We start from the raw sequence: 128,009 nt of genomic DNA, 5'->3' as shown, positions 1-128,009 counted from the left end.
AGGAGGGGCCGGTCGAGGTTACCTCTTTAAACCTGACCAAAAACAGAAAAAATTACTTACAGGTGTGGGGGAGACTTTTACATTTTGGAACCAAACGGGAGGAAATTTCCCTGGGTCCTTTGCTACTCCAGATCATTCAATCCGGTTACAAAATAGAATTTCTCCAAATTCCCCCGCAACATTTCCAACCATGGGCCAACCTTCAGCAGCTGTGTCAAATGAATGTGATTGTTTCATTTCTGGAGTTAGAAAGACCTTTTTTCTGGTGAAAAAAAACAAACAGTTCTTACCGTCTAATTATAAATCTAAAAAAACTAAATAGATTTATCAAATACAAACACTTCAAAATGGAATCAGTAAAATCTGCAGTACCATTAATAGGTCACGAGTATTTCCTTTGCACGATCGACCTCAAAGACTCCTATTATAACGTACCCATATTTCAGGACCATCAGAAATATCTCAGATTTGCAGTTCAACATCCGGGAAGTGGGGGGGGGGATCCTTCTCTTTCAGTTCACGCCACTACCATTCAGAATCTCATCAGCCCCACGCATATTCACCAAAATAATGATAGAGGTAGTAGCCTATATGAAGAATATAGTGATAGTACCATATTTAGATGATCAACTCCTAATTGCTAAAACAGAGTTAGAGTTAAGAGCTCATATACAAAAATTTCTACTTCAAAATTTAGGATGGATAATAAACTGGGAGAAATCAGACCTAACCCCAGAAAGGACAAAAAAATTCCTAGGCGTAAGGTTAAACTCCGTAAGACAAAGTTCCTTTCTACCTCAGGAGAAAGTTTGAAAGTTAATTAAAGCTGTAAGTCTCTTCCAGAGAAATAATTTGTGCAACATCCGGGCAGCCCTAATTCTCCTAGGACTCTTAACATCCTGATCCAGTGTGTGGCTTTGGCTCAGAACCACACAAGAATTATGTAGGCCTGGACAATCCGAGTCTGGAACAAGAACCCTCTACGTCTGGATTCCAAGGTAAAAATCCCCCACCTAGTCAAACAGTCCCTTACCTGGTGGAAAAATCCCCAAAATCTAAAACAGGTGTCTGGTGGAACCCTGCCCCAATCCTTACAATACACACCGACGAAAGCCTAAAAGGTTTAGGGGCAGTACTCCCAGATCGATATATTCAGGGCCAGTGGGACAATCACACTTGCTCTGTGTCCTTGAATTACGGGGAACTAAGAGCAATTTTAGAGACTCTAAAAACAGTCCACAATCCATAAAAGGTCAACATGTCAAGATCCTCTCCGACAATACAACAACCATAGCATATCTTCGCAGACACGGGGGTACAAAATCAAAGAGTCTGACACATCTATCCCAACAAATTTTCAGGTGGGCAGAATCCTATCTTCTTTCCCTCTGGGCGAATCATCTCAGAGGCATAGAGAATATTGAAGCAGATTTCCTGAGCAGATTTATACTACATCCAAACAAATGGTCACTGAACCGACAAACTTTCAAAGAAATCTGTTGTCTTTGGCGGACTCCAGTATTAGATCTGTTTGCAACCCACCAGAACAAGAAATCGACCCATTTTTTCTCACGCCTTCAGCCAATCCTGAAGTTTACGCTTTTCCCCCTTTACCCTTGACCCACAAAGTCCTTCAGAAATTGAGGACCGAAAAGGCTCTGCTAATTCTGATTGCCCCATACTGGCCGAAAAGAAGCTGGTTTCTAGTTCTTCAGAGACTGTCAATAGACAACCCCTTCCATTTCCCCTATCCTCAGGATCCAAGGAGATAACCCTTAACTAATGAGATCTATCAAAAAATCGGGAAAAAATTCTATTCTTGGTGCGGGGACCACCCTCCTTCTCAGGGTGCTCCAGATTTATCACAAGTTCTAGATTTTCTACAATCAGTTTTCTCTCTAAGTCTTAGACTTAGTACCCTAAACGTCCAAATTTCCACTTTAAGTGTTTTTCTTGACTTTCCCTTAGCAGACCATTGGTGGGCAAAAATATTAATTAAAGGCTGTAACCGTATCAGACCGTACATTAAAAACCCGGTCCTCCAGTGGGATCTTTCCTTAGTTCTAAATCTCCTTACAGACCCCCTTCGAGCCTCTAGATTCAGATAATATAAAAAAAATGTACCCTTATAAATGGCTTTTCTGTTAGCCATTACCACTTGGAGACTTGGGGAGATTCAGTCCTTTTCTTGCAAAGACCCTTTTTTAAGAATCTTGGATGACAGAATAGTCCTTAAATTAGATCCCTTTTTTCTTCCCAAAGTCGTCTCTGACTTTCACCACAGGCAGGAAATTGTTCTTCCCTCTTTCTGCTCAGATCCCAAAACAGATTGTGAAAAAAAGTGGAAAACCCTAGATGTTAGGAGTGTACTATTTTACCTTGAAGCTACAAGGGTGGAGGAAAGATCCAAATTTATTAATTTTGTGGGGAAAAACAAGGGGGCCAAGGTCTCTAAAGCAACTTTAGCCAGATGGATAAAATCCACTATCATTCTCTTCTACAAAACTTATTTTGTAGCAGAGAACATTAAAGCCCATTCCACTAAAGAGGTGCATCTTTGGATCAGATTTGCTGAGCAGCAACATGGTCAAGTTCCTCGACATTTGCAAAGCACTAACGCTTGGATATTGCCTCCTAGGAAGACCTGGCGTTTGGCAGTAGTCCCTCCCTAATAATGGTATAATCTTAATCTTAATGGTAATTCGGTTTCCACTAGTAACCATGACGGCCCCCATTATTTCCCTCCCTTCCTTCCTTCTTAGAAATGGGTCCAAATTTTCTATATACTTGCATCCATCCAAGTGGTACTTTGTTAGACACTGGTGTTGGGTGCTAGGGAGGAGCCTGTCAATCTCTTGTAACTTCCTGTTTCTACAGCATATAAGGAGCATCCTCCAGGTGGGGGCCGTCATGGTCACTAGTGGAAATTGAATTACCGGTAAGACTAATTCCATATTTCCCTGTTCCAGCTCCGACCGGATTCTTGTATTGATTTTGGTATTTGGGCCTGCACCTGGACTGAAGTTCTGAGGGGATCACAGGACCTGCTTCAGCCAATGAGTGGCCTCCACAGACAAGGGACAACAAAGAAAGCAACATTCCATTTGTCTGACACAGCCACTCATTGGCCAAAGAGGGTCCATTTACCCCCTGCAACTTCCGGTTGTACAGTGACCCATGAATTGGAAGTACAGAGAGACGTGGGAACTAGGACTCTGAACGGGCTTAATATATTTTTCCAACCTAGCCCCCTTTAACTTTAATTGACATACAGTAGAGTAGTTGGATCTTCCTAGGAGTGTCCGCCCCAGCAAAGGTTACTCCATGCAGTAAACCCTGGAGCTGCTTCTCAGTCTCTACGAGCCTCAGATAGCATGATAAAGATGTGGCTTCCCCCTCTATTAGAATGGACTCCTTTATCCCCATTTACTTTCCCACTGTCTTATATTCTTCAGGTACTGCAACGGAAAGGTGACCACACTTGTATCTTCCCTCATCTCCACTGAAGGTAGGAACAAATATTATAACTTTTGAAGCAGATGTGTTTTATTGTTTTTATTCCTATCAATGTATCAGAAGACAATATGAATTTAGCAATTCCGCAAATTAAAACATCAATGTGCTCAAATCAAATACCTCGAAGATAAAATATCTTGACAACCAATGAACAAAGAATTATATGATGCTAATTTTGACTAATTATTACCCATTTCACCACCACCACGTAAGACATACATAACAATTTACAGTCAGTCAACAATTTTACCCATGTCCCTAAATGGTCTCTATTGTTTATAGCAACCAATTACAGTAGGATGAATTACTGTTTGCAACATGGACAAATTTTGTGTGTTGGCATATGGGGCTGATCATGTCTAGTGTATCATTAATGGCATAAGGTCTACACTTATATATATTGGCAAATTGGTGCTATTATTTATTTATGTGGTATCATTGCAATGTGTATAATACGTCATCATTAAAAAACAACTCCCATATTGTCTGTTCCTGTGACTGGGAAGGTAGTAGTGTATGGAGGGTATCCAAGCTGAAACCAGGTGACATGAACCATGGCTTTCGTGAATGGATAATTTCATTGCCATGTTCTTATGGCCACAGGGAGCAATAGTCCCCCTTGAGGCCTACGGCTTCCTTCACTCTTCAGTGAATATAAGCCAAGTCATGACTAGATTTAGCACCCGGGATTACAGCTCTCATACTGTGGCCTAGGAGAGGATGTGCGGAGTCATTTAGGTTTCAGCTCTATCTGTTATGACGTTCTATCTGTTATACTGTGAAAACTTTAATAAAATATATTTAAAAAAATAAAAAAAAAAGGTTTCAGCTCTCAGAAGAAAAGGAGGACTGCTGCAATGAAGGAAAGTTGTCGGAATAGTCTGATAATAACCAGTGAATAGGTGAATCTGAGGCCATTCATCCAATGGTCATTGTGAAGATGACTCTGCCCAGGAAGCGGTCAGTCTTGTGATCGTTAATAATGTCGCGTCCATTTATCTTGCATTGTATGGTGATATCCTGATGAGGGGTGAGCTCTGTGAAATGCATAGCCACTAGAGGTGATGTGTAGTTTACCTAAAACAGAAAAGTTTATTGATATTAAACCTAGTGGATTCAGGGAGTGTTACCTTATGTAGTACTTAGGTTATGTGATCTCATTGTGACCTAGTAAGTAATACATGGATTTATGCATCTGATGAGTCATACTGCTGACTCTCCACAGAGAGGCTTCTGCCATATAGTAATAATGATGGAGGTGACTGTGAAACCTGCTGACCATATACTTCTAATCTCTTACATTTTGTAGGAGAATATAGTAAGTTGGTAGTGATAGATAATCTCAAGCTGCCCATGTGATGCTCTGCAGAAGCATCATGGGCAGGGTCGGCAACAGCACTGGGCATACCTGGGCAAGTGCCAGGGCCCAGAGCTGCTGGGGGGGCACATAAGACTGTACATACTGAATACTTGGGGATGAGAGGGACTGTATCTAATGAATCCATAGGGTTTATGGGGGCTTATATAAAAGGGGGCTGTTTTGTATGATAAACTAGAGAATATTTTAGGGAGCAGGAGACTGTTTAAGTTTCTGAAATTTTTTTGCTGCCACATGAGTCCATGAGGCTCTGTCACCCAGGGGCCTACTGAAACATGAAGCCGACTCTGGTTATGGGTAATATAGCAGCCATCATAGAAAAAGAGCAGTCTAACAGATGTGATTGTGTCTGATGAGAGCAGATAGGTGGCTGCACTTCATGGAAATGTACGTCTCTCACACTGTACATTTTTATATGTACACAGAGAAGTGTTCTAAGTACCTCAAAATTGTGGGAAAAATTCCTTGCGTGAAAAGATAAATGCACATTCACATATTTACTTACCCGGTTCCTCAGAGTTCTCAAAGTGCTCTGTCCGATGACAAGGCGCTGTGCTACGATTCACTAAGATCGTGCGCCCGATATCCTGCATGTGTTGCTTCCCCGCTCTGGTCCGCCGGAGTTCACCATCTTCTTCCCACTTCATGTAAGTGCAATGGATGCGACACAATTTGAATCTTAAATCCTGCACTCAGTCCGACTGCGCCCCCCCCCCCCCATTTCTATCGTATGAAAGCTGCTGGCTAAATCCCTGTCACAGCAGCGCAAATCCATAAAATGTCAGGAAATCCGACTGACCGTTAGTAATTAAGCCCCATTATTTGCAAATAATCAGCAGAAAATGCTGGAGCTGAATACTTCACAGAAATATACTTACATGTGTAAGCTTCCCATAGTAAGGATAGTACATTAGGTCAAAGTAATTTTCTGGATAAAAGTGAACCATTCCTAACTGACTCTCATTTCCTCTCTAGGTAGGTGGGAAAAACAAAGAGGCATGTAGTTATTGTACAATATAAATTCATTCACACTTACAATATCAAGATAATAAAAATAATCCAAAAATTACAAATTATTTAAAAAAATTACTGGACATACAAGTGCTTCTCATTAAACTAGAATTTCAGCAAAAAGTTTTTTTTATCAGTAATTCAATTCAAGAAATTAAACTTGTATATTATATAGAGTCATTGCAGACACATTTTCGAGTGTTTATTCATGTTAATGTTTATAATTATGGCTTACACCCCAGGAAAACCCAAAAGTCATTATCTTAGAAAATTAGAATAAATAACACAAACCCCTGCAAAGGCTTTCTAAGTAGCCGACACATGGGGAAGACTGCTGACTTGACAGATGTCCAGAAGACAGTCGCTGACACACTCCACAAGGAGGATAAGCCACAAAAGGTCATTAATAGAGCTGAGCGAGTATACTCGTCCGAGCTTGATGCTCGTTCGAGTATTAAGGTACTCGAAACGTCTCGTTGCTCGGACGAGTATTTCCCCTGCTCGAGATCAAGCATTTAATTAAAAAAACTCAGTGAAGAACAATGAAGAATAGAATAAAAACAGTGAACACAGGATCATTTAAGTGAAAAACACAGTGTATAGATTACAGATGTTCGGCACATCTGCTTACTTGTCGGAAGATACGCGTGGAACAAAATAGTATGTGAAGAACAATATATATGTGTGAAGAACACATTGAAGAACACGGGGAGCAGCACAGAGACACCAGGGAGCAGCACCATGGAGACATCGGGGGAGCAGCAACATGGAGACATCGGGGGAACGGACAGAACGGAGACATCGGGGCTGGGGCAGCGCGGAGACACTCGGGGAGGTGCAGCACAGAGACACTCGGGGAGGGGCAGCACAGAGACACCGGGGAGCGGCAGCACAGATCCCGACAAGTAAGCAGATGTGCCGAACATCTGCAATCTATTCTTCACTGTGTTTTTCACTTAAATGATCCTGTGTTCACTGTTTTTATTCTATTCTTCACTGTTCTTCACATCTGCTAACTTGTCGGGAGATAATATACGCGCAGAACAGTGAAGAATAGATTGCAGATGTTTGCATACATCTGCAAACTTATCAGAAGACATTCTTTTTCAATTAAATAACACATTTTATTCCAGAACCATGGTCCCTTTGAAAAATGCTCGAGTCTCCCATTGACTTCAATGGGGTTCGTTATTCGAGACGAGCACTCGAGCATCGGGAAAAGTGCGTCTCGAATAGCGAACACTCGAGCATTTTAGTGCTCGCTCATCTCTAGTCATTAATAAAAAAGCTGGCTGTTCAGATGCTTTATCAAAGCATATTAATGGAAAGTGAAAGTAAAAAGTGTGATAGAAAAAGGTGCACAAGCAACCAGGATAACCGCAGCTTTAATAGGATTGTTAATAAAAGACCATTCAAAAAATTCAAGAGCCACTACTCATAGTCGTATCCAGGACTTAGGTCTAGGTTCACTGTGTTTTATCAAGACCAGTAAGCACAGCAATCTAAACCCCATAGAGAATCAAGAGGAAGATGAGAGACACCAGACACAATAATGCAGACAAGCTGAAGGCTGCTATTAACCTCTTCCCAACTCGGATCCCGGTGCTTGCGGGCCGAGCCCTCTCCATAGCCTGTAAGTCTTTGCTGCATATTGCAGCAAAGACTTACCGGTAACACCCGTGATCGGTGCTAGCACCAATCGCGGGTGTCTTCTTGCCGATCGCCACCGGCGCATGGGCATCTTGACGCAGATTGCCGCTCGCCGGGACGTCATCGGGGAACGGCAATCCGTCACCATGAAAGCCGGGGTTCTTCCGAAGACCCGAGGCTGTCTCGTTTTAACCCATTCATTATTCATGAATAAGGAGGAAAATCCCTATATCAGGTATCGCCCCGTCTGAAAATGCCCGATCTATCAAAATATAATAACGGTTTTTCGTTTCACCCCATAAAGGAAAATAGCACTTTTTGCCAATTTGAAAAATATTAAAAAATCAATAAAAAGTGCTAAAAATTATAGCAATGAAAAGCCATCAAAAGTCGCAAAAAAACATTATAAAACCTATACAAATTTGGTATCCCCATGATTGCACCGACCCAAAGAATAAAGTAGACATGTGATTTGAACACATTTCTGTGTTCAAAATTTTTGAGTTGGTCTTAGATTATGGTTTTAATTTTTTTAGATAATTACCTCAGTTTTTTTCTTGTAAGCCATAATCATCAACATTAACATAAATAGACACTTGAAAAAGTTCAGTGTTTGTAATGACTATTTGTAATATGTGAGTTTCACGTCTTGAATTGAATAACTGCTGGTTTTCAAAGTATTTTATATGTTATGTGACCCTGATGGTTCATCTAAGATGTTTGGAGGTGTGTGTATATATATATATATATATATATATATATATATATATATATATATATATATATATATTATATATATATATATATATAACCTTAACAATAATATTATTGCACTTTAGAACAGGAGAGTGCAAAAGACAAAAGAAAGACATCCTGCCGACAATATAAATAGTGACGATAGGGACAGGTGACATGAGAGGCTTTTTTGCTATGTATATATATATATATGCACATGTATTTTAAGTTAAAAGGAAGGAGTCCTCAGAGCAACATATGAGCCCATTTCATTGCAAATAATTGCAACTGTATTGGCTCCCAGTGCTGAAAAGGTAACCAGTGTAAGGCTACCTGTAATACATAAACATATCTGAAACCATCCAAGTTACATCGTTCTGGCATCCGCTTTTCACACCTAAAGAGCAAATTGTGGCAAATGTTCTCACCTGCACAACTTAACATATTTTACTTACGTGGAGTCCACAAGACACAGTTATTGGTGTTCCATAACCGGCTTTAAACCCAACAATCTAGGAAAACAGTAAACTCCCATGAGCGTCACATAAGGATAAATAGAAATGCACCCGATAGATTGTACACTCTTGGTTATACGTGAACTTTCAGTCTATTTTTAGGTACAAATAGCATGTTTAACCCCTTATCACCGACACTAGTTTTCAGCTCAATGACCAGACTCGATTTTTCGTCTCACGATAATTGGTTATAACTTCGGAACGCTTTAACATATCCCGGTGATTTTGAGAATGTTTTCTCGTGATACATTGTACTTCATGTTAGTTATAAAATTTAAGTGATAAGTTTTGCGATTCGTTCTGAAAAAAAGTGAAAATTTGGCAAAAGTTTGTAAAAATTCTTCAATTTCCAAGTTTGAAATGTTCCGCTTTCCAGACAGGAAGTAAAACTACCCAAAAAGCTTGATAAATTACATTTACGGAATGTCTGCTTTATGTTGGGATGATATTTTATGCTTCCGGTCATTTTTCTAGGATGTTATGAGGTGCAGAACTTTAGGTGCGATTTTTCTCATTTTCATGAAAATTGCCAAAACTCACATTTTGAGGGAAAACTCAGCTTCCAAGTGACTTTGTAAGGCCTAAATAATAGTTAAACCCCATAAATGACCCCACTATAGAAACTTCACCCCTAAACGTATGTAAAACAACTTCTATTAAGTCCATTAACCCTTTAAGTGTTTCACATGGGTTAAAACAATATGGACCTGCGATTTAGAAACTATGGAATTTTTTGGGAAAATACATTCATTTAGGCCAAACTGACAGTTTCAGAATAAATTAAATGATGAAACGCACTGCAACGCTTGATGCCCAATTCCTCCCGAGTTTACTGATACCCCATATGTGGTGGTAAACTGCTGTACGGGCGCACGGCCGAGTATAGAATGAATGGAGGCGCCATTCACTGCAGATTTGTATTGTCACATTGTACAACCTATACATTTTTATTTTTTTTGGTAATGCAAACATATGAGGGCTTATTTTTTACGGAATGAGATACAATGTATAGATAATTCATTTAGGGGGTCCATAGCTTATTCATGAGATTTTATTAACTATTTCAAGGGGGACACAAATAAAATCATCAATTTTTATTTTGGATTTTTAGCATTTTTTTCCCCCCGCTCACCGTAATGTAAAAATAATATTTTATCTTTATTCTCTGGTTCACTACGATTGCGGTGATACCTCATTTATATAGTTTTTCTTATCTTTGCTCAATTTTCCTGAGCAAAACCAACATTGGAGAATATCGCATTGTTTTTACTATTGACAACTTTTTAGGGCCATAACTTCTGTATTTTTATGTTGTCAGACCTGGGCTTATTTTTTGCGAAAAGAGTTGTTCTTTTCAGTCGTATCATATTAGGGAACGTAGCTTTTTTCGATCACTTTTTAGAACATTTTTTGTGATGGTGTTTGATGAAAAATTGTATATTACGGGAAGTTTTTCGTAGTTTTTTTTTTCATCGTTCACCGAGCGGGTTCAATATTGATTTAGATTTATTGTACAGATTAATACGGACGCGGTGATACCAAATATGTACATTTTTCGTGTGTTTTTGTGTTTTATATACTGTATTTGCATTATATGTGTAACTGGGGAGATTATGGGACTTTATTTTATTTATTTATTTAATTATTATTATAAAATGATTTAATCTTTTTTTTTTTTACTCTCACATATTTTCCACCTTTTGGCTTGAAGAAGCGATCATCCGATCACTTATTCAAGCCTTTACACTGCAATACACTTGTATTGCAGTGTAAAGTGTAAGTAACTGAGCATGCCGCGCATGCTCAGTTACTTACAGCCGGGTCCTGCCAGGAAGGCAGGACCCGGCGAGAAGAGGAGCCGACAGCCTCGGGTCACTCGTCGGGACCCGGGGCAGCGGCAGGAGGGATCGGATACCCCGGTAAGCACACCGAGGGGGTCCGATCCACGGGGGACACACTTGCACACCGCGGTCATGCTTGACCGCGGCGTGTAAGGGGTTAAACACCCGGGATCAGAGTTTTTCAGATCCCGGGTGTTAGTGCCGGGTCTGGGCTGTGATATCACAGCCCGACACCGGCACTATACTGACCCGATGTCCCGAAATCTTCTTCTGAAGCGGCGCCGTAGAAAGGCGTCGCGTCAGAAGAAGTACCCTTAATGACCGACGTAGAATTCCGATAGGGCGGTCATTTATGGATTAACTCTTCAGTGTAAAGTGGTTCATGGTATATTGTCTAAGTTATATATGTATATAAGTGCTATATTAGCAAAGTACAAGCAGCGCTCTACTGACCATCTTGTCCTCCAATAAACATACAGTAATGTGTTTATTTCACCTTTACTTAGTATTACCCGGTTCATCTTTAGTAGAATACAAGGTTTCCCAGTAGAAAAGCCAAAACTTGGGTCCTCAATTCCAGAACAGTTTTTCAGCATTGAGCGCCGAAACTGACAGGCTTTCCTTTCCTCGTGCTCTTCTCCTTCTTGTATGAAGTACCGTCCTGGCGTGCACTCCACATTTGTGGCCCTTTGTTTATTATCATCATAGGCTATGATAAGAGGAGATGAATATTACATTCAAATCTTCCATCAATGATGTCCATTAAAAAAAATAATATGCATAATGGGCCAACTTGGCATCTCTAGAAAAGGTTGTCCAGCCCATTTCATCTTGTTGTAGAAATCTTTTAAATTACCTTCAAGAAATGTATGCAGAGCCTCGGTGTAAGGTGCCCATGTGTCTGTCTCTGAAGAATTGAATGTATAATGGAATCCAGTTTCTAGTGGCCTGATGGTTACACCTGTAAGTACAATAATCAGCTTGTTACATCTTATTATGTTGGGTTATTGTGGCATTCACAAAAATAACCTATTAATATATAGTTGAAACCAGAAGGTTATATACATTATATAATAAGACACATGTGCATGTTTTTGAAATCATGAAATCAGAATAAACCTTTCCCGTTTTAGAGCAATTTGAATTAAAAAAAATATAATTATTAAATTATATTAAAGGGGTATTCCGGGAATATGATCGTCTGACACAAAAACCCATGATGATATAAATAAATGAATACAACAATACTCAATGTCATTAGTCACAAAACGGAGCTAAAATAATATGATTTTATGATTTACAAAATGTATGGCCTCTCTAAAGTAGGTGGAGTTATCACTAAGATGTCCGCCACTGGAAACTACAAGTTCCATGATCCTTTAGTTCTCAGTAACTCCTCCTACCTCTCAGGCTCTGCTCGCAGTGATGATGTAACAGGTTTTCTTGCTCTGTCACCATGGTAATGATGTGTAACTGCCATCACCACAACACTGACCATACTGGATGCACTGCAACCAACCGACTACAGCCAAACGTAGTGGTGATCACATGACCATGCCCAGGCAGGTACAGGACATGTGATGTGGACATGTGACCAGCGGCCATCTTCTTTTCTGCGACGGACCGTGCGGAGGAAATTAACGGACTGATTAAAGGGCCAGTAGCATTTTAATTCTCCATCACAGTCTATGTCATCAGCATTTTCTGCTACGGGGAGCAAAATTTTTAATAACAACTAATTACACATTAGCTTATATTTTGAGTGCCCACTTTTATATGAATTATGCTGATTCCTGGAATACACCTTTAATATAAATTAATTTCAAATTATTATTTTAAAAATGCCAGAATAACGAGAGACAAATTTTTTAAGGTAATTTTAGGACTTTATGCAAAGTCAAAAGTTTTCATACATTATTATTCCTATGCTTTTGAACAATTTGCAACAGCCCACATGAGGTATGGGGGGGGGGGGGGGGCTGTGATCAGTTTCTATGATAGCTATGTGTCTATGAGTCTATGCAAGACTCCAAGGCGTGTCATAAAAAATAGTAAGAAAAGAACCTAAATCACCCTCTTTTGCCTAGAAATGATAAATATGGTAGGTATCCCCGGCTCCCAAAAGTCCCGAGCTATCAAAATTTTAACACAATTGATAAAGAAATATTGTAACTTGCCATAATGCATTAAATCTGATGGCAGAATATCATAGATAATATTTATGTATGAATAAACGTTCACCAATTATAAATGATACTTTTAGTATACGGTAGACTTATTTCTGCCTTAACACCAGGCAATTACCATTACATCAACTTTGTATATTATCTTTTCTCACCATCACATGCCACATTTTCCCATTATTTATGTATAATCAACGTTTATTAGAAAGGAAACAAAATAGAACAAGACAGGTAGGTGATGGCAGTACATGACTGATCACGCAGGATCAGAAACATCATAGATCATATATTCATTGAAATATGGGGAGAAGGATCATAACACATGTCACGTTTAGAACTCCCTTGTGCCATCCCAATCAGTAAGGTTATTATTGTGTGAAAGTTAACAAAGGATTAGATAAAGAAAGGAAACAAACATTCAGAAAAAAAAGGGGAAGGGGGGGGGGTAAAAGGGATAGGGAGCCCACAAGGCTGCGCTCTCTTGGTCGAGGGCGCCAGGGTGGCGCTCTATGACAGGAGCAAGTCCTGGAATTCCGGGGCGTTTATGAATACATCCCAAGGGGCCCATGCAGTGTTCGTCTTCCCTGGATCTGGGGAGTCGCTGGCTACTAACTCCTCCATTCTTCGTATAAACCCAAGTTCCTGAATCCATTCGACTGTAGTGGGAGATTGCGGGTTTTTCCAATGTCTTGGAATAACCGTGCGAGCTGCGGTCAGGAAATGTCGAAGGAGGCCTTTTTTGACTGTGGAGATAGTCCCAGGTATGATCGACAGCAGAGCAATTTGGGGGGAAGGAGTGACGCTCTTGCCAGTGACTTGGTGATAGGTATCAAAAACCTTATTCCAGAAGGGTTGGAGGGCGGAGCACCCCCACCAAATGTGAAGCATAGTACCCACCTCCGCGCCACAGCGCCAACAAATATCCGAAACTTCGGGGAAAATTCTGTGAAGTTGCGCTGGACATCTATACCACCTAGATAAAAGTTTATAGTTCTTTTCCTGAGCACTACAGGGTAGCGGCATCTTATGTGAGAACAAGTAGGCTTTATCCAACTCATCGTCCGTTAATTCAATGGCGAGAGCTTCTTCCCATGCCCCAACAAAATTCGGCCTACCAGGGGTGGCGTCCTCCAGCAGCAAGCTATATATGGCGGAAAGCACATGAGGAGGTGAGGAGGGCAGTCTAAACAGAGCCTCCAGGGCCGTTGGAGTCGACCCGAAGGCAGAGTGTTCCAAGTCTGCTGTTATATACGATACAAGTTGTCTGTGTTCCAACCAGGACATTGGGATATCTGGATGTGAGGCCTTCAAGGACTCCAATGTGGGAATAGAGTCGCCCTCAATAATCTGGCCTAGTCGGATGCCGGAGGAAGCTTCCCAGCAGAGGAACCGCTGCCTATCCACGCCGGGGGGGAAGGCTGGGTTGTGAAATAATGGAGTCAGTGGACCCTTTGACCTGAGCAGGGTGTTTTTGTTCGTCAGCCTGTCCCAAGCAAAGAAAAAGTATGGGGAGAACAGGGATTGGGTAAAGTCTTGGGGTCGTGAGTTGGCCGGGACCCACGGGAGGTAGTGTAGAGTGGGGGATGTAAGGTCTAGTTCCAGCTGGACCCACTGCTTGGAGTCCTTGTTGTAAGTCCAGTCGACTAGTCGCTGGAAAGTGGCCGCTACATGATACAGTTTTGGGTCGGGAAGTCCCACACCTCCTCTAGCTTTCGTACGGGATAAGATCGAGAAGCTTATGCGGCTAGATCCGCCTCCCCAAATAAACCTCTGAAAAGCTGTGCGTAGTCTCGAGAAAAAAGAGCTTGGGGGTCGGATCGGCAGCGTCTGGTATAGATACAAGAATCGGGGCATTACATCCATTTTAGGGACATTTACTCGGCCGAACCAGGAGAGGTGACGGCCATTGTATTGGCTGAGATCCCTTATCGTTCGTTCCAGAAGGGGTTTGTAGTTTAAAGCATACAAAGACGAAAGGTCTGCTGGGATATTGACGCCCAAATAGCATATATGAGAACTTTTCCATTTAAAGGGGAATTGAGAGGCCAGGTGAAGCGCTTCATTCCCTGGGAGGGAGACGTTCAAGATCTCTGATTTAGAGAGATTGACCTTAAAATTACTAAGGGAGCCAAATTTCTTAAATTCCTCAAGAACATTAGGTAAAGAAATTCTAGGCTGAGTAATGTAGAGAAGGAGGTCATCAGCGTAGAGAGCTGCCTTGTAATGTCTGGTTCCCTCTTGTAGACCGTGTACACTGGGGTTTCGTCGAAGAGCAACAGCCAGATGTTCCATGGCTATGACATATAGGAGGGGGGATAAGGGACATCCCTGTCTGGTGCCGTTCCTAATGCGGAAAGGCTCCGACAGGACTCCATTGGTGCGGACCTGCGCCGTGGGGGCCGAATATAGGGCCTGGACCAGGCTCAAAAAGTGAGGGCCAATACCCAACTGCCTCAGCGAAGCCCACAAGAATCCCCAGTGCACACGGTCAAATGCCTTTTCGGCGTCCACTGAAAGCAAGCATAACTGCTGTTTAGTCGATTTGGCCCTAGAGATAAGGAGTAAAGTCTTATTGGTATTGTCACGAGCTTCCCTCCCATGGATGAAGCCCACCTGGTCATTATGTATTATGGCGGGGAGGAGAGTCCCCAACCGATTGGCCATTAATTTGGAGAGAATTTTTATGTCCATGTTAATTATGGATATGGGGCGGTAGTTGGAGCAGATGGAATGATCTTTCCCGGGCTTAGGGATCACCGATATTGATGCCTGCAATGACTGAGGTGGAAAAGGGACCTGGGAAGAGATACAGTTAAACGTCCGAGTCATGAGTGGGGCCAATTCAGTCTTCAGGGTCTTGTAAAAACGGGGGGTGAAGCCGTCAGGACCCGGGGATTTTCCTGCTGGGGTGGCCTTTATGACCTCTGCTACCTCTGCCTCAGAAAAGTCTGCCTCCAAGCTGTCTCGGTTCTCTGTAGAGAGTCTGGGTAGAGCCGTGTCGTTGATGTAGGTCTGTATCCTCTCTAGCTCCTTGGCCCTGGCCGATTCGGACAGTGGGCTTTGGAGGTTGTATAGGTCTTTGTAATAGGTCTGGAAAGTAGCGTTAATGTCGCCCGGGTCATGAGTCAATCTATCTGTATGATTCCTTATATGTGGAATATAAGTACCAGTCGTGCGGGGGTGGAGGTATCTGGCCAAGGGCTTCCCGCACTTATTAGAGTACTCATAAAAGAAACGCTTATTCCTGTCCTGGGCGCTCAAATATTTTTGGTTCAGGAGTTCTTTCAATTCCTCCCGAGTGTTTAACAGTTCGTTTAGTACCGCCTGAGACCCGCCGTTCTTGTGGTCCCGCTCCAAGGTGCTAATTTTGGACAAAAGCGTCAGAATCTTAGCCGCTCTCTCTCGCTTCAGACGAGCTCCATGTTTAATGAATACCAATTGAAGCATCCCTTTAAGGGTTTCCCATTGTATCGGGAGAGATGGCTGCTGACCTGAGTGAGTGGTTAAAAACTCGGTGATCTGCCTACGGACATCCGCAAGGCAGACAGAGTCTTTGAGCAAATTGTCATTGAGGCGCCACTGCCAAGGGGAGGCGCGAGGACCTGGAACGTCTAATGCGAGAGAGACCGGCGCGTGATCAGACCATAGCGAAGGAGCTATTGAGGCCTCAGGCTTCCACGTAAGGCCATGGTGACTTAGTAAGAACATGTCTAGTCGGCTATAGGACCGGTGCGCGGGAGAGTAGTAGGTATAGTCTCGAGACTGCGGGTGGAGGATTCTCCAGACGTCAATCAGTTGTGAGTCCCACAGGGATTTCTGTAGTTTCCTCATTTGGGCTGGGGCTAGAGAGGGTCGCACCACCGAGCAGTCAACCTGTGGGTCCATCGGGAAGTTAAAGTCCCCTCCTACAATTACTATGCCCTCTGAGAATTCCCGTAATCGTGCCAGGAATCGGCGGCATACTCGAATCTGGTCCCTGTTGGGGAGATACATTGAGGCCAGCGTGAGCAGTTTGCCCCATAGGCGAATCTTGACAAAAACGTATCTACCCTCCGGGTCAGTAAGGGAGTCTACAACCTCATACAATAGGCGTTTATGAATAGCAATAGATGCCCCCTTTGACCTAGTCTCGGGGTGAGTGCTATGAAACCATGTGGTATAGTATCTATCCCTGATGTTGGGGATGCTGTCGGTGCGGAAGTGGGTCTCCTGTAAGAAAAGGAGGTCAGCCCGCAATTTATGCATGCGGTACAGGATTTGATTACGCTTCTGGGGGACGTTCAAACCCCTAGCGTTTAGGGAGTAGCAGGTAATAGGCGCCATGTCCGATTAGACTGAGCGAGGGTGGACGGAGGGCCTTAAGTGGGCAGACAGTAACAGGGGGAGAGCAAAGACAGAGGAACAAAGTGGTAAAAAGGCAACGGTAGGGAGAAATCAAATAACAAATAACAGATAAATGAAAAAAAAAAAAAAAAGTACAGCGGCCTATGAGGTCGCAACGGTTTAGGGTCGTTTGCTGTCGTTAGCGACAGGAACGAGCCTATTGGGGTCCGGTTATACCACGAGCAGAACGGCTGGTCGTGGGGCCCGATGAGAACGCGCTGTCTATGCAGGGCGCCCCCGGGGCCAGGAGCCACCAAGATAACGATGTATATGTCATCATGCCTAATAGATAAAACAGTGCAGATTGAACCAAAATGCAATCAATTCAACATTTCAACATTATGAAAATGTAACGGTTTATCGAACATTGTAAAGGATACTGCAAGGGATGGTTAAAAACCAGCCCAAACGAAGACAATTGGAGAGGAGAGGAACCCCCTGGTCTATGAGGGTGGTTGTAGATCATCTCTGGGGAGGGGGACCCCGGTCTTCCTCTTCTCGTCTATTCTGGGAGCGTCTTCTGGCCCTACGGCGAGGAAACCTCTGCTGTCTTGGCGGTTGATAAGAGGGATCAGTCGGGAGGAGAGAAGGCCAATCTGCGATGGCGACATCCGGCAGGTGTAGGGCAGCGCAGAACCCTGGGAGATCCCCTGGATGACGGAGCACTGTCAGAATGCCGTCGCGCCTCACCTGAAGGCGAAACGGAAAGCCCCAGGAATATGGTATATTTCTGTCCTGTAGTATGCCCAGGAGGGGCTTGAGGGCTCTTCGTTTCTGTAGTGTCAGGCGGGACAGATCAGGCAGCAACTGGACAACAGAGTCCTGAAAACGCACAGTTCCGGCCTCCCGTGCTTTGGTCATGATTTGTTCTTTGAGCTGGTACCTGTGGACTCTACAAATAATGTCCCTTGGCCGTGAAGGGTCAGTTGGGCGAGGGCCAAGAGCTCGATGGGCTCTATCAAGCTCTACTGGAGAATCAGCAGAAGCCCCAAGGATGCTGTTGAATATGGATCTAAGAGTACCGTCGATCTGTTGGTTATCAATAGACTCTGGCAGACCCCGAACTCTAATATTGTTCCTGCGGCCTCTGTTCTCGGCGTCGTCCATTTGTTCCGTGAGGGCTAATATTTGCTGTGAGTGAAGTGAAAGCTGAGTATCATGGGCTGCAAGCTTTTCTGTCACCGTGCGGTGGGAGGACTCTGTAGTGGATACTCTTTGTTCAAGTTGTTGTACCTCGTCTCGCAGAGAAGACAGCTCCCCCCTATACGATTGTTCGAGACGGGCCACATAGCTCTCCATATCCTCCCTAGTTGGAATAGCTCTGATATGATTACGAAGTGCGCGTAGGTCCGCCAGGACACCCGCTTCAATTGGGTTACTTTGGTAACTTGAAAAGAACTGCGGGGAGGTTTGTACTTCCAACTCAGGTGACTGACCAGAGATACTGTCCTGGGTGTCTTGATGAAATAGGTATGGGCTCCGTGATAGAGAGAGTGAGGGTGCCGCTGGAGATTGCCCCTTGGGTGTGTCCTGGGACCAATCATGAGGAGAATCGGGATGGGCTCCCAGGGAGCACTTGGCTGGGCTGGCATGTGAATGTGTGGGCGAGGGGGCCCTCAGATGTAGTGGCTGGGGCAGAGGGGCCTTTCTCACTACCACTGATGGGTACAGTACTGCCTGCTGGTGAGGGGCAGGTGAGGCTAGCCCATGTGTTGGAGCTCCTTCTGGGTCAGAGGGATGCTGCTCAGGAGTGCCTGAGGTCAGTGCCGGTGACAAGCCCATCTGTTCCCTTGGGACCTGAATGGGGTCAAAGTCTAGGGCTACAGGGGAGATGTGCCGCTCACCTGTATCAGCGGTAGTAGTAGCTGGGGACCGCTGCGGAGTGGTGCAGATCCGGACCGGTGTGAGGCAGGAGCCATCCATCCCCAGTTTGAGGGCAGCGAGGCTGGATGGTGAAATGCTGGCTCTGCCAGCTCCCTTTGCCTCGGTCTCCTGTGGTGTGGCCGCCTGGTCATGCTGCGAAAGATCTCCGGCGCGCTCCGCTGCTATGTAGGCAGCACTGAGCAGAGTCGGGGCTGGATCCGGAGCGGGCATGGCCGGAAATGCGGAGGACCGCACTGAGGAGGATGAAGGAGCCGCGCTGTCGGCCATCTTTACTTTGCCCCGCGCACCACGCGGTGTCCGGGGACCGCGCAGCCCAAGGCAGGGTCAGAGGGCGGCATCTGGAGCTCGGGAGCGGACGGGAGCGACAGATCTATGAGATCGCCGTCTTCTTCCTGGGGAGTCTGCGTGTCCGGTGGAGCCTGTGGGACCAGGTACTGGTCGATGCCCTTAGATGGGGGTCGTGTTGAGGTAGGGGCTGTTGGGCCAGTGCCCCTCTTCTTTCTGGGACCCATGTAGTTGGGGATTAGGCAGGATGGAGCGAGATTGCGGTGGAAAAATCCTGGCTGGCCCGGGAGCTTAGCAAGGTTGCTTCCTTACTCCTCCATAGCCAGGCCACGCCCCCATTTTCCCATTATTTAGCATTATTCTTATGTCTGTTGTTGGGTCAGAGCCAGAATCTGTTGGCTAAGCAGAGCGTTGGAGGTATTCTATGGTGTCACCCTGTTCAAACTCATCTTCAAGGCTTGACCTTTCCCTGAAGCCAATTCCTGGGTTGATGCAACTATGTTATGTCTGGTCTAGGCATACTTTTATTGAACTTGTATATTGGCACTGTATGTATCAGGATGAATATCACAGATAGGATCAGCTCCAGTATAAGGACAATCAGGAGGAGATAGAGAAAGAGATTATTGTAACCAAAGGAATCCTTGGCAGAGATTATCAGAAGTGCAGCCGCATTGCCTGTTGAGGGGGTAAGCAGGGGAAGGGTCTTGAGGTTCCTCAAGGACCGGTACAAGCAAAGATAGCCTTGGCTCCTCACTTTGAAGAGCCGATGTTGCAGGAAAGGTATACTGGAGCTGATCCTATCTGTGATATTCATCATGATGCATACAGTGCAAATATACAAGTTCAATAAAAGTATGCCTAGACCAGACATAATAGAAGAAGAACAAATACATTCATTTCAAAGTCGCATCAACCCAGGAATTGGCTTCAGGGAAAGCCTTGAAGATGTGGTTGAAAAACAGGGTGACACCATAGAATACCTCCAGCATCACAACGCTCTGCTTAGCCAACAGATTCTGGCTCTGACCCAACAACAGACATAAGAATAATGATAAATAATGGGAAAATGTGGCATGTGATGGTGATAAAAGATAATACAAAGTTGAAATAAAGAAACCTCATTATCAACGTGAAGTCAAGACTTTCCAACGGATCTTTCTGTGTAGACAAAATTGCCATTTCATGTAGAATTCCTAACAATAATTTTTCCATGTGAACACACCGACACTGAGGGCCATGGTAACATAGATATACCAGGAATATTCTCAGGAAGTGAAGTCACTCAAAGGATATGGTTACTCCACAAGGTCACACAGCTGCCTGCAGAGAGGCCTAAATGGAGTTCATAAGGTCAGCCCAAGAGGTCTGTGCCATCCTATTTATCATGATCCAAGGGAATGTTATGTCTTCTAACACGGCCAATAAACCCAAGTCCAAAAATTAATTCCTGCTACAAAAATAGGAACACATAGACTTGCTATGGTACAAAGAAGGCTAATATTCCAGTTACATATAAATACAACTTTCAATTTGTATAATTAAATAAAATTATGATGAAAATAGTGCAATTATCTACAACTTTCTGCCAACAGACTAAAATGCTTGGGGAAGTGGTAGACTCCCTTTAATTGTTCATCTACGCTCCTAGCAAACTGCATATCTAGAAAACTATCCCATAGATGTTAAGGAGCATCTCCTTACTGTGGCAGATAAAAAAAGAGAATCTATAAAGCTGCTCATGTTCCAAAAAAAAAAAAAACAACAACTTTTTTATTCTATACTAAGCACCTTAAGATGAGTCACAGGGACTTTGGTTGTTCATATATTTTTTAAATGGATCTACAATAAAGGATTGATTTTAAAGACATGGACGCTGGCTTCACATCCGGTGATCAATGGACCTCCTAAAAAAAGACAGTGTGTAAAGGCACAGCTATCTTTAATCAATAAAAGCTGGCGATAGGTAGGCGCACAAAAAAACCTTTTTATCTTTTTATATTGTTACAATCAAAGAATAAGGGTTCGAAAAATGAATTAATAACCCAGTTTTAATACGTTGTGTTTCAGGGGCCCATTCATGTACAGTTCTGCTGTGAATAGCCCTGCTGGGAATTTGCTGTAGCTTTAAACTGTGATAGCGCCCTGTTGAGAACAGTCAAAGCGCACAGGGACAATACGAGTAAGCATCCCACTAACTCTAACAAGACTTGGCTGCATCCGATCTACGTGTCCCCAAGAAATTGCTTGGTTATCTTTATGGACAAATCCACCCCTGTTTTCTGTAACTCTACCAGAACGAAATACATCAAAATGAAAGTGGTTGGCGACTTCTACAAAACTTCAAGGGTTAGACCCTATTAGGGTCCCTCAAATTATACTTCCCCTATTAAAGATTGCCATTCATAGTAGGGAGCTGTGGGTTATGTGACTTTCCGGCAGCAGGACTCTAGACTTCCTGTGATGTCACATGACCTTCTGGTTGATGGAGGAACTGTGTAGTCATTACTGTATGCATACCCCCTCCATTATAATCACATCCATAGCATTGGTTGGATTGGGTGCAGGTACATCTGTGGTAGCCGGTAGGGCATGGAACACAACATAAAGTCCTGAGTCCTGCTGCCGATGGGTCATGTGATCCATGACAAACAGCAAACTTTAACAGGATAAGTATAATATGGGCGACTTAAGGTCACATACAAAGCTCCCTTTTTCTCTCTTCTTTTGTTTTTTTTTTTAATAAATAAAATCTTTTTTATTGAACAATTTTACAGTTACAGACCAAAACCCCTTTCCCACCCCCCCACCCTCGCTTAAACATACAGCCCACCCCTCAAGCTGACTGAAATTGCAGCATAAGTACAGCAAATATTGTCAAAAGTCCATTTGACGGTACACCTTCGGTATTAACACATTAATAACAGACAGCAGTAGATAACAAAGACAGCGATAAGGGACTGTGACGAACATGAACTGAAGGAAGTCCAGCAGTGTCCAGCCGTGGTCCCCATATTCTCTCTTTCCTTATGTCTAAGAACAAATGTATTTCACAAAGTGCTGTCTGTCCTGGTGGTGACAACCCAACCTGCTCCTCACCCTCCTCCATCTCCTCAAAATTTCCTACACTCGCTCCCTGAAGTCTTTTGGATGATGACCCCATCCTTTAAGGACTGGTTTATTAACTCTCTGCCCGTTTCTCCTACAGCCAGGATGTTATCTGCACCTCTCGGAAGCGCCAACAATATGTCTGTATATGGACGGCAACATCCCTGGATCTGTGAAATGTTTGCTGAACACAGAACAGTGACAGATATAATCATTTAACAAATATAGCCTTATAGCTAAAATGTTACCCTAGCTCAGTGGTTCTCAATCTGTGGGTCGCGACCTCGGCGGGGGTCGAATGATCAAAACACAGGGGTCACCTAAAGCCATCGGAGCCACGATTTTATTGCATTTTTTGGCACAAATACAATATTCTTGTACATGGTTTGGGGTCACCGCAACATGAGGAACTGTATTGCGGGGTCACAGCATTAGAAAGGTTGAGAACTACTGCCCTAGCTGGAATAGCACAATGTTTTCTGCTCTTCCATTCTGTACTCCGAATCTCTTTACTCTTCAGGTGCTATGGGTAATACCTTCCTTATACACACAAGCAATGCTGCTGGATAACCTAGATATAGGTATATTAATGAAATGGACTTACCAGGTGGAAAGACTCGGTCTCTGTAGGTAGGTACATAAGGGCTTATAGTGAGCAGAAGTCCGTATATACATAATGCAAACATCCCAGTCAGAAATGCATAAAGTGCAAAGTAGAATATAAGTATCTGAGCTGGAAAGACAAAAAAGCAAAATTAAATGTCTGATGTTTATATATTATAGTTAGATCTTATTGCACAGGGTGTTATGTCAATCCCTTTCTCCACCATTCAGATTTTAAAAAGGTAAACTGAGATGGGACAACAGAATTTTATGCAGCAGTGCCAGCGTAATTTACGTGTCCTCAATCAAGGGGGTTGACAGGTCAGAGGTGGGAACAGCAGAGCAAGTTCAATTTACTCTGTTCTTGTTACTAAAATTAGACTTGTACTTCACTTGAATTTATTATTAGATATTAGTTAAGTGAATGGGGTAAGTTACATTACAGACATAAAAGGTGCAGTTTTTTCCACTTACTTGTGTGTTTACCCAAACTGAAACTTGTTTTTTATTATAATGGTACATATATGTCATCTTCACTGCTGCCCATTTGTAAAGGGAATCAGAGTCAGCAGTTTGACCATATAAAGACAGTATATAGACAGATGGCAATTAAACGATAGTATGGAACAGGAAATGTGGGGTGATTAAATTTACATTACGACAACATGTCGCCCCTTACCATTATCTGCACCCCAGTCAAAGGCTAACTATCACAATATATACCCTATCATACTTCTAGAGAACCCACCAGAGAGAAAATGCCATACTATAACCACGTATAGAACTTAAAATTGAAAAAATCTTTATTACTGAAATACATATAGTAAATTACATGTTATTTACATAATACAATTAAAAATTGCAGTGCACAGGTTGTACAACACAGACTAAGGGATCATCTCCGGACTGAGGATGTAAAATCATAAGACATACAGAAGGGGAAAGACTAGCAAACAGTCCTGGTGGGGTTACTCTATTCCTACACTTATATATAGGCTCGTTCCATTAGCATTTGCAGCGACTCTTGACCCGGATGACACCACCTCCAGATGAAGGCTCCTTCTGAGCCGAAATGCGCGTCGGGGATGGTGCCATACCGGACATTGGAGGAGTACCACAATAACATCTGGATAAGACCTTTACTCTAAGGGTGGGTGTATCTGTATGTAACTACACTGCAAAGAATGCTATTGGCACAAGCCTATATATAAGTGTAGGAATAGAGTAACCCCCACCAGGACAGTCTTTTCCCTTCTGTATGTCTTATGAATTTACATCCTCTGTCCAGAGATGACCCCTTAGTCTGTGTTGTACAACCTGTGTACTGCAATTTTTAATTGTATTATGTAAATAACATGTAATTTACTATATGTATTGACAGTAATAAAGATTTTTTCAATTTTAAGTTCTATATGTGGTTACCGTATAATCTGGCATTATCTCTCTGGTGCGTTCCCTAGAGGGATGATATAGACAGTTAAAGACATCGTTGGAGATATGTGTTGCCATACCTTAATAATAATATTTCCTTTATTTATATAGTGCACACAGATTTCTCAGCGCTGCACAGAGCTTACCAGATCAGTCCCTATCCCCAATGGGGTTCACAATCTAATCAACCTACCAGTATATTTTGTGGGAGGAAACTGGAGGACACCACACAGACACGGAGAGAATATACAAACTCTTTGGAGATGTTGACCCTGGAACTTGAACTCAGGACCCCAGCGCTGCAAGGCTATAATGCTAACCACTAAACCACTGTGCTGCCCATACCTCTGTGTGTGTTATTAGTAGCAGCAGCAGAACTTCACAGTACTCTTGTGCACTGGTGTGTGAGATCTCTTCACTGAAGACAGTTCAGCCTTTCCACTGTCCAATGAGTCATTGTTGTCGCAGGTTCTTCTTCAATACTACAGCAGTTACACAGGGGCTATGATCTCACACACCAGTGCACTACAGTGCTCCATGTACTGCCACAGCCCTCGTATATAAGTGCATTTGTCAAAGTCCTGCTGCTATAAACAACACACACAAGGATTACACAGATCTCCATGCCCAATACATTACACTGTCTGCAGCTTTGTATTTTCAAAATTGTTGACAGATGTCCTTCAGTTAGACAGGCAACATTCAAGATACATACTTTTCTGATACAGAAGCATGTTCCCTATTATTATTAACTTGAAAGTTGCTGCTAGAGAGGCTTATATTTTTTGTGCATCCAGATGTGAATTAATGTCATTGTTTAAAGGGAACCTACCACCATGAATCTACCTATAAAGGTAGATCGGGTGGTAGGTGGATGCAAGGGACGTGAGGATAGCTCTTTTTAGAGCTAATCCTCACGTCCCCGCTAACTTTTGGGAAACTTTATTGACCTAATATGTAAATTTCGTTATGCGTCTACTGGGGAGTGGAGTAGCCGGCACGAGGCTACACAGCGCGGCTACTCCATGCCCCAGTAGCCACATTACTTCTCCTTCCCTGTTGCGTGCGGCGCGCAACTCCTCGTAGCCCGCGCCCTCGTCCGTCATGATGAGCAGTCCCAGCTCCGAGGCCGGAGCTACTGCGCATGCGCAGTAGCCGGCTTGTCGGACGAGGGCGCGCAGCTACGAGGAGCTGCGCGCCGCACACAACAGGGTAGGAGGAGTAATGTGGCTACTGGGGCGTGGAGTAGCCGCGCTGTGTAGCCTCGTGCCGGCTACTCCACGCCCCAGTAGCCGCATAACGAAATTTACATATTAGGTCAATAAAGTTTCCCAAAAGTTAGCGGGGACGTGAGGATTAGCTCTAAAAAGAGCTATCCTCACGTCCCTTACATCCACCTACCATCCGATCTACCTTTATAGGTAGATTCGTGGTGGTAGGTTCTCTTTAAATTATGAAATATAATACAATTTTCCAATATACTTTCTGAATCAATTTGCCACGGTTTTCTGGATCTCTGCTTGCTGCCAATTTTTTTCGGAAGCTGCATTGTCACCATGGTCACACAGGTACACAGCTGGTTAGTATCATAGAGCATAATTAGAACCGTGTGCTGTAACAAGCTGTCTACCACTGGAAGTAAACAATGGCACTTTCTATAGCAGGTCAGCAAGCAGAGATCTAGAAAACCGCAATTAATTGATAGTGTATTAGAAATTTGTATAACTTTTCATTATTCAAACAATATCCATTACTTACTGAAATGGGAATACCCCTTTAAGAGCTCAGTGACGTGTAAGCAGCAGGGGAGAGGGTGAGGCGTATGTACTGAAAGCACACAAGTCCTGCTGCTGATATCATTGCAGTTATATAAAGAACAAATACAAAAAGAAAAAGAAAATATTGATACAATCACCGTTTTAGACATTGTGGTAGCCATAAGAGTAAACGAAATGTGACAGTAAGACAAGCATCAGGTGAAGGGAAAAATGAAGACGCAGGGGTGGGTGGGGAGTAGGGGTTATAAGGGGATATTGAGCTGGGGCAGAGGTCAGGGTGGGCATAAAGACACCACTTCAAAGGCAATGTTAGTCCTGGAGAGCGTTGTATTCGGGCAAGGACAAAGGACACACGGCAGCCATGTGCAGAGTAACATTAGCAGTCATCAGGGTACTGGGCAATAAGTTCTGCCATTCATTGCAGCCTCTGGGAACCATTCTCCTATGGAGACAGAGGCAGATTTATCAAGTGTCTAGAAGTCAGAATATTTCCAGTTGCCCATGGCAACCAATCACAGCTCATGGGCATGGGCAACTGGAAATATTCTGACTTTCAGACACTTGATAAATCTGCCCCATAGTATCTGACTGCCACTTCCTCTGTATAAATGTCTTAGTTGTCAGTAGGAGGGGTTTGGTTAAAGATTTCTTACATTTGAAGAAGGGCATATCATTTGTTTGACATAAACAAGAATTGAGGTGTGTCTAGGAATAGTACCTGTGGCATCACAAATGACCAAAAGCTGCATAGGTGGGGGCATTGCCACCATATATTCAACTTGGTACCTACCGGGGACTTCAGTGTTAGCAGACATCAGTTATGAAGGGCCGTCATTTGTGTAGGAGACTCTTAACCATCTCTTGATGTTCAGTTGCAGTTTCACCTCTTTTTTAATAGTGACAGTACTGGACAGTATAGATATGACTACAGCTCTTTATACGGCTATTTATTCCTCTAGTTCTTTGATTTCATTTCTTCTCACTCCAATGACCTGTATGGTCTCTAGCCCCTCACTTAAGATGGATGTTGGCAGTGAAAGAAGCAGCTTGGGAGGCAAATCTTCATCTTTCCTTGAGTACACACTTTCAAGAGGCCCATTTTAGACCCAACCTCTAGTCGAAAGTTGCACTTTAAATGCCCACTCTGAGGTAGGTTATGTTCCTGACTTTTAGTGTCCATTGATCTGTTTGTAGTTGCATCAGTGATTTAATCATTGCCGGGTCCTATGTGATCTATATTGCATCTGTTTCTGGCAGTGAGCAGAGTAAACATCATTTGATACGCCTTGGCAGAGGGAAAAATAGAATCCAGTGCGAACAAAATCCCTGATCACTGAACAATGGTGGATAGATCAGTGAAGGGAAAATGCCTTTACCAAAAGTGTAGTAAGTATGAGTACTAAAATGAGTGGCCCTGGAGCTGTTCTATCGTATCTTAGTATATTATCATTTATGATGTTAGCAGCAGCAGGACTGTGAGAATTCATTTATATTCTAGAATCGCAGTTTCTGCAAGTGCTATGGGAGAGCTGTGTATATAGCGGCTCCAGGGCCCCATCCGTCTGTTCTGAGTGACTGCTGGTGTATGCAGCTAGATGCCGTCTACACAAATGCATAAAGGTATATTCCAGCTCACCAGCCTCCCAAGTTGATTCACCTTGAGCACGGTCTTCCCCACTGGCGAAGTAACTAATAGATGAAATTCCAGGTCCAGCTCGTGGGAAAGTTAACAATCTTCTTTATTGGCACATGTAAAAAACATCCAGGTTACAGTAAAATCCAAACGTCAACACAGGTGAACTGCTCTTAATCATGACACGATTAAGACACGATTAAGAGCAGTTCACCTGCTTGAAACGTGTTGACGTTTGGATTTTACTGTAACCTGGATGTTTTTTTACATGTGCCAATAAAGAAGATTGTTAACTTTCCCATGAGCTGGACTTGGAATTTCATTTATTTGCCGTCTACACAAAGGTTTTACAGCAATAAAGGGAACCTACAGTAATGTAATCTAAAAAGGGATATTGGGCTCCACTAGCCGTTAAGAAATTACCAAATTAACAAAAATGGAAGAAGTTTAATAAATTATCACCCAGACAAACACAAATCAGGTGCTAAAGAGGTTGAATGAGCCTATTTACAAATGCATATATATCTAATCTAATTATAACAGTACTGCTGTACCCCCTCCCTCCGTATGTAGACCTCCCACTTCCCTTTGAGGTTTCATTCCATTTTCAATGCAATTTATGTAGCAATAAGGTAAATCTGACAAATACAGTGTTTTTCAAGTTTGTAATATAAGAACACAGCGTTCTTGACATGGCGTTTTATTAATTCTGAGCACAGCTTCCTGTGTTATATACAGATTCAGTGCTATGTCTTGGTTGTCGTCTAAGATTTGCAGCTGCTAATCTGTTTTGGTATCCTGTTTCACAAAGAATCTGTCTATTTAATAGTGAGACAATTGGATGTTTCCCAAATATTCTCATTATGGCCCCTCAATCCTCTGTTATTCCATGTGACCTACATTTCTCAAGAGCAAATTTGCGGCTTAAAAATGTCATAAATTTAATATATGCAAATAAAATCTCATATGTATATACTTTTATCACTAGATGTCACACACTAGCAAAGAAATCATCTATAGATGCATGTGTAGAAATGAGAAATGGCACAGGCAAAAAGTATTGAACACATGAAGAAACAGATGTGCAATAAGCCATGGAAAATTCTGACATCAACTCCACTCTATTAATAAAAATAATAATTCCTTTATTTATATAGCGCCTACAGATACGCAGCACTGTACAGATCTTGCCAAATTTGTCCCTGTCCCCATGGGGCTCACGATCTAATCAACGTACCAGTATGTTCTGGACTGTGGGAGGAAACCGGAAGACCTGGAGGAAACCCACACAAACACGGAGAGAACATATAAACTATTTGCAGATGTTGAGCTGGGTGGGATTTGAACCCAGGACCCCAGCGCTGCAAGAACTTGGAATATTGAGTAATTGCAGCTGTAGCTACTACCTGGTAAGGCAACAGCTAACATTTAGACAGGGCCGGCGCTATGGGTAGGCAAAGGTGGCAATTGCCCAGGGCCCCGTGAAAATGGAGAATCTCTTCTTTCAAATGAATCTTGAATTTTGTTTCTAGGTGCCATGGATCCAGAGATATTCAGGTTTAAAGTGAGAATATCAGGTGCCATTTTATATATAAAAAAAATCAATCCCAACGGCAGTTTAACAGTTATTATCTCCATTTTCCTGACACTTACAAACACAAATTTAGATTCATTTAAAGAGGAGACTCTCTACTTTCATAGGAAAAAAACAAGTGAGGTTCTATGTGTCACAGAGCCAGAGATACAGCCCCCTGAATTGTCCCCCTCCCCTCCAGATTCTTAGCCATCAGGATACAGGGAGAATTTGCTGCACACAGGAGCTGCTGCACTTTATATGTTACTACATTTTGAGAAGGGATAATTGCAACTAATATTTATGTTTTTAACCATTCTCTATGCAGAACTATCTAAGAACACACTTTCTCTCTAATTGCCTTTTATTTTGTGATAGTTTTTTTTATTGGTAAATTTGACTAATACGATGAACATTCGATCCTCCTCGCCTAGTGTGACTACATATTAACACTGCAACCCAGAACGTGTCCATAAAGTTATATGTAACACCAAAAACACGCACATGTTCTGGAATAAAGTTTTTATTTCACACCATCCTCCATTACTTACATCTATGACGCTCTCACTCAAATTCTTATGAAGCGCGGAGGGTTCTGTTATTCTGCGGCTAATACAATGGCGCACATATAAAAGGGACTTTTATTATCTCATTAGCTTGGGTTATGGATATATAGTTATTTATTTGAGTGACCATTGTGTAAGGGGCAAACAATGAAAGATCTATGTGAGGCTCAGTGCAATTTTCTGCAGTTCCCTCTGCTGCATATTTTGGTGAATATACACGTGTGGGGTCTGTATAATCGCCTCACATCTTACTGTTTTAGGAAAGTATATTTTCTTTATATAAGTATCTGGATTTGTACATATTTTAGAGGAAATTTTGAATGTTAATTGCCAAATGCATTGCTTGGTTGTCTGATTTCAAAATTATATAGGTTTTATGGCACCTTTACTTTTTATTCTGTTTTATTGATATATTTTGCAGGTTGTGACTGTCTTAAAATTTCTAGCTGAAAAGCAGATATAGATTTTCTGTTTGGAACAAATTTTTTGCCATCAAAGTATTTTTTATAAAATGTTTCAGTTTGAATCAAAATTGCATGAAGGCGCCTATGTCTGTAAACTCTTTGATGCAATTTTGAAAATGGGGCAAGTGTCTGCTTTCAGAAAATATCGGTCCTTGTCCCCAATGGGCCTCACAGTCTAATCCACCTACCAGTAATTTTTTGGAGTGTGGGAGGAAAACAGAGGAACCGGAGGAAACCCACGCAGACACAGAGAGAACATATAAACTCTTTGCAGATGTTAACCAGCGCTGCAAGGCTGTAGTGCTAACCACTGAGCTACCGTGCTGCCCATCAATCTCCCTATCATCTATCTCCTATAAAATTCTCCAAAATTACAGTTTATTTTACCATATTAAAGGGAGCCTCTTGCTGACTGTGACTGCTCATAAAATTGTTTTATTTTGGGGCCACACTTTTAGTTTTGCCCAGGGCCCCACTTTGTCTAGAACCGGCCCTGCATTTAGATATATGATTGTCCAATGATATTCTTGTAATACAAGCTGGAAGGTGATTGGAGAAGTGCTACCACCTGACCAGGGAAGGATATAAACCCCTGCTGGGCAGAAGCACATGGTAAGACATGATCCTGCATCAAAGTAGCTACAGCATTCTCAAGGTATGTTTGCTTCATAATGCATCAAATCAAATGATAGGTTTCCTTTAAGCCCAGAACTGTGCTCCACCACCTGGACTCAGTTTCATTTGCACCAGCCCAACCTGAACCTACTACCAGGCTTCGTGTAACCTTCCTGTGGACCGACTCTTTATGACTCTTGAGAATCTGCTGTTATCGTTTTGGCCATCCCTCCATATTTCTTGCACACACCACCTGCTGGAGACCTGCCAGACTGTAGGTCAGCCCTCCGGTCCTCATACCAAGCACCGTGACTACAGCGTGCCCAAAGCCACACTAGCCAGGCACTCTGGTATTCTGGGCCCCGGCTGCCTCCGGGCCCCAAGAAAAGGCTAGGCCCTGAAGCTTAGAAGCCAAAAAATCTTTCTATAGAATTAGGTAATTTACCAATATACATCTATTACTAATTCTGCTCCGCTTTCTTGATATGTGAAGTGAAGCCTCCTGTCTTTTACCTCATCAGCCAGACATTCCTGACCATGAAATGGCCACAGATGGAGGGATCTGTGGATCTGTGCACAAACAATCACCCTGTCAGGACCTTAATTTTATTTGATAATTTTATCGCAAGGTCCTGGCAGGGTGTATGTTCATGGACAGTTAGAGATCACATGACCCTCCATCTGCAGCCATTTTATGGTCAGGAATGTCTGGCTGATGAGGTAAAATCGGGAGGTTTCACTTTACATATCAAGAAAGTGGAGCAGAACTATTAATAGATGTATATTGGTAAATTACATAATATCCTGCCCCCCACACTTACACACACATTACAAAAAGCATGAGGTAAAGTGGCCAACCCCTTTTTTTTTATCTCCTTTAGAAATATATTTCCATTGGTTCTGCTAAGAATGCACTGTTAAATGAATGGAACAAATAATGCTCAATAATTCACGTGTTCAATATACTTATTTCAGGTAATATATATATATATCCACAATATGATAAATTATAGTAAAATCAGAGTTATTTAATTAAATGGGATCTGTCAAATTGATTTTGGACACTAAACCACCCACAGGTTATTATAGACCTGTGGTTTCATGTCCCTGCGCCCCCACAAAAAAAAAATAACCTTACATGCTTTCCTCGGTCCAGAGTTCCTGGCGCTTGCGCAGTCACACAATGAAGCCAGTGTATTACACCCCGACCTCACTGTGCATGTGCAATAAACCCAAGGTGTGCTGCTATGGCTTCAGTGAATTACTGCACAGGGAGCACCAGAGAAGGGTTCGATGCCACCTCCATGTAAGTATACATGTTTATTTTTTAAGCCGCCATGGAGAGGATTAGAAGAAGATGATGTGGAACACTAAACCACCAATCCATAAGGACCTCTGGGTGGTTAAGTGTCCCAAATCGCCCTGACAGGTCCTCTGTAAAAGCCTCCTATGCTTATATAATAGACTCCATGTTTGGCACTTATAAGTGCAGGTTTGTTGATCTGTTTTCACTTGCTTGTTTCCCAGATGAAACATCTTTTGAGCTAAAGTTCAGAGTCACAGATGGAATCTTACTTAACTTTATTCCCAGAGTGCAGTGTAGTCATGGGAATAGTCAGTCATGGAAACTGTATCATGCAGAGTTCTGCACATCCATCTGTGGCTATGGGAACAGATTACTAAGATTTGAGATCATGGTTACTAAATTAAAGTAATGACTAAAGCCTGAAATAAAACAGGGGCTTCATGTAGGGTAGTAGAAGCAATTAGGTAAAATATATCCGTAACGTCTTCAGAAAATGGAGAAAATAAGGGGATTTTGTTACAGGCACCCATACTAAAAGTCTGCAGTATCAGCTTAAAAGGAACCTGTCAGCATAAATGGACCTAATAAACCACCAGTATGGCATCAAGCAGCTAAACACCTTCTGGATCATCTAATACATGGTCCAGTGTGGTGGCATCATCCAGAAAATAAACTTTGAAGTGACATGTAATTTGGTTGTATAAAGTCAAGGAGACAGAGAATTTAACACTGAAGTTGAGCTTTCTTCAACTCAGAATTCTTTCTTCACTGTAATTAATGGTCCTGAATCCAGACACATCATTAACCAGATCTCCTCCATTCTGAGGTGAGAAAAGATTGACTTCAATGCTTTATACAACCAATTTACATCTCACTCAAAGTAGATTTTCTGCGTGATGCCACCACACTGGATCATAAAAGAAGCATGATCTGGTAAAATAACATGCTGGTTAATTAGGTCAATTAGGTCATGCTGGTTAATTAGGTCAATTTCTGATGACAGGTACCGACATGACTTCTTCCAATAGAGATGTTGATATGACTAGTACCAATAGAGCACACGGGCCACCTCTAGCAATTCGGGAATGAGCCGCTGTAATCCTACTGCTGTCTTTCCATCGCCACATGGAAGTACAGGGTAGTACAGAACATACCGTCACCTGCCTGGAAATATCCTTGGTATACCCATATTTGTACCATAAGGTATAACTGGGTATGGAAAAGGGATGTTCTGCTGCAGTCCTGCCCCCCCCCCACCCCAATCATACCATATCACTCCTGTTGTATCTGCAACGGGAAAACTTTTGTTTTCATTTCTTTTAGACATCATGTGCTCAGATTTGTTTAGTATGTGAATGGAAACTTTTTTCAGCTGGGAAAGTATAATATTTAGACTGCATGTGACCCACTCTCTTTGGGTGCATTTCTATGGTCCGTCTTTTGTCTCTATCCAAGTAACTTTCATAGAAAATGACAGAATTTAAAGGGAACCAATTATCAGTTTTGACCACAATAGACTGCAGATAGTGCTAGGTATCCAACCAAAATCCCGAAAAAAACTCCTGCCCTTAGCAGAGGGGAATGGCTGTGGAGCAGCACAGTGGAGAATGCAGAAGGTTCTTCAGGTTGGAAGATCAGCAGAGCTGGATTATAACTTACAACGTACAAAAAGGTGTGACTACACATCTCTACAGGGTTGCTACCTAACACTATCTGCAGCTTTGTATGGTCAAAACTGTTGAAAGATTTATTTTTGGCATTGTTTGCTCTGGAGCATCTCTTCTTTAAAAGGAACATGTTACCATATTTTTTCACAAATACAGCTAGTGGCAGGCTCCCCTAGAGCTGTACCCCATGTATATGTCTGATCACATGAAATAACAGCATGCCTCTATGGATTTATACTCCTCCTTATCCTCCATGGAGGCTGCTGTGATTTCATGTAATCACATACATGAATGGGGTAACATTTGCAAATGTTAGGAGGCAAAACTACCTTAGATGATGTTATCCTGCAGTCCAGCCAGTATTCCCACTCCACACCACTTTTAACCCAATTCTATCAGGCTAAAGGGGGCGAGGTGAGCTTGTTGGGGGCGGGGTTAAGTCAGTCATCGGCTCACTGAGGGGAGCCGGCTCATGACGTTTGCATAAAAGATCCGACTCATAGAGCCGGCTCGTTCGTGAATGACACATCAATAGAAACAACAGCAGCAGTGAGAAGAGAGCTACAAGCTACAGGCAGATAAGTTCTTTATCCACGGAGGGGGAGGGAGGCACATCAGTTCTAATAGTGTGTGTTTCTGAGATGCAGAGCTGACTGTGTAATTGTGTGTTATATGCATCTTATGGATCTCATCATCTCATCTCTGATCTGTCTCATGTCTCTTTCTATGTTCAATTGCTAGTACAATGTTCAGAAGGTAAATGAAAGTGTATATATACCTGGACCCTGATAATCTAAAACATTGTCAGCTTACAGAGACAGAGACTAGATGGATCATGAAGTGTCTTCTTAAAGAGTCCTCGCCGCCACACCCTGGAATCTTACACTGACCGTCACTGAGTCATAGGGATATAAATTTGATAATTTTCTTTTATAGGCAAACCCCTTTAAGAAATTTTTTTACTAAAAAAGAAAACTGGAAACATAAAGAAACTTCTTTGAGACGACTACACATAATTACACTAAAAAGTGGTCTTAGTTAAGAGCAGGAAATCTGATTTGGATAGGTAGATGCTCCTTAAAGAGGAGGTTACGGTGAGGTTACATTGCCTTTAGAAAACAAAATAACCATAGTTTGTTTGTTTTTTAATGAGTTTATCCTAGTGAAAACCTACAAAATAAAATTTGGGTGGTGGAACCTCTGACTCTTTTGTTCATAGGAGAGAAAACCCATAGAGAATTTTATGGGCCCCTTTAGGCATGATTTGAATCATGATAAAACAGGGATTTCACTTGTAAAATGTTAGGCCTTGGGTGAATGTTATGACCTTCCAAGCAATTGATGTAATTGATATGTACATTATATGGTTGGCTGCTCTTGTTGAATAAGTTGCTGGACAAAATGCATCTACTACTTATAGTTAGTTTAACACTCAATAGCTATACGCTCCTCTAAACAGGTGACTACGATCTGAATGTAAAGATGATGATATGTTACCCAGCAGGGAAAGGCTATAAACATATCTAAGTGCTTCCTGCTTCCAGCCTCCGCTCTATGAAATGTTGTTAACAAAGCTGTATAAATCAAGATATGATCTTTACAATGAGCTTATGTGGCAATTAGCAGCAAATATTTGTTGGGAATAGTATTTCTGTATTCATACTTCATATACTAATAGAGTATATGCCAAACACATACATGTAACATTTTCTATGTGTGTTACATTTCAAAATAGTCCTTAAAGGAAACCTACCGTGAGGAATCTACGATCAGAAGACGATCTGATGGTAGATTTCTCCTGCCTGTCTCTGCCCTAATCAATCAGTTAATAATCCTGGAACCAAACCTAACTTGTTAAAAACTTCATTTTAGTAATATGTAAATTATTTGGAGAGGCTACTGGGACATATACTTGCCTGGCCGGGCATTGGGAACTAAGGCTATTCCATGCCCCAGTATCCTCTATAGTTAAAATACATCTTAATAAAATAACATTGTTAACAAGTTAGGTTAGGTTCCAGGATTATTAAATTGCAGATTAGGGCAGAGGCAGGCAGGAGAAATCTACCATCAGATCTAGCAGAATCCTCATGGTAGGTTTCCTTTAATTAGTAGTAATAATACTATGTTTGCCTATTTCTTCAGAATTCCTATTTCAGTATCTTAAAGGCCATGTGGAAATCCATCCTTAGAAGCCAAGTATCTGATGAATCTGTAAGCAAATTATTTGACCATGTTACATTTTGTTTTCTTTTCTAACTTCATGATAAACTGAGTAATGATGCAAAATATATCAGATTTAATACTGTATTGACTTTTTTTCTGATAAACTTTTGAACATGGCTTCTCAGAAATACTGCAGCAGGTGGTTTGAGATACTTTAGACAGAACATTGCTATACCATAGTATTAAAACCATTATTTTTGAAGCAGTGTGTAGTACAAAAGTCTGATGAATTTATAGAATGTGTATTATCATATAAGAACAGATATTCAATGCAGGACATGTATCTTAGGTTTTATTTCTAAGACATTTGGAAGGTCTTTTTGTGCTTTATATATGATCATGTCCTGTTTTCTTGTGATACATGTTTAGTTTTTTCCTATCCGGGCAGGTGTAACTTTTGTTTTTTTTTTTTAGACTTTTTGTTGCAAATGTCTGAAATCCACATGGACACAAGCCAAGTGATAGGGTTATGTACAGGAGTGGACACAAGCCATGTGATGTGAGGGGGTTATATGCAGGAGTGGACACTACTGTAAATGTTGGATTTGAGACCATGTCCTTCATTTGTAAGCACTCTAGTCACACCCCAGGGAGATGACGACATGTAAGGGTGCGGTAACGTTGTGTTTGTGATGCATTTTAAAAAGCATCTTAGAAACGCATGCGTTTTACATGTTACCATGAGTTTGCCTGCTGTGAAAGTGTTTCTCTTCATTGTTGGAAGTGTAAGCTGCCGTGTTAGCATTTTTCACAGCTGCTTACACTTCCTTCCATCAATGACAAAAAACGCTTTCTAGTAAAATGTAAAACACATGCATTTCTGCAATGGGTTTAAAAAAGCAACTTAAGCGCCACGTGTGATCGCACCCTCAAAAGTAACCAATACATTTCAATAAAATGTGAATACAAAAATGTATAAATTTAAAAAAAAACATTTGATGCCTGGCAGGTTTATGTGAAAAATTTTAAACATTTATAGCATGTGAAATCATTAAAAGTTTATCCTTCCTAAAAAGTTGCAAAAACAGAGAAAAAAAAGATACATAATTGAAAAGTCGCACATCTGGAAAATAAAGATACATAAGGCACACTGCGCAAGGTACAGATAAACTTGAGAAATGACAGCAATAGTCGCAAAAAGTCACAAAAAAAGAAAGAAAAAAAACAAGCAGAAATAAAGATACATGTCCCCTAATGTGTCCAATCACAGGTGTACAGATTTTCTGTTCTTACCCCAGCTTTTTCCATCTCGTCCTAATACTTCCTTTTTCTCTGGATTCCAGATGAAGAGTTTCAAGTCGTTTATCCATTCCCTCCAGCTTTTCCTCTGTGCCATCTGGAAATGTTCCCTAGAATGTGAGTAACTTCCATCCTGATTGTCCTGAAAGACAGAGGTCCCACCCCTCAGTAAAAAAAAATTGTCATGGGATATGAACAGGGAAACATTATCACTGTACATTGATGTGTGATATACTCCCAGAGATCAATGCTTTGCATGTGTAGCCTGTTCAACCTAATTCTAGTAGTTTGTGTTAACTATCATAATGACAGATATTTGTAGCATTAATAAGAAAGGAGGAGATACGAATCTTTCTTTACTTTGGCGCCAGGTGGTTTTTTTTGCAGAATAGTCTCAACTCTTACTGGTTCAGATGACCAGATATGGAAAACGCAGAGATATATACAACAAAGGGAAAATTAGAATACAACGGAAAGTAAAAGTACTTTTGGTTAACGAGTTATGTCTTTTGCTTTAAGCATTAACTCCCTTATCATAAACTGTATTGACTGAGCCTTGCACTGTCCATCTGATAAAAACACCAGTCCGAAGTGTCTTTATGAGAGAATATGATCTTTTATCGACTAGCAGGGCAATACCATGGGCAAACGTACACATGGACAGTCTACAACAAATGCTATCAACAATAAGTTACAGAAATTTTTCTTGATAGCCCGTAGGCGTATAGCCGTGGGGCTAATGGCTACCAACAGGGCGTAGCAGTGGCCTGCGTCGTGTGGTGATGGGCTCCTCCCCTTTAAATGGGTTGTAATGGGTTAATTTTTGGTCTGACGAGAGCTGCATGCTTGGGGGAAGTCGTCACAACAAAAGTTTTGTACCATGCTAGCCAGTTGAAGAAATTCCTGTTGCTTTTTATAGGTCAAATAAAGTGACCTTCTTGAGATTGTGATACCTTTTAATGGCCAACTCAAATATAAGATATTACAAGCTTTCGGCTATGGTCCCTTCATCAGACATGGTATCACAGAAGTGACACAGATCTTAACTCCTTAAGGACGCAGGGTTTTTTCGCTCATATCTCACTCTCCACCTTCAAAAATCCATAACTTTTTAATTTTTCCGTGTACAGACCTGTGTGAGGGCTTATTTTATGCGTAACAAATTTTACTTTCCCCTGATGTTATTTATTATTCCATGCCGTGTACTGGGAAGCAGGAAAAAAATTCCAAATGTGAAAAAGTTGTGGGCTCAGATTTTACAACTTTCACTCTTCGCTCCAAATAACACCTCTACTTTATTCTTTGATTCGGTATGATCATGGTGATACCAAATTTATACAGGTTTTATTGTGTTTTAATACATTTTCAAAAATTAAACTAATGTGTACGAAAAAGGAAAAAAAGGAGCTGTGTGAGGTGTCATTTTTAGAGGTTGTAGTGGGCCATGAATCCCTTTTATAGATTGAGTCCTGTGTGGAGGGTGTCAAACATGGTAATAAACTTGTATTCCCAAATTTGTCTCTCATTTTGTGACGGGAAATTGCCCTTTAATATTAGAACCTTCATATCCAGGGTATTATGGCCAGGACTGCAAAAGTGTTTTGCCAATGGTTTCTGCTCCTCTTTTATTGTGTGGCGATGAGACCTTATCCAGGCTTTAAGTTTTTGTCTTGTTTCTCCACACAATCAGGTAGACCACATTAGAAGTGGAACATGAGAATGTCCCCGGTATGTTATATTCCTGCTTTGTGTTGGGAATCTGTATCTTGATGTGGTCAAAATCAGAAATCAGGTTTTGCAGCTCCTGACATTACAGGGGAAAGTTCCTTTTTGTATGTTAGACGGTATGGAGCTCCTGATCACAATATTCCTCAGGTTTGGGGGTTGCCTGTAGCATAACAATGGAGGGTCTGAGAACATTGCCTTTAGGTGCTCATCTTTGTGGAGTATGTGGTGGAGTTTTCTTGAGGTTGTTCTTAGTATTTCCAAATGTGGATTGTAAGTCACAACCAGTGGTACCCGATTGTTGTTCACTTTTTCTTTGTACTGGACAAGATGGCTCCTGGGTATCCTGGTGGCTCTACTGATTTGATTGTCAATCAGCAAGGATGGTATCCCTGATAAAGGAATGTCTTCCTAAGATTGTTTAGATGAGTGTCTCTGTCCGTTGGACTGGAGCAGATCCGATTATATCGGATGGCCTGGCTGTAGATGATAGAAAGCTGTGAAAGCTGTCCCATCTCAGGTATTAAGGCAGATCAATTGGTGTCTGAAATAGGGACATCTGGATCCAGTTATTTTGGATTATTTTATTTATTTCACTGTGTGAAAAGTTTAATGTCAGGTTTATTGTAGGATGGAATTTGTTGAAATTTTCATGAAATGTAATTAGCTATTGTTCTTAACTTGTTGATCAAAATATCAGCAATAAAGCGGTGTGTGATTAATTTGTCATCTTACAAACCCACAAATGTTGAACTGGATGTACTTTCTAGAGGACTAACATTCTGTCCTACCAAACCTCTAGATAAAACAGAACTCTGTAGTGACATGAAGGAATATTTCAGGAGATTAAGACTGAAATAATTCTTCCATGACAAAGAAGAAGGGTTACTCTCAAACGGCCAAACACAAGATAGACTGAAAAAGAAATCTGATTGGATCTCCTCACCTGGCTGCATCAACACTTTGGACCATTACATTGACTCTTTTAGACAGGTTGTACAAACTTCAATACTAGAGAAACAAGACATAGAAACCTCTTACATCAGTGTGCAGGAAAGAAGGGCCATCAAGTCCCTTAAAAAACAACCATGAAATCAAACCTGCAGATAAGGGTGGTGCTGTAGTCCTCGTGAATACATCTGACTACATGAAAGAAGCCCATAGACAGCTCACTGACAGCCAATACTACAGCAAAATGAAAGGACCAAACTCAAAAGTACACAAGAAAACTGAGGAAAGTCATTAGAGTGTTGTCTACATATTCAGCAAACCTTCTGGACTTAATTCCTGAGAGTCCCAAAACAGGAGTATTCTATATGCTTCCCAAAATTCACAAACCAGGGAACCCAGGGAGACTCAATCATCTCAAGTGTTGGAACCCTCACTGAAAAAAATTCTGGATGGGGTAGAGGGTATCCTCAAACCACTAGTGAGAAATACCACCATCTTCCTTCAGGATACCACAGACCTAAACTTTCTTCTATAGGTCCTCTCCCCAGGGGCAGTATCCTGGCTACCCTGGATGTGGAATCCCTATATTGTAACACCCAAACAAAGATGGACTAAAAGCCTGCCAAATTTATCTTAACGCTCTTAAGGTTTTCCTTATGATTTTGAGAAAACAGTGGTTGCCATAAATAGACTCTTGATTGTTACTAGTAAATACACTTAGTTAGAAAGTCTTTTCTATGAAAAGAAGATTTCCATGAAAAGAAGGTGAATGTGTAGTGAAACTACACATTCACCACACTAATTATGATGGGGCAGATTTATCAAGTGTCTGGAATATTTCCAGTTGCCCATGACAACCGATCACAGCTCAGTTTTCATTTTACCAGTGCTCATGAATATTTTAAAGCTGAGCTGTGATTGGTCGCCATGGGCAACTGGAAATATTCTGACTTTCAAACACTTGATAGATCTGCCCTCATATATCTTCTTTATTGGTATGTAATTCCATTATTGCTTACAAGCTACAGAATGAGGTCTATCCACTAGAAATTTTAGAATTTTTTTTTCTTAACATTTTTTAAATTGTTTTAGAAATCCTTTATTTGTTTTGTTTTGTTTAACCTTTGTAAGGAGGACAAAATAATTGACAATTGATTGTTGTAGAATGACATAAAGCTGCATAATAGCCTTCAATTTACGTTTGAAGGGTGTGGGCTTAAAGCATATACACTTACCTATAATATTAATAATAATAATATACACTTACCATGCTAATAATAATAATAATAATAATAATAATAATTATATAAACATATCTCTTATTTCTTCCTGAGGCAATACTTTCTAGTGTTTAAAACTGTTCACTGGTACACCATTATAAAATTGGTCCTTGTTAGAAAAAGTGATATTTCCTATGCTTTTACCCGTGCCTGAATGTACAGTGTACTGGGCTCAACCACAGTTTTATTGGGTCTTGCGGTATTGCAGTTTTATTGGGTCTTGCAACTTTTCACTATGCTTGTGGTAGATACATTTAACTTGACATGCTGTAAAACACATTTAAAACAGACACAAGCAGTGTGTTTTTCTTATGAGAAAAACTACCTAAAAAAGAGCACTTTTGCTGCCCCTGTTGCCTTGTAACCTTCCCTTGTCAAAGCTCAAGCTTTTCATAAAGGTCATGAATAAGTTTATCCATTGTGAAGTTGCCAGAGCTAACCCGTATTTTCCCAAGTAAGGGTACATACAGATGGCCGGAATTGTGTCTGTGATATGGCTGCACCAATTGCAGCCAGGTTACGGCCACAATAGAAGTCTATGGTTCCCGTTCACATTGCAGTGAGCACACAGTGTGTCACTGCACCATGATCGAGTTGGGCGGCCGCTCTTCGGCCTATGGAGGGAGGAGGGGTGGGGAGCACTCACCCCTCCCCCTTCTCCTCCTGGCCATGTTCCCTCTATAGATAGTATGGGGATAGGGGAAAAAACAGGATTCCAGGACGCGCTTCTCATTCAGGCAATTTATTTATTTCAACAACGCAGTGGAATGTGACATCAATAGTTCGGACTATGCGTTTCGGGTCCGATTGTACCCTTCCTCAGGTCCATACAGTTAACACAAGTATTCTGCCTGATCAAAAAAGTAACCTCGCTGGCTTAGCTTGAGTGCCGGCAGACGGGAGCGCTGTGCACCTGTCTGCCGGCACTCAAGCTGAGCCAGCGAGGTTACTTTCTTGCGACCAGACTTTCTGATTGGCACTGATTTCCCTGCTACCTCGGCAGAGCTGCATGGTCTCCTATGTACACCTCAGACGGACGCTACCCACCACACTCTGATCAGGCAGAATACTTGTACTTGTGTATGGATCTGAGGAAGGGTACAATCGGACCCGAAACGCGTCTGAACTACTAATGTCACATTCCACTGCGTTGTTGAAATAAATAAATTACCTGAATGAGAAGCGCGTCCTGGAATCCTGTTTTTTTCCCCTATCCCCATACGATTTAACAAGCCGGTTTGGATCCAAGCCGGGCTACAGGAGACGCTGCAAACTCAGTACCTTAATATTATTATTACAGCTTCTACCACTTCTTTTCATACCACGCGATATTGATTGTCCGATGCGCTGTGTATACTTTTTTTCTTGCACCTTTTCATACCCTCTATAGATAGGCAGCTTTGAATATTCAGCTTAAGTGAATTTTGTGTGCAGGTACTTTATCCTGTCTCTTTCCCTCCTACCTCTGCCTTTGTAATCTAGCAGCAGCAGGAAGTGCAGGGGGATGAGAGAACTTTTCTGCTCATTGTAACAGCCTGTGAATCTACAGCCCTAAGGTTCTGGAAACATCCACCAAAGCCCTTCAGAATAATTATAAGAGTTGATTTCAGAAGTCCATGGATAACAAATATAAGAAGATTAGCATAGCCATGGTGCCTGGCTCAATGAGAAAGTGTCCCTGGTTTATCATGCTGGATTTTGATGAATTTCATAAATCCATTAGTAATCAAGGTTAAATATAGGCATAAATAACTATGTACTTACCTCCTCCTTCCCTCTTGATATCCCATGCCACAGTCCCTTCATGCCGTGCACCTGTTTGTTTACAGGGACATGAAAACTCTGCTCAGAAAGGCAGCCAGATACATCCAACCGCCACCATATCCCAGCACCTGATACAGGGGTGGTACAGGGGTCAGAGGCTGTGTAAGCAGAGCCCCATCAGGGGCTCGGCAAGGAGGGACCACAGCACAGGACACCAGGACGGATCGAGGAGACAAGGACATGTTTTATACAGGCCCCACATCACTATTTTTTCTAACTTTCGGACAACTTCTTTAACACAGTTGGAGCCATGAATTAAAAGACTTTTGCAAAACATATTGGTGATCTACAGTACTTGTGTCTTTTTATAAATTCAAGAAAACCAATACATACTACTGCTGTTGCAGGCTGTGTGTTAAATCTTTCTTAAATGTTAAAGGAAAATAGAAGTGTGTCTGCGTAATATCGCGCATATAACAAGGGTCATGGGAAAATCATCTGTATTCCTACTTGATTCTGTATATGTACCATATACGTTGTACTTGTTATTTTTATTGTATTCTTAAATGTTGTATTGTTAAAAACATATGAACAAAATCCAATAAAATGATTGAACATAAATGTTAAAGGAAACCTACCATGAGGAATCTACCATAGGAAGTAGATCTGATGGTAGATTTCTCCTGCCTCTGCTCTAATCTGTAATTTAATAATCCTGGAACCAAACTTAACTTGTTAAAAACTTTATTTTAGTAATATGTAAATTATCTGCAGAGGCTACAGGGGATTGTACTAGCCTGGCGGGGCATTGGGAGCTAACACTAGTACACGTCCCAGTAGCCTCTGCAGTTAATTTTAATATTACTGAAATAAAGTTTTTAACAAGTTAGGTTTGGTTCCAGGATAATTAAATTACAGGTAGGTAGGCAGGTAGGTTTCATTCACATTGTTTTTGCACACATACACACACACATATATATATATATATATATATATATATATATATACAGTATATACACACACACTCTGTGCTAGTTAAAATATTAGGACACAACTCTTAATCTTTCATTTCAGTTGCTTTATACTGTCCCATTTCCACATGTGTATCCAAAAGAGTTTTCCATTTCCCTATATCGTACTTAGGGTATAACCTCAGAAAAGGCCCAGTTTGTGAAATTGCTTGCTTTCTAGATATTCCTTAAACTGTGTGTTCCAAACCTCTACTGTCATTAGATAGATTTTGGCCAGAAAACCCATTAATGATATATCTTTACTTCATGGACTGCAGCTACAGTACATTATGGCTGGAGCGGTCTGCTTTCTGCTCTGTGCATATGAAATCGGCAGTAGTTGCGCCCATCAGTAATGGAAAGGTCGTAAATAGATTTTGGCCGTAAAGGCCCTTTAACATTAGCACAATGGGGCTTATTTACTAAGTGTCGCACTTTCGTTGGACTGTTCACAGTTTTCGGGATTTGCGCAGCTTTGACAAGTATTTAAGAGGGGATTGTGGCGCACACGATAGGGTTGTTGCGCAGCTACATTGGCATTTATGCGACAGAAAAAGAGGGCGGGCCGTCGGATTCAGACTGAGCGAGGGATTTAACTTTCAATTTGTGTCACAAGACAATGCACTTACATACACCAGGGAGAAGAAGGTGAACTCCGGCGGACCTGAGCGGGGAAGCAACACATTCAGAATATCGGGATATCTTAGTGAATCGCAGCAGAGTGCATGATTGTCGGATAACGCACTTTGGATGAACTACAGTGGCTGGGTAAGTAAATGTGCCCCAATGGCCTTAACATAGCCAGAGGTTCTTTACTGTTACTGAGACTAGTGAACTCCACAGGATGTTGTAATGATAATTTGTACATGTGCAGGAGTGGCCTAGATGAGATGTTGGGAAGGAAATTTTTCCCTGTTGTGGGTTAATTACAACTTTGTTGGATGTTTGCCTTCCTCTGGATCAACACGCTTCGATTATAGATTGGATTCAAAGAACTTATTCCACTATGATACTACGATAACAAACTGTGTTGGAAGCTTCATGGCACAGGTTTTCATAGCCAAGCAGCTAAAAAAAAGTATTACATCACCAAGTATGGTGCCAAGTATCAGATAGAGTTGTATAAAGTATGCTGCCACTGGACAGACGTTCTGTGGAGAAATGAATCACACTTCTCTATCTTGCAGTCTGAAAAATAAGTCAGGCTTTAATTGATGTAATCGTTGGTGGAGGAGCCATAATATACTGGTGTGTGCATCTCTGGTAGCATCTGCTCTTCTTTAACCTTCCTATATCCTTGTTTTTAAGAAAAATAAGGGTTTAAAAATTATACAAACTAGCCTGATGGGCTTCAGGATGTCTATGTGCTTGGTTTACAATCCTTGATCCTGGTGGTAGATGTTCTTTCACAAGTTAGGTTAGGTCTCAGGATTATTAAATTAGAGATTAGAGGCAACCAGGAGGAATCTACTTCTGATGGTAGATTGATCATTATAGGTTTCCTTTAAACAAAGACAGTTGAGTTCTATTGTACATCCCTTCTAGTGACAATGTGAAAGTCACATTACAAATTGATAATGGATAAAGTTGCTTCAGTGGTTCATGCACAAGGTTAGATCCACCAAACAGAAGTTATACGGTATATTTGACTTATCCTAATAGATTATTTTTGGATGATTTGCACTAAAACAATCCTGTCCACAGTCCTGCTGTTTTCTTTACTTACCAATGAATGTAGAACGTTCCCACGTTGGTCTAAAGGGGGTGCGGAATTAATTTCCATACTAGAAAAAAGGAAGAAATATAATAGATCACAAGGTAATTTGGGAATTATTCACATATTTTAGGATCACTGCTTGATCTAAATCTTAATCAAGATGTATTACTGGTTTTCCTCTAGCTGGAATTTGATAGCAATTGAATATAGGATTTTACAAATTACCATCACAATTAAAGTATAGTAAATAGTGAATATCTAGATATATATAATATCTGGCAATGATATATACAGTATAAATATTCTCATATGCAATATCTCTACATTGTGATAAGATGTCATACTGCTCCAGGATGCATATATATTTATATTTACATATACACACACACACATATATGTGTATATATAATATATATATATTCAATTTACACACAGCAAATAAATTGTTTTAAAAAGTTTGACTTATATAAAATTATTATTTAGAATTTTCAAACTATGTTTAGAGAACAAAAGTATATTGTATAGTCTGTATTATTTTACCTTATAGTGTCTTTTGACAGAATCTTCAATAGTGGATTTGGATATATTCAGTATTAGTGCTATCTCATGTCTTTGTGTAACATCAATCCTTGGGTGAACTGTCTGCACAGACAGAGATGTACCAGCTCTCCTGCATAAAGAAAGACTGAGTGATGTTTTCTCACCTAGAAGCCCAGATCCTAGAGAACAAGCAACGTGTGCCTGTCAGTCAAAACTAGCCCATGCTGGCAGTCCTCTCAAAAATTGGCACTATTTTTATCTCCACATACAGCCATGGTAAAAAAACTAAATGCGTTTGCTGTGTCAGTTTCAGACAGATACAGCTTGCATGAACTGGATAGAGGCAGATAATGTTATGTTAAGGGTTAGATTGGGATAGAAATTTGGCCTTCTATCATAGCAGCTCTTGTATTGGCTCAGTCTTCCTCTGGAATCAAACCCTACACTGACTCTGCCTTGAATTTTCCTGAACTTTTACATATAACAGAAACAAAGTTTGTAACGTAAAAAAGTTGACATGCCCCAATGCAAACTGTATTAGGCTTCGATTTGCTAATAGTACTGCGGTGCATGGAAATCTCACAACTCGCAACAGGATTATTTTTTTTTATTTAACTGTTTATTTATTGATCACATTTTTAATTTATTTTATCACATAATGCACAATACTATGATCTCTACATAAGAAAGGGCCAACAGTGACAACAATCTGCTGATGTCACCACTGCATTTCTACAATAGCGTATAACAGACATCAACATGACATCAACAAATCACAGAACAGAATATGATTTACATTAACTCTAGGCCTTATATCATGCCACAAATAACTACTACACATATCCTAAAAGTACCATGGGAACAAGAGACATCCACACAAGAGGAAAGAAGAAACTGTCTAGCGCAGGCCTCAGGAGGCTCAGTCTCCCAAACCTTAGTAAAGAGTTCCACCCGCTTATTCACGGAGGCTATCAGGGACTCCATGCTCTGGACTTCCCGTACTTTCACTAGGAGAACTGCTCGAGAAGGGGGTGCTGACCTCTTTCCGCATTGGGTTATGAGACACCACGCATCGGTAAGGATATGCAAATGTAATTTTGTGGCCATCCTGGGGAGAGGTTGAGAAGGTACGTTGTCCAAGTAAAATAGAGGGTGTAGGGTATTGATAATGAAAGTATCGAACTGCGGTATCCTATGATCACAATACCACATCCATCATGTAGGGATATACAGATAATAGTAATAAGTCTCTTTCTTGTGTAATCACATTAGTAGGATATTTTGTTTGTCGGCGTTCCACTCTGTAAGATACGTGTGTAGGCTCACTAAGACAAACGAAATGTCCTACTAATCTGATTAAGTAAGAGGCTTAACTACTATACGTATATCTGTACATGATGGATGTGGTATTGTGATCAATGGATACCACAGTTTGTTATGGATGAAGATAAAAGCCATATGTAAGGTAAAGTAATCCTTTGTCAATTGTGATATTTCACTCCTTCTTACACTCTAAGGCTACATTCACACGAAGGTATGGGCGACGTATATACGGCCGACTTATATATGGCCTATATATGTCCCCCATACATGGCAATGGCTGCACGGTGCCCTATGGGAGCGGTACGGTGTCTCACATGTACGGCACTGTACCATTCCGTAGCCGGGAGAAAGATAGGACATGATTGTAGCCTAAGTCGAATAGATTTATCTAACACATACATTTTGTATGGACTAAATTGCTGATAGTGCTGGTCTTCTCATATAAGACAACAAAGACCAGGGGCATAACTACAGTGGTAGCAGCCATAGCAACCGCTATGGGGCCCACAGTGTCAGGGGGCCCCAACATCCAACCTGACACACTAAAGTGTAGAGGATGTGCATCATTATATCCATATTATGCTGCACTTTGTACATCATAATATGTATACACTCACCGGCCACTTTATTAGGTACACCATGCTAGTAACGGGTTGGACCCCCTTTTGCCTTCAGAACTGCCTCAATTTTTTGTGCCATAGATTCAACAAGGTGCTGGAAGCATTCCTCAGAGATTTTGGTCCATATTGACATGATGGCATCACACAGTTGCCGCAGATTTGTCGGCTGCACATCCATGATGCGAATCTCCCGTTCCACCACATCCCAAAGACGCTCTATTGGATTGAGATCTGGTGACTGTGGAGGCCATTTGAGTACAGTGAACTCATTGTCATGTTCAAGAAACCAGTCTGAGATGATTCCAGCTTTATGACATGGCGCATTATCCTGCTGAAAGTAGCCATCAGATGTTGGGTACATTGTGGTCATAAAGGGATGGACATGGTCAGCAACAATACTCAGGTAGGCTGTGGCGTTGCAACGATGCTCAATTGGTACCAAGGGGCCCAAAGAGTGCCAAGAAAATATTCCCCACACCATGACACCACCACCACCAGCCTGAACCGTTGATACAAGGCAGGATGGATCCATGCTTTCATGTTGTTGACGCCAAATTCTGACCCTACCATCCAAATGTTGCAGCAGAAATCGAGACTCATCAGACCAGGCAACATTTTTCCAATCTTCTACTGTCCAATTTCGATGAGCTTGTGCAAATTGTAGCCTCAGTTTCCTGTTCTTAGCCGAAAGGAGTGGCACCCGGTGTGGTCTTCTGCTGCTGTAGCCCATCTGCCTCAAAGTTTGACGTACTGTGCGTTCAGAGATGCTCTTCTGCCTACCTTGGTTGTAACGGGTGGCGATTTGAGTCACTGTTGCCTTTCTATCAGCTCGAACCAGTCTGCCCATTCTCCTCTGACCTCTGGCATCAACGAGGCATTTCCGCCCACAGAACTGCCGCTCACTGGATGTTTTTTCTTTTTCGGACCATTCCCTGTAAACCCTAGAGATGGTTGTGCGTGAAAATCCCAGTAGATCTGAAATACTCAGACCAGCCCTTCTGGCACCAACAACCATGCCACGTTCAAAGGCACTCAAATCACCTTTCTTCCCCATACTGATGCTCGGTTTGAACTGCAGGAGATTGTCTTGACCATGTCTACATGCCTAAATGCACTGAGTTGTCGCCATGTGATTGGCTGATTAGAAATTAATTGTTAACGAGCAGTTGGAGAGGTGTACCTAATAAAGTGGCCGGTGAGTGTATAACATATATGTGATGTATATATTCTGCATCTGTGATGTGTATATGTTGTATGTGTATACGATGTATGGCGTCTGCATATACTGTATGTGTGTATATATGCTGTGTGTTTGTAAATGTCACTGTATGTGTGTATATGCTCTATATGAGCATATGTGCATAAGTGTACAAAGGTGTGATTGTAACTTGCATGTGTGAGTATACAAATATGTATAATTTTTAAGTGGGAAGGGGGGCCCATGCCGAAGCCTGCTATGGGGCCCTGCCACTCCTAGTTACGCCACTGACAAAGACACTATAACAACTGTAACCTTTCGCAATAAGCCCTTAACTTAACTTTAATAAAATGTGTATGTTCTATCACTACATTGTCTGTTTTCATTAACTGCTTTTTAAGACTTAAAGGGAACTCGTCACCAGGGACCTCATTTTCACTAAAGACAGGTTACAGAAGCCCATTATAGCTGCAGTTCAAATATGCCTTCTCTATGTACTTTGCACGCTGACAGAATCCTCTGTATAGTCCCAGGGGTTAGGCTTCGGTTTAGATGCATTTCAAAAAACATTGTGTGACTAGTCTGTGCTGCAGACTCCTCAGCTTTCAGCCACCACCTTTGTGCTCTTGTACAGCTCCTGATTTCACCTCTCCAGTGAGCTCTGCTCCTATGGGTGAAGAAGCAGCAGGGAGGAGGTGTACAGAAGCAGAAAGGTGGGGGTTGAGAGCTGTGAGACAGTCACCTTTTGGTTTTTTAAATGCATCTAAACCAAAGCCAGCCCCTCGGACAACTAAATTATATTGTTATGCAACTGCTTAGAGAAGGCACAAAGGGAGATTTGCAATGCAGCTGTAATGGGCTTCTATAACCTGTCTGTAATGAAAAGAGGTCCCTGGAGACAGGTTCCCTCACCCGTGCCCCTCGTTGCCCGCAGGCGCAGCGCCACTATCATGTCCCCGCTCCTGAATCTCATGTGCGCATGTGCGCACATATCCCCATGTCCTAGGGTGCGGGCGTGCCGGCTTCAGGAAATTTATAGGGCCAGCGCACCGTTATTTGGCACTGGCCATTTTCCCAGAAAGCTATTTAAACCTGAGTCTGGACCTGAGGATGAGTCTGTCTTCCGCCAAGGCACCTCAACCTCGGTTCCCGCCGCGGGCTAGTCGCACCTGTGGAATGACCTGGTGGTACCCTGCCGCAGCAAGTCCATCCCGCTTTGCGGCGGGCTCTGGTGAAGGCTGGGTGCCACATAGACACATAGGTGTCAGCTATTAACATCTCCCGTGGTGGTCCAGGGGATCCACGCATTCCGAACCCTTACAATAAGTCTCTTCTGGGACACATATTATACAACCGGGACAAATGCATCTCAACTGGGATAAATAAGTTTCAACTGGGACAAATATTTCTAAAAAAAAGTAGTAAAGAAACCAGGCAATGTGGGGATAAGTCGTCCCCCCGAGCATTGGCAGGGGTGTTGCAACTCCATGTGCACATCTTGGCGCGGGCATTAGTAAAAGCATGCTATTTGATGATTTTTTTCTTTTCAATTAAGTTTGTATGGTAATATTACTACATAGTTCGTATATGTAATCTACATCTGGTTGTCTAGCCTCCTTTTATTTTATGACATTATTTATGTCATAGCAACACCACAGTAGATGACATTTCATCAAATGGCCAGTCCCTGAAAGCGATTCTGTCATCTGTTGGCTTGCACAAATATATTTATATTTTACTAACCACATTGATTTAATGCCTGGTAACTTTCCAGCATAAGCATAAAATAGTAACATTATAGCATGCACCTGAAGCATAATGTCTGAAAAACTGGCAAAAAGACCTCTGAATCCTGCACAGTTGAAAGGGGGGTAGAGAGTATTATAGTGAGAGAAACATTAAAGGGAACCTGACACCAGGGACCTCATTTTCACTAAAGACAGATTGTAAAAGCCAATGACAAAATTGCCTCTCTGCCTTTTCTAAGCATTTGCATTACAATATAATTGTGTGTTATAACTTACTCTTGCTCCATGACAAAATCCTGGGGTAGTCACAGAGGCTGGGATATGGTTTGGATGCATTTCAAAAAACAACATGTGACTTGTCTGAGCTGCAGGCTGCCTCCATCTTTGTTATCCTGTAGAGCTTGTCCCTTCCCCACCGATGTCAGGCTGACCAGGCTGTGACCTCTGAGAAGGAGCAGGAGGTGAAGCTGTACAGCAACACAAAGGTGGGGGCCAAGCTCTGAGGAGTGAGTAACACAGACAAGTCACATGTTCTTTTTTAAATGCATCCAAACCAAAGTCCATCCCCTGTGACTACTCCAGGATTTTGTCAGAGTGCAAGGTAAGTTATAACACACAATTGTATTGTAATGCAAATGCTTAGAAAAGGCAGAAAGGCAGATTTTCACTGCAGGTGTAATAAGCTTCTGCAACCTGTCTTTAGTAAAAATGAGGTCCCTGGTGACAGGTTCCCTTTAATACATTTGTTATTATATAAGTAAGATTTGAGAACTTTTGTAACTTGCAGTATTTCATAAAGGCTTTTTATTAGAAAACATCCCCCCTGGAGCACTTACTAAACATGTGCTGTATTTAGGCAGCTTAGGTAATCCTTGCTATGCTGCTTTTCTGGATCCTTATTTATCTAGCTTTAAATAAAGATTAGCCTGTACTTTCTGCATAGTTTACTTAGGATACCTGCACAAAGTTGTGTAACTCTGAGCCCCTAAACATCAGTTATGTGATTTCTTCTGACCTATCTGAGGTAGCACTTACACATTGCTTTTACATGATATAAATATTGTATTTCTGTAAATACTATGTAATGTTTGTGTAAACACAATGGGCCTTATCTGCTAAGGTTCGAGCTGTTCACTTTTGTCAGACTGTTTGCAGGCATTGCATGGCTTGGACAGATATTTGACAGGTGTCTGCGCTGGGATTTTGGCGGACGCGATCTGTTTTTGGTGCAGCTGCGCTGGCTGATTCGGACTGATTATGGCTTTAAACTTTCAAATTGTGTTGCAAGCCAAAGCACTTGCATGCACCACTAAAAAGATGGTGAACTGCGGGAGACCTGAGCGGGGAAGCGACACATGCAGGATATCGGGCGCACCATCTTAGTGAATTCCAGCTCAGTGCATTATCGTCTGACAATGCACTTTCTGTGAACTCCAGCGGCCGGGTAAGTAAATGTGCAGTAATGTTAAAACATAACATGTGAACACGGCCTAATAGGATATGATAAAGGCAGAGAGGCTAAATTCTGCAATAAACAGCATTATACAATATAAATCAGGATTTTTCAGTAAATAGCAGGAAGGCTAGAGGTACACCATGTGCAGTCCATGAATCATGGTCCTATCATGGTGCTGAACTTGATTCCATATTTTGTGGGAAGAAGGGACTACTTATATATCACCCAAAGAAAACTATAGCTAAACAAGTCAAACCTGGTGGAGATCTCATCTTGATCTACTAAGAGGCTGAAGCGTCTGATTAGATCCAAGACACCGTGCGTCAGCAGATGGGAGTTTTGGAGGAAGTAAATTTGCCCCTTTGAGTTTACATTGTGGTAACATTGTTTTTACATCACAGTTACACTAAACGCAATGAAAACACAATAAGACTGTCTTAACATGACCTCAGAGTCTTGTCAAGATTTCTATGCTTTTTACTCCAAAATGTTTGAAATCATGTAGTTCCCAGATAAGCTTTATGATACTAGATACAGGTCTTGATACTGTCCCTTAACAGCCAGCAAAATCCCACAGGCTGCTTAAAGAGGCCCTGTCACCCAGGAATTGGGCAGCTCCTAGTGCTAAAACAAATGCAGCAGTGTTACAATGATAGCGTTATCGGAGGTTTCTGATCACGCTATCTAACACCGCTGCGGAGTACAATAGAAACGTCGGACCATGAGGGGGCGGGATTGTGGGTGGGATTTTGGGCGGTGACTGCAGCATAACGTGCGGCAGTCACCGCCGAGCTAAGGAGCGGACAGGGTAGAGGCAGCGACTCGGATCGTCCCCTCATGAATACACCGGACCGCTCTCAAAGCTATTGTACTCCGTAGCGGTGTTAGCGTTATCGGAGGTTTCCGATAACGATATCATTGTAACACTGCTGCATTTGTTTTAGCACTAGGAGCTGCTTACTATAGTGCCCACTTTCTGATTGACAGGTTTCTCTTTAAGGGTACAAAATAGCCTTTTGATGGCAGTTTAGGTTTTCTTTTCATGCTTCTTGCATCAATGATATTAAGGTTTTGAATAAAAGTTAAAGGGGTTTTCCCACGAAGCAAAGTTAGGCCCTATCCAAGGGATAGGGCCTAACTTGCTGATCAGTGAAGGTCTCAGTGCTAAGTCCCACACAGATCACGAAAACGAGAGGTCCAACCGACCCCTAACTAAAAAGGAAATCTACCATGCCTTTTGTGGTAGAGACCCATAAATATTATTAATAATAATAATGTATATGCATTGTGTTAGTACTAACATAAAAGGCAAAAAAATCCCAAGACGCACTTAAATTACTTAAAGGGGTATTCCCATAAGGGCATTTAAATTTAATTTAATTCATTTACCATATGTAAACATGTCTTCAATTGGATGTTATTAAAAAAATGTTCCTGTGTGAAGATAATTTCTCATAAATGCGGTGATGTCGTCGCTTAGAAATGGGATAGCTTCCTCGGATACGACCACCACACACTGTAGCAGCGGTGGCCAGACATGTGCTATTCACTACTTGCCACCTGGCTTCAGCGTTTATTACCACAGGACGGATGTGGGACCTGCAGTAACTCCCGGACATTTCATATACAAAAACCTTTGGTTTCTTTGTGCAATCCCTCCAGCAGAGGTGGATGTATCCAAGGACACAGTCTTGTTTCTAAGGGACCATATGACTACATTTATGAGAAATTATCTTTACACAGGAAAAAAAAATTTTATAACAGCTAATTGAAGAAATGTTTATATATGGCACATTAATGAATCTGGATGTGAATGCCCAGACGAGAATATCCCTTTAAATAAGTAACATGGAGTTTTCTGTTTTACACTGTTAATCAATATTATTATGAATGTTATAACACATGTTCCTGCTAATATAACACATATTCGTTTGATGATGTGTTTCTCCCAATGCGTTTCAAATCACGATAGAAACACATCATTTGACCACAGCCACGATAATCTATATACAGCCCTCTACCCTCGCAGTCTATATACAGCCCCCTGGTCTTTTTGTATGCAGCCCCCTCAGTTTATGTACAATCTCCCAGGTATATTTTTAGACAGGCCCTCTCATATTCTGTAAATGCCCCCACACACAGGAGGGACAGGAGGCTACAGGAGGAGGCTGGAGGAAAGGAGGCCACAGGAGGTTGGAGGAAAGGAGGCTACAGGAAGGGGATGGAGGACAGGAGGCAACAGGAGAAAGCTGGAGGACAGGAAGCTACAGGAAGAGGCTGGAGGCTATAGGAGGCCACAAGAGGAAGCTGGAGGACAGGAAGCTACAGGAGGAGGCTGAAGGACAGGGGACCACAATATGAGGGAGGGTAGGTCAAAATTATACTATGCTGTGGGTGGGACAAGGGGCAGGACTTTTTTGTCCCTCTTTCTCTCAGGCCCCCGACTATAATGTATTGATTATAGTACCAGTCTTCTCATATGGGAATTTGACACTTTATGGGTCCCCCTAAGTCACCTGGACCCGGTTGCGACCGCACTCTCTACACCCCTCTCTAGTTATGCCCCTGAAATGAATGAAGTTTATATTTTGGCCACGTCACTCTCTAATCCCTTTCCCTATTTAATGATAACTCACACTGGTGCTGTACAAAGTCTAAGGACTATAACTCCCCCCAGCGCCCCCTCTATGCAATCCTCGGTCCCCCTCTATCTCTACTACTACGGAGCTGCATTAGGAGGACGCTCCGCCTCTCCGATCACGTGACCGTCCTATCCATCTCGTAGCTGTCACAATGGCCAGGGCTGCTGTGGGACTATGCCTGAGGAGGAGGCTGGGGCAGTGAGGCGCGGTGCTCCCTGCAGCCCCTATGGATGCTATGCGCCCGAGCCCTCCCCAGTGCACAGCCGCCTTTCCTAGAAGCCTGTCCGCGGTGTGGCTGGAGTAGCAGGAGCCCTGCAGCATGCTGACTCAGCACACGTCCCAGCGCTCTGACATCCCAGCTGCAGATTCTACGGGTGAGTGAGTGCAGCCTGGCTGTGCAGGGCGTGCATGTCCTTGTTGTTGTTGTTGTGCTTGCACACTCACAAGGTGACGGGTCTCATCAGCCAGGCAGTGACGTCAGCAGCACCCTCCACATGCCGGATGGTATAGGCTTCCCTCAATGTATGTGTTTATCATCAGAGGTGCCAGCTCTCATCCCTGGCATGCAGGTTGTACCATCACAGCACTGAGTTTTGTCTGTGTGTGCATCCACTGTTTCCTTGTATGTTACATCATCAATATTTACTCCAACAAAAACCCCAATATAATCCTGCAGCATCATGTATCACAGCATGTGGGGGTGCAGATCAGCTTAGGGGTTCAGTATGTGTCACATATGTCCCACATTCTGCACATCATCTATGAAGGTGGAATACACAGAAATGACATATACAGCAATGTACCCGGCACAGAAGCAGTACTGCAAGAGTAACACGAGTGCCAGGTCTCCGACATGACTGCTACAAGGGATACCCAGAGGGCTTCATTGGGGTCCATTGGTTTGCAGACCTGGTCCAGTATTTTACTAGGAAGAATATTGAGGTTTTTCTGTTTGTGTTACCCACAAGATGCTTGTCAGTTTGAGCTTGTAGTTACAACATATAAAAAGCGTTTTAACCATTTATGTAGCAGTGCCCTATTTTCTGTGAGACTGTCCACATTGACGCTGGCAGCTAAGCTTGTTGTAACAACCTTTGTATTTTACATGATGTGTGCCTCCCCTTCCTATATCATAACTGATGAGATATAGGTATATATGAATGATCTGTCTGTCTACAGCTATACTGCATACTGTATGTTCTGTCTACATCTATACTGTTTCCTTTATGTTCTGTCTGTCTACAGCTACGCGCTGTATGCCATGCTCCGTCTGCGGCTACGCGCTGTATGCCATGCTCCGCCTGCGGCTACGCGCTGTATGCCATGCTCCGTCTGCGGCTACGCGCTGTATGCCATGCTCCGTCTGCGGCTACGCGCTGTATGCCATGCTCCGTCTGCGGCTACGCGCTGTATGCCATGCTCCGTCTGCGGCTACGCGCTGTATGCCATGCTCCGTCTGCGGCTACGCGCTGTATGCCATGCTCCGTCTGCGGCTACGCGCTGTATGCCATGCTCCGTCTGCGGCTACGCGCTGTATGCCATGCTCCGTCTGCGGCTACGCGCTGTATGCCATGCTCCGTCTGCGGCTACGCGCTGTATGCCATGCTCCGTCTGCGGCTACGCGCTGTATGCCATGCTCCGTCTGCGGCTACGCGCTGTATGCCATGCTCTGTCTGCGGCTACGCGCTGTATGCCATGCTCTGTCTGCGGCTACGCGCTGTATGCCATGCTCTGTCTGCGGCTACGCGCTGTATGCCATGCTCTGTCTGCGGCTACGCGCTGTATGCCATGCTCTGTCTGCGGCTACGCGCTGTATGCCATGCTCTGTCTGCGGCTACGCGCTGTATGCCATGCTCTGGCTACGCGCTGTATGCCATGCTCTGGCTACAGCTACGCGCTGTATGCCATGCTCTGACTACAGCTACGCACTGTATGCCATGCTCTGGCTACAGCTACGCACTGTGTACACACAATGTTAAGGTTAGGGTTTTGTGACTCTTAAGTAAAAACGTTGCATGCGGATGTAGTTGGTCGGCCAGATACTGTTACTTATGCCTATAAACCTGTTTCCTATTATTTACAATTAGGGAGGTGAAAGAACTGTTCAGACTTAACAGAAAAACAGCCTGTACCCTGGCCAAAAGCTGTTTCACCAACCAATCAGAAAGAAATTTACTACCTATTATACACCTATAAACAGAATAGATGTCCCGTGGGGTCCTGACTAGAGATAAGCAGACCTGTAGTTTTAGTTCGGGTTCATCCGTTCAACCTATGGCCATGGCTACTATCAGGGGGGTCAATTTCCTTGATTGGCTGTTCAGCTGCTCATCCGGCAATACGTCCAGGTCACGCACCCAAACTCCATACCTGAACTAGTATGACCCTGCTCATAATACACAATAACTTTAACATGATTAAAGAGCTTTGCAAACTTTTATTGTCTCTCCTAAAATTAGTTCATGTTATGGTTTTAATAAATCATTCTCCAATACCACAAATGTATGTAGGGAGGAACTGCCATCCAGGGGACTGATGTAGTATTACAATGCTTTTAGCTGTACCGTAATCATTTTTTAACATATTAGCATCTTCCACAAATTTACTATGTCTTCACCTTTGGAGTTTATTAACTTGTTTGTTAAAAAAAATTACAGCAGTTATCAAATGTATTCTCTTTATGAGAACAAATAATTTGGATACTATAAATAAGATGGGCGTTATTTCTTTTTTTGTTTGTTTTTTTGCCAACTTTATTAATTTATGCAGCAGATCTGTAAATTCACCCTTAGGTCCAGAATAGAAATTTCCATGAATCACCAGAGCAACTAATTTTGCAGGTGCAGCCTTCACCTATATAGCCACATCATCCTCATATGTTTTAGAATATTTATAATATACACATAAGGAATAGACCATAGGCCCTTGGTTGCCTTTTTAGGGTCCATTTTTATTTTGGGTATGGGCGCACTGGGTGGTCCTCTGATGGCCCAGTCCAAGCTGCTTAGCTCTCATTTAATGATAAAGTTGTTGTTGGTAGGTAATAACGTAAGGTAAAGAGTGAATTGTAAACAACAGTCCCCAATGGGGTGCTCACCATCAGCCACCTTGGCTAGTATGCGTCAAACCCTGCTTCAGGGTAATTTGAAGTGTCCATATGCGGTCACGGTCTGCTGCTACACTAGCCAAAAATGAAACACACCGATTCCAAAAAAGGAAAAATCATCAGTAGCAAGCATATAAGGGTAGGTAGGCCAGTATTGGGATGTTAGAACTCTCCTTGTGCTGACTTTGGCAATTATGGCCACCTTTTAGGTGTGTGGCGACTTATAGCCATTGATGCCCCACTAGGGGATTCTGGCAATGCTTTTTCCAGGATGGAAACGAAGGGAAGGCTGGCGTTGAATGCGTTAATGTGGGGTTCCACAGATATGCACCAACGGAGCCAATGAGAGAAGAGAGACAAAAAGTGCAGAGGATTCAAGTGTATTTCACTTGAGAAGGGTTATGTACGATGGAGTGTCTCTCACCTGATCCAGTGAAAAGTAAAACGTAACGTAGAGAGCATCTGCTGCCGACGGGACTCGGGTCCGTGCAACCAGTGTTGGCGGACTTGGCGGTAAAGCGTAGACCCATGAGGTGTCGTCCCATTCTGGAAGGCACAGGCACCACCTTCTACAAGCAACACACAGAGGAAGGGCGGAAGGTCACTTCACTTTTTCCAGGATGGGATAAAGATAACAATTACTCTGTAGCTGGTTCACTGTTGGCAGTCTACACTTTGCCTCAATGTTTTTATCACATGTGGGTATGGACGGGCTGGTCAACCAGAGTATAAGGCTGCCAGGCTTGGAGTTCGAGTAGAGAGTAGGCATCACAACCATTTCATCTGCTTGTTCCATGTAACACACAATCCAACATTGCATTTGAGATGAGAGGTCATAAGACCTAAGTATTTTTGTTTGTGTCATGTTAACATTTTATGGGATTATTCTAATATTTGTCTATAAAGCTGTAAGTGTCTGTGAATATAATATACAAAATATCAGTTTCTGGAAAAAATAGTAGGACTACATACTTTGTTGTTTTGCCAATACATTTAAGATGACTTGAGTCCAATTGCTCCTAGTAGAAGTCAGTGCATCACTTTTGGTGGTGTCCATGTCATGTGAACATAACTGAGGTTTATTGGCCATTGTTATTGTTGGTTTCTGTTTTGTTGTCCCTGTTTTTAAAACTGAATGCATAGTGCCAGGTGTTAACACTGCCTTATTAGTAGTAAATTATGCAGTGTACTATCATCCTTGTTACTTCTATTGTGTCTCCAGCTGATACGATATGCTTATGGGATGACGCAGATCTTCTCCATGTTATATGTTGGATGCAGCAGACACTGCTGCGGATGATAGTGCAGTGCATCCGGCTCTGGTGTTTCTGTCTAATGTAATTAGAGGTTTTCCAGGCAGAAACAACACTCATTACACTTTCATCATGCGTACACGCTCTGTTTACTTCCATATATCACTCCATCTCACATCCACTATACCCCTTTATCACAGTGAAGTTATATATGCATGTTTTCTGCATACAGCAAAGATGATTTGAGGGTCAGACTGCTGAGCGATTTTTTTCAAGATCAAAAGTCTTAAAAAAAAACAACCTAGACTTCTTCAGCACCGTCATTACATAGTGGTTACTCTCCCACTGACCTTGAGACGTATGCTCGATGTGGCCATCTTAGCTAGCTTGTTGTCAAACTGTAGGTACTGGATATGGGTTATTGCGGTGTCATTGGTGGCTTAAATATTCCAGCTGCAAAAATCAGTCATCTTGTCTCCATAAATAACCTTGCTATTCTATGCTTAGGTCAGTGCCAATTCTATACCCTGTCTTGTAGTATTCAGGCAGCCTGATAATAATATACAGAGCATCTTCAGTTATGTATTTTGACAGGACCTGTCACTCTTCGCTTATTAGCTATTGACCTGTACTTTTTAACTCCTGTCATTCAGAAGCTGCTTGACAGTATATGTAATTTTTTTTTTCTTATGGTAACCCATGGAAGGCTAGTACTCTCAAACGAGATTTCAAGAAGAAGAATAAACGTAAAACTACAGAAAATATTGCAGACTGTAAGCTCTTGTGATCAAGGCCCTCACTCCTATTGTTTCATATGACATGTAATTGATCTTATTATGTTTGTGTATGTACCACATGATTTGTAAAGCATTGTGGAATATAATGGCACTATTTAGATAAAATTTTATTAATAAAATTTATAAAATATGTGCATATAATACTCACCTATTCAATCCCCCCATTGTTCCACCATGGCCGTTCTGATTTAGGCTGCACGCTGGAGAGAGGGAGGAGTGTGGCACGGTATGGTGGGCAATACGTCTATTTAAATGGATGGGCGTATTGCACATTCAAATGCGGTGTGTAGCCTGGTGGCCCCCTGCCTCCGGTGTGTAGCCTGGCGACCCCCTAGCCCGAGTTTGTCTAGTCTTTAAAGAAACAAACAAACACTGTACTCCTCTTTCCGACGACCCACAGGTCCTCTTCTTTCTTTGGCAATGGTCCGGCTCCATGTCCCTGTGTGGTGCCATTGCATGCACCATGAGGACAGCCGCTTGCTGATATCATAGTGTGTGCGCCACCATCGTTAAAAACATTATGATGTCAGCAATCAACTGATGTCATGGTGCGTGCGACGGCACTGCGCAGGGACACGGAACCGTGGCATCGCCAAAGAAAGAAGAGAACCTGCGGGAGCGTTGGAAAGAGTACAGTGTTTTTTTTGTTGTTTTTTTTTTTTGCCAAATTTTTGGCTGAAAAACTTGCCTTATACGGTATGCTAATTAAGCTTGCACATCACCAGGGCAGTCAGGTGCTCATTTAATCCACTCCCTCCCATTCAGCAGTTCCCGGGATCTGGTAACGTCACCCAGCTGTCGGGAACTGTAGCGCATGCGCGCTCATCATCCCTGTCGGTTCACAGTGAAGCCGCTTCTGGGTTGTATTATGTAGCTGGCTGGACAATACAACCTGGAAGTGCCTTCCATGTGAGCAGACAGTACAGCTGTTCAAGGTTGTATGTTGCAGCCACACTGAGGAGAAGCCGGCTGCATGGCAGGAATGATGAGCACCAAAAGCCAGGTGACACCACTAACTCTTGGGAACTGCTGAATGGGAGGGAGTGGATTACACAGCATGCAGGAGTCGAGCATAATTGGCACCACAGAGAGCACGGAGTGCCCGGGTCTAATTACCAAAAAACTATTTTTTTTGCAAACATTATAAGGTTTTATGGCTACTCCACAATCCAGCATCAGGTTACCAACTCCAACAAGAAGATATGCTTGCTTTAAATTGAAGTTTTCCAAGTGGTAGATTTCCTTTCAATTCTCAGACAACCTCAATGCTATGGAGAAATTAGATAGATATTTACATATGGCACATCAAATTAGATCCCTCCAAAAGTCTGCTACACTGTATACCGAAGATAACGCTGCTACCAATGGTTATTTCTTGCACGAGATGTTCTCTACTGAAATGTTGACTAAACAGGATTTTTTTTTATGTATTTTTTTTAATACTCTAGGTATGGGAAGGGGGGATGGGGAAATTAAGGATGGGGTGGGGAAAAGGACAACTGTTGGTCCTAAGCTCTGTAACATGCACACTGAGATTTGCCAAGGGAAATTGGAAGAATGGAATGGCCGACCCAACCAATCTGGATGTGGACACCAAAGGCAGCCAGATATTTTCTATCCGGCAAGTTACTTTATATGTGATGTTTCCAATTCACTTCTGTGAGGCAAAACATCCAAGTGACTTCAGTTGGTGGATTCCTATCTTTAAGACAGATGTAGGTCCCTTGTTTGGGACTTGCACTTAACAGATGTTGATGGAATATCCAGAGAATAGGCCATAAAATGTCTAAATGCAGGATCTATTGAAAAATAGGCACCTAAGAACAGGCATGCGAATCACAGACCGTGTGACTAAACACTTCTGTCAGGACTGGACTTCAAGCATCATAGTTATATATGATACATGGAGTCTGTTCCTCCCCATGGAATAACACCACCTTAAGGACACCCGACTTACAGACAACCCATAGTTACAGACAGACCCCTCTGCCCACTGTGACCTCTGGTGAAGCTTTCTGAATGCTTTACTATATTCCCAGGCTGCAATGATCAGATGTAAGGTGTATGTAATGAAGCTTTATGTATAATCCTTGGTCCCATTACAGCAAAAAATGTTTAAACTCCAATTGTCACTGGGGCCAAAATTTTTCTTGTCTGGATCTACAATTATAAAATATGCAGTTTCGACTTACATACAAATTCAACTTAAGAACAAACCTCCAGACCCTATCTTGCATGTAACCAGGGGACTGCCTGTATTGTGCTTGGAGCTGTATTGTGCTTGGAGTCCCATTCCCGGAGCAGTGTTCGGTCTGTGAAATCTGGCTACCACATGGTCCATTTTTGATTCATGAAGTGTGTTAGAGTATTTTCAGCCTTATTGTGACACTTTTGAAACTGCAGTGCCTTTGTGTCCCTAATATTAGGAATCCGTGCCCAAAGGGATTTTAGTTCTTTGGTTCCGGTAACAGAACAACTGAAATGATAAGGGATGTGAACACGACCTTAGCATTTAGGCAATGAATATAAAGTGTGAAACATGTAAATTAGATTGTGAGCCCCATTGGGGACAGGGACGGATTTGGCAAGCCCTGTGTAGTGCTGAGTAATCTGTGTGCACTATATAAATAAAGGAATTATTATTATTAAATGGTGTATACAGTGAAATAGAAGGCATGTAATGGATGAATACTGCCTTCTGTATAAATAAACCTTCATATTAAATATTTCACAATGAATTTTGTCATTTATCAATATCTTTTATAGGCATTCTGACAGTCTGATCTGTTAATGTATGTTTTTATGCTGATGATACAGCTGTCAGTCTTGAAGAGGGATGATGGGGAAACGCATCATGCATGAAGCTGGATTAGAAATGGCCCTGTTCAATCCACTGGGATTAAGTTGCTCAATATTTTCTCTGTGTGATTATTGTAATAGAAAAAGACATACATTTTTGGAATGACCTCTCACTTGGACAAAGAGGTCATGCCAATAAAATCACTCCTCTTTCCAATCATAGGAAAATGTCTATGGTACAAGGGAAAATGCAGGGCTTTTAGAGGCAGTGCTTTATAGAATAATAATAATATGTAGATAACATGTACCGTATTTTTCACACTATAAGGGGCACTAAAAATCCTTTGATTTTCTCATAAATCAAAGGTGCGCCTTATAGTCCAGTGCGCCTTATATATAAACTGTACTTACAGACAACAGCTGCCTTGAACTGTGCGCATGTCTGCCACCTGCTGGTCATTCATCCTTATAATCAGGTGCGCCTTATACTCCAGTGCGCCTTATATATGAACCTAGACGGTTTAGCAGGCATTTATTGATGGTGCGCCTTATAATCCGGTGCGCCTTATAGTCCGAAAAATACTTGTCTTTCTTCTAATTTGCCAATTAGTGGAAATTCTGGCACCATACATTATGTACAGTATCATCTTGTTTTGCTTGTTAGTTTTAGGGATGTCACACAGGATATTCACATGTTCTCAGGTTCTTTAAAACCAAAAATGTCTTTGGTCTTGAGACTTTTTTGTAAATTAGAACTGGGTGTAACTGAATGTCCTTCAACTTGCTGACCTCCTTCAAAGTGCTTGGAAGTTGTCCAGACAGCTGATTGGTGGATATCAGGTTGTTGGGCTCCCATTGGTGAAGTACTGCACCCTTACAGCTTACGTAATCTGTCAGGATATTTTGTTACCTCTTTGTATATAGTGAAATATTATTATTATTTTTCCTCTAGTAGCACATAGACAAAGGTAAAATTCTGCTTTTGTAAGTTTAATTTCTACAGAAGCGCCATAGACGATATTGTAGAAGCACTGACTGACAATACAGGTGGTCCCCTACTTAAGGACACCCGACTTACAGACAACCCATAGTTACAGACAGACCCCTCTGACCTCTGGTGAAGCTTGCTGAATGGTTTACTATAGTCCCAGATTGCAATGATCAGCTGTAAGGTGTCTGTAATGAAGCTTTATTGATAATTCTTGGTCCCATTACAGCAAAAAATGTTTAAACTCAAATTGTCACTGGGGCCAAAAAATTTTTTGTCTCGATCTACAATTATAAAATATACAGTTTCGACTTACATACAAATTCAACTTAAGAACAAACCTCCGGACACTATCTTGTACGTAACCCAGGGACTGCCTGTAATGGGAATACAGCAATTGGCGTGAACTACGAGACTTACTTTTTAGGTTGAATTGGCGTTTTTTTCACATCAGTGATTTTTCACTGAACCCATTTTGGCTTAAAGACACATACGATTGGTTTTCTTGTTGTGGCTTCAGTGTTTTATTCTGTTCAATAAACTTTATTTATGACAATGGCAGAAATGCAGGTAATTGCAAAGAATCGTAATCGTAAAGGCACTTTCAATTAAACTATTACTACAATTTGTAATGGAAAGTAAACATTATATTGCAATCGGCAATTATAGCAAACCGAATAGGGGAGACCTCTGCAATAGGCAAGTCAAAGATCCAACACTGATATGAGGCAATCCCCCACTATAGATAACAAAGGTGTAAAAATTAGAATCTATGCACGTTGAATGCAATAAAAGAATACACATTAGACACAATAGACAATCAGAGAAAGGAGAAACAAAGATTGCGAAGGACGGGGTTGAGGGAATGGGAAGATAAACACAGGAGGTAGAACACAAGAGGGAAAGGGGGATGGATGAGAATAAAATTTCAGTGATTTTTTTTTTTACTGATGCCCTACTGAACCATTTGTTTTAATGGGCTTTTTCACACTTCAGTTTTTTTTTTTCACTAATCAGTGGTCAATTTGCAACCTGTTCTGTTTGCATTCACTGACAGCATTGGATCAGTGGAAAAAATCTGTAGTCTGAAAACGTCTAATCTCCTCAATCAAAAAATAATTCCTGCGACATTGGTGATAATCTGGCAGATGGACAGACCATGGAAATCCTCTACTTATCCTACTGGGGCCCTATGGTTTGAGGCAATGAACCATATTAAGGGAGGAGGAGATGAGAACCATTAAGCGTTTGGCAGATCTCCAAATTTCCAACTACACTCTGATTTGGTTTCCTTGGATTGATTTTCGAAGTTCGTCAGACTCTAGGTCCTGGGTGGAGGTTTGGCCTCCCTTAGCGATCTGCTCCTCGTGCCTCTATACTCTTTAATCCTGAGCCATGGTGGCCTGTACCTGCTTCCTCTCTCTTTATCCCCTCTGTGCATCATTCATGCATCCTGGTTGCTTTCCCATATCCTGTTGTTACTTTTGTATTGTATCCTTTCTTATGTTTATTGTTTCCCATATATGTCCATATAGCTGTGGCAGATGATTGTCAGGGGTGTTCAATGCTGGTCTCTACTGATCTGTTAATTGTGGGGAAGCGGGGGAATACCAATAGAAAGTAATGTTTGTAAATGTTGATATAATGCTGGCATTTTATTGCCATTACTACAAAACTTTACCAGGGTAAGTACAAGACCATGGGGTCACCTATATAATAATTACCCTGGTAAAGTTTGTGTAAAGCTGCCAGGACGTGACCTCTGAGCAGCAGCACTCAGGACTTCCTGTGATGTCCCGTGTCCTGCTGCCTTCCAGCGTATGGACGTGTGCAGTCATTGCTGTTTGCATTCCTCCTCCGTCATATCCGCTCCCATAGAAGTGGTTGGAGGGGCATAGCAAGAACATTTGCACTGCCTCCTCCAACCCCTTTAATAAGTTATTTTGCTGTAACTTGCAGTGAAGTTAATAAACGGTCATATTCCTCAGACAACCATTAATCTTCTATGATGAAAATGCTTATTAATATATTTAAACTACAACCCAGTTTCTACCTGACTTGCATATATGCAGTTGTGTATTGAAACAAACTGTACTCTATCCCTAAGATGGAAGCATCAGACACCTGCTGCAACCTAATACATGTTCCAGGCAGCGGGGTCAGGAAGCTTCCAGACAGCTGAGAATATCAGAATGACATGTTTGTGCACTTACCTCACGCATCGACAGGTCCGTGATATTTTCACTAAAGTGATGCAGTATTTCCCATTTTGATGATAATTTTGACCGGGCAAGTTGTTTTTTCTCTGACTGTGGCAAGGATATCACCCACACTGCATTCGTCTGTTCAATAACAAGGAGTAAGCCCAAAATACAGAAGAGTTGCAATTTTTTTGTTTGCCTGTTGACCTGCATTTCTTTTCCTGCTTTCAGAGGGAGAGCGGCTGTATATGACAATATATTACACATTGGGCCAGATCTATTATTCTGGCTGCGCCAGTTTTCTGTCCGACTTTGCACTGAAAAGAACGTCTTTAGAGTGGCACGTGGATTTAAAACTTGTATGGGCTTTGGCTGCTATGGGGCTTGTCCGCCAATGTCCCCTGGGGGACATTTCTTTTTGTCTTTTCACATTTTTTTTCTAAAAGGGGTATTCCTGGAATCAGCATAATTCATATACAAGTGGGCACTCAAAATATAAGCTAATATTTAATTAGTTGTTATTTAAAAGTTTGCTCCCCTTAGAAGAAAATGCTGATGACATAGACTGTAATGAAGAATTGAAATGCTACTGACCCTTTAATCCGTCTGTTCATTTTCTCTGCTTAGAGCAGACACAGGACAGAAGTCACATGTCCACATCACATGTCCTGCACCTGCCTGTGATCACCACTACGTTTGGCTGTTGTCAATTGGTTGCTATACATCCAGTATGGCTAGTGTTGTGGTGAGAAGTCACCTTAGCGAGGTAATGTGCAGTGATGGCAGTTACACATCATTACTATGGTAACAGAGCAGGACATTCTGTTACATCATCACTGGAAGCAGAACATAAGAGGGAGGAGGAGTTACTGAGTACTATAGGATCATGGGAGTTGTAGTATCCAATGGCGGACATCTTGGTGATAACTCTGCCTACTTTATAAACTCCATAACATTTTGTGAATCATAAAATCAAACTATTTAAGCTCCGTTTTATGACTAATGACATTGAGTTTTGCTATATTAATAGCATTATGGCTTTTTGTATCAGACGTTCATATTCCCAGAATACCCCTTTAACTTCTATTTTTCACCTGTAACTGGTACATCTGTAAGAGCCCCAGTTATGGGGGGAAACGACCCCCTGTGAGGGCAGAGCTGCTGGGTCTGATCACATCCAGTCCAGCACTGATCCAAAATCTGATTAACCCCCTACAGACCCGACGGTCACGTGACCAACGTGTCTGTATTGCCGGCGGCGATGCTGTGAGGATTGGAGAAGGAACACACGGTAGTAAACTGCATCTCCCTTCTCCCTAGGGTTAGGGTCTTTAGACTCGAGAGCCGCGGATGGGCGGTGGGGATCGCATTAAAGAAGCACATAACAGAACTGCAAAAATTTACTCGGACATTCAGGCATCAATGACCCTTGGTCATGAAGGGGTTAATAAACTTTGCAAACTCATTATAGCCATCATAGCCAATTATGTTTTCACTTTAATACTAAGTGCATTGTACAGTTAAATTGTCCTTAGGGAAACATACCACAAACCTAATTGTATCCAAAATTCAATGTTCCTATTAGTAAAACTATTGTATAAGTGGAATCCGTATATATATCCCCACAATGCATTACCAATGTGTACAAATAATGTGGCAGGACTTCAGGCTGGAAGCACATTGTATTAAAAATTGTGCACCTTTCTCTTGAAAAGTAAAGGAAAGCCCCAGGTTCAGAAATACTTTTTACCTCATCAGCTGCCATTCCTGTCCATAAAATGGCTGGAGAAAGATGGGTCATGAGATCCATACGGTCCATGGCTAAATCTACCTTCTAGAACGTTAAAGGGAACCTGTGGGCGGAAATCGTCCTAATAAACTACTACCATTGTCAAGTAGATGAACATCTTCCAGATCAGTTTCTTTCATGGCCCAATATGGCGGCATCATCCAGAAAATCAACTTTAAAGGGGTTATCCGGGTTTAAAAAATTTCTTATGGCCGGGCTGGGGAGGGCTAGTTAAACATAATAAATGTGTACTTACCTCGCCCGGTGCCGCTGATGTCCCGCGCACGGAAGCTGCGCACAGGGAGCTTCCGGTCCGCGATGTGGACGGCTCCTCCCATCCGTCCCTATCTCTCAGCGTTTTAAGCGCTGGGAGATGGTGCACATGGGAGCATCCGGCCGGCCGGAAGCTCTCTGTGCGCACTTGTAACGAAACCGGCGCACAGAGAAGACCAGCCGCGGTGCGGGACATCGGCAGCACCGGAGGAGGTAAGTACATGTTTATTATGTTTAAATAGCCCTCCCCAGCCCGGCCATAAGAAATTTTTTAAACCCGGATAACCCCTTTAATGTGAGATGTAAATTGGTTGTATCAAGTCACAGAACTCGGCACTGAAGTCAAGCTATCCATGCCTCAGAATGCTCTTTTTGCTGTGAATGACATGTCTACATCCAGGAACATCACTATAAGACTCTTCTGTAGGCTGGCGCATGATGTCAATCACAAGGGGAGGAGGTGTTTTAAGCCAGCTTGACTTCAGTGCTACACTGTCTGCCTCTGTGATTTTATAGATCCAGTTTATATCACACTGGGCCTTAAAAAGGAAAATCCCATGGTTGAAGACATGATGAGGAATGATGTATATTCTCTTTTGAACGTCAACAGTTTTATCCAGGACAAAGTTCGGCGCTGCTTCAAAACCACTAAAATAGACAAATCCCTGGACACAGATGGCTTACACAACTGGTTTCTGCATGAATTACGTACTGTAATAGACAGACCATTATTTTTAATATTTAAAGACTCATTAAGAACTGGTTCTGTTCCACAGGACTGGCGCATAGCAAATGATAACAAAAAATCAAAAAGCGATGCTGGAAACTACAGACCTGTGAGTCTAACATTGGTTGTGGGGAAAATATTTAAGATATGCTATCCTGCATCTTACTGTACATAACCTTATAACCCAGTATCAGCATGAAGAACAGGTCCTGTCAAACTAATCTGTGAGTATCTGGACTTTTCCAAGGCTTTTGATAAAGTGCTGCTTAAAAGGTAGTTACATAAATTGAGACTGCTGGGACTAGGGGAAATCTATGTATTTGGAGCATTGTCATATTGGGCTGATGTTACCAGTGAAGTGCCAAAGGGGTCCGTATTGGGACCCCTTCTTTTTAATATTTTAATTAATGACGACAGAGGGTTTACACAGTAGAGTTTCATTGTTTGAAGATGATGCCAAACTTTGTAAAGTAATTAATACCAAGGCCAATAGTATAGTACAGGTGGTCCTCTACTTAAGGACAGCCGACTTACAGACAACCCATAGTTACAGACAGACCCCTCTGACCTCTGTTGAAGCTCTCAGAATGCTTTACTATAGTGCCAGATGGCAATAATCAGCTGTAAGGTGTCTGTAAGGAAGCTTTATTGATAATCCTTGGTCCCATTACTGCAAAAAATGTTTAAACTCCAATTGTCACTGGGGCCAATTTTTTTTTGTCTGGATCTACAATTATAAAATATACAGTTTCAACTTACATACAAATTCAACTTAAGAACAAACCTCCGGACCCTATCTTGTACGTAACCCGGGGACTGCCTGTATTACAGAGGGATTTGTGGAAACTGGAGGGTTTGGTTGGAGAAAAGTTTAATTGCACATTTTAATTAAATGGCTTAAGTTTAAATGTAAAGTTATGCACTTTGGCCATGGAAACAAAAAGTACAACTATGTTCTAATCAGTCAACTACTTGGTAAAACTGGAGCTGAAAAGAACTTGGGGGTATTGGTGGATGGTAAACTTAAAGAGAACCTACCACCACGAATCTACCTATAAAGGTAGATCGGGTGGTAGGTGGATGTAAGGGACGTGAGGATAGCTCTTTTTAGAGCTAATCCTCACGTCCCCGCTAACTTTATGTAGACTTTATTCCCCTAATATGTAAATTTCGTTATGCGGCTACTGGGGCGTGGAGTAGCCGGCACGAGGCTACACAGCGCGGCTACTCCACGCCCCAGTAGCCACATTACTCCTCCTACCCGGTTGCGTGCATGCGCAGAACGCCGGCCGACGGCTGAGCAGTCCCAGCTCCGAGGCCGGAGCTACTGCGCATGCGCAGTAGCCGGCTTGTCGGACGAGGGCGCGCAGCTACGAGGAGCTGCGCGCCGCAAGCAACCGGGTAGGAGGAGTAATGTGGCTACTGGGGCGTGGAGTAGCCGCGCTGTGTAGCCTCGTGCCGGCTACTCCACGCCCCAGTAGCCGCATAACGAAATTTACATATTAGGGGAATAAAGTCTACATAAAGTTAGCGGGGACGTGAGGATTAGCTCTAAAAAGAGCTATCCTCACGTCCCTTACATCCACCTACCACCCGATCTACCTTTATAGGTAGATTCGTGGTGGTAGGTTCCCTTTAAATTTAGTGACCAGAGCCAGGAGGCTGCTGCTAAAGCAAATACAATTATGGGATATATCAAGAGAGGAATAGATTCTCATGATAAAGACATAGTTTTGCCCTTATACAAATCCCTGGTCAGACCACACATGGAATATTGTTATTAGAGGAATGGGGGAACTAGAATACAATGACAGATTACAAAATTTGGGATTAATCAGTTTAGAAAAAAGACGGCTGAGGGGAAGCCTCATTACAATGTACAAATACCTGAACGGACAGTACAAGGATCTCTCCAAAGATCTTTCTATACCTCGGCCTGTGACCAGGACAAGGGGGCATCCTCTACGCCTAGAGGAGAGGCGATTCTACCATCAACATAGACAGGGGGGATCCTCTACGCCTAGAGGAGAGGCGATGCTACCATGGCCATAGACGGGGATTCTTTACCCAAAGAGCAGTGAGACTATGGAACTCTCTGGAGAGAAAATATATCACAGGTTATGGGCAAAAACATTTGTTTAATCTTCTAGGTTTGACTTGACGGACCCGCGCCTTTTTCCAACCTTATATTCTGTGATTATATACTATGATACATGTCAGTAGTGTTTTTTAATGACAATATCGCATTTAAATTGTAAGCAAATCATATTTCAGTAACATAAAATAATAGCCAATAATACCAATGCAAATGTTCAGTGACTAATGTAGACACCGTTGTTTATTCTCCTGGACTCTGGCGTCTTATACTTCATACTGATGATAAATGGATATTAATCACTGCACATCTAATTGCCTTGCAGAAATATTCTGATGATCTAGTAATTAAGTAAATGCAGATTATCCGACTTCTGCCAGATTTTATGCTTTCTTTTGAAGATGAAATATATTACTCTTGTTACATTTGCAGATTTTAGTGAGGAGATATTTGAATATTCCATTAAAGCATTGTAAAAACAAGTGGCAAAGTGTTGGCATAATTGCATAAAATTCCATGATGTAAGTTATGAGATCAGGAAGAATTGCAGCATTAGGATTTTGCACTGCTGTATTGTGTTGTCTGTTTGTACAAGGTATAGAGACAATGGAGTCCAGGTTGTATTTAACCTACAGTTTTTCATCTGATCTGAATTACAGCACTGCCATGCTTCTGCAAGAGGTTTCGATGCAGCTCAGTGAAGGCCATTTATTTTATATGCACTGCGGCTGCTTTATTGCAGTGGTGAATCCTCATGAAGGACAAATGATGGGGGGATTTGCCAGAACATGGGCTAATAGTTTTGGCTACTACAGGGTGTAAAATCTGCAAAATTTGTAACACCTTTGGCAGGATCTGCTCTTTTAACTTCTTATGCGCTTGTTTTTACAAAAACAGGCTTTAAAATGTTTACAAATGAGTCTGAGGGGCCAGAAGCCCATTAGGTGTATTCGCATTATTGTTGTTACCCCCCTTGTAAAAACAAACGCCATAGAAGCTAATAGATCCTGCTAGAAGGGGCACACAGCAGCATGTAAGTGTGCTCGGTTTACAATCCTTGTTCCTGATGGTAGATTTCTTTTAAATCTACTTTCCTAAAGAGGAGTGGGTACCGATATTGGGATATAGTAGCTGCTACTAGCAGGGGTAAACCAGGAGAATTATAGAATGGTTCCCCCTCTTGAAAATAAATTATTTTTAAGTGTCAGGCCTGGCTCTGTAGCAGATGACCTCCCACCTGCTGCTGCCCCCTATCTTCCTGTAGGTGGTGTTACCTGCGGCAAGAGTCTCAACTCTCCTCATGGCTGGTGTACCCCTGGCTACCAAAAAAAAAATACCCACAGAATCCTTGATTTAAATGATTTAATTTAGTTAATTAAAATTGTCTGACATTATATTTTTCACAGTTTTAATTATCTGGCCACCTATTAACGTATATACTCGAGTATAAGCCGAGGCCCCTAATTTTACCACAAATATCTGGGAAAATTTATTGAGTTGAGTATAAGCCTATTGTGGGAAATGCATTGGTTACAGCCTTCCCAAGTGATGTAATGTCCAGCACTGCCCCCGGCAATATAATGCCCAGCAGCCTCCCCCAGTAATGCAATGCCCCATGCAGCCCTCCTCCAGTAAAGAAATGCCCTGCAGTCCTCCAAATAATGTAATGGCTGTAGCCTCCCAAATAATGAAATGCCCTGCACTGCAGCCCCCCTAATAATGTAATGCACTGCAGCCCCCCTAATAATGTAAACTTACATACTCTCCTTCTGATGCTCCCCGCGAGTCCTCTTGCTTCTCTTCTTCACTGGTAACAGAGTGGGCAGAGACGGGTCCATGCTCTCTTCCTGCCGGTGCACACAACAACGCGCCGGTGTGGCCGCAGCTGACGTCATAGTGAGTGCCGGCAGGCAGAGCTCCTGGACGCGTCTGTTACCAGTGAATAAGAGAAGCAAGAGGAGCCGCATGGACCATCGGGGAGCATCGGAAAGTGAGTATGTAAGTTTATTTTTTATACATTTTGTGTAAAAGTCAAGTTTGGAGTTTTTCAGCACATTTTTTGTCTTTTTGTCTTTATTTGGCTTATACATGATTCTATACAGTATTTTAAAAACTTGTTTTTTTTATTCACTTTGCAAATGATAATCTTTAATTAAAATTTTTAAAAAAGGCCTCTTTTGTACTTTGCATTGATAGGTAAACTTGCATAAATATAAAAACTAAAATTTCTCTAAAATTACAGAGCATTTCTGAAAAAAAGAAAAGCCTAGAAACCTAGAAAAGTGTTATAAGCAATTCTGTTCTTTATTTGTGTGGTTATTTGGAGCTGAGACCCTTTTAAATATCCATTTGCATCACAATATGTAAACAATTATAAACTGTACACAATTATGTAAAAAATGTAAACAATTATAAATTGACTGTTACGTTAGAGACCTAAAAAAGCATAGTAGACTATACTTTTCTGCCCTAAAGAAAAATATCAGACAAAGAAAGTAGGTAGAAGCATTACACAGGATAGGGGATAAATGTCTGTTTGCGGGATTATTGCCACCCTTTAACATGGATATTGATGACTTCTCATTAGCATAATCGTTATAAGATGGGTGAGGTTCTGACTCCCCAAAAAACAAATGTGTGTAGAAATACACCACTGCTGCATATACATTTCATGGAAACCTTAAAGGAAATCTACCACCAAGCGATGACGTTTTCTAGCTAAAGGCACTTACTGCTAGGCTCTGTGCTGCTGATTCAGGAAAATATCTTGGTTAGGCAATAAAACTTTTACTTTTGGCAAAAAAAAATGGCTTTTGATGATATTTAAATGAAGCTCAGGCACTCCTGCCACATCATAGCTCACAGTCGGCACTCTGTCGGGTTATAATTATGCACGCCTCATCTTTTGCTGGCCTCCCCCCCCCCTGCCTCCGAGAACCGGTGACATCACTCGGCTCTCGCCACTTCTCACACATGCGCATCATACTACATTTGTGGAGCCGGATGTTATGGGTTCTAATGCAGCCGCAGTAAGGAACAGCTGGTTGCGCAAGTACAGAGTCCAGTACAGAGCCCAGCAGTAAGTGCCTTTAGCTAATACGAAAAAAAGAGTCATAGACTGGTGGTAGATCTCTTTGAAAAAAGACAACTCTTCATCCCTGCTCTCCTACTGACGGTTTCACATGGCCATTTTTTGACTCAAGTAATTTTGATATTAGGTCTTCCAAGTTGTGCATAAAATATACCAATATAAACCCCCCCCCCCCCCCAACTCCAACAGCCCTTAATCACTTGACCATTTGAAGCCCAAACTATCTTTACTACCTGGTGGTGTACTTTGATTAACTCTATGTATGTATATTCTCAATAACATAAATACACAGTCGGGGAAGCTTACTTGTGTGCTACTTATTTATTGCAGTGTGGCAGGAGCCTGTCTAAGGCTAGATTCACATCATGTTATTTGTCTCGGTTGTAGGGATATGGAATATCTCTGATATATCTCACTGTATGCACATACGGCTCACTATTCCTCTCCCCGTATATGGATAGTTTCATCACTGGGGACTTGAAGTTGTGTATGCTTTGCATCCGTTCCCCATTGGCTCCGATGGCCTCTGCTGAATGTATATGTTTCTGAGCAGGAGGGAAAGTAACAGCTTGCTTTATCTTTCCATTCTGTGTTTCCCAAAGGCACGTGCCAGTGTATGTTTATGTATTTGCTCAGCGTCTATACCTGGAGCTTTCCTGATGTATATGATGAGCATCTGAAGAAAACACAATGTGAATGTAACCTAATTATTATTACCTACTGTGATCTGGGATTTTGTTCCCGCTTTGGTAGATTCTGCTAGGATCCTTAATACTTTAAGTCTTAAACTGTTTAACTACCTAGGAAACTATCTTTCAGTCACAATTTCTATATTATTGTATTGCAGGCTCTTTTAATAGAAGAAGACGGAATTCCATATTTGTTACTGTGACGCTTTTCCTGGTCTCCATATTAATTTTGACTGTGGGTCTGGCTGCAACCACCAGAACTGAAAATGTCACCGTGGGGGGCTACTATCCCGGTGTAATAGTAAGTCTGAACGGTTTGTAATGATCTTTGTATAAAGGCCTCTCTTCATTGTGGACCTCTTTATTGGATCCCATTTTATTATGGATAATATTTGTGGGCCATGATGTGATGTATGGTGTATTTATTACATTGGTCCCTCCTGTGATAATATTAGGTAACATGTGAATTACAAGACATAAATCTATTTTGTGTAGTTGTATCTAGAGTATTTTAGAAATACCCACTTATGCACGTATAACAGCATCGTCTCTTCTTTTTTTTATCTTTCCATCAGCTCGGATTTGGATCCATTCTTGGAATAATTGGATCCAATTTGATAGAGAATAAACGACAGATGGTAAGTCTACTATAAAATATAAAGCAAATATTCTGAAATTGTAACTTTAAAAGCTATGTAAACCCCTTAAGGATGCAGCCAGATTGTATGTTAAGGCTCAGCCTTTTTTTTTAAATCTGACCAGTGTTTCTTCATGTCGTAAAAACTTTTCAACACTTTTCTAACTGATTTTGAGATTGTAGTTTATGTTAGTAGTATAATTTTGCTGATTGGTTGAGTTCTTTTGGAGTAAAAATTCAATTTAGGAAAAATGTTTCATATGTTGTATTTTTTAGACAAAAAGTCATACCACAATTTTTTTGTAGAAATCTTTTGCCCTTTGTCATCTTTCTATTTCAATAATTTTGTTAATGTGTATTTTTCATGAATTGTATGCACTACTACCTCCTCCCCACACGGCGTGCACTAGTACATCCTCTGCCCACGTGCCATGCACTACTAACTCCTCCACACACTGCATACTACCTCTTCCAGCTATCACAACGCTCTTATGAGTGCTGTTGGGGGGGGGGGCAGACAATGGGTGGCAAAACACAATGGACGATGGGGGGGAGGGGTTAATAGTGTTTTTTGGCCAGTCTCTACAGGACAGATCACAAGTATTCCACTTTCTACCTAACACCATGACATACTGTTGTCTCTTATGTTGGGAAGGGGATAAAATAAATGGGGTAGTTACAGAAATGTCTGCCACTTAATTTATCTTAACACAGCTTTAAATAGTTATTAATGTTAAAAAGTAATAGAAAATAGTATTCTGTGTCTCTTTAAGAAAATAATTATTAGCTGCTGTAGCACAATTTTAAACCCCCCTTAACCTCTTAAACATGCAGCATTTTTTGGCTCCCCATCTTCAAAAATCTATAAGTTTTAAAAAATTTTGTGTACAAAGCAGTGTGAGGGCTTATTTTCTGCATTTAGTGACGTTATTTATTATTCCATGACATGTACAGGGAATCTGGAAAAAAATTCCAGATGTGTTGAAATTGGTGAAAAAAACGCTATTACATCACATTCTTGTGGGCTTAGTTTTTATGGTTTTCACTGTGTACTCCAAATGATACGTCTGCTTTATTCTTTGATTTGGTACGATCACAGTGATAACAAATTTATGTACCGTATATACTCGTGTATAAGCCGAGTTTTTCAGCACAAAAAAATGTGCTGAAAATCCTCAACTCGGCTTATATACGAGTCAATAGGCAGCCCAAAAAAAATAAATTTATATACTCACCCTCCGGTGGCCCCAATGTCCGCGCGGCTCACCCGATGTCAGCGCGGTTCCTCTTCTGTCTTCTATCTTCCTCTGTCTTCCGTCTTCCGCAGGGTGCCGTAATGTTTCCCGGCCGGCAGGCGCACAGTATGACGCGGCCGCTGCTGACGCCATACTATGCGTCTGCCGCCCGGGAAACATAACGCTTTTATGACATGTGAGACTTTACCTTAATAGGATGGTTTTTTTGAATTACATTTTTTTCTTAATAAAATTAGCTGATAAATAACAAATGTGAAAAATAGGCTATTTGTTATTTTCCGAATAAATAATACTCCCCCTTGCTCCTCTTCTGCTTGATACTGGCGCTATCCGTCGCTATTCTTGCGTTTTGAGAAGAGGAGATTTGCCTGATCACAGGCAATCCCTGGGTTACGTACCTACGGGTCTGTAGGTTTGTTCTTAAGTTGAATTTGTATGCAAGTTGAAAAACAGCTACAAATACTCCCCCATGCTCCTCTTCTGCTCGATACTGGCGCTATCCTTCGCTATTCTTGACACACCGGGATCACCTAGTAAAGAAAGTTAGAATTAGCAGCAAGGAGCGGGGTCCAGGCTGCTAATTATACACGCCCTCGCTCCTCCCTCTCCCATGCTATTTTAGGAAAACTGGTATTAACAAATGTATTTCTCAGTTCTGTTTTCTTATATTTACAGCTTGTGGCATCAATCGTTTTTATTAGTTTTGGGGTGATTGCAGCTTTTTGCTGTGCGATCGTGGATGGCGTGTTTGCTGCAAGACATCTAGTGAGTACACTTCCCATCATTACATCTGTACGATATATTGATGTATGTTCAGCTCGGGACTCTGGACCCATTTTCAGTTTTCCTTAGGCTCCGAGTTTAATATACTATATGGCTTTAATATTATTACATTAATGTAAAGTAAGGTCCCACTTGGTGTTGCAGGCAGCCAACAGGTTGTAAGCTCTGTATCAGAAATACAACGACCTTCCAGCTGGAAGGTATTCAGGGTAGAGAGATGGTAAGGACAAGGACCTTTTTATATATAATGGATCCAAATTTTGGATCCATGAGGGTGCATTCGCACGTAGCGTAAACACATGTGTTTTGAGAAGAGATTTGCCTGATCACAGGCAGTCCCTGGGTTACGTACCTACGGGTCTGTAGGTTTGTTCTTAAGTTGAATTTGTATGTAAGTCGGAACTGTATATTTTATAATTGAAGCTCCAGTCAAATTTTTTTTGGTCTCTGTGACAGTTGGATTTTAATAATGTTGGGTTGTCATAAGAACCAGGATTAACAATAAAGCTTAATTGCATAGACATTTGATAACTGTTATAGCTGTTTATTGTAGCCTAAGACTAAAGTACAGTAAATTATCAACATCCAGAGATCCGTTTGTAACTAGGGGTCGTCTGTACGTCGGGTGTTCTTAAGTAGGGGACCGCCTGTACTTTGCTTTTTACATTGCGTTTACAAATTGTTTACAGCAATGCCCTATCTTTCTATGTCATACGGCGCCGGGAGAGTGGCGTGGGTGAGCTGTGCTCATCCCCTGCTCCTCTCTGCAGCTCCGATGTATGGCTGATGTACTACGGTACAGCGGGCATACACCGTGTGAATGCAGCCTAATCCAGCAAATCTCCTCTTCTCAGCTGCTGTGATGTATTTCAAAACGCATGTGTTAACGATCCATGTGAACGCACCCTTATATTCAAGCACTTCATGAAAGCTTGAGCTCTTTGAGTCACATGAAGCAGATCAGTTGGAGAAATCCATCTGCTTATCGCCAAATGACTCCATGCAGAATGGAATTTATTTTCAGTTGCCGTCTCTTCTGAATATTTCCTAATATTCAAGGGGCTCCAAGTCTTATTGTTATGCCCTATACACAGGGTAGGGGATGATAATCGGAAAGCCGGGGATTTAACCGCTGGAACCTTTTACCAATTTTGAGTAGTAGGTTGTGCATGCGTCCGGACTCTCCATTCAATGCCAGAACATGCCAAGTACAGCACTCCAGCGCTCCGCTCTCTTAAAAGGATTTATAGCAAAATCCGCCACTTCTTTTATTCCTTACAAAGGTCTTGCATAGCACTATGTATCATAAAGAGGATAATACAGAAGTGCTTCTAAAGCCTGGAGCAGGGAACAGTGAGCTGGATTTTCCATTAACTTATTCGGGAACCATGTAAACTTGCAAATCATCATGATTGTGGTTTTACCCTATGGCCACTATGTGGGACCACATATTCCATTATAAACATTTAATATCGGTTGTGTTTACTTTCGTAAGAGCAACTGGTGGCTAAAGAATTACAAGAAATAATGGTAATATGCAGTGACATTATAAATACAGTTTATTGTGTCCATATCACTAAAACAAACTTAAAAAAATTATGCTAATAAGCCAGGCGGCCTCTGGGGGGTGTTACTAGAGCTCCTCCATGCTCTGGCCTTACAAGCTGTTACACTGTCTCCCCTTCCCCCTGCTCCCTCATTCTTAATTTTAATGAAGAACTCTTATACTTTTATAGGACCTCAGACCAATCTATGCAGGCAAATGTCGATATTTTACCTCTACAGGAGATGATGAAGGCAGTGACACTACAGATGTAAGATCATATATGACTTTCTACATGTTATATCTTCTGGAATGACCTGACACTAAAGCTTTGTTGTTTCTGCATGTCTCGTCCAGGTCACTTGCCAGATCCCTATGCGGGGCTCATGTTCTTTGAAGATTAAGAGCAACACGTGTTATTGTTGTGAGCTGTATAACTGTGGAAGGTGCGTGAAGCTATACTGTGATATACTGAATACTCTATACCAGTGATGGCTAACCTTTTAGAGCCTGAGTGCCCAAACTTCAACCAAAAGCCATGTATTTATTACAAAGTGCCAGCACAGCAATTTAAGCAGAAATTTATTTCTTCTTGTTCATTGACAACTTTCAATCCTTCACCCTCCTAAGGACACTAACACACTAAGAAGGAGGGCAAATTTGCCTATCATTGTAGGAAGATTCTTTGAGTCCTGTCTGGTGAACTTTATTCTGGGGTGATGGCCTGGATGCCCACAGAAAGGGCTCCGAGTGCTGCCTCTGGCACCAGTGCCATAGGTTCGCCACCACTGCTCTATACCAATATGAACACTGTCATGAAATGATAAACCACTGAATGTGTTACAATGAAAATAAGGATACGAAGCTCCAAGGATTTCCTGAAATATTAGCTTTAGGAAAGTTGGGCAAGGTTTTCATTGATTGGTTATCCTGGTAAAAGTGTCTTTCAGTGCTTTCGGTCAGTTTCTGAAATACATGATGTGACCACTTGAAACTTATCTGTTTCAATTCCTACAATCCTACAGGGACTAACATATCTAGAAATGAAGAGATCCTGTTTATATTTGCAGGGTAAGGCTCTATTCACATAACATTACTACAGTGCAGGATTTGGTACAGTAGTATCACCATTACAATAAATGGTGACAGTAGGAGGGGTGCACAATATTCTAATAAATTCATAGCTACCATCTTTATTTTCATATTTGTCCTTGTCCCTGTGGAGTGATCAGTTCCAGGTATTACAAACATTTTGTGGCTCTTTCCAATAACAAATCTTGCATTTTTAGGAGGGGGGAATTTACTCCAATACTTCCTGTATTGTAGAAGTATTAAAGTCTCATAGATTTCGGTAAGTTAATTTATGAAATGAATAATCACTACTTGATTAATGATTGGGAAATCCTCTCACACTGATCACCTTCACCGGTGCCTTCCAATATCAAGGTGCAGATCTTAATCAGATGCCAATTTATATTGGACGCTATTCACACTACATGTGTTCTAATCTTCTCTCTTCTCTAACTACTAGACTTCAGATAGTTTTTCTATGGGCTCTTCTTTCCCACATCTGTATGTGTCATGGGTGACAACACTATAGCATCACATCTGGATATTTAGGTCTCATGCACAAATACTTAAAAATGGCATGCTACTCCTAACCCCTCTCATGCAGAGTATGGGGTCGGCATTGGACATAGTCCTGGAGATTCTAGAAAACAGTTCAACAAATATTTGGCATTTCTAAAATGAGCAGCCTGTATTTGGTACCTGTGTGTTCAGGGACAAGTGTCTACAGGTTGGCGTCTTACGTGACACAGGGCAAGGCAGGACACCAATGAAGTATTCATAGGAGGGTAATTGAAAGTTTTTTTCTATTTTATTATATATCTTTAGATTTTGTAAAAGCTGGTGTCAAGGAGAAACGACCATAAGGGTCTTTTGATTCACGAGGCTTTAACCATCCTCGTCCACATTGCAAGAGTGAGTTCCGAATTAAATGAGTCTGTATCCAGCGCTGGAATTTGACTAACTTGAAAGAAAAGACAATACCTGTCCTTAACTGAAGTTAGCAAACAAGACTGATGATTTTATTGTGGGACCAACATTTATAGAAAACCATAAGGCACTTTACATAAGGCGTGTAATTAGAAAAGCAGCAACTATAATTGGGTGTTCTCACCCAGGAAATGTAATACTATTTGGTAACTTCACACAAAGGAGTCTAATACTATTGGCTACATGCAAATACTGAAACTTCCCAGGTGTTCACCTGGATACCTTCCACTAGGTGCTGCTAGTGAACACTAGGTCTTTGTGTGCTTTCTGAGAAATGAAACCCACTGATAACTTCAGTTATCAGTACACAAAGTTATGTGAAATAATGCTGAATCTTTAAAATGTCCGACAGTATGTAAGATGGCGTCTGAGTCCAGTGTAATATCTTTAACATTTCCCCCCTTTTGAGCTTTGCTGGCCTGTAACTCTGTCCTGAGTGACCTCCTCAAACTCCAGGTACATACAGGTAGGCTAAGCCCTTACCTGCTGGACTTTGTTAACTCTTCACCAGATCCCCTGGAGGCCAGTCACTCTGGGTTTACAGGCCAGCATACTCAAATTACATGATTATGTTTCTGTAGTTTATGGGTTTATTGTCAGGCTGGTTCCCAAGAAGTGCAGCACCACTGTCTTTGTCTCCTTGCGTATGGCCTCTCACCGCTCGGACAGCTATCTGATTCATGGAGGACTTGATGAGAGGTACGACGCAACAAGCAAGCAGGGACAAGAACAGAATCACGACCCCCAATATCACCCCCACTTGAGTCAGAAAAGCCTTCCAATCCCCCAGCCATGAAGTGAAGAATGAAGTGTCCACTCCGGAGTTCTTCTTGAGTTCCACAGACAGTCTCTCAATTTTCTCGAGGGCGTGAGTGATGGACCCATCGGGGGCGGTGTTGTTGGGGATGTATGTGCAACAGGCCGCACCCACCATCTTGCAGACTCCTCCCTTCTCGGCTAGAATCATGTCAAGAGCCATACGATTTTGAAACGCCATGATGGAGGTTGCATGCAACTGCTCGGCAACACCTTTAAAAGCATCTCGGGTATAATTTACAAATCTCTGTTGGTTATAATAGATATAGTTGATCCAATCAACATTTTTGTTAATAGTTATCTGGGGAATAATGGACTCTAAACCTGCCCATATCTGATTACGGGCCTTAAATTCATCTGGGACCCCCCTTGGTACTCCTACTGCGTCTATATAAATGTTGTCATCTAGTGACCCCTTGGGTGCCGCTCTCTTTGACCTCCATGTTCCCTTGGAATTCTCTACCTTTTCTTGATGTGCCTGATCAAACTTATCCCTGGGAATTGCGAGGAAGGGATGCACAAATTTTACCACAGCACACTCACCTTCCCAGCCTCTAGGTAGGCCTGACCTGATTCTTCCATCTCCGCAAATCCAGTACACGTCGGACACTGCTAATACATGATTACCCGTGTTGTTGATGTTAAAGTATGTCTGGTTGCACCAACCGTAGGTAAAGTTTCCTACCTTTGGAGCAATCTGGTCAGCCCTATAGATGCAAAGGTAGTCCTGGTTGGGGTGTCCCAGAGCTCCAGCAGTGGGCTTATAATGGGGCAGTGTATGGTACTCGGTAGTTATGGGTTTACACTTAGCCGAAGAAGAGGTTTTGTTTTGGTACAGAGACATAAGGCATGCAAAAGGACTGTCTTGGTCAGAGGATGGAGTAGCAGGGAAAGGAACGGACAACAGTGAACTCCTAGCCATGCCACACACAATACAGTCGGTCTTGTTTTGACTAGCTGCACTGTACTTTATCCACTCCACCCAAGCATTCACTGTTCCGAACCCAGTCTCTATGGCCAGCTTATCCTCATAGGTGGGGTTTTGAAGAGATTGATATATGGGATTTCGTAACGTGACATTGTTTGACTCTGCCTGTCTCAGTTGGAGGTAAGTAGTTGAATTCCTCATATCTCTTATCCAGAACTTTCCTTTCGGACCCGATTCACCCCTCCAAAACCTTATAAAATACTCCCCCTCATCTTGTGGTATGGGGTTAACTATGGAAATGATCAGTTTGTTACATTTCCCTGGTGTCCGACAGCCAGCGGTATAGGGAGCCTTGGATAACCTTAATCTTTCCTTAAGTGATCTCCCGTACTGGTCTTTCTTTTTCATTACTGAGCCTGGTCTATATCCCCAGTCGTTTCCAGTGTTCCATGCTATTGACCCCCAGTGCCATCCTTTCCCACATTCCGTTCCCCAGTATGGGTCGTCATTTGGGCACATGTATATAGTTTCGTATCCCGCCCTATACAGCCATCCATCCACTATCCCCAACTGTCTTCTCCACTGACTCCTTTCGCAGTCTACTATGTGGCAGTAGTCTATGACCCATGTCGCAATGTCAGTGTCGGTAGAGTTATACCAGAGGGTGCGAGAGCCTGGTTTGCCTGTTGTATCCACCCCAGCTCCAATTTTCCCAGGGCTAGTGTTTGGATTCCCCAAGCATAAAGTGAACAAGAAGAGACCAGCTAGGAAGAAAAGTAAGTAAGTTTGCAATGGGAGGCATGGAGCCATATTGGTTTTCCCTCTAGCTTCACAGATGTGGCGTTGGTCAGCAGTACTTGAAAGGGACCGTCGTAGCGGGGCTCTAGACTCTTTCTGGTGTGTCTCTTTACTACCACGTAGTCTCCAGGCTTTAGGGTATGCGTCCTCAAATCACTGTCCGGATCTGGAAGAGAATCATAGACACGTTTGTGGACTTTTTCCAAGGCCTGGCTTAACTGTATGGCATATTCAACTTGGTTTCCTGCCATCAGCTGCAGGGTCTGTGGGAAGTAGAGGCCTAGTCGGGGTGCACAGCCAAAAAGTACCTCGAAGGGGGACAATCCTGTCTTTCTGTTGGGGGTGGTCCTGACTGAATAGAGGGCGGCAGGAAGGCACTCGGGCCATGGTTTCCCTGTGTCTGCCATGGCTTTCTGGATCTTCAGCTTAAGAGTGCCATTTAGTCTCTCAACCCTACCACTAGCCTGGGGGTGGTAGGGGGTGTGTAGGGCCTGCTCTACGCCCAGGAGGGACAGAGTCTCAGTCATTACCTGTCCGGTGAAGTGAGTTCCACGATCAGACTCTATGGTCTCTGGGAGTCCAAACCTGCAGAAAATCTCACTCACCAACTTCTTGGCTGCAGCTCTGGCAGTAGCCTTGGTCGTGGGAAAAGCTTCTGGCCACCCTGAAAAGAGATCAATGCACACAAGCACATATTCATACGTGCCACTTTTTGGTAGCTGGATAAAATCCATCTGCAGTCTCTGGAAGGGATACAGCGGCTTGGGTGTCACCTTCTGTGGGGTCTTTACCACCTTACCCGGGTTGTGGCGGGCACAGACTATGCAGGCTTCCACTAGTCTAGTGACAGGGGTAGTAATGCCCGGGGCGAACCAGTGTCTGTTTATGAGCGCTAGCATGGCCATTTTGGATGTGTGTGTGTGTCCGTGGGCTATTTGACTTACCGCCGGGTACAGGGCTCTGGGCAGGCACACTCTCTCTCCCAGCATCCAGATCCCATCAGCTTGCATCTGGGCTCCAGCTTTACTCCACACTCCTTTTTCTTCCGGTGACACTTGAGCCACCAGAGATCGGAATACCTGCAGATCAAACTTTTCAGGCTCAGTACTTACTGTTGAGACGACTGGACAGTCTCTGGGCTTCATCCGTGCAGCTGCCTTGGCTGCCCTGTCGGCTGCGTCATTGCCTTTTGCTTGTGGGGTTGCCAATTTAGTGTGTGCTTTCACTTTTATTATCCCCACCTCTTGTGGAAGTAAGAGAGCATCCATGAGCTCTTTAATCAATTGGCCATGCTTAATGGGGGTCCCTGCAGAGGTGAGGAAGTCTCTTGCCTGCCATATTGGGCCATAGTCATGACAAGCCCCATGGGAATATCTGCTGTCTGTGTAGATATTCGCCCTCTTACCCTTCGCAAGCTGTAATGCTTCCTTGAGTGCCATCAACTCCGCCTCCTGCGCTGACCTGTGTGGAGGGAGTGGTTCTGCTTTTACTACCTCATGTGCGCCACTGACCACTGCATATCCAGTGTAGAACCGTCCATCCTCTCCCACCGACCTGGAGCCATCTACAAAAAACTCAACATCTGGGTTAAGTAGTTCTTTGTCAGTGACATGAGCAAAACCAGTTGTCTCCTGTTGGATAAGGGACAAACAGTCATGCTCATGCTGAAGTTCAAAAAGCTCCTCATCTGAGAGGCTATGCAAAAACAGAGAGTCTGTTGGATGGGGCCTGGAGACTCCCTCCCCCCCTTCTGAATCCTGTAAAGCTGGCAACAGGGTGGCAGGATTCAGAGCTGTGCACCTTTTTAGTGTGACATTTGGGGGCATCAGGAGTGCACACTGGAGTCTAAGTTGTCTGGCCATGTTTAGATGTTTAGGTTGCACATGGGTAAGAATACTGTGCAAGTCATGTGGGGTCTGTACAGTGACTGGATGGTCTAGGATTAACTCACTAGCCTTGCTGAGCAGAGTGCTGACTGCAGCAACTGCTCTGACACAGGAGGGGGCTCCCCTCACAACTGAGTCTAACCGGGCTGAATAGTAGGCCACTGGTCTGGGAAGGCCACCATGCTCCTGGACAAGGACACCCGCGGCGTGGCCTCTGTACTCAGTGCAAAACAGGACAAAAGGCTTGGTGTAGTGGGGTGTGCCTAGGGCTGGGGCAGACAGGATTGCCAGCTTAAGGCTGTGGAATGCATCAATTGCCTCCGGACTAAGGGAAAAAGGGGTAGAGGCAATACAGTCATAGAGAGGTTGCATCAGACTGGAGGCAGACCTTATCCAAGGCCTGCAGTAGCTGACTAGGCCCAGAAACATGCGAAGGGACTTAGGGCCTCGAGGTAGGGGCATATTCTGGATTGCCAGCTTTCTTTCCTCTGTCAGGTGTCTGCCTGCAGCTGAGAGGCAGTGGCCCAGGAAGACCACCTTCTCCTGGCAGTACTGGAGTTTGTCTCTGGAAGCTTTGCAACCTTTCTCAAAGAGGAAACACATCAGACTGATTGATGCATCCTGGCAGTCCTGCAATGAGGGAGCACACAGAAGTAAATCATCCACATACTGTAACAGTACAACATCAGGTGGGGGCATCCAATCTGCCAGCACCTCTTGTAGGGCTGCGGTGTACTGGGTGGGGGAATTCTTCCCCCCTTGTGGGAGTCTGCACCAAGTATACTGGATGAGAAGGTTAGTAAAGGCAAACAAATACTGGCAGTCTTCATGTAAGGGGACAGAGAAGAATGCATTTGCCAGGTCAATAACAGTGAAAAAGGTAGCAGTTTCAGGCACAGCTGCCAGCAGCGTGTGCGGGTTAGGGACAACTGGAGTGATAGTTTCAGTACACTCGTTGACAGCTCGGAGGTCATGGACCATCCTGTATGTATCCGGCTGCCCTTTCTGGGTCTTTTTCTTGACCGGGAACAGAGGAGTATTAGCTGTGGACTGGGTACGCTTAATCACTTTTGCCTTTAAGAGGTCTTGGATCTGGGTATTGACAGCATCCTGCTGGGCAGGAGTAAGAGGATACTGTCGCAACATAGGGGGCTTTTTGCCGGGTGACAGTTCAACTTTAACTGGACTGACTGGCAGCAGCCCTACATCAGTTTTGGAGGTGGCCCAGAAGCCTGTGGGGACCTCACTGTCTACCCGTGCATCATGTTGGACCTGATTTATGATCACAGGGTCAATGGCCAGAGCCAGAACTTTACAGATATACTTCTCAGGGAGGCCTGAAGAGAGGGTTATAGTACCGTCAGGGTGATAGCGGATGCAAGCCTGCAATGCCTGCAACACATCCATCCCCAGCAAGTTCTGTCCCCTGCCCTCAAGCACCAGACACTTGGTCACCACAGTGTGGTCCAGTATCTTCCCAAAGTCAAGTGAAAGGGGGTGAGTCAAATGATAGGTCGCCCGCTGTCCTTCAAACCCAGAGGCTTTTGTGGTCTGTCTGGAGATCTGATCAGGCTTCAGATACTTCTTGTTGATAACAGTAATGGCTGCCCCCGTGTCTACAACAAAAGGAATTAACTCCCCGTTCAGCTTAATATCAAGTACCTGATCGCCTGGGACTGTGCCTGTAGTAGAGACAACAGCCTTCACGGGGAACACGGGGTTGCCTGCCTCCTAGCGGGCAGCAGGGGCAACAGCATGGGCAGGGTCACTGCTGTCGGGGCGTGTCTGGACTTGCTGACGTCTTCCACCTCTGCCCCCTCCCTGGTTACCACCCTCTTGCTTGCGTCGGGGCTTCTGAGGTTGGGGGCAGTCATTTCTGTAATGTCCCTCCTCCCCACAGTTGAAACACGCCCCTCTGCGTGTGGCTGGTGGTGCTTCTGCAACCTCAGTTAGTCTGACTTTGGCTGTTGACTGTTTAAGAGCCAAGTTGGACTCTACTCCTTTTGCCTTCTGAAGCAGGGTCATTGGGGTTGCTACTCTCCAGTCAGGGAGGGAGCTCTCTAGTCCGTCACGTATCTGTGCTCGTAGCCCTTTCACAAAACAGTCGCTGAAGTAAGTGATCATCCCCTGTTCAGCCAAATTATGTCCCATATGTCTGAAAGCAGTCTGAAGTTCCCCGTAAAACAATTCTACTGTCTGTTGAGGTTTTTGTCTGATGTCACTGAGGGACACTGGGTTCTCTCTGATTCTCTGATTCGCCCACTTAGTCAGTCCGTTTAGGAACGTTGCCCCTGACTGCAGTGTCTCCTCATATGGGACCCTCTGCGCCCCATATGCCTGTCTAGCTTGTTCCAGTTCAGGGCCAAATGACACTTTTGCCATATCCCAGGCTCCCCGTGGAAAACACATGGAACACAGGGTGTCAAGGTCTTGATAAGTACACTTAAAAGACTTAGCTACATGCTCTATGTACTCCAGGAATGGCACAGGGTTTTGCAGGGGGTCTGGGGCTTTCTCTCTGTTGGCCATCAACTCAGTTGCAGACCAAGGTCGGTATACCTCAACAGTTGTATATTCAGCAGGTACTGGGGGAAGGACTTCATTTCCTGTGGCAATGTCACGTACAGGTCCAATAGCTGCATGTGTCATCCTAGACTCTGTCCTAACCGGTCTCACTGAAGGGAAAGGTCTAGGGGCCCCACAGTTTCTGCAAGTGTCTGTCCAGTCAGGGTTCTGTATCCCACATCGGATACAGGTCCATCCCTCAGGGTCCTGTTCAGTATTACCTCCCCTTTTGGTCACGCCTTTTGAAACTTCCCCCTCTTCCTCAGTGAGAACTGGTCGGATGTGGGCAGTCTGTCCGTCACAGTTGTATGGGGGTGGTCTACCAGAGGGCTCCTGGTACCATCCCCTCTTCCCATCCACCTTTGTCCAACCCTTTGTCTTTATCTCTCTGCTTACTTCAAGCCAACCTTCTGCCTGGGTGTGCCACTTTTTGTCTTTGAGCCAGCCGCCATTTTCATCAAGTGCTGTCTCCCACCTTTGCACACTCAGGGGATCATCTAACATACCCAAAAACTTCAATACCTCATAACTTCCTTTAACCCACTCTTTACCTTTCCTGTGTGACACTATGTCAGTTGCCTTTTTAGGTCTGCAGTGTCCAGCTACAGTCTTACTTTGCTCACTACCCATTTTGTGGAATCTGTGGAATACCTGATTTTGTTCAAGGGCTATAGATATCCTCCGTACATACAGCTCCAGACTACCCCGCTAACTATCAGTAAGAACAAATTAGAGACCTTCACACAATATTTCAGAAATCAAGGAGATTACGCTCAACTGTAAAATTCCCGTCAGTGTCCTTCCTGCCTCTGTCCCTTCTGCATCACGGGGCCGCATCAATCCCGAAGGAACGATACGTAAATTTGGCCAGAATTTGTCTCTGCAAACTTCCAGATTCTATCCGCGCTTACATGAACAAAATCTCAACACCATCACAAACTTTCTGAACTATCTCAACAATCCACAAGAGGGCACTGCAGACCTTTCTCTACAACATACACAGGTACTCAAAAAGTTTTATAACACACTTTGCAAGGGTCCTTTTATCATCATTACAGTGAACTCAGGTTATAGTGAACAGTTTAAATAAATTGCACACACACAGGCAACCTTACTCTGTCTAACCATTCCATGAAGTGAAGTGACATATCAAGGTATCAAATCAAATTTTCTTACCTTGGGTGCACCATTGTCAGTTCAGTTCACAAGAGCGGCACAGACTAATATGAAGCTTGCCTCAGTGGTCAGCTGTCCACACCTGAGCCCCGCGTCGGGCGTCAGAAATGTCAAGGAGAAACGACCATAAGGGTCTTTTGATTCACGAGGCTTTAACCATCCTCGTCCACATTGCAAGAGTGAGTTCCGAATTAAATGAGTCTGTATCCAGCGCTGGAATTTGACTAACTTGAAAGAAAAGACAATACCTGTCCTTAACTGAAGTTAGCAAACAAGACTGATGATTTTATTGTGGGACCAACATTTATAGAAAACCATAAGGCACTTTACATAAGGCGTGTAATTAGAAAAGCAGCAACTATAATTGGGTGTTCTCACCCAGGAAATGTAATACTATTTGGTAACTTCACACAAAGGAGTCTAATACTATTGGCTACATGCAAATACTGAAACTTCCCAGGTGTTCACCTGGATACCTTCCACTAGGTGCTGCTAGTGAACACTAGGTCTTTGTGTGCTTTCTGAGAAATGAAACCCACTGATAACTTCAGTTATCAGTACACAAAGTTATGTGAAATAATGCTGAATCTTTAAAATGTCCGACAGTATGTAAGATGGCGTCTGAGTCCAGTGTAATATCTTTAACACTGGGCAATCCCTTTTAGCGTTCAATGTGAATCATTTTCACCCTTTCATTATGTGAATGCAAATAAAAGGACCTTTAAGCAATTTTGTCTTTTGCATCACAATATTATGTTTTGTAAAAAAAAAAATCAATGTATAAAAGTTTGTGTTTTGGGCTAAAAGTCTGCACCAAATACAAAAGATGCACAATACAATGTACCAAATAAAAGTTCAAGATGCTACTTTTTAGGAGAACTGAGTAGACAGAAAATGATGCAGAATATCCAGGCCATCGGGTCAACTAATCTTCTGATAAGGGGCAATGGTTATTACATGTGCTGCTAATTTCCCTAAATATGACATTAGAAGAAGCGCACCATAAGGTGCCTCTACCAGTTATAGGACATTGCTGGCAGAGGCCATTTACTTAGGACCTTGACATAAGACATGAAAGCAGAGATCAAGGAGATGTTGGCAAGTGACTAAGTGGCAGGAGCCAGGTTTCTTGGTGGTGAGTATTACTGATTTTATTTCTCATACCATTCTCCTTTTTGGTAATCGTTTTCTTACAGCCCTGAAAACCACAACTGTTCTCAACAAACAAAGTGAATTATTATGAATCATGGGACACTGCAATAGGCAATCGCTCCACTAAGCAGAAAACGGCATTGGAAGCCATCTTGATAGTATAGTGCTTAATAATGCTTCACTCCTAAGAAAGTCACTTCAAAATTGTTCCATAACCAGATAATCAAAATATCATGAATTTTCTTTTCTTAATATGCTTTTGCAGGGCTGGAATTTCCGGTCTGTACTATGAATATGTAGATGTAAAAAGCTGTCAAGATGTTATACATCTATACCACTTGCTTTGGTCAGTAACCATACTAAACATTGTGGCTCTGTTCCTGGGGATTATAACTGCTGCAATACTTGGTGGATTCAAAGATATGGTAAGAGGCAAAGATTGTCACATTTGTTTCATCGATGGAATGGAATCTTGGGGATCCTTGTACCAGTGGATATGTTGTGATTGATGGATAGGATTTATTTTTACAAATAGAAGAAAAATATTGATTTATCAGAGAAAAGTGGCCAAACACATTTGACTATTGTCAGCTAATGTTTGCTTGGCTGATGTTTCAAGGACAAAAAAGATAAGACATGATTAATATCAGTATGTTTGATCTTATGTGATTGATGAAGCATGTCAATGCCAGAGGTGTCCAGCAGTGACTTATTATTCTTGAATGCAGAGCTCCGGGGTGATATGTATCGAAGTTGTATGGCCATTTTTGTCCCATGCAAATAATTTGGTTTCTATGTGAATCTGAATAGTACGATTCGATGTATATGATGACTGTGTGTTGTACTTTAGCATAATTTTATTTCTTGCTTCTTTCAACAGAATCCTACTATTCCTGCCATTAGTTGTGTTGTGGAGACCCCACGACCTACTGTACAATACAACACAAGACCACCAGTGCCGTCCTATAATACCTACTATCACAGCACTCCACACCTGCCACCTTACACTGCCTACGACTTACAGGTACAGAAAAAATTACATGATGTTATAGAACATTTATAAGTTTTTTGTTATTAAGGGGCAGAATTAAACTTATAAAAATATTGATATGAAAAGAGTGTTACAATCTACATACCATAGCAACAAGAAATTAAATGAAGTGAAATGAATGTATAGTTATGGAGCCCCTTAACCCCTTAACGCTCTGCGCCGTAGCTCTACGGCACAGAGGTACAGGGTATGTATGAAGAGGGCTCACGGGTTGAGTCCTCTTCATACAAGGGTGGGGGCTGTTGCATATTGCAGCAAACCCCCACTGCTAATAACCACGGTCGGTGCTTGCACCGATCGGGGCTATTAACCCGTCCGTTGCTGGCGGCATTTAAAAGACGGCGGCGTGTGGGCACCGCCATCTTTATTCCGATCGTCGCTCCCCCAAACGTCATTGGGGGGGGGGGCGGGCGATCGGTTGCCATGGTAGCCTCGGGTCTTCGTTTGACCCGAGGCTACATGGCTTCTGCAGATTCGTTACAATGAGCCAGTGGCTCATTGTAATGCATGACCTGCAAAAATGCCATATATTGCAATACAGAAGTATTGCAGTATATAGTAGGAACAATCTAACCATCTAGGGTTAATGTAAAAAAAAGAAAAGAAAAAGTGAAAAAAAATTTTTTTATAAAATATTAAAATTGAAATCACCCCCCTTTCCCTAGAACTGATATAAAACATAATAAACAGTAAAAATCACAGACACAATAGGTATCGCCACGTCCCAAAATGCCGATCTATCAAAATATAAAAAACGGTTACGGCCGGCGGTGACCTCCGAGACGGAAAATGGGGCCCAAATGTCCGAAATGTGACTTTTACACCTTTTTCACATAAAAAAAGGAATAAAAAGTGATCAAAATGTCGCACAGACCTCAAAATGGCAGCAATGAAAACGTCGGCTCATTCCGCAAAAAATGACACATCACAGAGCTCCGTACCCCAAAGTATGAAAAAGTTATTAGCGTCAGAGGATGGCAAAATTTTTTTTCCTTTTTTTGTACACATTCGTTTAATTTTTCTAAATGTATTAAAACGCAATAAAACCTGTATAAATTTGGTATCACTGCGATCGGACCGAACCAAAGAATAAAGCTGAGGTGTTATTTGGAGCGCACATTCAAAGTTGTAAAAACTGAGCCCAAAAGAACGTGCAGGTTTTTTTAACATTTTTTTCCGCATTTGGAATTTTTTTCCAGCTTCGCAGTACACGGCATGTTAAAATAAATAACATTACAGGAAAGTAAAATTTGTTACGCACAAAATAAGCCCTCACACAGCTTTGTACATGGAAAAATTAAAAAGTTATGGATTTTTGAAGTTGGAGAGCGAGAAATGACCGAAAAAAAACCTGCGTCCTTAAGGGGTTAACCCATTAACGGCCAGGCCCTTTTTCGTTTTTGTGTTTCTATTTTTCGCTCCCCACTATCAAAAATCTATAACTTTATTATTATTCCATGTAAAGAGCTGTTTGAGGGTTTGTTTTCTGCATAACAAATTGCAATTCATAGTGACAGTATTTAATATTCAATGCTGTGTACTGGAAAGCAGGAAAAAAATTCCAAATGCAGTGAAATTGGTGAAAAAATGCATTTGCGCCGTATTCTTGTGGGCTTGAATTTTAGGTCTTTCACTTTACGCCCAAAATCATGTCTCAGTTATTCTTTGGGTCGGTACAATCACGGGGATACCAAATTTATATAAGTTTTATAATGTTTTCATACATTTAAAAAAAAAACTAAAATCTCCTGTACAAAAAAAGATTCTTCATATTGCCATCTTCTGGTGCTAAAAGCCTGTACCCTGATAATCTAACCACATTGTCAGCACAAAAGGATCATGAAGTGTCTGCTTAGAGAGTCCCCTTCCACACTCTACAATTTTACTCATGATGGTCGGAGTAAGAATCCAAAGTGGTTAACAATTATCTTTATTGTGTAAACATCACTATGGAAGTAAAATTGGAAAACTTTCTTTTATGGGAAAACCCCTTTAAAGGGAATCTACCACCTCCACCAGCCTGCTGTAGAGAAATGCACTATAATTCCTATCATACCATTATTTCTGTCCATTATGCCATTTCTAAAATATTTACCGTTTAATACATATGTTAATAAGTTAGTGCACCAAGGTCATGTCCTCAGGACCCGGAATATTACAATTCCCATTTAATTCACTGGGGTTCTCATTAGCACACTGATTAAAATGGGATATGGACAGATGATGTTCTGGAAGACGGCAGACATGTTTCCTAATCTGGGACATTTTCATAAATGCCACTGTACTATGGCTTCTTGGCACCAGACATCTTTGGGATTGCAACTGTAACATTCCAGGAATAAGCATAATTAATATTCAAATGGGACATTAAAATAAAAGTTAATATAAACTTGTTATGTAAAATGTTGCTTCCCTTAGCAGAAAAATGCTGTGGACATACTCTATAATGAAAAATTAAAATGCTACTGGCCCTTTAATTAGTCTTGTGACATTGTCTAAGTGTAGGGGCGTTGGTTGGTTGAGGGCTCACTGGAGTTGTAGTATCCTGTGTCGGTCATCATGGAGATAACTCTGCCTACTTTAGAAAGGCCATGATATTTTGGGAACCATAACAGCAGCCTATTTAAGCTCCATTTTGTGATTAATGACATTGAGTTTTGTTGTATTCATTTATTTATAGCTCTATAGATTTTTAGTTTCAACTGGTTTGTTTTGAGAGGTATGCCAGATAAAAAGCAGGATGGCACAGTATGCCAAATATTGGAGAATGAACATTAAGCAATGGAAACTTACTGGGCCAACAATGTGAAAATAACCCTATAAACTCATAAAGGTAATAATGCACAATGTGACTGGTTACTGTGTGTCCACCTCATTTTAGACATGACTGGACAGAGGAGTGTGGGACATCCTCTGCAGTGTAAAAGGGGGTTACTATAAGAGTATATTAACAGAGTAGAATAGTAGTCATGGTTGTAGAGATTGTGACTAGGACCGCACTGTAGCCATGATATACATAAAACAAGTTTTAAGAGTAAAATTGCATTATAGAATATAGTTAATGACTTCCTCGGTACACAGTGTATTTTTCTTGGACTTGTATTGACCATTATGTATGCATTTGTTTTGTAGCATTCCAATGTATTTCCAGCTTCTACACCTTCCGGCTTATCAGACGATCCCAACTCAACCTCACAGTCTGGTCCCAGTTTCATGTGGCCATCGAGTGCTCCCCCTCGCTACTCTCCACCTTATTTCCCACCAGATGAAAAACCTCCACCTTACACTCCATGATTTTCATCGCCACGGACCTACATCTCCTCTTACAAAATCGAGGCCAAAAGGCTGCCAAATAATATGACGTTTTATATATTTCTGGTATTCATTTAAGACATCTGGGTGGAACGGATGACTATATAAATTATATGTGTGCAAGATTCTCACAAAGCAACACTAACTTTTCAACTTCTGCCAAATGAAAAATGTCCGCTTTACATGGATGTGCTGAAACGGGAAAAAATAATGGTGCATTGATTTCATTGTTGCACTGACCTCTGTGCTTCATATGTTGTTAAAGTGTATACTTTATTTTACTACATGTAGTGATTCATAGTTCTTCCATGGCCATTGTGTGAAAATGTAATGCCTGGGCAACTTCACCTGCGCGACTTGTCTTGGCTCATGCTTCCTCCTTTTTAATCAAAGCACCAGCAAAGTAATAGACATTGCGGAGAAATGAGTGGATGGGAAGGTCTTGAGGTGTTGATTTATTTTTGTAAACTACCAGTTCATGTAAACTTATATGGAGGAGATATTGTTTACATCAAATCCAGGGAATAACTGGGGAAGTCTCATTTTATCATGCTACATTGGTGCCTCCAAATTGTATTATTATTAAGTTTGTGAACATATCACTATGTAACATAAAATAAAGTTGGATGTGCAACAATACAGTCATTACCTGTAGTATAATTTAAAGATGTCTAGTCTGTACACTACCCCTCCCCCCTCTCCATCTGACAGTATATGACACTATGACACCTTGCCTTGGAGAAAATTGCCAAATAATTTAACAAATAATGAATCACAGTCTGGCTCTGTCTTCTGCTATTTGGCATTACTGTTTGCCTCTCTTACCCAGCCATGGAGCTCGTGACATCATAATTAGCAGATGAAGGGGCTTCTTTCTGTAGACAGGAGCCCCTCAGGGTCATTTGCATAACTTTAAAAGACGACATTCGCCAAAATGAGACCATTATAAGACCAAGGAAGAACGGATCCTGTGCAGTAGTTTCTTTGTTATCCTCCTCAGTTTAGCCTGGCTCTGCTTTAGCTTTGTCTCCTGGCTGTTCTGTTTCTGATTCATATAGTTGTTTTGAGATGCGGATTGAAAGATGGGAGGGGTTGCTGCTTCCTGCTTACAGAGGAGGAAGGAGGGGGAGTTGACAGTGCTCTCTTTATTTAGCTGAGACAAGTAGCAGAGCTCAATGCGTTGCTCTGTGGATGCAGAAGTTTCCTACGTGGAATAGTGATATAAAATGTCTCCTCTGTTCAGTAACAGTCCCTCCATCCCAATCTGTGATTCTACACAACTTTCTCTGTCTCTCTCTGCACCTCATGCTGTGTCGTAGACTCTTCTGCACCATCACCCACCTTCTACTCCTTGCACTTTCTGCACAATACAGAGAAACTATTAACCCTTGTTGCTAACACAACACGGGCTATACACTTTATGTACCTGTTTCACTGCTGGTTTCTACTAATTATTACATGTTGCATGCTACTCCATGTGATGAAAGCTGCCAGGCTAGTGACTAAATACATCCTGTATGTATACTATGCAGTATGTAGTGGATTTACTTTTAGGAATCTCATTGATTTGCTTCTGAATTACTGAATGAGAGGACACAAGGCATTATGGGAACTGAGGGCAATCTAAATTTGACACAGCATCATGGCAGGAACAAGAAGAGGTAGTCTCCGCCCACTTCATTGCTGGATTTTTTACAAGCAGTTTCAGAACAGAAAATGGTATAACGCCAAGGGTGAGGAACACAATATTATCATTGTTTTGTTTTTAAAGGGGGAATCACGTATGACAAAAAAATTGCAATAACACTAGAGTTCGACTTTAAGGGACAGAATCATTTTGCTAGTTGGAATTGCCCTTCCAGTGTATGTTCTTTTTACTTTTTGCTTAGCTGTGAGCTACTTGCATAAAGGGATTGCCTCATGTATTTATGTTATCCCCTATCCACCGGATAACTGGGTGATCAATGAGCGTCTGACTGCTGTGACCCCCCAGACCTCCAGAGAATGGCACATGCTTTTCCTGCCACTCCATTCACTGCCAAACACCTCATTCCCATACAATTAAATGGAGCGACAGGACACTTGCTCATCCTGCTGCACCACCCATGAGTGAGAATGGGATCCTGGATCTCTGGACAGCTGGACCATCAACCATCAGCTATTTCACAGGATAGGGTACAACTTGCATAACTAGGGCAACTCCTAAAATTGTTTCACGGGAACCTGTGTGTAACAGTCTATGCCAGTGGTGGTGAACCTATGGCACGCGTGCCAGAGAGGGCACGCAGAGCCCTATCTGCAGGCACGCGTACCATCTCCCATTAAAGTGGGCCCCGACGCCTGCTGGGTACCTGCGCTCTGATACCTGCGTGGTCCCAGCGCTCTTCCTGCTTGTTCAAGTCTGTGTGGCTCCGTCCCACTGCCTGCTGAGTCGCGGGGTTCCGGAGTCCGATGCCTGCTGCCTGCTCCTGTGCTCCGGTGGTGACATCACCACATCCTCGCCGGCACTTGAGATGGCGCGTTTCCGCGGCTGCTGCACTTGGTAAGGCCCTCTGTGTGTGTGTCTGTCTATACTGGGGTGGGGGGTGAGGCCCTATTTCTATACTGGGGTGGGGGGTGAGGCCCTGTCTCTATACTGGGGTGTGGGGGGGCCTGTCTCTATAGTGAGGTGGGGTGGGGGGGCTGTCTCTATACTGGCTAATGGAGGGATAGGGTATTAACCCTAAACTCACAGTGCTGCAGCATTTCTCCTGTGTTGTGTATGTTATTTTCGGAGAAAATAAAACTTTTAGTTAAAGAGCGACACAGCCATACATGGAGCGACAGCCGCAGCACACAGCCATACATGGAGCGACAGCCGCAGCACACAGCCATACATGGAGCGACAGCCGCAGCACACAGCCATACATGGAGCTACAGCCGCAGCACACAGCCATACATGGAGCTGCAGCCGCAGCACACAGCCATACATGGAGCTGCAGCCGCAGCACACAGCCATACATGGAGCTGCAGCCGCAGCACACAGCCATACATGGAGCTGCAGCCGCAGCACACAGCCATACATTGAGCTGCAGCCGCAGCACACAGCCATACATGGAGCTGCAGCCGCAGCACACAGCCATACATGGAGCTGCAGCCGCAGCACACAGCCATACATGGAGCTGCAGCCGCAGCACACAGCCATACATGGAGCTGCAGCCGCAGCACACAGCCATACATGGAGCTGCAGCCGCAGCACACAGCCATACATGGAGCTGCAGCCGCAGCACACAGCCATACATGGAGCTGCAGCCGCAGCACACAGCCATACATGGAGCTGCAGCCGCAGCACACAGCCATACAGCCGCAGCACACTGTAATATAATAAGATGTTTTCCCAGCTATGATTGGACACCTTGGCTGAATGCTACAGTTATATATGGACCTCGATTCTGGCTCTGTATCTAATGTTTGATAGAACGTGTTTTACACTTCAATTAGGAGTAGTCTGGTTGTCGTTCTTATTACATTAAGGGTGGGACCCCCCAAAATTTTCTCTGGTGTGCCCAAGGTACACCAGTCCGACACTGATGGCAGTAATGCAGTAGTCGTCACTATATTAGCTTCTAGTATAGTGTTATTATTGATAATGTTGGCCTTTATAACCAGAAGTGATCTTTATAACCAGAATTCTGCTATTTATGTGGTTGTAATGGTGGCCTCATGATGTCAGTGTTATTTGTCTCTTGTATAGAGGTATTGTTGCATTATGGGGCTAAATTGCTGTGTTGGCACCTTGCAATAGAAACGTTGGCTTTGGTTTGCAGTTTGGGCACTCGGTCTCTTAAAGGTTCGCCATCACTGGTCTATGCAATTCTCAAAATTCGCCAATTTAACAGGTGAAAGACTGAACGAGTGAATTTGATTTTGAAGGGGAAACCTACTCCACAAATGTCATTCACACGTTCAGTTCATGTCTTTCACCTGTTAAATTGACAAAACTGCACCTAAAACCACCTCAAAGCTGATTGCGATGCAGTTTTAACTGCAACGTGTGACTGAACCCTAACTGGTGACACAAACATCTGGTTATATCTGATTACATATATATATATATATACCTACCTGTACCCTACCACAGCTCCTCCTGTCACCACCTTGTGCCCATGAAAAAGATTTATATCCCAGAAAATCCATTTAAGGGCTCATTCACAGTGACGTCTGCGGGGCCGTACATGCGGCCGCATATTTGCGGCTGCATGTACGTCCCTATAGACGGCAATAGCGGCACGGCGCACACCGCAAAAAGATAGTTCTTGCGCTATCTTTCGGCGTGTGTGCGGCCGTGTGCCGCTATTCTCTATGGAGGGAGGAGGGGTCACCTCCTCCTCCTCTCCAGCACACGGCGGTATGCTCGCATGGCGGGCATACCGCGTGTGAATGAACCCTAAATGTTTTTTTTTTCTTTCATTTCAAATAAGCAAAATATCCATTCACACAACTATTTAAAATAGTGAAGGTGATACGATTTCTATACCTATTCGTCTATTATATCTTCTTGTTACTGCATTAGTAACCCTTATTTTTATTCCAGCATTTTCTGATATGTAAATCTTCTGCCCTAGTCAAGCGAATATTTTGAACAGCAGTATATGAAAGTGCGGCAACTATCTGAATTCAGCCTTTTCAATTTGCCAATCCCCCGAATACCAATTAAGTATAACCCCAGAATGAGCGAAGCTGACTCTTGTTGCTATTTATACCCAATGCTACTCTCGATTGCAGAAATCCAGGTCAATAACGTCCCCTCATATGACTATTACCTCATGAGTGGTACTGCTTTGTGATTGGTTGAATTCAATATCCACATTATGAATTTATAATCCGCATGCTTTATACATAATAGGCTCTTCTAACTGGTTGTTATTAAAGAGACTGATCACATACAGACGGTCCCTGGGTATATACAGGATGTTATAGGAACAAGAATTAACTATAAAGCTTCATTGCTGAATCTTCAATAACTTTTATGTGGATCTTTACAGCCTAGAGCCAAAGTTCAGTAAATAACAGCATCCAGCGTCCCCAGGGGTCACAGTGGGCAGAGTGGTTTGTAATTCGTGTTTGTCTGTAACTCAGGTGTTCTTAACTCCTCTCGGACCGCCCGCTGACTTGAGAGGTCAGGTACAAGCCGAAACGCGTAGGTGGCTCGCCTACATGCATACCGCACATATCTTTTAATGTGAGAAGAATAAAAGCCATTTTTTATTGGATGTGCCACGTCTACCTTCTTCTTTGTTCGACTTGAGAGGTCAGTTGGTGTCGGTCCACATTTCTACTGCACGGCTTATTACCGTTATTCCCTTTTTCGCTCCTCACAGCAGTTCGCTGAAGTAGCGCAATGCATAGAGGAGCACAGCTGGCGCCGGCGCTGGTTCTATAGGTTCGGCAGCAACGTGACCGCCGGATCTTAAGGGGTTAACCAGAGATGTGGGTCTAATCAGACCCAGTACAGCTCTGATTAACATCACAAGTCTCAGGTGGTCGTTTCCCCCCTTTAACTGAGGCTCTTATAGATGCCCCAGTAACAGAGGAAAACTTGTAAACAAAAAAAAAACAGTGAAAAAATATGAATAAATATTCATAATAAATACATTCGCATTTCTCCATTTATAAAAAAATAAATAAATCCTAGGCTACACACTAAACGCTGCCAGTCGCTTTGTTTGCCTGAGACTATACATTTGTACAACCGAAACAAAATAGGAAATTCATTAATGATGTTCTTTTTGATTTAATTTGAAAATTAAAAAATATTATAATCATAAAATACAAAAAAAGCCTTTTTTCGTATCTTTAAACTTTTATTATGTTTTAACTAGCTTTATGTGGCCTAAAAAAACACAGCAAAAAATTGTTAAGGATGCATGCAAACCACTGTGTACGAAAAATTCGCTAAAATGCCCCATCAGTTAAGTTGGGGACTGCCTGTATATGTAAGATGTCTGCATAGTAGTCAGAAAGATTGTTAGCTCTGTGGCTATTGGTGGATACTCGGACCAGCTTTTTAAAGTACAACATTGTGTAAATTCATATGCAGATAGCGCCCTTTAGTGGTGGCCTCAATTTATCACACAATTATAAACTGCATTCTGCTTCTTTTCTAGAAAACATAAAAAATTTGTAATTTTTAAAAATTTTTAAAAAATTATAATCATTTGGAAGAATTTTTCTTTTTCTCTGGTTAAGCCTCATATAGGTAGTTAAGATTTTTAGTATCAGACTGGAGATTGATAGATGCACCAAACCTTGCAGCTATGCCAAGGATGCACCAAAAGGCTTATTTGCAAATATAAGTTTTATATATAAAAATGTTTATATGTGTTGAAAGTGGAGATCATATCTCACTAAATGATTGTGGGCAGTAAACATGGAGCCCTGATCCCTTGTTTGCGGTCCGTCTGACATTGGGGTGTGCGTACTTACTTCTGATGAGGATCAAACCCCCCCTGGGCCGCTTACCCTGTGGGTCTGACCCTCCAATGGCTGCCCAGCCCCAGGGCTGCCCAATGTCTTCAGCAGACTGGGCCCTGCTGCCAGGCAGGAACGGGCTGTAACACACTGAGCACACACGGGCTGTAGCACACTGGTGTTGGCCGACAGTAGTAACCTAGTGGTTAGTGAGACATTGTCAGTGAGTGATGGGCCACTGCTCACACCCGACTTTAGTTAATTAACAATGCTATAGGGCCAAAGCCTGCATGTATAACTTGTGAAGAATGCGGTTTTTTAACTACGATACGCCGCAACCCGCTGAATTTTATTTCCCCTGAAGAGTGCATACGACAGTGCACGAAACGCGTAGGGAAAAGAGTAACTACCAACTTTATAGTCCAGGGTGCACTAGTCTGCATGAAGGGATAGTTTTGGGGACCGCCCTTGTAAGGGCTGGGAGTCACTAACAAAGGGTGTAGGATTGCAGAAAGGGCAATAACAGGGAAAGGCAGAACTCCTCCCTACAGAAGTACCGATGCATCCAAGCCCTATCGTGTGAAAACTGGTGAGATCAAACCTTTATATCTCCCTTACCCATTCTCTTTGTGTGCAGAGATATCAGCAATGTGCATTGGTTTACCTGTTGACTTTTGTGCTCAATACACTAGGCATATTTTAGATTTTTGTATGTTCACGAATAATTTTATTTAAGCTTTGTGATTAAAAGTTAAGTTTTATAAATAATTGTTGTTAGCATTCTGCTGGTAACTCAATAAAAAGAGTAACAAAAAAAAAATAAATAACCCCTAAACAAGCGCTGTGAAATGAAAAATACTAAAATTATGTCAACGAAAAGATGGAGATACTAAAAAAAAAATGAGATATTCTATATGTTAGTTTTTCTTCAGTAAAATTTGAAAAATATGTTTAAAAATATCGTATTGCATTACCAGATGGCACAAAATACATTGGGAAAGCCTCCAAATTGGAAGGTGTACGTGTCCAGGCAGCGTATCAAACAGTCAATATAAAAATGTATAGGATAAATGCACATTGTCTAAAATACAATACAAACCTAAAGCCGAATCCACATATTTGTTATCAACACAAATGTTGTAAATCTTTTTAACAGTACACCTTTGGATGCACCTCAAACATCCCCCACCAGGGCCTAGCCTTTCTTCGGGCTGCTATAGATAGCTGGGGTCAGAATACCGGAGTGGCTGGCTTGGGGACGTTATGGTCATGGTGCTTGGTATTGAGACTGGAGGATGGGCCTACAGCCTGGCAGGTCTCCAGCAGGTGGTGTGTGCAAGAATAATAGAGGGAGAGGTTGATGAAGGAGGTTTCTCCCTGGGGTAACCCTTAGGTGTATATGGGAATCCCCGGGTGAAGGAGGATGGGGGAGACCATGATGGTGAAGCAGCCGGGTCCAGGCATCACAAGGAGGCATGTTGTGCAACTCACAGTTATTTATTGGAACTTGAACAGCAGGCAATGGCCTAACATCATTGGGAGGTTCAGCTGGTCCACAGGGCGGGTTTCTCACAGCCTGGTAATATGTTCAGGCTGGGCTGGGTAAGATGGAGCCGATTCTGGACAGTGGACCTCTGCTCTAGCCTAGTCTTCTGACTGGCTACAGGTGTCAGGTAGCAGGCCTGAGACACCTCTGCTTCCTGGTAGGATGTCACTGACTCCTCTGCTTCTGGAATGCAGAACTGCAGAACTGACCAAGTGCTCCCGTTCACAAGGGGTTTTTATACTCCCCTAGTGTAGTGGCAGCACTGTCCAACAACCTTCCAGCTTGCTTTACAATTAGAACACATCATATCATTGGTTACAGACAACTGATGTTAACTCTTGCCCTACCAGGAGACCTCCTAGTGGGGGGAACAGTCTCCCCAGGCAGTTCCTAATATGGAGAGGGCGCTATTCACAACAACTACCTACCCAATGCATCGGCAGGGTTGTTGCACACTTTCTCACCTTAAAAAAACGCTCATAGCTCTACCCCAGTATTAGCAGTGTTAAACTTCTAGCTTTATCGGAACCTTCCATTATATATATATGCTAATAAAATATTATAAAATCAATATATTGCAATTCAGCACAATACAAGGCAAAAATCAGGCCGGGAAAATAGTGGCAGGTATGTATATATATATATATATATATATATATATATATATATATATATATATATTCCTGCAACGTTCCTCCAAAACCATACCTGTATTTGTTAGATGCAAAGCGATACCTTCACCATTTGAATATCTTTAGATTAACTCCAGAGCTGTATGTACTTTGCCTTAGAGTCTGTCTAGAATCAGAAAAAGCAAATACACTTAAGTGGTATATATAGGGTTAATCCCAATTAGGAGAAACGACTTATAAAGGTTTGGGGGTAACATCACTACTTATATCCCATATAATGTCGTATGGTTCAAACATAAACATTTCCTTTGCCAGCATATGGTATGTTACATAGGATATGTATGAAGTATTGTTTTATACATACATAGATGAATGTGGCACCTGGGGTTCATAATGAATTCTTTGATATAGCAAGTTTTTGAAATCAGCAATCCAGGTTTTAGATTGATATAATATATGGTAAGCCTGTGTAATCATATTATGGATGGACATAATGGGGCACATTTACTTACCCGGTCCTGCGCGATCCCTGCTTTGCGTTCACAAAAATCATGAGCCCGATATCCTGCATGTGTCGTCCGCCGGAGTTCACCTTCTTGTTCCCAGTGTATGTAAGTGCATGTCTTGTGACACAATTTTAAAGTTAAATCCCGCTCTCAGTCCGAATCCGTTGGATCGTCCGACGGCCCGCCCTTCGATTTTTGTTGCATGAAAGTCGGCGCAATTGCGCCAAAAGAAGGAGATTGTCCCTCTACCAAACGGATCATTTATACAAATATTCTCCAAAGCTGTACGGGAATCCAAAGATGTCCCGCGAGGTATGGAACATACAAAATGTGACTGTGATTGAGCATAAAAACTTCGGAGGGAGGAACTGCATATTTTGCACTGATTTCATTGTTAGATAAAAACTTGCCCCCAGACATCAAGTACCACACATGGACTATTCCCATCATCTGAAGTTCCCCTGTTCAAGCCCCGAAGAAAATGCAGGATTGTAGAATAACGGTATCCTGTGGAATGCAGGATTGTGGAATAACGGTAGCAATAAGGAAGGGTTGGATTGAAGTTTTTGTTGAAATGTAACAGAGCACCACAGCTTTAAAGAGTGAAATGAAATGGTGAGGATGTTGGTACAGTGTGTAGCAATGTGCTTGTCATGCAAAACAGGCTTAGAAAGAATACTGGTTTGAGTAATTGGGATTCCAGTGTGATCCATCTAGGTGTGTTTTTGAGGGTAGCATAGTGGAGAGTGCTTTATGTGGGGGCATATTATTCCAAACAAATTTCGAGACATGGGAGTGTATAAGTTTGGAAGTTTCTTAACGGAACTGGAATGGGCAGGGACCGAAAGAGGTATAAAAACCTCTGCAAGGTCACCATTTTAATTGTGTGTATACGACCCAGCCAAGATAGGGAGAGTTTGAACCAGTTATTTATATCGGTTTGGAATTGCTGTAGTAGCATGGAGTATTTTTAGCGGAACAGCATCAATCTATCAGTCATGAGCCGTACCCCTAAATATGTGATATAGAGTGGCTGTATTTTAAAAACCAAACGAATCTACCAGGGCCTTCTGTGTTTTAGCTGGGATATGTAGACAGAGGGCCTCTGACTTCTCCATATTTACCCTTGATGGACTTAAAGCTATTCATGAGATGGAATAGGTTTGGCAGGGATCTGTGGGGACTAGTGATTGACAGGAGCAAGTCATCCACGACTGCGGCTAGGGGCTCAATAGCTAGAGCAAAAAGAGCATGTGACAGAGGACAGCCTTGCCGTGTGCCCCTGGCTAACGGAATAGGGGTGGGGTGGAGTGTAGGGAGTTTGAGGTAAGCTGGTGGCTGGTCATAAAAAAGCTTAACGGAGGAGACAAAATCTGCGGGGAATCCAAAGTGTTCCATAACTTTAAATAAGTATGGCTAGAGGACAGTATCAAAACCTTTTCTATGTCCAGTGAGAGCATAAGTAAGGGTGTTCCAGGCCGGGTTTTAGATGGACATAATATATAGTAAGCCTGTGTAATCGGCAATCCAGGTCGGGTTTTAGATGGACATAATATATATTAAGCCTGTGTAATCGGCAATACAGGTCGGGTTTTAGATGGACATAATATATAGTAAGCCTGTGTAATCGGCAATCCAGGTCGGGTTTTAGATGGATGTAATATATAGTAAGCCTGTGTAATTGGCAATCCAGGTTGGGTTTTAGATGGACATAATATATACCGTATATACTCGTGTATAAGCCGAGTTTTTCAGCACAAAAAATGTGCTGAAAAACCTCATCTCGGCTTATACACGAGTCTATGATAAAAAAAAAAAACCCCAAACTTAATACTCACCCTCCGGTGTCCCCGATGTTCGTCGAGGCTCCCGATCACCGTCGCGGCTCCCCGTGTCTCCTCTTCTATCTTCTCTAGCCGGCAGAGTCGCGTCCATGCGATCTGCCAGCCGTTGCACAGCGTCGCATCGTAGTGTGCAACGGCCAGCAGATCACATGGACGCGACTCCGCCGCCACGAACATCAGGGGCATCAGAAGGTGAGTATTAAGTTTATGTTTTTTACCTGTATGCTACACGGGGGCCTGGCTGTATGCTACACGGGGGCCTGGCTGTATGCTACACGGGGGCCTGGCTGTATGCTACACGGGGGCCTGGCTGTATGCTACACGGGGGCCTGGCTGTATGCTACACGGGGGCCTGGCTGCATGCTACACGGGGGCCTGGCTGCATGCTACACGGGGGCCTGGCTGCATGCTACACGGGGGCCTGGCTGCATGCTACACGGGGGCCTGGCTGCATGCTACACGGGGGCCTGGCTGCATGCTACACGGGGGCCTGGCTGCATGCTACACGGGGCACGCTGTATGCTACACGGCTGGCTGGCTGTATACTACTGGCTTATACTCGAGTCAATAGGTTTTCCCAGTTTTCTGTGGTAAAATTAGGGGTCTCGGCTTATACTCGGGTCGGCTTATGCCCGAGTATATACAGTACTAAGCCTGTGTAATCGGCAATCCAGGTCGGGTTTTAGATGAACATAATATATAGTAAGCTTGTGTAATCAGCAATCCAGGTCGGGTTTTAGATGATAACATATAAATTACAAGCAGGAGGAGGGATAATGATAGCTATTGAGGAAGATGCCCCAAAATGCGCCTAGCAGAAGACACCTATATTGGCAGGAGTTGTGAGGACCACCAACTAGATGGATCTAACATTCATATGGATCTGATTATTCTGCATCAAATATCAACTGTGTAGATTATACTCTGCAGGTTTATAAGCAGTTGGCAAGTACCTAGGTGAAGCTGCAGTGGGCAAATGGCAAAACGTAGATTGGTGGTACAGGCGGTCCCCTACTTAAGAACACCCGGCTTACAGACGACCCCTAGTTACAAACGGACCTCTGGATTTTGGTAATTTACTGTACTTTAGTCCTAGGCTATAATAAACATCTAGAACAGTTATAATAGGTGTCTGTAATTAAGCTTTATTATTAATCCTGGTTCTGATGACAATCCAACATTTTTAAAATCCAATTGTCACAGAGACCAAAAAAATTTGTCTGGATTTACAATGATAAAGTATACGGTTCCGACTTACATACAAATTCAACTTAAGAACAAACCTACAGACCCTATCTTGTACGTAACCCAGGGACTGCCTGTATTGTGCAATACAAATTATTGTGGGAGCGTTAGGACCCAGTGAATCCGGCCGAGCACATGTGAAGTCCACACGCAGGAGACAGAGTAGTAGTCATCACTTACAAGCATCCAGACAAACTAACAGGCAAAGTACATCCAGCTCTAGAGGTGATCTAAAGATATTCGAATGGTGAAGGTAACGCTTTGCATCTAACACTCTAAGGGTGATGCCACACATGGCGTTTTGAACCTGTTTTTGGTCCGTTTTTAAGCAGTCCGTTGAAAACACATCCGTTTTTGGCAGGTTTTACCAATTATCTTAATTAAAAATGGTCAAAAACGGATGCGTTTTCAAAAAACGGATGCATTTTTTAACGCATGCAATTTTTAATGGACTGCTTAAAAACGGACCAAAACCGGGTTCAAAACGCCATGTGTGGCATCACCCTAACAAATACAGGCACGATTTGTCTAAATAACAACATACAGGACAGATAGAGTCCAGTGACATCTGTTGTTTGAAACTTTGGAGGACTATATTATACTTGATATTATATTATATATTATACTTGAATAGCCTGAACATTTGGGAATAAAGTGGTCCATTATACGAGACTGTATATGGCCAGGGCCCAGGTTTCACAGGAAAGTTTATATACCTGCCATTATTATCCTGGCCTGATTTTTGCCTTGTATTTTTCTGAATTGCATTATATTGATTTTATAATACTTTATTAATTTACATATGTGAAAAACCTGTTATGTAGATTGCATCACACAATATAAGACCCCTAGGTGCTGTATTTTAATGGTGCATCCACAGGTGTACTGTTAAGAAGATTGGCCCCATTTGTGTTGACGGCAAATGTGTGGATTCAGCTTTTGGTTTGTAGTGTATTTGTACGTTAGACAATCAATGTGTATATTTTATTGAATAGTGTGTGGTAGTGCATTTATCCTATTAATTTTTGGTCCGAAAAAAATGTAAAAAAACTGAATCCAGAATTAATGAATTTTTTTTCCTCCATACATTTGAGGGTGCGTCCACACATTCAGTTTTTCAGATGTAGTTTTTGGTGTCTAAACCAGGAGTGGAGTGAAAATAGAGGAGGAGTAGCTTCTCTCAATGATGATCCTCACTCATTATGACCCACACCTGCTTTTGGCTTCAAAAACTGCATCTGAAAAACTGAACGTCTGGAGGCATGCTAAGGCTGGTGCCACACGCACCGCTTTGTTTGCGTTTCTATAGAAACGCCTGGGATCGGGAATGAGCCGCCGGTGTTTTGCGTTAATTTAATGCAAAACACTGGCGGCTCGTTCCCGATCGTAGGCGTTTCCATAGAAATGCCGATGCGATCGGGCTGCGGCCCGCCCCGGTGGGCGCGGCTTTTTCTGCGTTTGCGTTTTCAAACGCAGACAATGCAGTGCGTGTGGCACCAGCCTAAGAGTTGATAAAATGGAATCCAATCTACTAGAATATAGGCCCGTTTATGCCTAAATTGCCCAAAAATCGTTTGTATAGCCTTTAAAAAGTGATAATGCAAATCTGCTCTGAATGTTGCTCGTTTACTTCAGTGCCCTGGCATGTTTTGTTGTATTCAGGAGAAAATCAAACTTTGTGGAGCGTTTGGGTATTAAGTTATTTTGGTGTAATGACTTTTTGTGTCAAAAAAAAGTTTGCAAATTGAGAAGTTTTCCAAATTTTTGCCAAAAGATCACCAAAATTTTTGAATTAACATGAAGTGCATTCTCAAAATCACCTCAATATGTTAAAGGCTTCCGAAGGCTGAACAGTGGCTTTGGCAGCAAAAGGTTAATAAAAATATGAATGCAATACATTTTGTATGTACACAAAAAACTTCTGTCTAATTTATCTAAATCTGTGTTAGGCTCTTTCACATTGGCGTTGTTTTTTTACATCTGTTGTTCAGTGATCTCCATGGGTATTGTTTTTGCTTGTATTTAACCCCTTAAGGACGGAGGGTTTTTCGGCTCATTTCTCGCTCTCCAACTTCAAAAATCCATAACTTTTTCATTTTTCTGTGTACAGACCTGTGTGAGGGCTTATTTTGTGCGCAACAAATTTTACTTTCCCATAATGTTATTTCTTTTAACATGCCGTGTACTGCGAAGCTGAAAAAAAATTCCAAATGTGGAAAAATTGAAAAAAAAACGCACATGCGTCACGTTCTTGTGGGCTCAGTTTTTACGACTTTCACTCTTCGCTCCAAATAACACGCCTACTTTATTCTTTGGTTCGGTGTGATCGCGGTGATACCAAATTTATACAGGTTTTATTGTGTTTTAATACATTTTCAAAAATTAAACGAATGTGTACAAAAAAGAAAAAACATTTTTTGCCATCTTCTGACGCTAATAACTTTTTCATACTTTGGCGCACGGAGATGTGTGAGGGGTCATTTTTTGCGAAATGAGGCGACGTTTTCATTGCTACCATTTTGAGGTCTGTGCGACATTTTGATCATTTTTTATTTCATTTTTTATGTTATGTAAAAAGGTGTAAAAGTCGCATTTCGGACATTTGGGCGCCATTTCCCGCCTCGGAGGTCACCGCCGCCTGTAACCGTTTTTATATTTTGATAGATCGGGCATTTTGGGACGCGACAATACCTAATATGTTTGTGATTTTTACTGTTTATTATGTTTTATATCCGTTCTAGGGAAAGGGGGGTGATTTGAACTTTTAATATTTTATTAATTTTTTTTATTTTTTAAACTTTTTTTTTCTTTTTCACTATCTTTTAGACCATCTAGGGTACATTAACCCTAGATGGTCAGATCGCTGCTACCATATACTGCAATATTTCTGTATTGCAATATATGGCATATTTGCAGCACATTCATTACAATGAGCCACTGGCTCATTGTAACGAATCTGCAGCTGCTAGATAGCCTCGTGTCAAAAGAAGACACGAGGCTACCATGGCAACCGATCGCCGCCCCCGATGACGTTCGGGGGCGTGGCGATCGAAAAAAAGATGGCGGCGCCCGCTCGCCGCCGTCTTTTAAATGCCGCCGGCGACTTTGCCGGTGGCAACGGGGGGGGGGGATGGGGTTAATAGCCGCGATCGGTGCTAGCACCGACCGCGGTTATTAGCGGTGGGGGTTTTATGCATTATGCAAAAACCCCCACCTTTGTATGAAGAGGACTCAGCCCGTGAGCCCTCTTCATACATCCCTTATACCTCTGCGCTGTAGAGCTTCTGTGAGCGATATCACAGAAGTGTTGGCGACTTGTACTTCCCCTAAGCTGATTAATGATTGATTGCTATGAGCGACATGAAACCGTTCTGTTGTGTGCCACTTGTAATAAATCTCCCCCTATGTTTCTATCTTTGGATCATACAGTATCATAATATATAAGGCTGGTAAAGGCGCAAGTCCATCAAGTCCAACCTTTAAAGAGAACCCGTCATGCAAAATAACCCCCCTAAACTAAATATATTTTCATAAACTGCCATTAGAGAGCATTGCCTCTATCCCATTATTGTCCCTCTACATGCCTGTAAACCTAAGCAATGAGGTCCTAAAGCTGTATGCAAATAACCTGTGAAATGTCCAATAAAGCATTAGCATATTCAAGCTGTCCAGCTTATTCATGAGTGGGAGGCACAGCCACACCCCCAGTGCATGACTGACAGCCTGTATAATGGTGTGAGGCTGTATAATGATGTGCTTCCTGGTGCTGGTGGCCACGCCCCCTGCAGCCTGTGTGCGCATGTGTGTGTGTTTAGGAGAGATACAGCAGCTCCAGGCAGCCATGTTACAGCAGAACATGTCAGATTCATGTGTAGCTGATGTCTGTGTCTCTCACCTGTATATTAGGAGGATGCAGCATGTCAGCAGATGCAGCACACACCAGCCATGCTTTACTATACATTACGCACAGACATGAGCAGGGTGAGGAGAGGGGAGGGGTAACAGGGGTGACATAACTGCCTCTGACCATGTGACCAGCCTCATTTACATAATAAAAAATAGATGATTTTACAATGAATAATGTATGAAATAACTAGATAAAGGCTGGGATGGGATCCTTGTGAGCTGCTCCAACAGGTAGTAGTGACAGGACTAGTGACACAGACCTGATGACAGGTGTCCTTTAACCCCTTAACGCTGAAGCCACTTTTCACCTTCCTGACACGGCCCATTTTTTCAAATCTGCCCTGTGTCACTATAAATGGTTATAACTTTGGAACACTTTAACATATCCAGTTGATTTTGAAATTGTTTTTTTGTGACATATTGTACTTCATGCTGGTTGAGAAATTTAATCAATATGTTTAGTATTTATTTATGAAATAAATGGAAATTTGGCAAAAATTTTGAAAAAAACTATGTTTTCCAAATTCAAAATTTTCTACTTTTTGGAAAGTTGGTCATATCACTAAAATAACTTGATAACTAACATTTTCCATATGTCTGCTTTAACTTGGCATCATTTTTCAAACATCTTTTCCTTTTTTTAGGATGTTAGGAGGCTTATAACTTTAGGTGCAATTTTTCAGATTTTCACGAAAATCATCAAAACCTACTTTTGGAGGGTCAATTTAGTTAGAAGTGACTTTATAAGGCCCACATGACAAGAAACCCCCACAAATGACACCATTTTAGAAACTACACCCCTCAAAATATTCAAAACAACCTTTGGGAATTTTGTTAACCCTTTGAGCGTTTCATGAGGGTGAAAGATAAATGAAAGTGAAATTACAGAAATGTAATTTTATCTTACTATAGATTCATTGAACACTAAAATTTGCACCTTCACAATGGGTTAAAAAGGAAAATGCATTTTACAATGTTGAGGGCAATTCCTCTTGAGTATGCCAATACCCATTTTGTCACTGTACCCTGCTGTACGGGCACAGGGGGGCACTTGGAATGGAAAGAGCGTTGTTTCGTTTTTGGAGGCCAAATATGGCTGAAAAAGTTTTCATGTGTCAGGATGCATTTGGAGAGCCATAATGGTACCAAAACAGAGGAAAGCCCCAACAAGAGACACCATTCTGGAAAGTACACCCCTTGGAGAGTTTAGCAAGGTGTAATTTGTGTATTTGCCCCAACAGGTGTTTGATTCAATTAGGCCCCAAAAAGGAAAAAAGGTGAAAATTTTCTCAAAAAAGTCACTTTTACCCCAAATTTTTGTAAGCCACAAGGGATAAAAGATGAAACACCCCCCATAAATGTGTAGAACTATTTCTCCTAAGCATAGAACTGCACCACTTTTGCATATAAAGTGTTGTATGGGTGTAAAGTAGGGCTTAGAAGGGAAATAGGGGCTTTGGCCTTTTAGAAGCCAGATTTGACAATCATCCTTTACATGTGTCAGGATGCATTTGGAGAGCCCTAGTGGTACCAAAACAGAGGGGAACCCCAACAAGTGTAACCATTTTGGAAAGTGCACCCTTTGGAGAATTTAGCAAGGTGTAATATGTGTATTTTCCCCTACAGGTGTTTGCTTCAAATAGGTCCCTAAAAGGAAAAAGATGAACATTTTCCCAAAAAAGTCACTTTTACGGCTAATTTTTGTATCCCATAAGGCATTAAAGATGAAACAACCCCAAAAAAATGTGTACTAGCATTTCTCCCGAGTATAAAATTGCCCCACACATGCAAATAAAATGTTGTATGGGTACGCAGTGAAGCTCAGAAGGGAAAGAGGGGCGTTGGACTTTTAGAAGCCAAATTTGACAGACATCCTTTACATATGTCAGGATGCATTTAGAGAGCCGTAGTGGTACCAAAACAGAGGGGAACCCCAACAAGTGTCACCATTTTGGAAAGCACACCCCTTAGAGAATTTAGCAAGGTGTAATATGAGTATTTGTCCATAAAGGTGTTTGATTTAATTAGGACTTAAATAGGAAAAAGTTAAAAATTTTCCTATAAAGGTCAGTTTACCCCTAATTTTTTATAGCCACAAGGGATAAAAAAAATGTAATAACCCCCCAAAATGTGTAAACCTATTTCTCTCAAGTGTAGAAGTACCCCACATGTGTATATAAAATGTTGTATGGGCGCACAGTAAAAGGAAAGGGGAATGTTTGCCTTTTAGAAGCCAAATTTGACAGAAATGTTTGACATGCATTTGGAGAACCCTAGTGGTATAAAACAGATAAGAATCCGAAAAGTGACCCTAATTTTTGAACGCACACCCCTTAGAGAATTTTGCAATGTGTAATATATGTATTTGCCCCTACAGGTGAATGATCCAATTAGGCCCTAAACATTAAAAAGGTGACAATTTTCCTATAAATGTCACTTTACCCCTAATTTTTGTAAGCCACAAGGGATAATATATTAAATAACCCCAAAAAAGGAGTGAAACTATTTCTCCCGAGTGTAGAAGTACCCCACATGTGCATATAAAATACTTTATGGGCGCACAGTAGAGGAAAAGAGGGATGTTTGTCTTTTAGAGGCCAAATTTGACAGAAATCCTTCACATGTGTCAGGATACATTTGGAGAGCCGTAGTGGTACCAAAACAGAGGAAAACCCGAAAAGTGACCCTAATTGTTGAATGTACACCCCTTGGGGAATATAGCAAGGTGTAATATGTGGTATAGTGTAATACATGTGGTGAAATGAGCATTTTGAACATATAGGTGGTTTCCAAATATGATGTGCGATGGAGTCCAAGATGGAAATTGCAATTATTTCTGGAAAGTTCAGTGCCCGTTATGTGGCGCCCCTTATGAAATAATGGAGGGGTATAGGGAGCATCGTAACCTAACAGTTGTTACAATTATTCATTTTACCGAAATTAATTCACAACAGGTTGGGTGTGAATTGTGAATGTGTTGCGTATAAGGAGGTGGAATATACCAAGGGACCAACTAAACTTTTGTCACTCTGGAGTTGTCGCATGTCTCTTAGTAGTATATAGTGTCCATCCTTAGTATATAGTGTCCATCCTTAGTATATAGTGTCCATCCTAACTTCTCTTTTGGAACAGACTCTTTATTGAGTCCTACCATTAGAAGCAGCAGAATTCACCGGGAAAATGCTGTCCTGGCAAAACACAGGAACATCTAAACCAGAGGTACTGGGGCTCCGTCCTTCTTGTCCCAATATTAGTTTCCTAATATCTTCCTCTTGAAAATGGAGAAATGATACGGCAGGACCTGCACATTGGAACAGCACGTAAGAGTTGTACAGCGTAATCTGTACAATGTGCACGACCAGCGCTTTTGTACCAAATCTTGTTTTTTCGTAGGGAAATTTTCGCCAAGTGTTGCTCTTATTCACCCTAGCGATGCCCATTGTGACGAATATTGCTGCTTTTGGCTGGACCAAATCGACCAGCCAATAGCGGCAAACATGGACAGAGGGGGGCAACAAAACCCCTCTGGACCGCAAGGCAAAATTGGTGGCTGTCAGGAACAGCCGCCACCCTGCCCCGATCACCGTGTCTACAGACATGGTGACCGGTATTACTGACGTCATAAGTAAATTCGCTGCTATTGGCTGGTCTGAATTGATGAGCCAGTAGCAGCGATCATGTGGGGGGGACGTAACCCTTCTGGTCCATGGGGCAGGATGAATGGCCGTCAGGAACAGCCGCCGTCTTACCCCGATCACTGTGTCTGAACCGTGTTGGCAAGTCACTACCCGCCGCACCGTTCTATAACAATGCGCGTTGGGAATAGGCTATACAATCTTTATTTATTTTTTAAGCTATTTAGACACATAATGGCTTATTTTTTGCGAGATGAGATGCACTGTAAAAAAAACTTAATTTTAGTGGGTTTTTAGCTTATTGAAGCAATTTTATTAACTTTTTACGTGTGGAAGAAAATAAAATCATCAATTCTTGTTTTGCATTTTTAGCATTTTTTTGGGGGGTGTTCACTGTAGCATAACAATAATATATTATCTTTATTCTACGGATCACTACGATTACGGTGATACCTCATTTATATAGTTTATTTCATATTTGTCCAATTTTATTGAAGGAAAACTAGAATAGAAAAAATTGCATTTGTTTTAGTATTTCCATTTTTATAGCAGCATAACTATAGTATTTTTTGGTTGACGGAGCTGGTTGTAAGCTTATTTTTTGCGTGACAAGTTGTTCTTTTCATTGGTATCATTTTGGTGCTTGTAACTTTTTCGGATAACTTTTTAGAACATTTTTTGTAAAGCAATTTGATAAAAAGTTTAAATTTTTGGCATGTTTTTGGGGGTTTTTTTTTACCACGTTCACCGAGGGGGTCCAATTATGATTAGGATTTATTGTACAGATTGTTACGGACGCGGCGATACCAAATAAGTGGGGTTTTTTTGTGATTTAGTGTTTTTTATACTTTATTACTTGTGTACAGGGAAATGTGGTGTTTGGGGGGACTTTCACTTTCTTTTATTATTTATTTTTATTTAAAAAAACCTTTATTTATTTATTTTTACTTTTTTTACAGTTACTGCCATCTAAGCTTGAACAAGTGATCTTCTGATCACTTGTTCAAGCTATTTTACAGGTTACACAGTGCAATACAGATGTATTGCACTGTGAAATGTAAGACACTGAGCATGCTGCGCATGCCCAGTGTCTTACAGCCGGGTCCTGCCAGGAGGCAGGGACCCGGCACCGGGATGAAGATCTCGCAGCCCCGGGCACCGGCAGTCCCGGGGCTGCGATCGGAGCAGCGGACCCCCCCGGTAAGCGCCACGGGGGGGTCCGATTCCCTCTTGTCAAACTTTAAATGCCTCTAACACGCCGCGGTCAGCGCGACCGCGGCGTGTTAGGGGTTAACACCCGCGATCGGAGAAATCTCCGATCGCGGGTGTTAGGGGCAGGTGTCGGCTATAATATATAGCCGACACCCGCAGCTTCTGGCCCCGGCTCCGTTCAGGAGCCGGGGCCAGAAGCATGACGTAATAATACTGCATTTTGCGGGAACGCACCTCCCGCCATGCAGTACTATTACGTCAAATGTCGGGAAGGGGTTAAGAATTAAGCAAATGTTTTTTCCCCATAACCCGCGATTTTCTGCTCTCCAGAAAGTCATCCAGGCCTCTCTTGAACATGTAGATAGAGTCCGCCATAACAACCTCCTGTGGAAGAGAGTTCTATAGTCTCACTGCTCTCACAGTAAAGAATCCCTGCCTCTCCTCTAGGTACTCTGGTACTAGTAATAGTTAACCACATTGTCTTTTTCTTGTTTCTCATATGCTTTTCCTCATATGGTATGTGTTTCTCACAAGCCTTTTTTAGAATATTTGTGAAAATGTCCCATTTTTTTGGGTGCTTTTGTTTTTGAGAATATTGGGGCTCATTTACTAGGGGTCTCGCTGCTCACTTTCATCGGACTGTGCAGCTTTTTCGGGGATTACATGACTTGCACAGGTATTTAAGAAGTATTTAACCCCTTCCCGACATTTGACATACTATTACTGCATGGCGGGACGTGCGTTCCTGCAATATGCAGTAATACTACGTCATGCTTCTGGCGCCGGCTCTGAGAAGCTGCGGGTGTTGGCTATATATTATAGCCGACACCTGCCTCTAACAACCGTGAACGGAGATTTCTCTGATCACGGGTGTTAACCCCTAACACGCTGCGGTTGTGCTGATTGCGGCGTGTCAGGGGCATTTAACTGAAATCGGAAGCGGAGCTTACCAGGGGGGTCCGTGGCTCTGATCGCAGCCCCGGGACTGCCAGTGTCCTGCCTTCAGTGACACACTGAGCATCTGTATTACACTGTATTAGGCTGCATTCACACTACCACAAGGGGGATGTATATATGGCCGACGTATATACGGCCGATATACGTCCCCCATAGACGGCAATGGGCGGGCGGCGCCCTACGGGAGCGGTAGGGTGCCGTACACGTGCGGCACCGTACTGCTCCGTGCCCCGTGAAAAAATAGGACATGTCCTATTTTTTCAGGGCATGCGGCGCCGTGCGCCATATATCCCTATGGAGAGGGGCGGGGGTGAGCAGCACTCTCCCCCTCCTCCTCTCCCCGCACGCTGCCGTGTGCCCGCCGTGCTACGGTACGGCGGGCACTGGTCGTGTGAATCCAGCCTTAGGTGAAGAATAGCTTGAACAAGCGATCAGAGGATCGCTTGTTCAAGCTAACCTGTAAAAGTAAAGAAAAACAAGGTAAAAACACAAAATAAACACACTTTTTAATAAAGTCCCCTAAACACAAACATTCCCTATACACATCTAATAAAGTAAAAAAAAAACTGAAAATCACCGAAATCCCCCACATATTTGGTATCGCTGCGTCCGTAACAATCTGTACAATAAGTCAGAAACATTATTGGACCCATACGGTGAATGCTGTAAAAAAAAAACGAAAAACTTGCCAAACATGTACATTTTTCATAAAATCCCTTCACAAAAATGTTCCAAAAAGTGATCAAAAAAAGTTATGTGCACCAAAATGGTACCACTGAAAAGGACAACTCAAAATATAAAAAATAAGCCTTAAGCCAGCTCTGTCAACCAAAAAATATTAACCGGTTAAGGACCGGGCCCTTTCCCGTTTTTTCATTTCCATTTTTCACTCCCCACCTTCAAAAATCTATAACTTTTTTATTTTTACACGTAAAAAGCTATGTGACGGCTCGTTTTTTGCGTAACAAATTGCACTTCATAGTGATCGCATTGAATATTCCATGCCATGTACTGGGAAGCGGGAAAATTCCAAATGCAGTGAAAATGGTGAAAAAACGCATTTGTGTCGTATTCTTGTGGGCTTGGATATTACGGCTTTCACTTCACGCCACAAATGACGCATCTAATTTATTCTTTGGGTCAGTACGATTACAGGGATACAAAATTTGTATAGGTTTTATAATGTTTTCATACATTTACAAAAATTAAAACCTCATGAACAAATTTTTTTTTTTTATTTTGCCGTCTTCTTGTGCTTATAACTTTTCCATACTTCGTTGTATGGAGTTGAGGGTGGTGTCATCTTTTGCGACTTTTGATGATGTTTTCAATTATATTATTTTTAGGACTGTACGACCTTTTGATCACTTTGTATAGAATTTTAAATTTTTTTTTAAATGGCAAAAAAGTGCCAGTTTTGACTTTGGACGCGATTTTCCTTTACGGGGTTAAACGCAGTGAAAAACCGTTATTATATTTTGATCGGGCATTTTCGGACGCGGCAATACCTAATGTGTTTATGATTTTTACTGTTTATTTATAGTTATATCAGTTCTAGGGAAAGGAGGGTGATTTGAATTTTTAGTTTTTTTTTATTATAATTTTTTTTACTTTTTAATTTTTTTTTATTTTTACTATTTTTCAGACTCCATAGGGTACTTTAACCCTAGGTTGTCTGATCGATCCTACCATATACTGCCATACTACAGTATGGCAGTATATGGGGATTTTACTCCTCATACATTACAATGTGCTAATAGCACATTGTAATGAATGGGTTAACCCGAAGTAGCTACGATGACGTCACGGGGAGCGGCGATCCTCTGAAAGATGGCGGCGCCCATGCCCATGATCAGCAAGAAAACACCCGCGATCAGTGCCGGCACTGTGCAATATGCAGCAGAGACTTACCGGCTATGGAGAGGGCTCGGCCCACAAGCCCTCTCCATGCATCGGAACACGACGCCGCTGTGAATACACGGCGGGCGGGCACGAAACGGTTAAAGTTATATCTCCGAAAAGATGGCGATGCAAAAACAAATGAGATTTTCTTTATATTCATTTTTTCCAGTAAAATTATAAAAATATATAAAAAACTATATAAATGAGGTATCAAAAAGGCATCAAAAAGCTACAGACCCACTAAAATAAAGTATTTGTAAAGTGCATCTCATGTCGGAAAAAGCCCTTATATGTCCAAATTGCCAAAAAAATAAAGATTGTATAGCCAATAAAAAGTGACAATGCATAATCTGCTCTGAATGGCACAGCTTCCCTTCGATGCCCTGGCGTGTACCCATACAGCAGGTTACCACCACATATGGGGTATTATTATACACGGGAGTTATTGGGTATCAAATTTTGTGGAGCGTTTTGGTATTTTATCCACTGAAAACATTCATTTGGCCAAAACAAATTTAATTTTAAAATTGCATCCGTTTTTGTTTTAACCCCTGTAAAACAATTAAAGGGTTAACAAACTTCATAAAAGTTATTTTATGTACATTGAGGGGTGCAGTTTCTATAATGGGGTAATTTATGGGCTTTTAGTTTTATTTAGGCCTCTCAAAGTGACTTCAAACCTGAGCAGGTCCCTCAATAGCAGGGATTTGCTTTTTTTATGAAAATGTGGAAAAATTGCACCTGACGTTCAAAGCCCCATAACATCCTACAAAAATAAGAGTATGCATAAAAAACCATGTCCACATAAAGTAGACATTTGGTGAATGTTAGTTATAACGTTTTTTGCTGTTATGACTCGTGTGTGGAAAAAGTAGAACATTTTGAATTTGGAAATTTGAGAATTTTTCAACTAACATGAAGTACAAAGTGTCACGAGAAAACAATTTCAAAACCACCTGGATATGTTAAAGCATTCCAAAGTTATAACCACTTATAGTGACACAGGGCAGATTTGAAAAAAATGGGCCGTGTCAGGAAGGTGAAAAGTGGCTTCGGCGTTAAGAGGTTAAGATTTTGTTCCTGCGTTCGTTTTTGACGCAACTGCGCTGGTTTCTGTGCAACACATCCAGCCCCCCAGTACTTCACCATGCTATGAAGCAGCATCCATTTGTCTTATCACTAGTTCCTCTGCTGCCTCCATTATATTTGGAGCCTTATAACACACCCCTAGTAATATTTTATTATTCTTTTTCCCTCCCCTTATCTTCATCAATTGGGACCCCACATTTGTATTTTCGTCACCGGTGTTATCTTGCAGGGTGGGCTTGAAGCAAGAATTCACATATAAACAAATCCCACCCCCTTTTATTTATTCAATAATTTCTAAAAACACCATAACATCTATATTTACAACTCAGTCTTAGCTATTTTCCAGCCATATTTAACTGATACCCACTATATCATATTTGCCCTCCAACATTAAGACCTCCAGTTCCCCCATTTTGTTTGTGAGGCTTCTGGCATTAGTGTACATGCACCTTATATGGTTTTCCCTATTGCTTATGGTATTCCCTGATCTTATCCCAGCCCCCCTTCCTCCCCCATGGACTATGACTCTTCCCAGCTCTCTATGTACACTGTCTATTTGCCCTGCACAAGTGTAGTTGCCCCCTCCCAAGTCTCTTGTTCAAACACTCCTCCAACCTTCTAGCCATTTTTCTCCTAAAACAGCTGCGCCCTCCCCATTGAGGTGCAGCCCATCCCTACTGTAGAGCCTGTACCCGACAGTAAAATCAGCCAAGTTCTCCATGAACCCCAACCCCTCCTTCCTTCACCAACTTTTAAGCCACTTATTCACCCACTGCGTTTAACACCTTGCCGACCGAGGACGAACTATATCGTCCTCATGCCGCAAAGGGTGTATGAAGAGAGCTCATGAGAAAAGAAAAGGCGTACATTTCCCATTCACAGTACCATTTCAGCTTTAATTTCCAAAGAATGACAAAAAAATCCTTTATTCCCAGGGTGGTTAAAAGGAAATATCCTGGGGCCCTCCACCAAAAATCATGGCAATGACTCATGCGTCAAAACTTGAAGGTATTTAAAAAATTACATCTTTATTTCCAGTACAAATTCCAATAAAAAGTGCATAAAAAACCCGCTTGTGTCTCGTCTATAGCTGGCTGTAAAAAAGATGATGTTAATCACCCAGAGGTGAAGGTTCTTCATCCCACAGCAAGGCTGATCCTAGAGTAGAAAGACATTTCTGCTTAGGTAATCACCACCCTTCAAAATAACAGAAAGCCTATCACATACAAGATTTTTTTAAGAACATGGAAGGCTTTTTTATCGTTTGTTGGCCAGAAATCAATACATATGGATAACCCATATTTCAATGTCATTCTAGAATTGTTGCAAATAGGACTTGAAAAGGGGTTAAAACCTGCCACATTAAAGGTTCAGGTGTCAGCTTTAGCAGCCTTCTTGGACCAGGACAGAGCTAGTAATCCTTGGATTGCTACATTTGTCAAGGCCTCTTTAAGACTCTGCGCTTCCATTTGGTCTAGATTGTTCTAAAAGCCATTACCTCGGCAAGAGGGGTAGGTGAGATGGCTGCACTGTCTTGTAGTCTTCCATATTTTACTCTGCACCAAGATAGGATTATCTTAAAACCTGACCCTGAGCTCCTCTCTAAAGTAGTCTCAAACTTTCATAGGTCCTAAGAGTTTTTTTTTTTGTACAAATCCAAAAACAGAAAGGGAAAAATCTTTTTATAACCTTGATGTTAGACGCAGTATTTTCCAATGCTTGGAGGTCTCCAAATCATGGCGGAAGACAGTTTATTTGTTCTCTTTTCAGAAAGAAACAAAGGGACCAAAGCCTCTTCTACAACCATTGCTAGATGGATTAAGGCTTCTATCCAACTGGCCCACGAAGTAGCTGGGGATGCCTGCCAGAGAAAATATCTGTGCCCATTCTATCAGGGCATGCCTTGAATTTAGACATCCCTCCTTAGACCAAATTTGTCAGGCTGCAAGCTGGTCTACCCCTGCCCCCCCACTTTCTTTAAACACTGTCGGTTAGATGTGGCGGGTACCCTTGAACTTTCCTTTGGGAGAAAGGAGCTCTCCTCTATTATCCCTCCCTAAATATTTCTCTCTGAAAATCTCTCTGGTTAGTGCCGTCATGGTGCTGGGGGAAACAGTAGTTACTCACCGGAAATGATGTTTCCTCAAACCACGACGGCACCTGGAATATTCCCACCCTGGTGTTTTTCGTACTTTTTTTTTTTTCTTGGTGATAGTTAATGTGTGTCGCAAAAAAAAAAAAAAAAAAAAAAAATAATAATATATATATATATATATATATATATATATATATATATATATATATGTGTCAAAATTACACTTACATGGAAATATTTTTCTGATGTACTAATAATACGGCTCTTCCAAGCCACAAAGTAGATGCAAACCCTGGTTTGTCAAGCAAATGCCTCATCTGCAACTAAAACAAACAGGAGAGCGGGACCTGGAGATCCAGTCAGGGGACGGTACTGCAAGCTGCTTCGCCTGAAACTCATTCTGGAAGCCTGAAATATGCCAGCGTCCACAGAGCTTCCATAGGCCCCAATATCTACAAACTGGTAGTTACTATCAGCAACAGCCAACAAAACTACAGCGAAATACTCTAGTGAGGCAGCTTCTTCAGATGGATGTGCTTGCCTTCTAAGCCACCAAACTGTTTGGAAACTGTCCTTTAGACCAAAAATCAGAGGCATTTGCAAGTCATTGTTTGGTAGTTGGTGGCCTCATCACAAGGAAATGAAGATGAGTCCAGACAGCATCACAGGTGTTGTGCACAATCTCACTTATAGTGGATGTGCCAAGAAAAAAATCAAAATGTAGTGACACAAATTAATTTTTTCATTTCCCATGTCAAAAAACCTAGAGGAAAAAAAGATAAAATAATGGAGTGAACCCATAAATGCAGACGTTGACGACGTAGTATGGCAGTATATGATAGGATCAATTAGACAACCTAGGGTTAAATTACCCTAGCACGTCCAAAAAATTAGTGAAAAAACTAAAAGTAACCTCCCTTTCTCTAGATATTAATAAACAGTAAAAATCATAAAAATGTTAGGTATTGCTGTGTTCCAAAATGTCCGATCAATCAAAATTTAATAACGGTTTGACCTCGTAATGGAAAATAGCGTCCAAAGTTGAAAATGCCACTTTTTGAAAAATATAAAAAATTTGATAAAAAGTGATGAAAAGGCCATACGGTCCTTAAAAACGATAGCAATGAAACCATCATCAAAAAGACACCACACGTGGCAATTAGTGCCAGAAGAAGGCAAAACGAAGAGTTTTTTTTGTACAGGAGGTTTTAATTTTTATAAATGTATAAAAACATTATAAAACTTATTCAAATTTGGTATCACCGTGATCTCACCGACACAAAGAATAAAGGAGACATGTCATTTGGGGCATACAGTGGAAGCCGTAAAATCAAAATCATAAGAGTTGTGTTTGATATTCACATCCGATCTCCTTTCAGCACATGGATGAATGCATGTCGTGCTCCAGAGTTTACTTCTTCCTCATGAGGTCTGTAAAAGTTCACACATGTGTAATAAACACACAGATCTGTCTGGTTTCGGATGCATTTTTATTTGGTGAATTCTAGAGATTACATAAATGACGTTGTGGATCATAAACCCATAATTTGTTTATGGAGTGTGTGTGTGTTTAGGATCTGGATAAATCACATAAACTACATTGTTATTGTATAAGAGCCAAAATCTACGGCCGAGGTTAATCCGTGAATCATGGACCATGCAGTGTCCTGTGTTCTAGACTGATTCCTGTGCCATGGACAGAACTCCAAGAATTGAGTCCCTGCTTCTCCTCGGTATCTGCATATGTTTGAGTGGCTCACAACAATGGAATTAATTACATGGCACTTATTTGCTTCAGATAAGAAATATGTAGTGAGGTGATTTTTTTTTTTTACAGTGTCATAACGATTAAGTGCAGTCAGTGAGTGAAAGGTGGTAGAGGAAGTTTCATGATTTGGGAAATGTTTTCTTCAGCGTAAGTTTTGACAACTCATACAGCTACATGGCACAGTGTACGCAATTGTATATGAGAGCCTTCATTCGACAACATGTTGTTCCTTCGTTCATCACTTAATCAGCCACTTAATCAGCCACCAATATTTATGCAGCAGAGTGGCCCCTGTCACACAACAAAACAGGTAAAGAAGTTCCTTGATGGAGAAAATATTGAAACAATGAAAGCCCAGGGTCCTACACTAAACATAATAGAAATCCTTGGGAAAATCATTTGTGATACAACAGTCACAGAACTGGGGAAGAGACTGAAAGAAGAGTGGACCAAAATCCCAGCAGAGCAGTGTGAGAGACTAGTGATGTCCTGTGGCCGCAGATGAGCTGAAGTCACTGTGCACTGCCTACTGATTGGTGACTGTTGTACACTTCAGAAAATGTAGTTGCAATCTATCTCTGTGTTATATTAAGGGCTATAGGGATTGCTCCAATGTCTGGATTTCTCTAGGAATGATGCTCAGAGGCGGTGCCTTCCTCCAAGCTTTGAGAGCTTGCCGCCCAGCTGTACTCAATTGCATTCTGCAAGTAGCATGCTTTTCAGTAGCTGCGCTGCAAACAGAGTGAAACCAGGGTGGGCTCCAGGTTTCAGTAGGCCCCTGAACGACAGACTAAGTGGGCCCATTTGAAGGGAACTCGCATGGAGGCATTAAAAACTCAGAAACTGAAAGTCTCCTGTCCCCTAAAACATTCACTTGTTTATCATACCAAACAGCCCTTCATAGTTATTTTATATAAGCTCACCGCTATGGATTCCTTCCAGACAGCCTTATGTGGGCCCATAGCAGCTCTGGCCCCCGGCATTTTCAGGGTATGCCTAGTGCTGGCGCCGGCCCTGACCTGACCCCCCTCCCAATTAGTACCTAACATTGGTTGGCTGAACTGGTTGCCAGCAAAGTCCTAGCCAATCAGGTTTACTTCCTCACAGATCATTCAGCACAATCTGTGAGAGGAGGAGAGAGCTCTCTCAGGGAAGTAGTGGGACTGGAGTGACGTCAGTACTACTGCCATAGCGCCAGCCAGGCCAGCATCTGGGCTACCTTCAGTGGATGCCTCCACCTACCTTATTGCTGCCCTCTTATTATGATCATGTTTTTTTTTTTTTTTTTTACAAAATGAAAGGTTTTGAGTTAAATTGGTTATTTTGTAAAACACTGTTCTAGTGTAATGGCTACGGTGTACCCCTGTACTTTATTTCTAAAAAAAATAGAAAAATCAAGTGATTATACACTATTACCTGCATTCCATTTCAACAAGTATAATATATATCCATGCCCGTTTTTTCCGTCGGGGGAATTTATCATGATTATGGTAATCGGAATACCCCCCAATCGCACCCAATATACTAATGCTGACTCCGGCCTCTTGGCATATAGGGTGCACCATTATTCTACACTAGGTCCGGCCTGGCATAGAATTCTGCTATATAGCCTGTACCAGGATTCTCCAACGTGATCCTTTTAGCATCTTTCTTTATTATGAGTGTGCTTCCTCGTCTGGAAGTCTGGTTAGCTACCAAGTCTACCAAAAAATTTATGGAGGATCTCCCACTCAAGTGCAGGAGTCCCCTCATGGCCATCATATGAGGTCAGGCACCAGGAGGCACTCCAAGATCCCATTTTCTGTTAATTTTATTGCTATTTTTCGATTTCTGTGCTATGCTTGTGCACAACATGCTGTGTGTTGATAATGTTCTTATATAAGATGATGCTTATGATATAAGATCCCTAATGACACACTCGGATCTGATATCTTGCCTATATTATCAAACATACACTTACCATTTCTATGCCCCCAACCTCCCCTCTTCTGGCATCTACCACCAGGATGAATGACTATGCAAATAAGCCTGAGAGGCTCCATAGGTGTTAATGGAGCCTGGAGCACCTCAGACTCATTTGCTTGGTTATGCCTGTAGAGTCTCCTCTGCTGGACAGGGAGTATCTGGCTCTGCTGCTTTCTTCCTCTCCCCCCTGCTCCTGCAGTACAGCAGAGAAATCTGACCAGACAGGAAGACCTGCCCAGCCATAGTCAAGACTGAGTTTATGGTCTTATCCAATGACAATCAAAATATACATCAGGACTAGAGATGAGCAAGCACTAAAATGCTCGAGTGCTCGTTACTCGAGTCAAAATTTTCCCGATGCTCGAGTGCTCGTATTGAATGGGAGACTCGAGCATTTTTCAAGCGGACCAAGGCTCTGCAATAAAATGTGTCATTTTATTGAGAAATTGTTTTTTTTTATTCAATGGAATATTTGTGGAACTTCAAAAAGGAGAATGACCCGTGTGAAACATCTGCACATACTATTGTGAAGAACAGCTTTCTGTACTAATATCTTCTGATAAGTTAGCAGATGTATGGAAACATCTGCAATGTTTCCATATTGCAGATGGTTCCGTACATCTGCTAACTTATCCAAAGACGCAAGTGCAGAACGGTGTTCTTCACAATAGTATGTGAAGAACAATATGTTCGGCACTAATGTCTTCTGATACGTTAGCAGATGTACGGAAATCTGCAATGTGTTCTTCACTTAAATGATCCTGTGTTCACTGTTTTCATTGTGTACTCGAACGAGCATCAAGCTCGGACGATTATACTCGCTCATCTCTAATCAGGACTGATAGACACAGGTTAGAATTATATGTGAAATGCTGAATTTTTGTTAGAGAATGTGTTATAATGCCATCCCGAGTATATTTAAGAATTTTGTCTTTGTTGGAATACCCCTTTAATAACATATACATATAGCTCTGTATCTTATAAACATGTCCTGCATGAAAAAAAAAATTCAAATAAAGTCAGGGAACACAACTCAGATTGAAAAAAAATGTTTATTGTTTTGCCATAGAAAGCTCTAAAGTCTAAAGGCTCAAGTATCGATTAGTGAAAAGTAGCACAAGAAAAAAAAAAAAAAAAAAGAAAAATGGTAAGTAAAGGCTGTACAAGTAAAATATATACACAACATGACTGGTACCAAATAAAATCATTTTGGAATAAGATCATTGAAGAATAAATGATAGACAACCCAATTTCTTAAAGAGAAACATAAGCATTCCAAGCCGGGTGAAACGGTTTTCTTTCTGTACAAGTGAAGACTGGAATGCTATCTGAGAAGCAATATTGTAAGGGCGCACAAGGTAAAGATTTCAGGGCAGTTATGAAAAGTGTTTGCTGTGGACAAGGCAGCTTTTCTTTCAGTCAATGTCATTAATCTCCCCGCTTATCTTGAATTTAAAATGTAGAAGAGTAACCTGAATATAAAAGACATTTAGCATCTATAGGAGAGAAAAAGATGTGCCAGGAGTAACGGACTTGTAGCGGCTTTTGTTTTGCTTGCAGCCTAGCATCTTTAGACAGCAGATTAATTGAAGTCTTAAATATATATTCAATAAGTGCAATGGTCTCTAAATAAATACTGCAAGGAAGGGTAGCGATATCTCATAGCATGCGGTCTCTCTAGTAGTATAAAAACCCTTTTCTTACAATTCATAGTATCTGTGCCTTGAAACCTTTCCATAGTGCCCAGACCTTTACTTTTTGTTACACGAGCACCAAATAGGACGTGTCAGTTTTGAAGCTTTTATTCCCTGTACTGCACATATTATTTAATAGTATGAAGGGAGTCTGTCAGTAGTTTATGGTTCACCGGGGAACTGACAGTCTGACAGACTCTGCTTTACGTAGACCTGCGGAGAGCAGCATG

General features: G+C 42.1%; 3 protein-coding genes across 4 annotated transcripts in view; 1 reads left to right on the top strand and 2 right to left on the bottom strand.

Moving 5' to 3' along the window:
* Positions 1-3,528: 3,528 nt before the first annotated feature.
* On the bottom strand, positions 3,529-46,789 carry ATP1B4 (ATPase Na+/K+ transporting family member beta 4). 2 transcript variants are annotated; one of them, XR_011849668.1, is made up of 10 exons: positions 46,578-46,788; positions 46,047-46,104; positions 37,585-37,732; positions 23,094-23,222; positions 11,503-11,607; positions 11,159-11,355; positions 8,746-8,802; positions 5,773-5,865; positions 4,339-4,593; positions 3,529-4,254 (listed from the first exon to the last, which is right to left on the bottom strand). XR_011849668.1 is itself a non-coding variant. In XM_072123604.1 (9 exons), the coding sequence occupies exons 2-9, from the start codon at positions 46,101-46,103 to the stop codon at positions 4,435-4,437; spliced, it is 945 nt and encodes a 314-aa protein (XP_071979705.1). In that variant the 5' UTR covers position 46,104; positions 46,578-46,789; the 3' UTR covers positions 3,529-4,434. The 2 variants fall into 2 exon arrangements, 1 of the variants encoding a protein (XP_071979705.1); XM_072123604.1 differs by having other exon boundaries at positions 3,529-4,593; positions 46,578-46,789.
* An 8,880-nt stretch (positions 46,790-55,669) lies between these two features.
* TMEM255A (transmembrane protein 255A) lies at positions 55,670-95,970 on the top strand. Its single transcript, XM_072123772.1, has 9 exons — positions 55,670-55,938; positions 75,531-75,673; positions 75,948-76,010; positions 77,941-78,030; positions 79,785-79,862; positions 79,949-80,037; positions 91,236-91,395; positions 91,851-91,994; positions 95,154-95,970. Exons 1-9 carry the CDS (start codon positions 55,884-55,886, stop codon positions 95,313-95,315), a joined length of 984 nt encoding a protein of 327 aa, XP_071979873.1. The 5' UTR covers positions 55,670-55,883; the 3' UTR covers positions 95,316-95,970.
* Positions 95,971-127,145: 31,175 nt separating this feature from the next.
* ZBTB33 (zinc finger and BTB domain containing 33) overlaps positions 127,146-128,009 on the bottom strand; it is an 8,416-nt gene continuing 7,552 nt past the window's right edge. The window contains exon 2 of the mRNA XM_072125971.1: positions 127,146-128,009. This exon is cut by the window's right edge and continues 4,939 nt beyond it. The gene's annotated coding sequence lies outside the window, so the exon portion shown is untranslated.

The sequence above is a fragment of the Engystomops pustulosus genome, chromosome 9, assembly GCF_040894005.1.
Source record: "Engystomops pustulosus chromosome 9, aEngPut4.maternal, whole genome shotgun sequence".
NCBI classification, from domain to species: Eukaryota; Metazoa; Chordata; class Amphibia; order Anura; family Leptodactylidae; genus Engystomops; species Engystomops pustulosus.
Note: the sequence above shows the minus strand (reverse complement) of the source record. Positions and strands in the feature narration are given on the sequence as shown.

Bases quoted from the DNA above. Each gene is read 5' to 3' on its own strand.
- ATP1B4 (XM_072123604.1), bottom strand. From the start codon at position 46,103: ATGGAAATTAATTCCGCACCCCCTTTAGACCAACGTGGGAACGTTCTA. The intron at 37,733-46,046 runs GTAAGTAAAGAA...TCTGTCTTTCAG, and splicing joins GGAACGTTCTACATTCATTG to GACAATCAGGATGGAAGTTA. The intron at 11,356-11,502 runs GTAATTTAAAAG...CTCTTATCATAG, and splicing joins TCTGCATACATTTCTTGAAG to CCTATGATGATAATAAACAA.
- TMEM255A (XM_072123772.1), top strand. From the start codon at position 55,884: ATGCTGACTCAGCACACGTCCCAGCGCTCTGACATCCCAGCTGCAGAT. The intron at 80,038-91,235 runs GTGCGTGAAGCT...ATGCTTTTGCAG, and splicing joins GAGCTGTATAACTGTGGAAG to GGCTGGAATTTCCGGTCTGT. The intron at 91,396-91,850 runs GTAAGAGGCAAA...TTCTTTCAACAG, and splicing joins TTGGTGGATTCAAAGATATG to AATCCTACTATTCCTGCCAT.